This window comes from Polypterus senegalus, chromosome 2 (assembly GCF_016835505.1).
Source record: "Polypterus senegalus isolate Bchr_013 chromosome 2, ASM1683550v1, whole genome shotgun sequence".
Lineage (NCBI taxonomy): Eukaryota > Metazoa > Chordata > Cladistia > Polypteriformes > Polypteridae > Polypterus > Polypterus senegalus.
Window position 1 is genome coordinate 5,343,180 of NC_053155.1, and position 144,179 is coordinate 5,487,358.

At 39.7% G+C, this 144,179-nt stretch overlaps 1 protein-coding gene across 1 annotated transcript; it reads right to left on the minus strand.

Annotated features, from left to right (window-relative positions):
- Positions 1–6,950: 6,950 nt before the first annotated feature.
- LOC120524130 (NACHT, LRR and PYD domains-containing protein 3-like) lies at positions 6,951–76,044 on the minus strand. The gene is made up of 12 exons (XM_039746008.1): positions 75,850–76,044; positions 67,476–67,589; positions 66,016–66,364; positions 64,533–64,814; positions 59,810–59,914; positions 59,674–59,700; positions 38,704–38,742; positions 28,627–28,644; positions 21,104–21,270; positions 13,118–13,292; positions 8,731–8,796; positions 6,951–8,644 (listed from the first exon to the last, which is right to left on the minus strand). Exons 3-12 carry the CDS (start codon positions 66,272–66,274, stop codon positions 6,951–6,953), a joined length of 2,832 nt encoding a protein of 943 aa, XP_039601942.1. The 5' UTR covers positions 66,275–66,364; positions 67,476–67,589; positions 75,850–76,044.
- Between the last annotated feature and the right edge of the window lie 68,135 nt (positions 76,045–144,179).

Here is a 144,179-nt window from a genome sequence, read left to right on the forward strand (position 1 = left end):
ATCTAAGTCAGAACACTGACACGAAGACTCTGCCCAATAACTGAAAATCAAACTCAGGAGGAGCAGCGTGGAGCCTGTTTTGTCCATAACACTGGACCAACTCTTTCTTCTTACAGTTATTTGAGGGCTCATGGGAGTTTGCAACTTCAGCCCATATGTGCTTTATGGACATTAGTGACAGTGGTGACCATATGCCACATTGTGTGTGTGTTTTGTGAATGTCTGAACAGATCATGGTGGTGAAGGGCAGCTGCGTTCTCTGATGAAGATTATAATTTTCAGATCAACCCACCAGCAGATCTTTATCTGTGGACACAAGTGGTGAGTAGTGACTGAAAGAAGGAGAATGGGGTACAAGTGGCCAAAGTCAGGGTCTTACATTGGATTGGTGGGCTCCATCATATGGAAAATATAAGTACTTAAAAAATACGTAAAAAACTTAGAACAGGACCACCAGAGGAGGTAAATGAGGTTGTCTGGGTATGTGGTAAGGGTAACAAGTAATTAAAAGAATTAAAATCAGTAATGAACACATACCAGAGCAAAAATCAAACCTCCTGCATCCGGGCCATCAGTTCAGGCTCAGTACCTGGCACTCTGTCTGTCTGCTGATGGTGCAGTGATTAAGGCTTTGGACTTCAAACCTTGAGTCTGTGTGTGCAAATCCCACTACTGACACTGTATGACATGAACAAGTCACTTCTCCTGCCTGTGCTCCAATTGGGGAAACAAACGAAAGGAAACCAATTGCATTTCAAATGATGTACGTAAATCAATTTGGATAAAGGCGGCAGTAAAATAATAAGTAATAATAAAATAAAATAAAGAACTCAGAACTAGCTGTTTAATAGTCCTGAATGTCAGAATTCCTGTCAACACCGGGCACTGCCAGTTAAACGTTTCCCAGCCACCGAAATTTGTGACATTTAAGATAACTGACTGAATCTGCCGATCTACATGGTGGACATTAATATTCACTCATATGTTTAAATGTTTTCTTTCCTTCATTGATTCTCTGAGTTTCTCCGCAGTTTGAACGTCCTCTGCACTCCCATAATCACACTTTAGATTTAATTCTCAGCCCGTTGACATTTTAGGTCATGTTTGATTACCCTGCCTGGGGCCCTGTGCTTTCTGGATTGGGCTCCGGCTTTCCCGTGACCCTGATTAGGGTGTGGTGGGTTTGGAAAATGGATTGATTGATTTTAGCTCTGATGGTGTGGCTGTTTTAATTGAATCTGCACCTCCAAATAACAGCTTTGCTCATGTGGATCACCAAGGTAAGAAAGGTGGCGGTTTAACAAATATTTACTCGAGCCAATTAAAGTGTAAAGATGTCAGCTTTGGCACATTCAGGTCCTTTGAGTATCTTGCCATTGTTACTCATGGAGTTTCTCAGTTTCTAGTATTATCCATGTATAGACCTCCTAAATATAATGCGTCTTTCTTTGAGGAATTCTCAGACTTAGTGTCAATTATCATAACTAACTATGACACTTTCCTAATACAGTAATTAGCAACTTTAATTTTTATATCAATAACCCAAAAGTAAAAGAATTCATGAACCTCCTAGACTCTTTTCATTTGAGCCAGCACATTAGTCAGCCTACACACAAAGCAGGCCATACGCTAGACTTAGTAATTACTAAATGGAATAAAAGTTGATGTGAAGCAGATCATTGATACGGGTCTATCAGACCATTTTCTCTTACTATTTAATATAGAAATAATGATAGATAATGAGAAGCATATTGTTAAAAAATGCTTCTTTTATTCATCTGCAGCTTCAAAGATTACAAACATTTTAAGCCACCGGTCCGTTTATAGTGCTTACTACAATAATGAGAATAATTTAAATAGTAAGGTGGAAAATTATAATATTAAGGTGAGAGCTGCCACTGACATAGTCGCACCTGAAAAGACATTTAAAAAATCCTCCAGCACTGTTACACCATAGAAGACCCAAACAGTGTCTGATCTAAAGAGAACATGCCAGAGAGCTGAGCGTAAATGGAGAAAAACTAAACTGATTATCAACTATGAGATATTGAAGGTTAAAATAACAGAATACAACAACACAGTCCGTCTTGAGAGGCCGTGTTATTTCTCTAAGATTATAAATAACAATGATAGTAATCCCAGAGTCTTATTCTCTACTACTGATCGTTTACTAAACCCTGGTCACTCAATGGAATGCCTCCAAAATACTTCCAGTGAGGCTTTTTCTTTATTTTTTAATCACAAAATTAATGATATTAGAAATAATATAGAACACCCCCAATACTGATCCTCTTAAACCCCGGTACTCCTTAGACAAATTAAATTCTTTTACCAGGATAGATTTATCTGATTTACATAAAATAATTTCTCAGCTGAGATCCTCCACCTGCGTCCTTGACCCAATACCAACAAGTTTTTTCAAAGAAGTATCGGCGTGCTAATTGATAGTATTCTTGACATAGTAAACTCATCATTAGATACAGGGGTCTTCCCAGAATGTTTTAAGACTGCCGTAGTTAAACCCCTACTCAAGAAAAATAATCTTGACTCCTCTGCTTTTGAAAATTTTAGACCTATTTTTAACCTGCCTTTAAGTAAAATCCTAGAGAAGGCAGTCATTATGCAGCTAAATGACCACCTCAATAAACCTGTTATTCTTGGTAAGTTTCAGTCGGGTTTCAGAACGAATCACAGCACTGAAAGTGAACTCGTTAAAGTAGTAAATGACTTGCGGGTAAATGCAGACAGAAGCCATCTATCTGTTCTCATCCTTTTAGATTTGAGTGCTGCATTTGATACCATTGACCACAATATTCTTAAAAATCACCTTAGTCAATGTGTAGGCCTCTCTGGCAGTGTCTTAAATTGGTTTGAATCCTACCTGACAGGGAAAAAATTCTTTGTTAGTTGTGGTAATTACAACTCAAAGACATATGATATCCAATATGGTGTTCCACAAGGCTCTATCCTGGGTCCGCTGCTCTTCTCAATCTACATGCTTCCATTAGGTCAGATTATCTGAAGGCAGAACGTAAACTACCACAGATATGCTGACGACACACAACTGAATTTATCAATAGCACCCGATGACCCCGACTCTCTTGATCCACTGACCTCCAATGTCTTATTTGTGTTTCTGAATGAATGAGTAGTAATTTTCTCAAATTAAATAAGGAGAAAACAGAAATGTTAGTGATTGGCAAAAATAGATATAATGAGAGTATTAGAAATAAACTTGATAAACCAGCCACAGGGGATGCACAAGCCAGTGTGTTTCTTCATGCCGGTCCCAAGCCTGGATAAATGGGAAGGGTTACATCAGGAAGGGCATTCGGTGTAAAGTTTTGCCAAATCAATATGCGGACAACAATACAAATTTCCATACCGGATCAGTCGAGCCCTGGGTTAACAACGACTGCCACCAGTACTGTTAGCCAACGGGGTGCTGGTGGAAATTGGGCTACTGCTGGCTGAAGAAGGAGAAGAAGAAGGAGAAGAAGACGGGGAGACGTGTCCGGAGGCAGGAGGAGAGGAGGAAGGTAAAGAGAGTGGAACTGAGGGTAGGAACTTTGAATGTTGGCAGTATGACTGGTAAGGGGAGAGAGTTAGCAGATATGATGGAGAGAAGGAAGGCTGATATATTGTGAGTACAAGAGACTAAATGGAAGGGGAGTAAGGCCAGGTGGATCAGAGGGGAATTCAAATTATTCTATAATGGTGTGGATGGGAGGAGAAATGGGGTAGGGGTTATTCTGAAGGAACAGCATGTCAAGAGTGTTTTGGAGGTGAAAAGAGTATCACACCGAGTGAGGATTATGAGGCTGGAAATTGGAGGTGTGATGATGAATGTTGTTACTGCATATGCCCTGCAAGTTGAGTGTGCAATGGGTGAAAAAGAAGATTTCTGGAGTGAGTTGGATGAAGTGATGAACAGTGTACCCGAGGGACAGAAAGTGGTGATTGGAGCGGATTTCAATGGACATGTTGGTGAAGGGAACAGAGGAGACGAGGAGAGGATGGGTAGGTATGGTGTTAAGGAGAGGAATGAAGAAGGTCAGAAGATAGTGGATTTTGCCAAAAGGATAGACATGGCTGTGCTGAATATGCATTTTAAGAAGAGGGAGGAACATAGGGTGATGTACGAGAGTGGAGGAAGATGCACACAGGTAGATTACATCCTATGCAGAAGAGATTAAAGGCTGCACAGTGTTGGCAGGGGAAAGTGTAGTTAAGCAGCATAGGATGGTGGTCTGTAGGATGATGTTGGAAATCAAGAAGAGGAAGAGAGTGAGGGCAGAGCCAAGGATCAAATGGTGAAAGTTGAAAAAGGAAGACTGCAAAGTTGAATTTAGGGAGGAGGTGAGACAGGCACTGGGTGGCAGTGATGAGTTACCAGACAGTTGGGAAACAACAGCAGATGTAGTAAGGGTGACAGCAAGAAGGGTGCTTGGCGTGACATCTGGACAGATGGAGGAGGAAAAGGAAACCTGGTGGTGGAATGAGGAAATACAGGAGAGTATACAGAGGAAGAGGATGACAAAGAAGAAGTGAGATAGTCAGAGAGATGCAGAAAGTAGACAAGAGTACAAGGAGATAAGGCACAAGGTGAAGAGAGAGGTGGCAAAGGCTAAAGAAAATGTGTATGATGAGTTGTATGAGAGTTGGACAATAAAGAGGGAAATAAGGACCTGTGGGCTGCAGAGAGGGGCTGAGCTGGGAAAGATGTGCAGCAGGTTAGGGTGATAAAGGATAAAGATGGAAACGTACTCACAAGTGATGAGAGTGTGTTAAGCAGATGGAAAGAGTACTTTGAGAGGCTGATGAATGAAGAGAACGAGAGAGAGAAGTGGTTGGATGATGTGGAGATAGTGAACCAGGAAGTGCAACGGATTAGCAAGGAGGAAGTAAGGACAGCTATGAAGAGGATGAAGAATGGAAAGGCGGTTGGTCCAGATGACATACCTGTGGAAGCATGGAGGTGTTTAGGAGAGATGGCAGTGGAGTTTTTAACCAGATTGTTTAATGGAATCTTGGAAATTGAGAGGATACCTGAAGAGTGGAGAAGTGTACTGGTGCCGATATTTAAGAATAAGAGGGGTGTGCAGGACTGTAGTAACTACAGGGGGATAAAATTGATGAGCCACAGCATGAAGTTATTGGAAAGAGTAGTGGAAGCTCAGTTAAGAAGTGAGGTGATTATTGTGAGCTGCAGTGTGGTTTCATGACAAGAAAGAGCACCACAGATGTGATGTTTGCTCTGAGGATGTTGATGGAGAAGTTTAAAGAAGGCCAGAAGGAGTTGCATTGTGTCTTTGTGGACCTGGAGAAAGCACATGACAGGGTGACTGAGAGGAGTAGTGGTATTGTATGAGGAAGTGGCAGAGAAGAATGTAAGAGTTGTATAAGATATGTACAAGGGAAGTGTGACAGTGGTGAGGTCTGCCGTAGGAGTGACGGATGCATTCAAGTTGAAGGTGGGATTACATCAGGGATCGGCTCTTAGCCCCTTCTTGTTTGCAATGGTGATGGACAGGTTGACAGACAAGATTAGATAGGAGTCCCCGTGGACTATGATGTTTGCTGATAACATTGTGATCTGTAGCAATAGTAGGGAGCAGGTTGATGAGACTCTGGAGAGGTGGAGATATGCTCTAGACAGGAGAGGAATGAAGGTCAGTAGGCCCACCAAGACAGAATACATGTGTGTAAATGAGAGGGAGGTCAGTGGAATGGTGAGGATGCAGGGAGTAGAGTTGGTGAAGGTGGAGGAGTTTAAATACTTGGGATCAACATTACATAGTAATGGGGAGTGTGGAAGAGAGGTGAAAAAGAAAGTGCAGGCAGGGTGGAATGGGTGGAGAAGAGTGTCAGGAGTGATTTGTGACAGATGGGTATCAGCAGGCGTGAAAGTGAAGGTCTACAGGACAGTAGTGAGACCAGCTATGTTATATGAGTTGGAGACGGTGGCACTGACCAGAAAGCAGGAGACAGCGCTGGAGGTAGAAGAGTTAAAGATGTTAAGATTTGCATTTGGTGTGATGAGGCTGGATAGGATTAAAAATGAGGACATTAGAGGGTCAACTCGGCTGTGGCAACCCCTAACAGGAGTTACCAAAAGAAGAAGCTTGACTCACCTGTAGTCATGAGCTTGTAGTAGTGACTGAATGAAGTACAGTAGATTGGGAGAACAAGGGGCTGAGACGAGGACTGAACCTGTACTGGACTTCTGGGTGGGATCTTATGAATAAGGTGCAGATTTCAGGAATATGTAAGAAACTTGGAAACAAAATCACCAGATGGGGTAGATGAAGTGATCTGGGAATGTGGTGAGTGTAGCAAACAGTAAAATAAATTAATATCAGTAATCAATACATCACTGTGAAAAATCAAACCTCCAGCATCCCGCCTTCAATCGTCACTCAGTCTGTCTACTGATGCTGAAAATAAAGACCTCAGAACTGACAATGTTAGAATTCCTGTGAACACCCCACAGTGGCAAATAAACATCTCCAGGGTTTGTAACAATGAATATAAACTGACTGATCCTGCCAGTCTCCTTGGGCGACTTTAATATTTACTCATACGTTTAAACATGTTCTCTCTCTCATTGATCCTCTGGTCTTCTCTAAATTGTGAGCAGTCCAGTCCCACGCACTCTCGTGATGACACTTTAAATTTTATTCTCAGCCATGGTGTTAATTTTGCACCAAATCATGCGCCCTCCTCACATATAAAAATAAGATTAGGCAATGCTAATTAACAAAGAATAAAGTCAGGTCTGATGGTCAGGAGGACAGAAAAAAACAAACAAACAAAAAAAAATCTGCAGGGTTTAACTACCAATTAGTTCAGGCTCACTATTAGAAGAGCCTATGACAGTGGAGCTCAGTGCCCTCAGTGACTCAAATTTAAACAGACTGATAAAATTGAACTCGTCAAAGTCGCATCACTCACCAGACTTTACTGCAGCAGCTGAGCGCCGGCGCCAGCCTTCTGATGCACTCTGTGGTCAGAGGTGTACGTGCCAGGTCAAGTTCTTGAAGTTCTCCACAGCAGCAGATGACAGAGGCCAGCACAGCACAGTCGAGAGGAGATAAAGTCATGCCACTAAAGTTCATCTTTAGATTTTCTCCAATGGTGTTTCTGATTAACTCCTTATTCTGAGTCTCACAGAGCCAGTGACAAACTCGCACAGCTTCACTTTTATCTCTCCCTCGCAGCGCCTGTTTAGCCTTCTGCCTCACCCACTCCTGTATCCGCTGTGTGGTTGTCCCCTGAAACTCCCCCAGGATTCCCTCCACTGGTTTAAGCACAGGACACCAAGCCAGTCCTGCCAGGAATCGAGTGACAATCTCAAATCGGCCATCTTTACATGAGTCTGTCTTTTTCAGGAGCTCTTTGATGTTCTCTGATGGATCGAGGTAAAAGGAGCAGGCGGCCATAAACTCTTGTAGAGTGAGATGGTAGAAAGTGTATGTTGTGTGCTCCAGAGTGCTTTGTTTCTGCAAGAACCCCAAGAGGAACGAAGAGGACAGGACTGGCTGAAGACTAAAGGTGGACATCTCCTGCTTCTCATTAAACACCTGAATCCTGTTTTCCACCCCATAATAAGCCATCTTTCCCAGACTGATCAGAATCCCTTTTTGTTTACTGCTTTCTTGCCTGTGATTGGTCAGGATGTAGTGAAGAAACATCACAAAGGTCTCGGTGACAGTTCTTGGGGCAGCTCCTTGCTTTTCTTCAGTTTTTGTGAAGTGGCTCTTCAGTGCAGAGCAGATAATCCAGCAATATGAAGGGCTGAAGCACATGGAGTACAAGATGGTGTTCTTTTCGATGAACTGAAAAGACCTGGTGCCCACATCAGCGTCACCAAAGAACTTCTTAAAGTACATCAGTCTTTGTTCAGGGAAGAATCCTACAATTTCTACAAATCCATCAACTCTCTTCATGTCCAGAGACTCCAGGGCTTGTGGTCTGCTTGTAATCAGGACTGAGCAGCCCTTCAGTAATGTCTGACTTACCAGACTGGTGACCAGGATGTGGACAGGCACCTCCTCATCTGGCTTTGAGCAGAGCTGACTGTCTGTGAAGTCCAGTCTGTGTTTATATTCCTCCAGTCCATCAAGTATAAAGAGCAGAGATTCAGGTTTCTGCAGGATTTCTATTAGTTTGTCATGAGTGAGATGTTTATAGTGCCTTTCAATCAGTGTGGTCAGAGACATCTGTGGCTCATTGTCCAGGAGTTTGAGCTCCCTGAATTTAAACATGAAGACAAAAGCAAACCTCTGGTATAGAGTGCCTCTGGCCCATTCAGACATGATCTTCTGTACCATGGTGGTCTTCCCTATTCCTGCCACCCCACTGACCACTATGATGTTGGAGGGATTTACACTGTCAGAATTTCTCTTAAACAGATGCTCAGTCCAGATTCTCTCACAGTTCTTTGTCGCTCCCTCTTCCTCAAGTCTTTCCTGAGTCTTCCCAGCCTTCACCAGTTCATCTTTAATGTCCTGTTTGATGACCATCAGCTCTGTGTATTGAGTCTCAAGGCCCACCGCTCTAGTGAGTGGATCTCCAGATGCAGGGTGATTATCCAGAGGTCCCATGGATTCAGACACAGCGGCTCTGTGTGTCTCACTGAGGTCTGAAAGTCAAAATGAGAACAAGTAAGGTGAACCAATGAGTGCAGGAGTGGAGGGGCAACTGACCAGAAATACAAGGACCACCTACCTTTAATATGAGGCTCAAGGAAAGGCCTCTTGGCACTGGCCTGGATCTCCATCAAGAGGTCTTGTCCTGGGGAGAGAGGAATAAATGCAAAGGAGATTAACACAAGTATCAGCAGTTTCCAAAGGTGCTTCACATCTTTAAGAACAAAATCTTTTGGAGTCTGTCTGCACATTCCAAGCCATATCCACTGTCTTTGTGGAGTCTGTGTGTTCCTGGTGTTTTTGTTGGTTTTTCTCTGGATGCTCCAGGTTTTTTACCACATCCTAATGATGTGCAGATTACATTAACTACCGACACAAAACTGATTCCAAGTAGCTGGAGTTTGTAGTGGATTGCCGCTCTGCCCATATTGTGTTGGAGGATAGCTGAAAAGCTGGACCTCTTGGATAGTTTGTATAGTGTCACACATGTGTGCATGGAAGGCAGCTAAAGGACTTCAAAGAAGGTAATTCCATGCCAGGCCAGGGAGTGGCAGAGTACACTTATCCTTTCTCTTTTATCCCTGCAGACCAAAAATGGGAAATTCTGCCTGGAACTGAGGACACCACTTCCGACTCCGATGACATCACTTCTGGTTCTGAAACCCCATGATAGCACTTCTAACTCAGAAGATAACACTTCTGGTTCCGGGGCCGATGATGTCACTTCCGACTCAGATGACATCACTTCTGATTCTGGTCCAGATGGCGTTACTTCCCCTGACCAACCTTAAAACCCCCCATAATCTTCCTGTTTGTCAGCTCTGCATTGGACTCTTGTCTTTAAAGACCTTCAATTCCTACTTGGCTATTTTTTCAGCCAAATTTCAAGTATACAGGAAGGCTGCCCGAAATCCTTTTGTGGTCTCAAGGTGTTTCATTTTACAATAGTTAGAAAGGCAGACATCTGTCATTCTTTGGAGCTTAGCAGAACAGACAACACAGTTTGAGAAGGTCAGTACACTTAATGTTAGAACAATCAGTAAAGTACAACGAGGATCAAGAAATTCAAACTGAAAGATTTAAAACACAGTAAATCAAATTGAAATTCTAAGACAAATATATTTGTTTGCGTAAGCATCTCTTAAAAATTCCTTCATTTAATTTGGAAACTTCAGTTTTTGTGAAATGCATTCTCTTATGTAATGAAACCATCACAATGTCCAGCATTATAATGCATGTTCATCATGTAAATAACAATGCAAGGTGTCCATAAAAAGTTAGGAACGAGATGGCATCATTGAAATAACAATAAGACAAGAGGAATCATTCATAAAAATGAATAATATGTTAAGTCCATAAACAAACACTAGAAACAAATTGTTACTGCAGTTCTGACACTCCAGGGTCGGCTCCCACCCTGAGACTGAAGTTGTCAGTATAGTCTGTCTCCCTGCAATCCATCCATCCATTCATTCATTTTCCAACCCGTTGAATCCGAACACAGGGCCACGGGGGTCTGCTGGAGCCAATCCCAGCTAACACAGGGCGCAAGGCAGGAACCAATCACAGGCAGGGCGCCAACCCACCGCAGCCCTGCAATCCTCAACTGGAATAACTGGGAGAGTGAAATGAATAAATGAAATGAATGGTGTGAACTCAGGGAAGGCATTGGAGGATTTGGCTGTCTTTTTGGATATCATCGAGATGTGTCTTGTAGGCCTGACTGTTGTGATGCCCCTCTGCTGACCATTGTGGAAAGTACACATTGGTGGTGCCAGACACCTCACCCACTTTCAGATGAGGGACCACATTTTCCTGTGCTCAGAGTATAGGAATAATGTATGGCTCTATTGAAGTTAAATGTATTAATTGTCTCTGCTCCTGCTTAAACAATTACGGCTGGAAATGTAAGAGCCAATCTTAGAAAGTTAATATTTGATGTTAAATTCATGTGGTGTTTGCTTAATTTTTATAGAAGATTAGTTTCTTATAGTTACCTAGAATATAGTAGAGCCTTTAACCCCCTGTAAATTAACATGAAATAGAACGTTCTTTGCTGTATTTGTAGAGCAGAGTGTTAATTAAGTCAGTTAGGAAACAGTCTTACTGCTGCCATGGACTGTTAGATATGTTTTCATATAGAAGATGGCATACATGGTTTTCTGACCGTGTCTAACATGTTTAACTTTGTTAACGTGCTTCACGTATGACTGTATCACCAAACCTAGAGAAATTAAACAAGAAATAAGCCTTAAACTGAATTTTTCTTTTCTTCAATATTGTTTTTTTTTTCTATTTTTATCAGTGGAATTATTTGGAACACACGTCACACTGTAGCTAAAATCATCCTATGAAGTGAACTAAAGGCTGCAGAACTTGATAATTTTGAATAAACACAGCTACACCTGGTATCACCTGAAGTATGCCATGGTGCCATCTGTGTGGTGAAGCCAACGAGACCACCAGCCACATGTCTCAACAAGGTCGATATGTACCTGCACTGGGCACTATGGCCACAGCTGGGTGCTCTGATGCCAGGCATGTGATACAATCATACACATGAGGCAGGAGACTATGTTGTCATGTGGGGTAAGACCATTCCCATAAACCACACCATCACTGCCAACTGGCTGGACATCATGTTCCATAACAAGAAGGGCAAGTCATGCATCTTCGTCGATGTGATGATCCCAGATGATACCAAAATCCTGAGCAAGGATGCAGAGAAGATCCTCAAGTATAAAGACTCTGAGATCTAATTCTGACACATGTGGAACGCAAGAACAAGAATGGTACAGGTAGTCGTAGGCACACTGGGAACCACCAAGACTGGGATCCGAGACCAGCTGGACAAACTCCTGTATAAAGTAGGTGTGAAAGAGATCCAGAAGATTGCACTCCTCAGCATGGCCACATTCTTAGATGAGTCCTCAACTGAACAATGAGAGGAGTTCAAAGTCTGAGAGGTCTGATTGACCTTTGGTATACGGAGCACACCAGCATACCTTTGTGTTTCTGAGAGATGGGTGGTGATAATATTAATAATAATATATTGGAACAGAACTAAAAAGACAGAGGAACAGAACTAGACTGACAGACAAAACTGTCCACCATAACAGAGCAGACATAACAGTGGTAGACACATCAAATAAAATGACAGATTTTTGTGGCCCAGCTGTAGAAAACACACACAACTCACACGTGTACAGAAGTACACTGAGCTGACAGACAAAATACACCGCTGGTGGTCATTGTGCTCATTGCTGTCTCCACCACTGGTGTTATCACACATACACGACACAAAAGCCTACAGACATCACGTTTAAATCGATACACAGACAGAAAACAACAGAAAGACTACAGCCAATTTAAACACACATCACACAGTGAGGACATTCAGAAACACAAATACAATCCTCTAAAATATCGGCACGTATCACGGCACAGAAGACTGACCCATGTTTTGGCTCAGGCCCGATATAGGCAGTAGCAACAGGACTAACGCAAAAATATTCTGAATGATGATAATAATGAGAATGTGTGTTATTTTTACAATGCCTTTCACAAGGTGATTCATAAATATTCAAAAGGCTAAAACAGGAATGGAAGCACAGAATGAGCTCAATAACACTGAAAAGAAACCAAAATAAGAGCATTAAATGCCAAATAAGTGATAAATACATAAAATAAAAAGTTCTGTGTTAAAAAGAGAAGCAATAAACAGGAATACAATGCTATGGTCATGAACACAATGAACAAATAACACAGTCTGTGGTACTGCATGTATCTCAGGTTGGTGGAGCACATTAAACTCTAATCCCTTCTCCCCTCCTCTGTCACTTTCTTTGTCACTTGTCCCCTTCTCCTGTGTTGACCTTTTACACCTTTTTTTAACTCATCTGACAAACAAGTGACTCTTTACACACAAGTATAGGAAGAGCATGGCGGTCAATCAGCAGTGACTAAAAGCTGATCTCGCTGTCCTAAACACAGGGAAGACAAACTAGCAGCTTGACACAAATCAAGAAGACAAGAAAAAGGAAGTCAAATCACAAGAAAAGAAACTGTCCAGTAATCCACAGAGAAGTAAAGAAACACAAAATGGACACCACCGGACAAGTGTGAAGGATGTGAAGAGAGTTAGAGGAGAAAAATAAAATCTGCGACTGCCAGTCTGTTTACTAAGACACCCCCTTGAGTCACCTCAGCAGGCTTTGAGGAAGATGTGAAGTTCAGCAGGAAGCAGCCATACACCTCACAATTGTAGTGAAACCACCAATCTGTGTGCCTAAAAAGAAATGAGAGAACTGCTCTGGAAATCAGAGAGAGCAGGCCGTGATGTGGGGACAGGTGGACAGGACAGACCAGTGGTGTTCTACTCGTATTCAGCATTGTGTTTCTACATTTACATGTGTGGCCAGTGAAGAGTTCACTCTGGTTTTAATAACACAAAGTTAATGTCTCACCCTGCTCAGTCATCTTGTCCAGAATTCCTTTCAGGTTTGGTGACGGACATCTCACAAACTCTTCAGCCAGTGCCTCCCACAGGCCGACCAGCACTGCTCTGTCCTTCATCATCACCTCACCGATGAAGGACTCCACAGCTGCTGTCCCCTCGTGCTTCTCTTTTGCTTTGACTCTCTGAAAAACATGTGAGTGAGCAGACATTCAGTTTAAAGATGGCTGTTGGGGGACCAAAGTACATTATTTAAAATGAATCATCCCTCATGGTGTTCATATTTACAATATCATTATATATTTGTTGGATTACCTTTTTGATTTGTTTCTTCCCTTGACAATAAATGCTCAATTGTGATCAAGATCCATTAGACATTTAAAATATAATTGAATTTTAAACTTTATTGACATTATAAAAATCCACAGACCTGAACTTGGAATTTAATAAAGTGAATGAGCTGTCAGATAATTACAAGTTATACATGATGGTGGCCTCAAATAAAGCTGATTCTGTCATTAATGAAGGGAATGACAATGAGAAAATGTCACCCTGGTGTAACAAGAACCTATGGCATTGAAAAATAATGTAAATGGAGTTTAGCAGACTGCACAGAATGACGCTCACCACAATATGGCACTCTCATGGATATTTTAGGTCAATATATAAAAGCAGAGTGTGAGTAACTCCCAGGTTACACTGAGTACAGTAACTCACATGAAATCAAAAATAACAGAACAGATGTCATGATTAATGTTTTCTGAATATAAATATTAGCTATGGACCATTATTAATTTTTTTTTCTGGCCTGAATTAAATTTTTACAATTAATTTGTTAGATTTATGATGTCATTACAACACTGTCTTTCTTATTTTTCTTCCTTATTTCCTCACCACCATTTTGAGAACATTTTAGAAGGCCACAGTCATTCTGTTTACCTTAAAAACTTGGAAAAGCCATTTTTGGCCCATTAGGATTTTTTTTAGTTTATTTTAGTGTGTGCATTTTAATTTTATTTCTGCTCCTGACAAAGATTTCCATTGTTATCGAATTAATTTTTAAGTGTGTTACACCACCATTTTAGAATCTCTGTGGGCAGATAATGGGTTGCTGGGAGACTTTCCCTACTAAGGACCACCTCACTAATCACACTAAATTCACACCATTAAGATTCACTTGTAAATTCCAGTGTAGCTCCAGTAGCCCGTTGTCTGAGATCACAGATTTCCCCAGTGAACAAGTGCGGTTCTGTGATTTCGCGTCTCGAATTCCAGTGGACAACTCTTAGCTCTCTTGTCTTCACTCAGCTCTCTGTCTCCATGTTTTGCCTCTAACTAAATAACAGCCCTCGAGTGAACAACTCCTGACATTTCTCGTCTGATTCCAATAACAGTTTAGCCCCTTTGGTATTCGTAGCAAATCACAGTTTGAATTGTTTTTAATCTCCTTGTTAAAAGACACACTTATCTCCTGATTTGTTCCTAATTACGTCTTAGCAATTGCTCATCCTCTGTTTCTCTGAGCTGACTACTTCAAGGTGTTATGGTTTTCATTTTTCTTTACTTTTTTTGTCTTTTCCTGAGATGTTTCCTGTGTATATTTATTCATGTTTATTCTTTTTTTTTTACCCAAAGGTTTCTAAATTTGACCTCAGATTGCATCCTGAAAGTGTCATTTAAAAGTTGAATCATTTTAAAGTCTTTTCCACATTGCTATTTCACTTTACGCAGATGCTGCTGCATTGCTAGAGAAACAACCCCTCTTCATAGGTACAGAGGCCATGATGTGCATTTCTTTATCTGAGTGTGCAGCGCAGAACCAAAGAACTTGATGTGTGTTTGTTTCTGGAGCCTTCCTGGATAACAAGTTCTTGTGCTACAAATTTTTGACACTGATTTATGGCTTTACTTGGCTTTGATGAGCGTGTTGCTGCCTTCCTGGTTACAAATCTTGTCTGTCCTTTGGTTCACATCTTATCTCCTGGTCATTTTCTAAAACTATCGCTGACTTTCTCATTCTGGCAGTACAGAAGCTCAGATACTTATATATAAGTCACCCAGAGATGAGGACGCTTTATTGCAATGTGAATTGCAGGATGAAGTATGTCGACAAATTACTGAACTTTATGATTGGATGTTTGATATTATAGTTGTGTTTCTGTTGTGGGGATTTGGGGCATATTGTGTTAAGTTGTCCTCAAACAAACAACCCTGAGAAGGCTATCTACTCCATGTGAGAGATAGTTTAATAGTCAAAATCTTAATTCTCACTTTATTAATGTTAATGTTGAGAAATTATGTGTATTACCTGACTTAGGAGCAGCTGAGAATCTTATGAGTTCAGTATTAGTGAACCGATTGAAACTGCCTGCATTTTCATTGAAATATGAACTTAGAGTTCTTGTTACTGCTGGGAATGAAAAGGCTCAGGTCTTCTTGAATATGGCCGTCCTCCTGTAACAGTACAAGCAGGAATGCTACACAAAGAAGCTCTTCATTTTTATTATTCAATCTTCTGTTCTTCAGACCATTTCTAGTCTTCCCTGGCTTCAAAAACACAAACCCACTACTGACTGAAAATTAAAAGATATTAAATGGTGCCCCTTTTGTAAAGTGAATTGGTTGAAATAAGTGCTGGACAGTTTAGCTTATTATACCACACCTGTCCTACCCTCAGAATACACTGACATTCAAGACATTTTAGCAGAAGCAAATCTTTAAAATTCCCCCCAATACAGAAAATTTTCCAGTTCTCTAGAAGGTTTATGCATTATCCAAACCTAAGCCTACAGTAATATATACAAGAGTATTCACAAAATGGTTTCTTAAAGACTTCTAGCACAGCTATGGGAGCAGGGCTTTTCTTTGTTGAGAGAAAACTGTAAATGGAGAATTACATCCTTGTATTGATTACAGGGAATTAAATTAAAAAAAAGTAAAGCAAAAATATTATCTCCCCCTCATCTCAACTTCATTGAATCAAGTAACACAGACCATGGTGTTTACTAAACTATATCTGTGTAGTGCCTAAAATTTAATTTGTATCGGAGACGGAGATCAGTGGACAACTGCTGTAACACCGCTAATGGACATTCTGAATATGAGGTAATGTCTTTTGGATTGGCGAATGAACCAGCTGTTTTTTAATCATTTATTAATGACATCTTTAACACTAGAATCCCTAAAGCCTACAAAAAACGTATAATCCCGGAGCGCCATAAATCCTTTTGCACCTCTCCAACAGTGTCTTTTGTTTTGTAAATGTGTCGATCAGCACAAGCAGCAAGCAGCCTGCTATCCCATCACCCCTCCCGACAGAGCTGAGCAAAGTCTGTCGCAAACTTCTCATAGCTCAAGTCTCTTTATCTGGCAGTGAGGTGCCTGGAGTTGTATTGGGTAAATCATATACTGTTATTTGGAACACACACTTTATGTGTGTTTTGTGTCTACAACAATCTGGATAAGTGTAGGATGACAGAAACTTCAAAACACATCGCTAAAACAGAAACACTATCCATGCTATACTAATAATAATGTGAAGAGTATAATGTGTGAAGACTTTAGTCCAAATATCAAATAAACACATGTACTTTTATTGAAGAATATAACCAAAGTGAAAAAAAAAATTCAATTTACTTGTTGCTGTCAATTAGTTACAAACCCAAGCTTAAATGTCAATTGACGGGAAGTTGATGTGTACCCTGTATTCTTGAACGGTGCCGACATAAGAACTGCTGCCTTATAACCCCAAGGTTCCAGGTTCGAGGCTGGGTATGCCACATTTTGAGTAGTGAGCTGCTGGTATTGTTATTACTATAATATAATAAAAACATATATTTGATTCGAGTCTGTAACACCCAGTGAAAATTTTGACTACTTGTAAAAATTAGCACTTGTTTTTTTATTATTCAGTTTTATTCTGTCCGTGACATTCACGTGGTACAATGAACTTGCCTCTCCCTCTCTGAGTTGATGCCGTTTATCTTTATTCTTTCACAAGAGCAGCGCTGTGGCTGACACCTGCTCAGAACTATTTGTTGTACCGGAAATCAAAGGTACAATGTCCCGTACCTGCTATCAGACTATCATGCAGCATTTGTGCTTTGACATCAAAGACACCCATGCAGAACGTGTGAAAAATGACAGATTTGCTGCGATGTCAAACACTGGCAACGTTTTGTTGAGAACTGTGTTTTGAGTTACAACCCAAGGAAAAGACTTTCCGAGTCTGTGGTCATAAAGCTTACGGAGCTGTTTCTGGACAAAGGCAGGACCGTAACAGACAGCTTCTTTCACAGAGCTTTCGATGGCTAATAGACTGCTGTACTGCGACACAACTCTGTTTGGCACCATAAAGTAAAATGGGACTTCCACCTACAGCTAAGGTCACTTCAGTACGTGAGCAATTCGCCACGCTAGTGTTTAGATGTGGCAGTGCCTTGCTGACGGTATGTGCCCAAAAAGAGGAAGCCTTTGATTTCAGTCTGTATCAGCAGGTGTAAAGTTTTGCTACCTGTAAAAGATATCACTGCAGAGATATAAGCAGACACACAAACGCTGTTGAATCAGGTCTTCTTGGTATCTTGTTGTCACTGTTTGTTATTCAGTTTTATTCTTTAATAAAAGCACACTTGTTTCATTATACCTTTGTGAAAGTGTTTATTTTATATTTCAGTAACCACTTGACTGAGTCTGAATCTATCTCTGCCTCTCTCACACACGCACACACACATTCATTCATGAAAATGTCACTATTTGTAAACGATATGCCATTTGAACCTGAACTGTCATTTGAACATGTTTTTTTTTTCGATCTTGCCTGTACTGTATTTTCAGTATCCTGTACCAGGTACAAACAAGATCACACACAAAAATATCTGATTCAGGTCCTGTCTGGCCCTTCATAGGAAAGGCTACTTGATTGGCACTGAATATTCAGCTTTGTTTCTTTTGACCTCAATTCTTGATTCACTGTTTTGTGTTTAACATTTGGCTCCTTGACCTTTGCCTCTTGCCAGACAATTAAGTCTATTTGCTCCTCAGTTCTGTTTTTCAAATGAGTCCTTTAAAAAGAACAAGGATTAAATGGAAATATCTTTTCACTACATTACAGAAATTTGGGTTTGGCCCAAACATTTGTGCATGGATTAAATTACTGTATACTAACCCAGATGCTTCAGTTTGCATCAATAACATTTGCTCAGACTACTTTAAACTAGAACGTGGCACTAGACAAGGATGCCCCTTGTCACCGCTGCTATTTGCAATCGCCATTGAACCACTGGCAATACATTGTCGAAATACTGATCAGATAAAGGGGATTATCAGAGAAGGACTGGAACAGAAAATCTCATTATATGCAGATGATATGGTACTGTATATATCGGACCCAGAAAATTCTGTGCCTGCAGTCCTAACAGCACCTACAGAATTTCAAAAGATCTCTGGTCTCAGAATTAATTTGAATAAAAGTGTACTCTTTCCAGTGAATTCTCAAGCATATAATATTAGATTAGACACCCTACCTTTTATCATTGCAGAAAAGTTTAAATACCTCGGGGTAAACATCACAAGTAAACACAAAGCTCTTCATCAACAAAATTTTGCCGTCTGCATGAAAAAAAATTAATCAAGACTTGCATAGATGGTCAACCCTTCATCTCACTCTAGCTGGAAGAATTAACACTGTATATTAATGAATATTCTTCCTAAGCTCCTTTTTTATTTAAAAAAAATTCAATATACATCCATAAATCATTTTTTAAGCAATTAGATTCAACAATAACCTCATTTATTTGGAACTCAAAACATCCACGTATCCAAAGAGCGACCCTACAAAGACAAAAGGCAGAAGGTGGCATGGCTCTACCTAACTTCCAGTTTTATTACTGGGCAGCAAATATACAGGCGATAAGAACCTGGACACAAATAGAAGAACATACACAGGCTTGGTGCGCAATAGAAATAAAATCCTGCAGTACTTCTTTGTATTCCCTGCTCTGCGCTCCAATAAACACAAGTTATCGGCAATATACTAATAACCCAATTGTGTTTCTCTCACTCAGAATATGAACCAATGTAGAAAGCATTTTAAGATGGAGAAGCTTTTATCTGTGGCACCTCTGCAAGAGAACCACCTCTTTCAACCTTCACAAACATATGCAGTTTTTAATATCTGGAAAAAATTTGGGATTAACTTGCTTAGAGATCTTTATATAGACAACATCTTTGCATCCTATGAACAATTACATTCCAAATTTAACATTCCAACTACACATTTCTTTCACTATCTTCAAATTAGTAACTTTGTTAAACAGAACCTTCCAGATTTTCCTCATCTTGCACACTCATCCATGCTGGAAAAATTATTGCTCAATCTCAAAGACTTAGACACCATCTCTACAATATATAAAATTATTTTACAATCCCTCTCTTTCAAAGATCCAAGAGTACAATGGGAAAAAGATCTCTCAATTAATATATCAGAAAAGGAGTGGAAAATAGCAATGCAGAGAATTCACTTGAGCTCCATATGCGCAAAGCATACAATTATACAACTCAAAATTATATATCGAGCACATCTGTCTCGACTAAAACTCTCCAAAATGTTTCCAGGGCAGATCCAACCTGCGAACGCTGCAATCAAGTCCCAGCCTCACTAGGTCACATGTTCTGGGCCTGCACCAAATTAACATCATTCTGGACATTTTTAATTACCTGTCAGACAGCCTTGGACTCACAATCCCTCCTAACCCATTAACAGCTGTGTTTGATGTTCTTCCAGAGGGTCTTAAAGTGGAGAAAGACAAACAAATTATGATTGCATTCACTACACTGTTGGCACGCAGACTTATTCTGCTAAACTGGAAGAACCCAAACTCTCCTCTTCTAAGTCAGTAGGAAACTGATGTGTTATATTATTTGAAATTGGAAAAAATCAAATACTCAGTTAGAGGATCCGTACAGAATTTTTTCAAAACATGGCAGGATCAAATCAGTAATATTTTAGAATAAGCTCTTAAAGTACAGAGGAAGCAATTATTTCTGTATTTCTTTTTCTTCTCCATTCGTCTCTATCGCTTATCAAACTTATTAGTGTAGGTATGTTTACAAGCCTTGAGTTTTACTCCATTGGCCATGCTCTCTCTCTCAGGGGTGGGGGTCGACTTGTTCTCAATCTTACTTTTTGTAAAAATTGATTGATTTGTATGGAATGATTCAATAAAATTAATAATAAAAAAAAAGAACAAGGATGCACAGATCAAAGACGGTGAGAGGGTAATCTTTATACTCATGTAAGAAAATTCTTCATCATACAGAGGACCAGTGGTATTAGTTAGCGGTGTGGTAGATAAGTGAATAGGGATTGTTGAATTACGTTTTGTCGAATCACTTGATGTTGTCAAAACCTTTGTTGAGCTCTTATGCTTCTACTCAGTACAGAGCTATACAATAGAATGACAAACAGAGGGCAGGCCACCAGATTTCTGAGGTTTTCAGGACTGACCATGTCTGATGTTGTTCTAACTGACCATGGACCTCCACAGGTTTATTTTCTCCATTGATGCGGCTGGCTGAGTTTTTGTTATTCTCTCTTCCACTGTCAACTGGCTGTAGCTCAACAATAATGTTAACAGACAGATATCGTTAGGTTTTATTGAGGTTACTCAGTTTTGAACTGCTGTCCTTTATTGTGCATTTAAACAGCTCTGTATCTTATTGTGTAATTAGTCATTTGTAGAGTTTGTACTTGAGCCTGCACTCTGTAAAGGTGCTATACAAACATTAAATGAACCGAATCGATAAAACGACATCTCCTTGTCTGTCAGTTCCCTGAAGTGAATCCTCTCAGGTCTGACCTTCATATTTATTCTGTTGTTACCACATTTCGATGTTGTCACACATATAGCCAGCTCTCTCGATTCTGACCTGATCTCTAGTGGCATTGCGACAGGGATGCAGACCAGTTTAAACCAGTAACAAGAAGATGGCCCACCTGTGCCTCCTCATTTGTGAGGATCTGCTTGGTGACCAGGCTCTGCAGGACACTGCTGATATCCAAGTTCATCACATAGGCCAGCTGGGGCTTGTAGTGCTCAGTAATCTTGGTGAGATCTTCAGGAGGGAATTCTTTAATAATTTTAGAAAACTTCAGAATCAAACCTGTTTTGACACATGGAAAGAGAAAGAAAATAAGAAATCAATGCTGTGATAATGGCTGACAAATGTGAACAAGTCCCTGTAATTTAAACCTCTCCACTTCAGGCTAGTCAGCCTCTTTAGGAGGATGGAGCTCCACTGGTGCCACTCACCTCTCTTCTCATCTCCTTTGGTCTGCTGGATTCACTACACCTGACACGTCTCCTGTCTTTGTCCAGTCTGTCGACAGTGCTGGTCTGACTGGACAGTCACCAAATTAACAGGGTTTGGATTTGAACAGAAATCCACCATGGCGTTGGTCTGTAACTAACTTGGAAGGCTTTCATTTCAGTCCAAATCACCTGTTAGAGTTCTGACAGCCATTTATTGATAACAGAGCAGTATTGTTCATTGTCACCATTTCATTGGAAATATTACATATTGTTTTTATTATTTCTATGATCTATTTGATCACTGATTACTGTTTAGGTGTATATATCATCATCGCTCTGACATTTCATGTTTTGGTTGCTATGACATGGTGCGCTGCTGGGGTTGTGGCTTCTTCGTGTGTGTGCACATGTACTGTATGCTCTCATGGTGGCCATTTAATGCCAGCCTTCATGCTCTCTCATTGTCTTAATGCTGCTCCAAAGGAAAGAGGCTTTAGTTTAGCCTGAAAAAAATTAAATGATTTGTTTTAATGAGAAGCTGATCTTTTACTCTTACTCTGCTGCTGATTTCCAAAATGCTTAGTCCTGCTTTGCCTCTTTTATCCAACACCACATGTTCAGACAAAAAGTTCAAGCAAAAGAAAACATACTTGAGCTAAGGGTGGGACCCAGACTGAAACATAACACAGGTGTGTAAAGAAATTAAAGCTGTCATTTATATGCCACTATTAATCACAGTGTGGCAGTCACCTGAGACCGGAAAGCTGCAAGTGTGACTGGAGTACCGTAAGAAGGGACACAAAATGAATCTGCCAATTAGAGAGCCGGGGGTCTTACTTCTGTGCTGTCTGTCAAGGTTCTGGCTGCAGTTTCTCTTCCTTTTGTCCATGTGTCTTGTTGTCATTTGAGTATTATTTTGTAATTTACATTGCTGAATATCATTTGTGTGTATTGTATTATTTCCTAGTGAACACTGTTTTGTTTGCTAACCCTTGTATTCATGCATTGGTTTGCTAGTGACCTGTGATGTCATGTTTACAGCTCTCATAATGTCATATGAGACAGTGTAAGATGCACTTCCCAAGGTATAATCATTCGTTTCAACTGGACCAATCTACTACTAAATATTAGCAAAAATACTTTAAAATGATTTTATTTTGATCATGTATTTGCCTAAAATGAGTCAGGGCAATAGCAGCCCAAACACAGTAAAGTGTCAGTATTTTTACATGTGCATTTTAATTGCTGTATTGTAAACAATGCTTAAAAACAGGCTTTTTCATGATTTCTGTGTATCTATGTATGATCATGAGAAATTTCTACTGTGGCATCTTGTTACTTATCATGAAGGTAAGACAAGAAAAGAAACTGGAAACCTTGAAAGAGTCCTGCTGTTGATGGCAGAAGAAAAGTCACAGAGACTCAGAGGCAGGCAGTGGACAGTCAAACGATGAACAATAAAGAGACACCTGAAGCCATCAAATCCTGAATGTTCTGGGCAGAGCTTAGATGATGAGAAGAAGAATGAAGGTGATTGGGTGGCAAAAAGCTGAAGCGGCTGCACAAGCCACATCGCCCGAAACAGCTTCTTAAAGAAACAAAAGTAGACAAAAAACATAGAAGGTGCCACCTATGTACAGTGTCACTGCACAGCAGTGACAGGAGGAGAATGGTGGATTCCATCCCAGCAGTAGAACAGTAAATCAGCTCTACTCTTTGGCACAGTTGCTGGAGGGTGCATAAGAGTATGATGGCACAGTCTACAAGTGTTTTCTAGATTTGGAATAAGCATATACTGTATGACTGTGTCCCATGGTATGTGTTGTGGAAGGTGCTGTAGGAATATGGGGTAATAGTTCTCTTCTTGTGTGCCTTTCATTCTCTACATGAACACAGTGAGAGCTGAAGCCGAACACTTGGTGTTAAGTCTAAATCATTCACCATGGTTGTCAGACTTCATCATGGCTGTGTCTTGTCACCTCTGCAGTTTGTGGTTTTCATGGACAAAATTTGAAGATGCAATTGAGGGTGTGAGGGCTTTATGTAGATAATGTTGTCCCCTTTTTCCTCTCTGCCTGCACTGAAGTCATTTGCAGCTGAGTGTGAGACAGTTGGGATGAGGATCAGCACCTCCATGTCTGAGGTCACGGTTTTCTCTCGGAAAAGAGTGGATTTCTTTCTCTGGGTCAGGGAAGGAATATCTGAACTTAGTGCAGAAGTTCAAGTATCTCAGGATCTTATTTATGAGCGATGGTAAAAGCTAACATGAGATCGGCAAGTGGATTGGAGCAATGACAGCTGCTCTGCTGGTGAAGCACTGGTCCATGGTGGTGAAACAGGAGCTGAGTCTAAAGACAAGACTCTTGTTTACCATTCAATCTATATCCCTGTCCTCGGCCTCGGTTATGAGCTGTGACTAATGAAACTGCAAATACAAGTGGCAGAAATTAGGCTTCTTTGTAGGGTTGTAACAAATCTACATAATTAAGTCCATCCATCTATTATCCAACCCGCTATATCTTAACTACAGGGTCACAGGGGTCTGCTGGTGCCAATCCCAGCCAACACAGGGCGCAAGGCAGGAAACAAACCCCAGACAGGGTCCAGCCCACCGCAGACATAATTAAGTGTATGGTTTATTTTTTCTCTGTCCATTTGCTGTATTACAGGTGTAGAGTAGCACTGGCCTGATGGTCTCTATTACCTACTCTGTAAATGCTGAGCTGTGCCCTTCTTGGCATGTTAGGGCCAAGGCAGAGCAAACTGTGATTGGTTGGTGTGTTTTAAAGGAATGCAGTTACACAGAAAGAAAAAAGAAAGGATGAGAGAATTTTTTGAATTTCTGTAACCAGACAGTACTGTAGAATGTTAATGGCTGTTGGTGGAATATTCAAAACTAACTAAGTAAAGATCTAAGTTAGTACCGTACATCTTTTAAATTAACACACTAAGCTATTAATCAAAAAATCTTTTTAATGTAAGTGTATGAACTGACTGTGATTAAATACTTTATTGTGTAAAAAATATTTTTGTGTGAGAGAAAAAAAGTGTGTAAAAAAAGAAAAAAAGATGTGAAAAAATTGCAATGATTGGAAAAAATACTTACAACCAGGATCCTGGGAAAAGATATTGGGGTTAGGGTAGGGGATAATAACCCAAAGGCCATTATCCCCCAATTGCATGGGTACACTTATTCCATTTATAAACTTATTTATTTTGTAATACTGGCCCATCCTATCAATTGTAAATTAATAATTTCAATTAAGAAATCTATAGACGTGTCCTAAAACTATCCCTAAATTAGTTATGCCCTAAAGATCATTATCTCATCTACTTCCTGTATCTCATGTAATAAACCTTGTATTACCCTTTCATAATGGTCTACCCCTATTCCGTCCCTTATCCTTATCCCTTTTCACAGGACCCTAAGGTTAAGAACGTATTGTTTACCCAGGGTTTGAATGTGAATATGTATGTTTCTGTTTGTTTACATCTTACCCTAGCCCCACCCCTTATCCTAACCCCTTTGACTGGGTCCCTGAGGTTAAAAACAATATTGTTACCCAGGGCCCTTATGTTAAAGTAGTTGTTTTCAATGTATGATTGTCTTTCCCGTTTCCTTTCCTTACCTTAACCCCTTTAAAACAGGGCCCTGAGGCTAAAGAAAAAATGGCCCGGACCCTGATGTTAAAGATTTGTTTTCTGTCTGGTCATTGTCTTCCCGTTCCCTCCCCTTTCATAATTCCTGGAGAACAGGGCCTCGAGGCTAAGGATAATATGATCACTCAGGCCCTGGGGTCAAAATGTTTCTTGTCTATTGTGTTTTACTTAATATTTGTTGAGTTCGTTGTTGTTGTCTTTTGTTTTTTAGATTTATATTTTTGAGGGAACCTATTATGGTCTATGGGTTTTTTAAATTCAATTTATTTATCTAGTGATGGGGATCAAATTTAATGGAATTATAGTTTTAAGCATTTATTTAGATTGTTTTTAGTGTTCTTTTTATATCTCTTTTTAATAAAAAGTATTCTTTGAAAGTCCTAATTTATTACTGTTTTTAAAGGCTTGGTATATTTGGATTAATGGGGGGTATTTATAATTTTAAACCCTCATTTTTTAATACCAAAATAATTTTAAGAACTTAAAGGTAATTTATTGGACTATTTATTAACTAATTTAGGGATAGTTTTAGGACACGTCTATAGATTTCTTAATTGAAATTATTAATTTACAATTGATAGGATGGGCCAGTATTACAAAATAAATAAGTTTATAAATGGAATAAGTGTACCCATGCAATTGGGGGATAATGGCCTTTGGGTTATTATCCCCTACCCTAACCCCAAAACCTAACTAAGTAAAGTTGTTATCTTAGCAGATGTTTTTCAGGATTGTGTAACTGTGGGAAAGAGCTTGGAGTGCTATTAAACCAGGGATCGAATTTATCTGCCAGTGACGTTTTACTATACGTAGATGATTGATGTGCTCAACCTTATTTATAAACCTACAGTATATTTCTTCTACCAGATGCCATATCCTGGAGTTCATTGTCTGTTTATGTTCTCATTTTGATTCAGTTGGCTTTAGACTGCAAATCAATCTTTTAGATATTGTCGCTTTTGGTTTTGCCTCATTCAGTCTGATGTTCGTTTGAGAACTGGAATGAAGATCACAGCTTCATCAGTAATTCCAAGATCAGTGAATATTTCTTCACCAACTAATGCCCCACAGCCAATGGACCCCACAACCCTACCTAACACCCAGTTCTTACAAGCAAAAACACCCCGGATGAACCCCAAAATCAACAGGGAGAAACACAGAGGTTCTGCCTCCACTCTGCACAGCACTTAGTGCCAGGATGCAGTTGATGGTAGACTTCTTAGGCGTAAAACCAGACTACATGTGATATCTATGCAAAAGTATGAAGGTCCAAGTCTTTAGAGTGGTTGTGATTCCTGTTTTGCTATATGGTTGCTAGACATGGGCGTTATGAAGACTGGACTCCTTTGGTACTGTCTCTCTCCGGAAAATCCTTGGGTACCACTGGTTTAATTTAGTGTCAAGTGAGCAGTTACTCATAGAGTCCCAAATGAGGCACATTACCTGCATTGTGAGGAAGCATCAGTTAAGGCATTACAGTCAATTCCCAGAGGGTGATCTAACTTGCTGAGGACCTGAGAGGCTGGACCAGGCCAAGGGGTCACTTATGTAACACCTGGCTGTGGCAGATAGAGGGTTGTTTCTGGAGGATGGGACTGAACCACATATCTGCCTTTTGTCAAAGGGAGATCCCAAGATGTTTTGTCATGTAGTGGGAGTGGCAACGTGCCATACCAGTGCATGTTCCACAACCAGACCTGACCTGACTTGTTACATAGTGGTGGCTGTGATGTCACTCTGATAGAGTGAGAAAGTCAACGATTCAGGAGAGCCTAAGAGCAGAGTTGCTGTTTCTCCAGGCTGAGGGAGATAGTTGTGGTGGTTTGGGTATGTCATAAGAATATCACTCAGATGGCTCCCCAAATGGGCAGAGTCCCTGCAGGAGACCATACTGGTATTATTATGCTCCTCAGGAAGTGCTGAAATCTTTGGCTGAGGACAGGGAAGTCTGAGCTGACCTGCTTAGCCTGCTGTCACTGTGACCCTTACATGTCTTGAGCCTTCCCTTTGGCTATTTAAGTCAGCAGAGGGCGCTCAGGAGCTGAAGATCATTTGGCTTTAGTGCATTTTCAATAATTCTTAGGTGTTTTGATTCTTTTTTGCTCTGTTATTGGATTATTCTTCTGGACTGTGTATTGGGGCTTTATTGTTATTGTGGATTGCCATTTTAGGTATCTCCTTTTGTTGGTTTTTGCTCTTTTGAGGTTGTTTTTTTTTTGTAAATACATTTTCTATTTATAAAGATTCTTTCTTGTCTTTTCATGCACAGGCCAGGGGTTGACAGTTGTTCACCCTCTTGTGGGGCTTTTTGATAGATTTGTGGATATTTTGCTGTTTTGGCAGCTGCCCATATTTGGTGCCTGCTCCGACAGAAGCCAGCAGGTAGGATTTGGGTCATGGCTGTGGTTAGGTGAGCCTCTTCAGGGCAAGGAAGTTAAATTTCCTGGACTGCTTCTCAGCATATTTTTGGAGGTGTCACAGCCATTGTGCTGTTGTGAAGACTCCATATCATGAGAAGAAACCTTGGTCCTACACTGAGGCATTAGTTTTCAATTCCAGTTGTTCAGCTCTCAATCTCAGGTTTGCATTTGGATTTAGATTTTTGTGGGATATCTTTTATGATTCTTTGGATTTTGAATACTGGATTGTATTAAATGTTGGGCCTGCTGCTTGAAAGCAAAATCTTGTGATATCTTTCATTCTTGTTTATTTTTTTAATCTTTTGTCAATAAGCTCTTTATTGATTATATGGAGAAATCTTGTTTTGTTATTTAGGTTCCCTTCCCTTTTTGATTTTGCAAGCTTGGGCCTTGATTTTATGTGTGTAGGTCGCAGTCTTGCCTCTTGGGTTTCAGGGCCTTTCTTTTGAGCTTTGAGACCAACTTTTGAAAGTAACGTCAATTTTTCAGTTTTGTGGAGCCCAGCACTAGTAACATATACCATGCAAAATTATAGAAGCTATAATCAGGCAAAAGTTAGAAACCTATTAGAATTAAATACTAAATAACATCCAGCAAGGGTTCATGAGAACAGGATCCTTTCAATTTAAGTTTAAGTTATATGACTGAACATTTTTAAAATATATTATTTCATTAGAACTTTAAAATCAACACAAAGAAATACAGTTGATTGATTTAATAAAAACAAATTGTGAGATTTAGCTTCAGTGAGAAGGTAAAGAAACTGCAACGTTTCATATGTTTATGCTTGTTCTTATTTTATTTATTTTGAAATATTATTCCTACTGTTTTAAAATAAAAGCATTTCCTTTTTTGGTGGAGTGACTTATGACTCATAAAATTAGAGACAAAGCTGAAAATGTCATGTAGGTGAAATCTGTGAACTCTTTACTTCCATTTTCACTCCATTGAGCCGAGTGTAAAGTGTTCATTACAGATTCATATTCTTAAACTCTGTCATTACACTACGACTGACAAATTGGCGACTAAAGTCAAATATTTAACTCTCAGGTTGATGCTGCCAGTAACTTTAGTGTTCACTGTCACGGAATTAAAACAAATGAAAAGTCACCCAAGTGACGACATACCTGGATGCTGTGTCATCTCTGAAAGATAAAAAAGAGAGACAATTACTGTGAGGTTATTCATTAAATGTTTCTGCTTTGTTTGATTTATTAGATTCCTCGTTTCTAAAAGTCTGTTCACATAAATGGTGGCAGTGTGACAAACACAGTCTGCTCTTTTGGAGGTATCGGTCTCTTCTTGTCCACCTGTAACAAATCACATCCGTTTTCTTAAAACACATTTAAGTTCAGGAAAACAGAATTTGTCAGGACACACCAAGGCAGCAGTCCACGTTTATCTCATATGTAAGCTAACACATTAATGGAAGCTTTTTATAAACTCTGTCATATTTGTGATGTAACAACCGAGTGCTCAGTTAGTTAGGAGAAAGTCTTCATGTTAGTTACACAAAACTGTGTGCCGTAAAGATGTAGGAGCCAATAGACTAACTAAATGTTACTAAAATATGATCTTAAAACTGAAACATCATAAACAAGATGATTTTGTGTGAGTTATCACTTTTTATTTTTAGTTTGGTGTGACTGTTTTTGCTTTTACTTTCAAACAATTTTTAAACTGAACATATCTGAATGGTCAAAGTTTTGGTGCACGCATCACACTCAACACTTGAACCTTTCCAGTGGCTATGGAATTTATGGAATATTTTAAAACAAAAATAACATGAAAAATAAATGACACTCATAAAATGGAGTCTCTTATACAAAAACATTGCAAACAAAATCTCCCAGAGCACAGAACAGGAGAGCTGAAAAAATATTAAAACTAAGCAGATGAGATCATTTCAGATGTTGTATACTGAAGTCAGATGTCAACTAGCATTAGTTGGAAATGTCATTGAAGACCCCTGGACATTCAGAAGGCATCTGTCCACCCAAAAAGCAGGGGATTTGTTGTCAGTTCTGTTTGTGCTGAATTGGATCGGAGTCTGTCCTAAAGGTCAGTAACAGCTGATCTGTGTTCACAAATAAATCAAATTGATCTTAAAATGCTCGCCGTCACCTGAAAGCCACCTCAACTCCATCCTGTAAGAGCGTAAAGTCTGCCATTGTCATTAATTAGGAGAACTTGATGAGCTTTTAACAATGAATAGTGTGCACAGGTCACAATGACAAAACAGTGAATGAATGCATTAAAGGAAGTTAAATTAAGCAATAAAGTTTCACTTTAAATCATAACTATCAGGTGTGCTAATTACCATTCCATTAGGCTAGAAATAACACATTTAACTCCAGTGTAGTTTAAGGACTTGTGTAATTACAATTATTTGTGGTTGAGGTTGCTTTAACCTCAGCTCCCTTTTGCGTTTCAGCACCCAATCATTACGTGGAAACTGCACTTGAAAAATATCAAAAATGTTCTCCAATGTGGAGGAAAACAGTAAAAATGTCTTGTCCGGAACAAACAATATAAAGTTTCTTTATATTAAAGTGTGCTTCCCAAAACACAACAGAACAAAGGAACAGTAAGGCAGGTCAAAAGGAGGAAAAAAAAAAGGTTTGGCCTGAAAGGAAAAAATAAAAAACAAACAAATCCAATAAATTAGAAACCAGAAAATAGTAAACACTGCAGTGGCATCAAAAACTAGGAAAATATTAACCAGCTTAGCGTTAGACCCGAGCATCACTTGGGCTGTGAAAGCGAGCTAAAAGTGAGAGCCGAAGTTTACTGGGGCTGTAGAGTCCCAACAGCGTCAGTACCGAGTGTTACCTGAGGAACAGTGGAGAGCATCTTCTCCTGGCCTCGTAGCTGGATATGTGGATACACTTTCTCTAACCTCTCTCTCTCTCTCTCTCATTCTTCCTAGGGCACGAAGCAGAAGCAGACAATGGGCGACAGTGGGGTAACTCACGTTGAAATCGTAGTTGAAGAACTCCAGGCACTCGACGGACAGATTCAGAAACTCCTGTCTGAAGATCTGAAGGCCCAGCTGCTGGATAAACCATCCTCGCCATCTGTAACCGGCGAAACATCAACCCCGCGTTGTGCCGACCTCACCCCCGTGTCTCGTAGGAGCGACACCGCTGATGACCTCGGTGGATTTCAGCTATGCAGGCGGGGGTTCAAGGACAGAGCAACTCCATCGGCACAGGTGAGCATCCTATCTCAGAACCGGTTTGACCCTCTCCGCATCCCCAGTTCGCCTTCAGCCCCTGGTGATGTAATAGTGGTAGGTGATTCTATTGTTAGAAACCTTAATATCACATGCCCTAATGGAAAATCGTTTGTTTCTTGTTTTCTCGGTGCTTGTGTCCAAGATGTGATAAGACGTGTGCCAGCGATCTATGAGAAGCACAAGGAGAGGGCAGTTGGAGAAATCGTTTTGCATGCCGGGGTAAACGATATAAGGCACCGACAATCAGAATCCTCAAGGCTGACTTTGCAGCTTTGATTAAAGACACGAAGGAGAGGACCCCATCGGCAAAGATCTTCGTTTCGGGTCCACTACCTCTCGTCAGACGATCCAACGAGTACTACAGTCGTTTGCTAGGATTGAACAACTGGCTACAGGGTTTCTGCAAGAAGAAGGATGTCGGTTTCATCAACAATTGGAATCTCTTTTGGAAAGGCGCGTTCTTCAAGCGTGATGGCCTGCATCCGAACAGTTTCGGCGCCCGGGTCCTCTCCGAAAACATATCGAAGGTAATTCGTTTATCTTGACTATCTATCTCTACTCTTAACCCCTTCTGAAATGATACTGTTGTGCCAGGACATGATGAGTGTTTAATAGAATCTTCCGTTAAAGTGCACACCATTAATACTGTAATAAGCAATCTCAATGCACGTAGAAAACCTAGGAAATACGGCATAAACTCCAATAATCTAATTAAAATTACTATTTTAGAGGAACAATGTATTAAAACTATAAAACAGATCACAGATTAAACAAAAATACACACAGACGGCTAATAATAATAATTTAGTTCCTATTCCAAATATCAATAACGCACATAGTACTCATCTCTGCACCTCCAAACATTAAATATGGCACTATTAAATGTTAGAGCTTTAACTAACAAAACTTTTTTTATCAACGATCTTATTAGTGATAAAAAAATAGATTTTATTGCACTAAGTGAAACATGGCTTAACCAGACAGCGCTGTTTTAATGAATCTGCTCCGGATTACAGTTTTACTCGTGCAGACCGCCAGGGAAAAAGGGGGGGCGGATTGGCTAACATTTACTCGAGCCGATTAAAATGTAAAGATGTCAGTTTTGGTAAGTTCAAGTCCTTTGAGTATCTCGTTGTTATCATGGAGATTCTCAAGTTCTAGTATTATCCGTGTATAGACCTCCTAAATATAACGCTCCGCTTTTTGAGGAATTCTCTGACTTAATGTCAATTTTAATTACTAACTATGACACACTCCTAATAGTTGGCGACTTTAATTTTCATATAGATAATCAGTGTGATCTAAAAGTAAAAGAATTTATGAACCTCCTGGATTCTTTTGATTTGAGACAACTCATAAATCAGCCTACACATAAAGCAGGTCATACATTAGACTTAGTGATTACTAAAGGACTGAAAGTTGATATAAAACAGATCATTGATATTGGTCTATCAGACCATTTTCTTCTACTTTTAATATAGAAATAATGAAAAAAACACTCATGAGAAGCATATTGTTAAAAAACGCTTCTTTGACTCATCAGCAGCTTTAAAACTTACAAACATTTTAAGCAATCAGTCCGTTTATAGTGCCAAGCTATAATAGCGAGGACAATGTAAATAGTAAGGTGGAAAGATTTAATTCTAAAGTGAGAGCTGCTGTTGACATAGTTGCACCTGAAAAGACAGTTAAAAAATCTTCTAGCATTGTTATACCATGGAAGACCCAAAGAGTGTCTGATTTAAAGAGAACATGCCGTAGAGCTGAGCGTCAATGGAGGAAGACTAAACTTACTATCCACCATGAAATATTAAAAGTCAAAATAACAGAATACAATAACACTGTCCGTCTTGAGAGACGCTGCTATTTCTAAGATTATAAATAACAATGCTAGTAATCCCAGAGTCTTATTTTCTACAACTGATCGCCTACTAAACCCAGGTAACTCAAAGGAATGCCTCCTAAGTGCTTCCAGTGAAACCTGTGAGGCTATCGCTGTATTTTTCAATCAAAAAATTAATGATATTAGAAATAACATAGTATATCCCTCCAACACTAAGGATCCTCCTAAACCCCAGCATCCTGTTATAAACAAATTAAACTCTTTCACTAGGATAGATTTACCTGATTTACAAAAAATAATATCTCAATTAAAACCCTCCACCTGCATCCTTGACCCGATACCAACAAGGTTTTTCAAAGAAGTATCCATCCATCCATCCATCCATTGTCTAACCCGCTGAATCCGAATAGGGTCACGGAGGTCTGCTGGAGCCAATCCCAGCCAACACAGGGCACAAGGCAGGAACCAATCCTGGGCAGGGTGCCAACCCACCACAGGACACACACAAACACACCCACACATCAAGCACACACTAGGGGCCAATTTAGAATCGCCAATCCACCTAACATGCATGTCTTTGGATTGTGGGAGGAAACCGAGCTCGGAGGAAACCCACGCAGACACGGGAGAACATGCAAACTCCATCAGAGGGAGGACCCGGAAGCGAACCCGGTCTCCTAACTGCGAGGCAGCAGCGCTACCACTGCGCAAAGAAGTATCAGGTGTGCTAATTGATAATATTCTTGACATAGTAAATTCGTCACTAGATAGGGGGGTCTTCCCAGACTGTCTTAAGACTGCTGTAGTTAAACCCCTACTTAAGAAACATAATCTTGACCCCTCGGTTCTTGAAAATTTTAGACCCATCTCTAACCTGCCCTTCTTAAGTAAAATTCTGGAGAAGGCAGTCATTATGCAGTTAAATGACCACCTCAATAAACATGCTATTCTTGATAAATTTCAGTCGGGTTTTAGAACAAATCACAGCACAGAAACTGCACTCGTTAAAGTAGTAAATGACTTTGGGTAAATGCAGACAGAGGCCATTTATCTGTTCTCATCCTCTTAGATCTGAGTGCTGCATTTGACACCATTGATCACAACATTCTTAGAAATCGCCTTAGTCAATGGGTGGGCCTCTCTGGCAGTGTCTTAAATTGGTTTGAATCCTACCTGACAGGGAGAAAATTTTTGTTAGTTGTGGGAATTACAACTCAAGACACATGATATCCAATATGGTGTTCCACAAGGCTCTATCCTGGGTCCGCTGCTCTTCTCAATCTACATGCTTCCGTTAGGTCAGATTATCTCAGAGCACAACGTGAGCTACCACAGCTATGCTGATGACACACAGCTGTACTTATCAATAGCACCTGATGACCTCGATTCTATTGATTCACTAACAGAATGTCTGACTAGTATCTCAGAATGGATGAATAGTAATTTTCTCAAGTTAAATAAAGAGAAAACTGAAATCTTAGTGATTGGCAATAATGGATACAATGAGGCTATTAGAAATAAACTGGATACATTAGGATTAAAAGTCAAGACGGAGGTAAAAAGCTTAGGGGTGATTGTTGACTGTAATCTGAATTTTAAATCACATATTAATCAGATCATTAGGACAGCATTTTTTCACTTAAGAAACATAAGTAAAGTTAGACCTCTTATATCACTGAAAGATGCTGAGAAATTAGTTCACGCGTTTGTTTTCAGTCGACTAGATTACTGTAACGCACTCCTCTCTGGACTACCCAAAAAATACATAAATCACTTGCAACGAGTGCAGAAAGCAGCTGCTAGAATCCTAACTAGGAAAAGAAAATCCGAACACATTTCTCCAGTTTTGATGTCACTACACTGGTTACCTGTGTCATTCAGGATTGACTTTAAAATTCTGCTTATGGTTTATAAAGCCTTAAATAATCTGCTCCATCTTATATATCAGAATGTCTGACACCTTATATTCCAAATCGTAACCTCAGATCCTCAAATGAGTGTCTCCTTAGAATTCCAAGAACAAAACTTAAAAGAAGTGGTGAGGCGGCCTTCTGCTGCTATGCACCTAAAATCTGGAATAGCCTGCCAATAGGAATTTGCCAGGCTGATACAGTAGAGCACTTTAAAACACTGCTGAAAACACATTACTTTAACATGGCCTTCTCATAACTTCAATTTAACTTAATTTAACTTAATCCTGATACTCTGTATGTTTCAATTCATCATAATAACTATTCATGGTGGCTCTAAAATCGATACTGACCCCTACTCTCTTTCTGTTTCTTTTTCCGTTTCTTTGTGGTGGTGGCCTGCGCCACCTCCACCTACTCAAAGCTTCATGATGCTCCAACAATGATGGATGGATTAAAAGGCAGAAGTCTACGTGACCATCTTCATCATCAAGTCCTTCCATGAGAACCCTAAATCCAAAGAGGACTGTTTCATTTATGTTAGGTAGAATGCCCAGAGGGGACTGGGTGGTCTAATGGTCTGGAATCCCTACAGATTTTATTTTTTCTCCAGCCGTCTGGAGTTTTTTGTTTTTTCTGTCCCCCCTGGCCATTGAACCTTACTCTTATTCGATGTTAATTAATGTTGATTTATTTTGTTTTATTATTGTGTCTTTTATTTTTCTATTCTTATGTAAAGCACTTTGAGCTACTGTTTGTATGAAAATGTGCTATATAAATAAATGTTGTTGTTGTTGTATTACACTTTCTACACTTCTGACTTTGTACTCTTAGTGTTTTGCACGTTTTATAATTAAAAGATGAGATTAATAAAAAAAGTCATTTTTCAAGCTAAAAAATGCAGCACTTTTTATAGTTTTTCTCTGAGAAAAAAATGTAACACTAAGGAGGTTAAAAGAATTACAAGACAAAGCACAATGTTGAAGGGGCCATGTTAACTGCAGCTCCTCCATTTATACTGTTATAGGTGGTCCTCCAGCTGCATAAGCAGGTGGCCCCACCCCCTTTGGCTCTACATAAAGGGGCCATGCAGAAAACAAAGAAAACTACTACATATAGTACTATCTAACCAAAAATAATTATTAAAAAACACAATATTACATAAATACAACAAAACCAAAGCAGAATTAATAATGTAATAAGAAAATGGTTGTTATCATCGCCCACTAAAGAGCACAAAACATGGGAAACAAGTTTCAAAATAAATTATTTCAGTGGTCAGTCTCAAAAACAGGCCTCACCCAGGTAGCCAGAACCCACAAAGCAAGAGGCAGGATTTCAAGGCTAAAAATGGCCAATTGAACAAAGAAAGTTCCTTTATCAAAGAACAATTCATTAAAGAGAAAGGGAATAACAAAAGGCAAGGCAGATAAAAAGATCAAAAAGAGGTTCTGCCTTTTGTAAAACATAAAGCAAACAAATCCAAATAACACAAAAGCAGAAGAATGGAGTCAAAAGCCAAGAAATTCAGAAATCAAAATAATAAACCAAGTGACATGTTGGTACATTTAAGAGGTTTTAAGGTTGCTGAATCTTATTTTGATGACAGTTTTTGTACAAAATACCATTTTAAAGATGTGAAAATATTTTAACATTTTTCCACAACGCCATTTTCTTCTCCATTTTTGGGCATAATTTGTGTGCTGTTGCTATGCATGGCAACCAGAGGTCACAGCCTATGATGCCAGGAGTTAGAGGGTCCACTCAAAGACTTCCTGGTTATGTGACATCTGGATAAAAACCTTCATTATTTATCTTTATAAGCGTTTTTGATCTTAAACTTAGGGTTTTATTTTCTTTCAACTTTCATTTTTGGGATTTTGATTGTTCTTGACACCAGATCAGTTAAGACTTTTTGGTTTTGATTTGGCAGAAGGTTTAGGGCCCAATCCCATCTGAGCATTGTACAATTTCTGCATTTGTTTGATATTTTCAGGTGTTTTTCTGGATATTTAAAATGTTTTCAAAGAAGTATTTTTCAGAGAAAACAGATAGACATCATTTCCTGTCACCACTGTGTGGGTTGTGAAGTGATTGTTGAGTCTCCATAATTTCTCCTCTGATTTAGTGTTTTTATTCCTGGAAATCACAGGACTGAAGAGCTTGTCAGCATTGTGAGTGGACATGTTGGGTTCACCCTGTCCTGCAGTAAACGGAGTCTAGATAACAATTCTGGACACTCTATGGAAACTCCAGAAGCATCCTTAAAAATTCCAGGATCACATACAGGTGTGGATAAGCATGTAGGAGCAGTGATATGTGAGAGTGTCTGTAAGATATTTATGAAGCTTATTCTCAAAACAAAAAATCACATTATTTCACCAAAAGAATATTCGTGCTAGTGTCAGTGTAACATCATGAGGTGTGTGATCTACTCTTCTAGTGACAGCTATTGTGGAAGAGGTTAAAGAGGTGCCTAGCAGGCAATCAAGTGACAAGAACTGAGCGAACGTCATCGATATATACTGTACATTTAATCCTGCTTGTGCTGAGGGGTACCCAGATTAGGGTCACATGGAGACAGCGATCATGCCAGCAGTACTGAGTGTAAGGCAGAAGCAAACATGCTGAACAACATGCTGGTCCTTTGCAGGGCTCAATTACAGAGCCAATCAGAAAATTTAGTACCAGAAACCAATTCATAAAGTGTCAGCTTAATTTTATTCCGGTTATTTGCTATGAGTTATGCTGAAACAGTGACCTGGCAATGCAGCAGACAATGTTCATAGCACAAATCTTCAGGGGCTCAGGCAGGAAATGGAAAAACTGGTTAGATGTTATTTGATTCACAGCACAAAAGGGTTAGACATATTTTGTTCATTAAGAAATAACACTGACACATTTCCAGTATTCAAGCAGGTAATCACCTGCAGTTAAACACACTCACTGATACCAATCAACCCAGAAATTCAAGGTCAGAACATGCAAACCTCATGCAGACCCTGGCACTGTGAAGCTCTGTGCTATCTCACTGATTTTAGGTTAAAACATCTGGTCTAAACTTACTAAACTTTAACTTGACTAAAACTAAATGTATACATACAATATAACTTTTGTTCAGTTCTTGTCACTTGATTGCAAGCTACTTTTATACTTTATTCCTCCCTCAACAGCTCTCAGTCGACAACTAAAGCATGCGCATCGACAACTGCAGTGTCTTTTTTTTTTCTAGTTTTAATGAGCTACTTCACTCCTGCCTCATCGTGGAAGAGGCAGTGACTTCCTGTAAAACCACTTCAAAAACGTTATCATGTGCTTTGGTGGGACTAGCATTTTGTTGAAAACACTTGAAAAATGCTGCATGCAGGAGTTTACTAAACCTCTCAGTGCTAAAAGGTTTAGATGTGAATAGTGTAACTGAAAATAATAGCAAATAACTTTTAAGAGGTTTAGGGACATTCTGGTCTAGAGCTAAAGCGCAAGACAAACATTTAGGTGTAAATGGGCCCTAAACCTGTAGCTTTATTAATAAAAATCTGCCTTTATTCTTTCTGTGGCCGAGTACCAAAAACACACGCACACGCACACGCACACGCACACACACACGCACACGCACACAGGAATCCAACCAAGTCAGTGCAGAAGCTGCTGCTGTAAGAAGGGCGGCTCCTGCATTTATAGCGCCGAGTGCAGTCCCCTCCCCCAGCTGCATAATCAGACGGCCCCGCCTCCTTGGGCTTCACAATAAGTGGACAGAGCAGATAATAAATAAAACTTCAGATATTGTTAACATAATAGAAAATAGCAAAATAATAAATAAAAAACACAATATTACATACAGAACTGAAGGAACACCATCACAAATAGATTTAATAACAAAAAATAATAATATTTGAGAAGCAAGAAAGGTTAAAAACAAAAACCACACACACACTTGTGCCAGAGTTAAAAAGCCTATTTAAAGGTAACAAAAAAGATTACAAAACCAAGACTAAACTTGAGCCAGATAGGAGACCCGGACTGAATCACACTGATAAATGCTGACTGTTAAATGTCCCCTCTGTTTTTCATCCTTGTGTGACCTTCTTTCATCAACAAGTCATGTGTTACAGTCGCAGTGTAAATGAGATTATGCCTGTCAAGAACTGTCGGACTTCATTTTTATTGTAATGTTTTTTTCTTCTGTAACATTATATTTAAGCGTTTATCTTACCTGTTTCCTTGAGCAGGTTCCAGACACGAAAGAAATGAACTGGAAATTAAAGAAAATAATAAGGTAAGTTTTAAAAAGAAAAGGTCAATCATCCCAACAGAGCTCATCAAGCCTTGTTCACCCAAATTCTGCAAAACATCATTGGGCCTCCATTTGTGCCTACTCTACCTTTAGAAGTTTTTTTTGTTTTGTTTTGTTTTGTTTTGTTTACCGTCAAACAAAGGAACAAAAGCAACTGAGTGTTTGAAGGAGCATTTGGAAAGCTTATACTTGTTACTTGTACTTGTTTTTGTTATTTGTATTCAAACTTGTGTCAGCTAAGCAGGGTAGTAAGCAGCAGTACCTGACACCGGCATCTGTTTAAGTGAATAACTATTATTGCAGTGACAAATAATTAAAACTACCAGTAACAGCAGTTCCATAGTAGGAGAAAAAGTCAAGGCATATAAAATTTATTGGATAGAGTGCCATATAATAGTCTTACAGTCAAGCATTAACACTAGTAGAAAAGTGAGGCACGCATGTTCATATATAAATAAAAAAGCATTCATTTTAAATACAGATAGACATCTGACTTAACAGCAGTAAATAAAATGGAGCTCTGCAGTACGTAGTCAATTAGGCACAAGCAGCTGTAGGAGCAGACAAGACAGTAAGAAATGAACTAGCAGCAGATATTCTGTAAGCAAATTTTTTTTCTATATTGAACAGTTCTTAGTGGTAAAGAAAGTAGAGCAGTTAAGAGAGCGACATTGGTCGCATCGGCAAACCAAAATGGCCTCTGTGACAGTCGACTTTGGTGAGGTCATGGAGCATTATTCTACTTTGGCTTTAGAAAACTCTGGTTGAATTGAGATAGAAAGTAAGCAAACCAAAACAAAGTTTTCAGGGTGAAACAGAGTCTGAAACAAACAAAGTTGCAGCAATCCATTCCATAATTCAGGACAGCAGGCAGAACATTGGTTGTTTTAAACATGGTTGGAGAAATGAGCAGCAGAATGGGCTGAGTAGTGGAAAGAGCACTTTGAGGAACTCCTAAATCTCGTGGATATCTCCTCAGAGGAGGCAACACCAGAAGCATTGGATGGAGTTGGTCCATCGCTGTGGTGATTAAACAGTTGTACAGTAGCAAAGCCACGGGGTGGACAAGATTTGACTGGAAACACTAAAAGCATTGAAATAAATGCAGTGGGGTTCTGGCCAACATGCTTCTTCAGTGTTGCTGGAAAAATGGGATAGTGCTTTGGTCCACATTTCTTAAAAGGGGTGTCTGATATCCTGCAAGGGCAGATTTCAGTTACTCTCATGACAGTACAGTAGTCCCACTCACGGTGTGGTGGCTTTCTGTTGACAGAAGGGGGATAACCCAGGGTGTGCCAGGTGAAAGAAATGGGCTCTGGGGAACTTAACAGACGGGTTCTAAATTCCCTCTGGACTGGCAGTTCCAGGTGAGGGAAGTGGGCCTTACTGGCTAGGAGAGAACAACCGCTTGAGACAATAGACCATTTAAAAGCTACTGAAGGCACAAACAACACAGAGTAGACAATGGAAGTGAAAAACATCACAGAGGAGTGAAGGCTAATGAAGAAAAGAACTTTATCTGAAACTGGCACTGGTGGTCAGACCTCCCTGATGGGGAGAGAGAAAGAGCGAGAGAGAAAGAGGTTTTGTCATTCACTGAGGATAGCCTGAGAGGGCAGGTGGGCATTATTGTCTTAAGGACCTTCTCTTTTGGTATTGTTAATAAATGCCTTTAGGTGGACTGACATTCATCATTCTGAGTGACTGAGTGACACTTTAAATGCCCTGGGTCAAATTTTAGCTATCATGCCACTTGCACCTTGGGAGCAATACAGAAATATTAGCACGATTATCAAGAGAGAGATTTTACTGTGATGTCCAATACGCAACAGAGTGGCAGCCACTGACTGTTGTGTCACTGTGGATTCCCCAAAAAAATCAGAAAATGGTTTGACTTAACAAAAATTGAAGAAGTCGCTCCCTTCGATTTACGGCACATTTAAAAAGTTTTCTATTTACCAATACAATAGCAGTCCTACAATAAGTCACTAATCTACACACAGCAGCATATTTGATGTTCTGTCAAACATCATTTTGAAATTCCCAACCCCTATCAAGGTAAAAATATGTGTAAACTGTACAGAGTCAAACAGAAATGCAAATAAGTCAGAAAATGTCAGCATGGTATAACAATCAGGTGTTTAAGGGACTTTGTTATCTGATTTGAAAGTTGTTGCACTTTTAATATTTTTTGTTACTTAAGAGTCAGTCAGCTGTCACATTTGTGCATTTTATCAATTATTTTTGTAACAGGGAGTCATATTCAAAAATAAGACAAAATAAAATGTAATGGCACGTTTTAATAGACTCTACCAAATCCATGCTTTTTAACAGCACTTTACGATGCCATGGAGTCCAAATTGACTTGAGATGGCTTAGTAGGTTTATAGACTGTGGGGTCCAATTCAAGAAATGTAGAAATGACAATTCATGTGCTTTTGGGAGTTGAGGGGCTCTGTGGCTTTCTGTCATTCAGATTTCTCAAACATAACATTTGTGAAATACGCACCAACATAGAGTTAAAATCTGTGCTGAAGCCTCAATGTATAATTCTCAGCTACTTTGTGCCATGATGGAGAGCCACTCTGGAGCTTCACCAATAAACTGTAGTGTCAGAGAAATACTGAGTCATTATGTAAGGTTTTCCTATTTGAAAATATCTTCAAAACAGGTCATAAATAAAATAAAACCCAATAAAATAACACCAACAGGTTAGTGTAGACTGTAGAAAATGCAGTTCCCCGCTTCTCAGTCTTACTAACAATGCAAGACCACTCAGTTTACTCACTATGTGCAGACTTATATCAACAAAAGTAAAAAATCCAAAAGTAATAAAACTATAAATACAACATGAACAATACTAGCACACAATCAAGACAATATTACCCCAAGAAAGGCAAAAGCAGCTGCACTACATTCCCTGCCTAGCTATTAATATCAGTTAAAGCCCAATAATTCTATGAAATTATCTAAATAACTAAGAACTTATTTATTTTATAATGGGAGTCCCAAAGAGCACACTAATCTTAAATAATATTTGAATTTCAGTCTCAAAATACAAAGAGGTGGTGCTCTGGGCAGAGATAAAGTGCAAGCCAACCTAAGCTGTACGTTACTCTCCTAAATTCAGCACAACACCAGCCGTAGTTCAGCTCCATCCCTGCTATCTGTGGCACATTCAGCTTCTTTATGCATCACAGACACTGAACACCACAGTGGCGTCCTTCTTGCATGCCCAGCGTCTCTGACCTTCTGCCTACAAATTGACTGCAGTGCTCTTTCTTAACCCATCCCAAGTTTATATTAATTAGTTCTGCTTTCCTGTGTAATCAATTCATTCAAACACCTTTAAAGTAGTGAGCAGATAATGCAGCCATGACGTTGTTTTTGTGTGCCGTAAATCTTGAGGATAAAATTGGTCTCATTATTCTTCCAGTGTGACACTTACAGAATTTCTTGCATCCTAGTTTTTTATATTTTTTAACAGCTAATTGACCTCAGTCAGCAGCAGAAGTGTGCAGGGGTGCAAGTGGCCTGCCTCTCCAGGCATTTGACTGACTTGTAATGGGGATCAGCTTTGCCATCAGGAGCAGCAGTCAGAGCAGTAAGGAAAAAATGCAAAATCTACAAGTTGAAACAACCTTAAAATAAATTTGAAATAGTAAACTAATCCATAACTGAAGTCTCTCAGGCTGTTTCTGTTTTAAGACAGATGAGATCACAAATGCTTTTCAGTGGGAGGTTTGGAAATTTATTTGTGTGACAAATTTATTTTTTGAGCCAATGAAATTTTTTCATGCAGACAGATTGGACAGACAGACAGACCTGGGGCCTCATGAATAAACGGTGCGTACAGACAAAAACGATGCATACCCCCATTTCCACATTTCACATCATGATGTATAAAACCTAAACTTGGCATAAAGCTATACACATTTTCATGCTAGTTAAATGCTTTGCTTATGCAAGTTCTCTGCTCGGTTTTACAAACTGGCGGTACCCAGCGTCAAAGCAGTGCTTTTGTTCCAGTGTGGTTTCCCTTTCTTTTTTAGATCCACATCCCTGACATGGTTTTATCAAATACACTGAAATTAACCACATAGTGTTTATTAGTTTAAGGCATCTGATTGTAATTAACCTGTAACAATATAAATGTCCATGGAATGCCCAACTATTCCAAATACCATAGCGTTGTTACTCTCGCTGCACCACTCAGACTATTTATCCCACTGTATCGGAGTGTGGAATAACAGCTCTACAACAGCTGATCATAAAGAGAATTATCGGTATACAGCATCAAGCACACACTGCCTCAGCCATGCTGTCTATTTGAACTGCTCTCATACGACAAACACTTCAGAACCTTTCCTGTACGAACCTTGTGGTTCAGAAACAGCTTCATCCCAAGAACTATAAATGCACTTAATCAGTCCATCAAGTGCTCCTTGTAGAACTGTTTGTACTTATAAGTATAATTAACTCACTGTAATCTTGCAATACAGTTATAATATTGCACAACCTGAGCCACTTCAGCATGTATTTTTCAGATGAAATGCAGCAAAATAGGTTTATTATATTATACAGATAAAATGTTAATAACATTTAAATAATCTGTATTGTTAATAATTAAACATGTGAGGACACGGTGGACAGCACCAGCGATGAGCTGGCACCCTATTCACGGATTTTTCCTGACTCGCACTGTATTCTTGCTGAGGCTGGTGTGACACTGGAAGGATAGATGTATAGAATAATTGAACATGTACAACAAAGATATTTCAATGTTCCTTAAAAGTTTTGAAGAATCTGCGTTCTAAGCTTACAGATGGCTTTACGTCTATTACTGAGCTGATTATTTGATGATTGGTTACTTGGAGAAAGAAAAGGAAGGACAGGAATTGGGGGTTAGTATGTTTGAGAGACACAGCACTGCTGCAATAAATTATTTAATCGAAGGTCTCGCACGTCGCAGCAAGCATCTTGTGTGAGGCAGAAACAATCTCTGGATGGGGTGCCAGCTCGTCAGTATCACTGCGCTACCATGTTCCCATGTTTAATAACGTGCTTTAACTCCTATCATCATGAAAATGATATCAAGTATACATCTCAGTTTTTAAATTATTCAGAGAGCTGTAATATTACAAATGTAATGGATTCTGTGTCCTGTTGGAATAAGAGAAAGCCAGTTTAAGAAGCACGTAGTGATTCACACACATAGAGCACATAGAACAACAAATACAAAACAAAGCATTTAACCTGCTACTTTAATTACGATGGGATTGAGAGACTAGTAAATTAAACAATTTTAAGATGAAGTTTATAATGTTCTACTTTAATGACAAAATAAACTATGTGATTAAAGTGGAAATTTCGAGACTGAAGTTGACATTTCGATCTTTTTTCTCACTGTGTGCCTATTTTTTTTTTTTTTTTCTCTGTACCCTAATAAGCTTTCATATGACAATCAGACGGTGGGCTACGACTCGCCTTTTCACAGCGACTTTGATATCCGACAACTTCTTTTTTATTTTGGGCACTGTGCGACTTTGTGAACTTGAACTTTCGAGTTTCAATCTATGTCACTTGATCAACTTCCTTTTGTTGTTTATACCACTGTTTAAACCATCAAATAGTATGTTTTTCCTTTGCCTCCACTTGGTATTCGCTGAAATTCTTCTATTTTCTCCCAAGCTCAATAATCAGTGTGACTTGAAAGCAAAAGAATTCATGAACCTCCTGCACTCTTTTGATCTGAGGCATCATATTAGTCAGCCAACACACAAAGGAGAACACATCTTGGATATACTGATTACTAAAGGACTAAAAGTTGATGTGAATATCGGTTTATCTGACCATTTTCTATTACTATTTATTATAGAAATACTGGCAACTACAGTTAATGAGAAGCATATTGTTAAAAAACACTTCTTTAATTCATCTGCAGCCTCAAAGTTTACAAACATTTTAAGTAATCAGTCCGTTTGTAGTGCTTACTACAATAGTGAAAATAATATAAATAGTAATGTGGAAAATTTTAATACTAAAGTGAGAGCTGCTGCTGACATAGTCGCTCCTGAAAAGACAGAATTCATCTTCAGTGTGGGATGACTTAGTCAAAAGTTTTTTGAAAGGCAAGTAAATTCTGTTGTATGCTTTGTTTTTGTCAATTATTCTAGTTACTTACTTCTTCAAAAAGTCTAAAAGATTGGTTTGGCCGGACCATCCTCTCAATAACCTTGACAGCCTACTGAACATGCCATGTGAATATTCACCCTAACCCTAACATAGTGTAATCCTGACTTTTGCCTTAAAAACACTTCTTTTTTTATTTTTAGACAGAAGGGCATCCCCCATCTCTAATTGAAAAGGACACTTTTACTCCATTTGAAAATGTGGGAGAAAATACAGCAGTGGGAAGGAGCAATGGCTCCCAAATTGTCAACTAAGATTGGTTAGTAAAGCCAAAAGAAATTTACTACACAAAAACTACTGTACAGTATATCAGGGGTACTTTAACCTTCTCAGCTGACAGGCCTTAGTCTGTGTTTGGTCAACTGTAGTGCCAGTTATTCTGGGCGAGCTGAAATAAGAGCTGGATTTAGAGCATTTTACATAGTGAGAAAGGGTAGCTTTTGATGACCATAAAAAAAAGAACCTTGAGTTTGTGTGACAATGATTCTGTAATATTTAATGTACATACTTTCAGTATATTTAGAAGAATGTGACTTGGTGCTCTGCTAACAGAGATGGAAACAAGTGAGATGCAGAAATGACTGCTTCTTCTATGAAATTTAACACTTTGAGAGAGATGGGATCTTGTAAATAGGATTTTAGAGTAAAAAAAATATGTATAAAAGGGAAATCCTTAGAGAAGGTGGGTATACCGTTGATAATGGTAATTGAGACCATGGCAGAATGTGAACTACACAAATACCTTTGGTCTGAACTGGACAACTTATACAACATAAAAAAACTTTAAATATACTGTACTCTTCACATAAATATACACATTACATCTTTCACAAATACTACAAACACATGTACATACACACTGCACAATTAGAACCATCCAACATACCAGCACTCACGTATTCCTTTGGAGTTGTACATTTGTCCCAAACAAACCTACAACAACTCCACATAGCACAAACAACAGCACCCCAAAGCAGCCATAGAATAAAAGACATCTTGAGGGAGGAAGGGGGTTCACAGATACCATTAATTTACACAAAACACAGATTCAAAATTTAAGAACAGCAAACATCATCACTCCTCAAAACAATCCTGCAGCCACAAACTCCACACCACTTAGCCTATAAAGTACAGGCAACATCACAGAAGACATAGTGACTCAACTTCAAACACAAGCATGGACTCAGAAAGCACTGCATGGCAGACATCATCATGAACTTGATCAGCCTTGTGTGGATACTATGGTGTCAAATAGGTGACTAAGCAATGGTGAGGTGTTTGGAGTGACAGAAATATTTATGCTGGCCTTATAAGTTCAAGTGATAAACATGAGAAATTACAGAAAATCTATTGAGTAAGACACTAATATGACAGACAGCAGATGCAGATATGGCAACAAGGAACAAGAAGCAATCCAACACATGAATCAGGCTGTGAACTACTGACACAGACAGACGCCACAACAGATAAAAGCAGATAGCAGAGATCAAGAACCGTCACTACAACCCAAACTAGTAGACACATAGGGCCAATGTCAGTGTGCTCTGAGCTGGGGATGATCTCGTGCTGGTCTGAGCTTAGTCAGTGTTTACGTTAACAAGGCTAACTTTGGGGATTACTGCTGTGGATGAGTGCCATAGAGCTGTGGACTAGCAGCGGATCAAGACCAGGACAGAATGAAGTTGCAATGGGCATCTTGGATTTGGAGAAGGAGATCGAAGTTGTGTGCTAAGTTACACCATCTCATGAATAAGTTTAATGGACTACGCACATTAGATAAGGTTACAAAATAAATTATGCATGCGTCAGCCAGACTATTATGGAATTGAAAAAACACAAATATGCCATTAAAAATATCAACACCATATTTTATATTTATATTTGAACCCAGCCACAGGGGATGCACAAACCAGTGTGTTTCTTTGTGCCGGTTCCAAGCTCAGATAAATGGGGAGGATTACGTAGGAAGGGCATCTGGTGTAAAATTTTGCCAGATCAATATGCAGACAATGATACAAATTTCCAAACCGGATCAGTTGAGCCCCGGGTTAACAACGGCCGCCACCAGTACTGTTAGCCAACAGGGTGCTGGTGGAAATTGTGCTACTGTTGGCTGAAGAAGAAGAAAGAGAAGAAGAGTGGGTAGATGTATCCAGAGGAAAGAGGAGGAGGAAGGTAAAGAGAATGAAACTGAGGGTAGGAACTTTGAATGTTGGCACTATGACGGGTAAGGGGAGAGAGTTAGCCGATATGATGGAGAGAAGGAAGGTTTATATGTTGTGCGTGCAAAAGACTAAATGGAAGGGGAGTAAGGCCAGGTGGATTGGAGGGGGATTGAAATTGTTCTATCATAGTGTGGATGGGAGGAGAAATGGGGTAGGAGTTATTCTGAAGGAACAGCATGTCAAGAGTGTTCTGGAGGTGAAAAGAGTGTCAGAGAGAGTGATGATTATGTAACTGGAAATAGGAGGTGTGATGATGACTGTTGTTAGTGCATATGCACCACAAGTTGGGCGTGCAATTGGTGAGAAAGAAGATTTTTGGAATGAGTTGGATGGAGTGATGGACAGTGTACCCAAGGGACAGAAAGTGGTGATTGGAGCGGATATCAATGGACATGTTGGTGAAGGAACAGAGGAGACGAGGAGGTGATGGGTAGGTATGGTGTCAAGGAGAGGAATGAAGAAGGTCAGATGATAGTGGATTTTGCCAAAAGGATGGACATGGCTGTGGTGAACACGTATTTTAAGAAGAGGGAGGAACATAGGGTGATGTACAAGAGTGGAGGAAGATGAACACAGGTAGATTACATCCTATGTAGAAGAGTCAATCTGAAGGAGATTGAAGACTGCAAAGTGGTGGCAGGGGAAAGTGTAGTTAAGCAGTTGGGATGGTGGTCTGTATGATGACATTGGAGATCAAGAAGAGGAAGAGAGTGAGGGCTGAGCAAAGGATCAAACGGTTGAAGTTGAAAAAGGAATACTGCAAGGTTGAGTTTAGGGAGGAGGAGAGACAGGCACTGGGTGGCAGTGAAGAGTTACCAGACAGCTGAGAAACTACAGAGGATGTAGTAAGGGTGACAGCAAGAAGGATGCTTGGTGTGACATCTGGAAGGAGGAAAAGGAATCCTGGTGGTGGAATGGGGAAGTACAGGAAAGCATACAGAGGAAGAGGATGGCAAAGAAGAAGTGGATAGTCAGAGAGATGCAGAAAGTAGACAAGAGTACAAGGAGATAAGGCACAAGGTGAAGAGAGAGGTGGTGAAGGCTAAAGAAAAGGCGTATGATGAGTTGATGAGAGTTGGACACTAAGGAGGGAGAAAAGGACCAGTGGGCTAGACAGAGGGACAGAGCTGGGAAAGATGTGCAGCAGGTTAGGGTGATAAAGGATAAAGATGGAAACGTACTCACAAGTGAGGAGAGTGTGTTGAGCAGATGGAAAGAGTACTTTGAGAGGCTGATGAATGAAGAGAATGAGAGAGAGAAGAGGTTGGATGATGTGGAGATAGAGAATCAGGAAGTGCAATGGATTAGCAAGGAGGAAGTAAGGACAGAATGAAGAGGATGAGGAATGGAAAGGCCGTTGGTCCAGATGACATACTTTTGGAAGCATGGAGGTGTTTAGGAGAGATGGCAGTGGAGTTTTTAACCAGATTGTTTAATAGAATCCTGGAAAGTGAGAGAAGAAGTGTACTGGTGCCGATATTTAAGAATAAGGGGGATGTGCAGGACTGCAGTAACTACAGGGGGATAAAATTGATGAGCCACAGCATGAAGTTATGGGAAAGAGTAGTGGAAGTTTAGTTAAGATGTGAGGTGATGATTAGTGAGCAGCAGGATGGTTTCATGCCACGAAAGAGCACCACAGATGTGATGTTTGCTCCAAGGATGTTGATGGAGAAGTTTAGAGAAGGCAAGAAGGAGTTGCATTGCGTCTTTGTGGACCTGGAGAAAACATATGACAGTGTGACTGAGAGGAGCTGTGGTATTGTATGAGGAAGTCGGGAGTGGCAGAGAAGTACTTAAGAGTGATACAGGATATGTACGAGGGAAGTGTGACCGTGGTGAGGTCTGCGGTAGGAGTGAAGGAGGTGGGATTACATCAGGGATCAGCTATGAGCCCTTTCTTATTTGCAATGGTGATGGACAGGTTGACAGACGAGATTAGACAGGAGTCCCCGTGGACTATGATGTTTGCTGATGACATTGTGATCTGTAGCGATAGTAGGGAGCAGGTTGAGGAGACCCTAGAGAGGTGGAGATATGAGAGGAGAGGAATGAAGGTCACCACGACAGAATATGTGTGTGTGACTGACCTTCCACTCATTGGAATGTTGGGGATGAAGGGAGTAGAGTTGGTGAAGGTGGATTAGATAGATAGATAGATAGATAGATAGTTTAAATACTTGGGATCAACAGTACAGAGTAACAGGGATTGTGGAAGAGAGGTGAAAAAGAGAGTGCAGGCAGGGTGGAATGGGTGGAGAAGAGTGTCAGGAGTGATTTGTGACAGACAGGTACCAGCAAGAGTGAAAGGGAAGGTCTACAGGACGGTAGTGAGACCAGCTATGTTATATGGGTTGGAGACGGTGACACTGACCAGAAGGCAGGAGACAGAGCTGGAGATGGCAGAGTTAAAGATGCTAAGATTTGCATTGTGTGTGACAGGGATGGATAGGATTAGAAATGATGACATCAGCTAAAGTTGGATGGTTGGGAGACAAAGTCAGAGAGGCAAGATTGCGTTGGTTTGGACATGTTCAGAGGAGAGATGATGAGTATATTGGGAGAAGGATACGAAGGATAGAGCTGCCAAGCAAGAGGAAAAGAGGAAGGCCTAAGAGAAGGTTTATGGATGTGGTGAGAGAAGACATGAAGGTGATGGGTGTAGCAGAGCAAGATGACGAGGACAGGCAGATATGGAAGAAGATGATCCGCTGTGGCAAACTCTAATGGGAGCAGCTGAAATAAGAAGATGAATTTTATATTTATACTTGCATTGAAGTAAAACATTGTATAAAATTAAATAAGCTTAACTTAATGCCACAGAAAAATACAAGCGATGCATGGAAAGATTTATATTGTGTAATGTAAAAATAGAAAAATACAGATCAATATACATTTAACCATTAATCTTTAGTAAAAAAAACAGTTGGTGGCTTTACTTAAGAAACCGCTTGGCCGCCAGTTTGGACAATGTGTATTAGAAGATGCTGCTAGTTTGCTCCATACTGTATTCTTCGATAGTGCTCTCTGAATCTATTATGAAATCTCTTGCAATATGCATTATATACTGTAGTGCCCGTGTGCTGTTGTGAAGTTTAGGCTGCAATGACACTTTCTTTATTAATGCAGTACACCTCTGTGTTTTATATGCTTTGGTGACTGTTGGATTAATTCTGTTATTAGTAGAAGCTGAGTACAGAATGCATGACAAACATTAACTTCTGTATTATCTACGTAATTGAGAAAATGAGTTATAGCAGTACCAAATTAAGACCCTCATAGGCTCCAGAGAGTCACACACATGTATTTACACTTTATGAACATCACACATAAAAATAAAATGAGCTGGTGAGTAGACTCCCTTGGAGATTTAAGACAGCGGTCGTTCACACATTAAATTGAGGAGCGGGGATACGGTATATTAGTCATCATGTACGAGTATTGAATCAAAAAGCATGACCTTCCAGTCTGCCATGAGTTATTTGATCGGGGTGATATCAACATCGTAAAATCCTGTTGTAGCTGCAGTCTAATATTATTGCCTAGCAGTCAAGGCAGAAACATGTACAATATAAATAAATGTGAACTTATGATCGCTATAGGTTCTCCTAATATTATAGCAGAATTAATTAACAGTACTTACATAATTACTTTAAGACTGATAAAATAATATATCTTGGATTGGGTAGTTGGGCTCATCCATTACAGGAGATGGATGTCAGAAGTGGAGCTCCGTTAGCAGCGGCTTTATTTTCTCTGTTATTTCTTATTATCCCGAGGTATCCTGTATTTACCCAACCCAAGGAGTTTCTACTATAGTATATAAACATGAGTAATACGAAAGGGGGTCAGAAAGAAACGTGATGCAGGTCACGATAGCTCGCCAATTCCAGAAGATCACATGAAAATAGAAATGGCCTTGCAGTCCGTGCTTTCCTCTACTCCTTGCAAGCCGAAAGTATTGTCCATAACCGGGGTTGGCACTTCACCCGCAGATCATAATAGCCAAAACGATTTATCCGAACTGAAGGAAATGATCGCAACATTGGCCACAGCGATAAGTGAGCTTAAGAAAGACATTCAGAAAAATATGCAGAAAGAAATAAATGGCTTGCTCAAGACAAATGAGAAGCTGCGGCAGGATAATAAAGATTTGGAAAAACGTATATACTGTATAATCGTTTTGATGCAACCTTTAAAGGTATGCTGGGAAAAATTGAGGAACACATTCAGGAAAATGCATCTAAACTGAGAGAACTTGCTGATCAGCTGGAAGACGTTAAGCAGACATTCACGACTCGAAATGAAACAGCGGAACATTCAGCATCTACCTCTGATGGAAAAGCTACAGCTGCGAATTCCAAATGCAAAAAACTTGGAGACACACTTGCGGCCCTGGAAGGTGGATGCAGAAGGGATAATATTAGAATCGAAGATCTACCTGAGAATCGTGAAAGTCCAAACCCAGTGAAATTTTTAGCTGAACAATTCTCAAAAATAATTGAAAAGGACTTTAATTCAGATCCCGAGATAATGGCAGCTTATCGCATACGTGGATCAAATACCTGTAACCCTAGGACTCTAATTGACCGCTTCGAGAGATTACAATTTAAGCTTACTGTAATGGCACTTCTCAGACAGAAACAAGAGATTATATTTGAAAATAACCACATTCATGTTTTCCCTAAATTCTCACCATCAAAGCTGCTAAACATGCAGCTTTTTACAACATTAAACAGCAGTTACGGAAAGCTGATATCAGATACAGCCTCTTGTATCATGCCAAGCTGAAAGTGAATATTCAAGCGAAATATCACATCTTCTCCAGCAAGGAGGAAGCAGAAAAGGAATTAAGAAAGATAACCCGACACTTTTTTGAAATACGATAATGAGCCGTATCCTGTCATGGCATGGCAAGAAGATATTACCTGCTCTCTGATTCGCTTGCAACGATACGGGTACCATAATTATACATCCTTCTCTCTTCTCAGACATTTTTTGTTTATGTTTTAATTACAATTATAGGAGTATGTGTTGAAGAAATTAAAGTATTTTTTTTTATTCTTCTAAAGGGGACTGTTTAACACCATATCCATGGTTTATTGTTATCGTTATTATTACATTAGGGTTTACTATGCTTATCCAAGGTTTACTGTCTTAATATTTCAAGACTGTTGAAAATTATATTTTATGCTTATAGTATTTAGACTTTTTCGGCAATAGATATCTCTACTTTTTAGTCCTCAAATGCCGCCGCTAGGGGGCTTGTTTTGTTTTGGACATGCTCCATCTCTAAATATGTCAGAGGACTGGGACTTTGTGAAGTGGGGTCCAGCTTCACATGGGGAGGCATTATGGGGGGTTTGGGGAACTAGGGGGAGGAGAGAAAGAGAGCAGGCTTTATCTAATCTATCCTTTTAATCCTTATAATTATAACTACCAATGTAACAATAGGCTGCATGGCAATAACCCGTGGGAAAATTGAAAATTAAGGTTAAAGCTGTCTCACTTTCAGATAAGACTACAAAATGACATCAAAAATTCAGAATCAATGTCTCCATGATGGGACAGTTAACTTTGTGAGCTGGAATGTTAAAGGCCTGAATTACAAATTAAAGAGAAAGTATTCTCTCACCTAACAGGTTTAAACGCTAAAATAGTATTTTTACAGGAGACCCACTTACTAAGCAAGGATCAGTTCCGGCTGCAAAAGGACTGGACTGGCCAAATATTCCATTCTAGCTTTACAAAGAAAACTAGAGGTGTGGGAATTCTCATACATAGAACAGTCTCATTTGTAGCATCAGATGTAGTATTGGATCCTGAAGGGTGATTGTCATGGGCAACTAATCTAACTGTAAAATGATTTTGATAAATGTTTATGCACCCAATATCAATGATAGGGAATTCATGCAAAATGCATCCATTCTTAATGTGAACACTCATAAAATTATAATGACTGGGGACTTTGTGTTTTAAATCCACTCTTAGAATAGGTCTCCTGTCACAGGGGATGACATCTAACACTGCAAAGACAATTACACAGTTTGTATGACCACAACTTATCAGACCCCTGGAGGTTTTTAAACCCAAACTCAAGAACATATTCGTTCTATTCACCAGTGCATCATTGCTACTAAAGAATTGATTATTTCTTTGTAGATAATAATTTCTTGCCTACGATTAAATCTTACGACACTATTGTTATTTCTGACCATGCCCCTCTGATTTTGGACCTAAAATCATTATGCCCACACAGTCATCTCGGAGATAGTGTCTTAACCCACTTTTATTAGCAGATGAGAACTGTACAGAATTTATATCCAAACAAATCTGTTTCTTCTTAGAGACAAATACATCCTCAGAGGTCTCTGCAGGAATACTCTGGGAAACTCTAAAGGCCTTCTTAAGAGGAAAGATTATTTCATTTCTTTACCACAGAAATAAAATAGAAACCAAGAAGGTATCAGAGCTAACCAGCAAAATTACTCGAATAGATGAAGAACATACCAGGTGTCCAAGTGAGGCTCTTCATAGGAAAAGGCAGGCTCTGCATCTGCTCAACATCTTAACAACCAAAGAAACTGAACAACACATTTTTAAATCACAACATCATTACTATGAACATGGATAAAAAGCTAATAAGCTCTTAGCTCAACAAATCCACAAGCAAGAAGTTCACAATGCAATCTCAGCAATCACCAACAAGAACAAAGAAAATATTTATTGACCATAAAAATATAATGCACACATGTACAGACTACAATAAATCCTTATATTCTACTGTTTAAAGAAGACAACACACAATCCAATGCATACATGGATACATTACAGATGCCACAAATAGATACTTTTAGTGCAGAGGAACTGGATAAATCTCAGGCGCTATCAGAATTACTAGATGCTGTAAAGTCACTTCAGAGTGGAAAAGCAGCAGGCCCTGATGGCTACCCTGTAGAATTTTATAAGAAATTGTCCACTCAGCTAGCTCCCCTCTTATTATTCTAGAGATTCTGGTCGAGGAGGAGGCCTTGGAATAATTCATTGTAACAAAATGCAAATCACGTATAAAAATTTAGGCGACTTTATATCCTTTGAGGCATTCATTTTAAATATTAAAACTGATTCCAACACAATTACAGTGCTAGTCTACAGACCACCAGGGCCATATTCATTGTTCATGACTGAATTTACCAACGTTTTATCTGATTTGGCTAAGCATTATGATCACGTGGTACTGATGGGGGATTTTAATGTACACATTAATGTGGAAACTGACACTTTTAGCAAATGTTTTACTTATTTGTTAAATTCAGTAGGATTTTGTCAGATTCTCAAAGGTCCAACTCATAATCATAACCATACATTAGATTTAATTATAACTTACAAAGTTGAAATTCAAAATTTAAATAATACTCCATTAAATGAAGTTATTTCCGATCACTACTTAATTACAAGTGATTTAGTCCTGCTCTTGCCAGATTTTAATCCTATAACTGAGCAGGAAGTCTTAACTTCTTGTTCCCTAGATCCAGTGCCAACAAAACTAGCGTTATCAATAGTTCATTATTGCATGGCACAATACCTGATGCACTAAAAGTGTCAGTCATTAAACCTTTACTTAAAAAGTCAGACCTAGACCCACACATACTAAATAACTATAGGCCTATTTCAAATTTACTATTTCTCTCTAAAATACTAGAGAAAGTAGTCGCCAGTCAGCTTCAGTCACACCTTACACATCACAATTTATTTGAGAAATTCCAGTCTGGTTTCCGCACTGGTCATAGTACAGAAATGGCACTAACGCGGGTTGTAAATGACATTCTGATATCCTCTGATGAAGGAAACTCCACTGTAATTATGTTGTTAGACTTAAGTGCAGCATTTGACACCATTGACCATTCTATTTTACTGCACAGGCTAGAAAATGATGTTGGGCTTACAGGCCCCGTGCTCACTTGGTTTAGTTCTTATTTATCAAATCGATTCCAATATGTACAGAAATGTGCAGACAGTACTCCATCATTATACACAGAAGTTCAATATGGTGTCCCGCAGGGCTCAGTACTGGGACCTTTACTGTTTTCATGCTTCCACTGGGATCTCTCATTAGGAAACATAATGTTAATTTTCACTCGTATGCAGATGACACCCAGTTATACCTTTCATTTAAATCAAATGAAGTTTCTCAGATGTTGTCTTTAATTAGTTGTGTTAGTGAATTAAAGGAATGGATGGATGAGAACTACTTGTCTTTAAATACAGATAAAACAGAGATGTTAATTGTTGGAGGGAATGACGCTGATCACAACAATATTTTGTCATCATTTAACTCAGTTGGAATCCCCATTAATTTTACTGAATCAGCCCGAAATCTCTGAGTTATCTTTGACTCTAGCATGTCATTTAAAGCGCATATTACAAAGTTGCCCAAATCATTTTTCTTCCATCTTAAAAATCTTGGGAAATGAAGGCATTTTCTAAATAAACAGGATTCTGAGAAATTAATTCATGCATTTATTTCTAGTAGGATTGACTACTGCAATGCGGTGTTCACTGGCTGTTCAAACTGTTCTTTATACAGCCTCCAGTTAATCCAAATTGCTGCAGCGAGGATTATTACAAGAACAAGAAAATACAAACACATAACTCCAGTTCTTAAATCCTTACACTGGCTCCCAGTTAAGTTTAGGGCAGATTTCAAAATCCTCCTTTTAACATATAAAGCATTAAATGGCCAAGGTCCGCTTACTTGTCTGAACTTATCATGACTTACAAACCAGAGCGCACATTAAGATCTCAAGATGCCGGTCTGCTTATGATTCCAAGGATTAATAAAATAACAGTGGGAGGTCGAGCTTTTAGTTACAGGGCCCCTAAACTGTGGAATGGTCTGCCTGCTACCATAAGAGATGCCTCTTCGGTCCCAGCCTTTAAATCTCGGCTGAAGACTCACTACTTCAGTTCAGCACACCCTGACTAGAGCTGCTGATTAACTGTACAGACTGCATCTCTGTTGTTAGTCATTAGCACTAAAACATAAGTAACCTGATAGTTAGAATTTGTTACTAACCTTCACCTATTCTGTGTCTCTTCTTGGTGTTCAAATGTGGTACTTGGTGCCACGGCCCACCTGCCAAGTAGTTTTGCCTGCCTAAAGGTAAAGTCATCCCTGATGGAGGATCGCAGGAATTGTGGAGTAGAGGGGTCCTTCCGTCAGATTGGCTGACCAAGCAATGTTTCAGCTATGGAATGGCCAAATGGGGGAGGCAGCTTGATGGATGAGGTCTCCAGGACTCTAAAGAAATCCAAATCATATTATGTGATATCGTCTATCACATAAAGTCTGGTCCATACTTGTAAAGTTTTTATTTGTATACTGTATTGAGGATTTGTTCTGTTTTGTGTATTGTATTGTATTGGCCCCCTTTTTTTGACACCCACTGCACGCCCAACCTACCTGGAAAGGGGTCTCTCTTTGAACTGCCTTTCCCGAGGTTTCTTCCATTTTTCCCTACAAGGTTTTTATTGGGAGTTTTTCCTTGTCTTCTTAGAGAGTCAAGGCTGGGGGGCTGTCAAGAGGCAGGGCCTTTAAAGCCCATTGTGGCACTTCTTGTGTGATTTTGGGCAATACAAAAATAAATTGTATTTTATTCCATTAGCAACATTTACAGAAGCTAGTGACAATCAAATTCTACCTCAAACTTTTTGCCAAGCATTACTTTAATATACAGTAGATAGATGTGAAAGGCATTATATAATAGAGAGACAGAACTTTATTTGTCCACAGGAGACAGGCAAAGATAGATAGATAGATAGATAGATAGATAGATAGATAGATAGATAGATAGATAGATAAACACACACACACTTTGAACACATGCCAGACTGACTTAGAAGGAAGAAAATATGAAAAGAAAGAAAACATTTGGCTTAGCAGTCCCAGTCCCAGTGAGGCGCTATACAGACGTATTATTGTAGTCACGTTTCTTCTAGTGTTTTGTTCTCACATATGTCCTGACACACACCCAGGACATCCTGATTGTAGATTCACCCATGGGTTACAGAGAAACAGTTATTCTTCAGACACAATTCTACTAACATTCACATTTCATTGTCATTATTTTCTATTACTTTCCATAGATTTCATGACCTTTTCAGATGCTCAACATGAATAACATTAACAATAATGACACTTATTTCGACCTAATGTAACTTAACGATTACTTGTGTTTATTAAGTTCACATGAACTTAGATAGGAATATAAGTGACAAGCTGGTTAAGTTTTTAAATGATACCAAGACAGGTGGATTAGCAGATAACTTGGAATCATTATATATATATCATCACAGAAGGACTTGGATAGCATACAGACTTGGGCAGATTTGTGGCAGATGAAATTTAATGTCAGTAAATGTAAAGTATTACACATAGGAAGTAAAAATATTAGGTTTGAATACACAATGGGCGGTCGGAAAATCGAGAGTACACCTTATGAGAAGGATTTAGGAGTCATAGTGGACTCTAAGCTATCAACTTCCCGACAGTGTTCAGAAGCCATTAAGAAGGCTAACAGAATGTCAGGTTATATAGCGCCTTGATGTGTGGAGTACAAGTCCAAGGAGGTTCTGCTCAACCTTTAAAATGCACTGGTGAGGCCTCATCTTGAGTACTGTGTGCAGTTTTGGTCTCCAGGCTACAAAAAGGACATAGCAGCACTAGAAAAGGTTCAGAGAAGAGCGACTAGGCTGATTCAGGGCTACAGGGGATAAATTATGAGGAAAGATTAAAAGAGCTGAGCCTTTACAGTTTAAGCAAAAGAAGATTAAGAGGTGACCTGAGTGAAGTGTTTAAAATTATGAAGGGAATTAGTCCAGTGTATCGAGACTTGTATTTTAAAATGAGTTCATCAAGAACACGGGGACACAGTTGGAAACTTGTTAAGGGTAAATTTCGCTCAAACATTAGGAAGTTTTTCTTTACACAAAGAACGATAGACACTTGGAATAAGCGACCAAGTAGTGTGGCAGACAGTAAGACGTTCAGGGACTTTCAAAACTCGACTTGATGTTTTCTTGGAAGAAATAAGTGGATAGGACTGGCGAGCCTCCATATTATCTAAATTGTTCTAATGTACTTTTCCCCTGTGCCCTGTCCCTTTAATTTTAGAGGACTGTTTACCTGCACATCGTTATTTGAGAGAGGTCAAGATGTTAATTCCCTGACACACTGCCATTAACAGACAATCAGCTGAGAAACACTAAACAACAACAAGACAAGCTGCTTATTTGTTAAACTTGGTATTGATGTTGTTCAGATGTTCACTGCAGCAGCACTTAGACCTCAGAATCGTCTCCTGTTAGTACCGTACTTCATAGTCTGGTCTTGATCTGCAGCTACTACAGTACTGTCTCATACAGTATTGCAACCAACCCATACAGAGCAGATTAGTAGTTCAGAAAATGGCACACATAAACTAGACTAGGGCAGAAGTACACTGCCAGACAAAACTATCTACCATAATGGTGTAGACATAACACTGGGAGACAAAAACAATAAAACAACATAAATCATTGATATCACTGTACAAACACATACAACTTACAAAGTGCACACACAAATAAAATACAGAAGTACACAGAGCTGACAGAAGAAATGTGCCATTTGTGGAAAATGGACAATGTGCTCATTATTGGGTCCACCACTGACGTCATCTCACATGCATGACACAAGTGCCTACAGATGTTACCCAGTACACAGACAGAAATCTACAGAAAAAATCCATTTTAAATACATCTCACAAAGTGAGAAAATTCAGAAACACAATCCCCCAGACATCAACACGTAATCACACCATTGAAAACTGACCAGTGTCTTGTCCAAAGCTTAAAATAGGCAGTAGCAGCAGGATTGATTCAGAGCAATAGTGATGATAATAATAAATTGCTATTGTTAGATAAATATAAATGGCTATTATTATGTTGATGAATAATAAAGTGTATCAAAATCAAAACATTCAAAAAAAGGAAGGATATGTAAGAAAGGAACAATACATGTAATGGACGGCTAGTGAATGCAAAGGGAAACCCCCGGCAGTAATGAAGCTGCCATTAACAATCAAGCGATTCACTGACTTGAACTCAAATGCAAACAATCCCAATGTGTTGAGTACATCTGGACATAAAACGTTTTACTAACTTGCATCTTTTGTATTTTTTTTTCCATGTTATGAAAGGAGAAAATATTAGAGGTGCATCATACTCTCAGCGGTAGGATATAGAAGGGGACGGAACAGGGAATGGCAGGGACCTCTGGGGGAAATTGGGATAATTTGAAGAGGACAAAAAGGTGGAAGAATTGTATTAAATACTGTAAGTCATATGAAATAAATAAAGCTAAATGCTAACAAACAAACAAACATGTCCTCCAAGCTGAAGAGGAAAAGGATTATTTCTGAAGTGCCCTTACCTTTGGTGTTATATCTTGCAGATTTATCTAGAATAAAGAAACACAAAAATATCATAAGAATCGAATTAAAAAATAACTGATGTAATCTTTATTTAAATTATACCATACACGTGTCTGTTACAAATTTTGAACGTACCTCTCATTTTTCTCCATTTCAATATCAGCAGTGTGGTTCCTGCCACACAAAGAGCCAACGACACCCAGAAAACCACAGACCAGCCAGAGACATTTGGGGAGAAAACTGGAAAAACAGAGGAAAGATGTGAGGATATGGGAATTAGAAACGAGCTTCGACATATACACCTCACATGATAAGGTCAGTCACTTTTACTAGCTGAGTGAGGCCAAATGGCCAGCACAGAGAAGACGTCCAGAACAAAAGAGCCGAATTGCAGATGTCCAGTCTTGTGACCAAAGAAAAAGAAATCAATCAGAATACAAACTTCTGATCATTCTGAGGGGTTTTATTTTTAAATAATTTTATTTTGTATTTATTTTATGATTTTTTTAAATGTTTTTAGTGTTATCTTTATTATTGTTTTTCAATTATTTAACTCAAAATCGTCATGGCCATAATGACATTGGCTACTTTCTATTGATGATGAATACACACCATCAGTAGCATCCATGTTTCTTGATGGATAAACACAACTTTCTGGCGTATTTAGTTATTGCTAGATATTTTTAACATCTCAATCTCCTGTGGTATGTTCACAATGACTTTTGGTTAATGTTTTGAGATTTTATTTATTTTTGTTTATATTGTGCTGTTCTCTTTCACCTCCTGGTCCATTCTTATTAATTCTTCCTGTAGCCGTAGGAGTGTAAGGCGAGATCAAGCACAGGAAAAACGCGTGTCAAAAAAATATCTCAGTCTAAAAGTTCATTTTAAAATATTTAGTGAAAATTCAGAGCAAGCAATCCACACAAGAATAATTATCTTCTCTAAACTTAGCTTTTCTTGTAGTTTTTTTCTATACTTAAAGATTCTTAACTCCTTCTGTACGCTTTAAACGTTTTAAAAATTTTACAATTAAATGCTTTGCCTTCCATGTTACAAAACACGCACACAAGGAACACAAGGCACAAAATTCACGGCTTAAAACCATATGCCCTCTACGCCTTACAACTGGAAAGGCTGATCACTAACTGAGAATAATGTTTAGATAGAGAAGTTAGAGAAGTTAGAAATAGCAAGAATATACCAATACAATTTAAGTTATGGGGGTTATAGGAACCTCCCATAGATTATGCACTATCATTTACTAAAATATTTATGAATCTTATGTAACTAGGAAATGGCTCTTACACTTTCCTTGTGGTTTTCCATTTGTTCATCGCTGGCAGTATACTAATGGGCTGTCAGCTGGGTATGGTACAGGGTCTTATTACGGTAGCTTAAAAAATGCCAGTATTAGTAAAGTGAGGGTGTTAAAGAGCAGCCCTGGTTTACTCCAGAGAGGGAAGTTGGGAATCGCCCCTTGTTGTCTGTAGTATGCGCCCCTTGGGTTACCAAAACAGCGCAGACTTGCTGGAGTGGGCACCACTTGAGTTATATAAACGGCGTGCCCTTTAACTTTCATGAACAGTGCACTAGGTAGTCACTGATGTTACCTAATAGATTGACCAGCTCTACTAACCCCCAAGCTGTTCCTATAGAGCTCTAACTTAACTGCCTGGCTGAACTTAGGAAGAGGAAAGCTTAAATAACATTTGAAAGGAGAGATGGAGACAACTTATTTAAAAAAATGGAGAGGTGTCAGAGGATAAAAAAAAAAAAAAAAAAAGGAGCAGAGAACTGAATTTTCACCATCCTGATCCTCCCTTTAGCAGATCAAAGAACACAATGACCCTCCTTACTCACTCAGGGGGATATAAACCGTATCTAAAGAATAGATTGATGGAGTTCCTTTATCTCTATTCTTAAATAAACCATTACATCAAATTGCTAAACAATATGAATAACCTAAAAAGACCATCTAGTAAAAATAATCAAAAGTGTATTATAAGAGAGAAAAAACACCACTCTAGACAACCTACAATATGAGGTCTCTTCTAGTTAATGTGAGGTCTCTGCTGGTCTAATGCTTAAATGAACTTTAAATGGCAGACTCCTCTGCTCCTCACTGTTTTTAATTTTAGTAGAAAAGAAATCCTTCTGATGTAGGCCTGGATCGGCTTAGAAGAATACAGTGCCTTGTTACCTTTCATTAGTGACAAATTTCTGAAAAGTGTGTCACCTCCATTTTCTTTTTTATTTCACACTTCATAAACATTTCAAAAGACGGCTCAACAGTACTCAAAGACCCCAACATGCACAGCCCCACCAGCTCCACTCGTAAAGCCATAAACCCCACTGACCTTCAGACTTCAGTGCTGCACAATTACAAGTCCACGTTACTAGAAAGACAGAGCATGTGCGGTCCATACGTAAATGACATTTATGTAGCAATCAGTCAAACAAGGGGGAGCAAGCAACAGCAAAAAGACCAGAAAAATTCAAACACAAACAAAAGTTTTCTCTTTAAAATCACAATGTCATTCTGAAGCACTCATCCCAATGCCAAGAATATACAGGGGGGGGTGGGGCCCCGCCATCTAAAGTCCCACCCACAAAACACAAGGCATATAACCAAAAACAATAAAACTATAAAGACACATTCATAATCACTGAATAGGCATTAGAATAATCAATATTCAAAACATAAAATACAAAAAGATCAAAACCGGCCACTTTTGCCTGTTATTGGTGTAGACTCTCAAGTCCTTGTACAAGTGGACCACCTCTACATCCACTCCCCGAATCTAATGTTTTCTGATTAATTTTATACCCAATGTCCCATATATTTGTCTTTCTTTTTTTTTCTCCGTGCTGCATCGATATGGTGCACCAGAAGGCGTGAGCTTATTCAGTGCAGCAGGAACACTCAATAAAACTGAATAAAAAAAATAAAATGACGGTGAGATACGCAGAAGGCAGATTCACCAGCGTTTGTGTGTCAGCTTTTATCCCTAGAGATCAGTGAATGTCCAGTTCCATTGCCTCAAAACACCACGCACATCTACAGTTATTCCCAGTTTCAAATAAAAACTAACAGCGTCAGATCCCTAGGGGTATGTATGGTGATTGTGACGGAGAGAATAAAAGTGAAAAATAAAAGGTAACTTTTACAAGTTGAGTACTATAAATGTACACGGTCTGTTACAGACGCAAACCAAGTGTATGTGTGTACTGTATAATATTTACAATAAAAGCAGGTCACTACTGAAAACGGCAAATATAGGAGGCAGTGGGGAATTGAACTGGTGGTCCCTTGGTTACAAGTCTGCAATTCTTACCGCTATGCCACAGAAGCTGTTGCATTGTCCTTGAACCTTTTGTGAAAGTGTTTATTTGTTTATTTGTTTATTGAGTGTCTCCTTAGAATTCCAAGAGCTAAACTTAAAAGAAGTGGTGAGGCGGCCTTCTGCTGTTATGCACCTAAATTCTGGAATAGCCTGCCAATAGGAATTCACCAGGCTGATACAGTAGAGGACTTTAAAAAACTGCTGAAAACACATTACTTTAACATAGCTTTCTCCTAAGTTCAATTTAATTTAATCCTGATACTCTGTATGTTTAATTCATCACAATAACTATTCATAATGGCTCTAAAATCCGTACTGACCCCTACTCTCTCTTCTGTTTCTTTTTCCGGTTTCTTTGTGGTGGCGGCCTGCCACCACCACCTACTCAAAGCATTATGATGCACCAACATTGATGGACTGAAAGCCAGAAGTCTACGTGACCATCATCATCAGGTCCTTCCATGAAAACCCTAAATACAAAGAGGACTGTTTCATTTATGTTAGGTAGATTGCCCAGAGGGGACTGGGTGGTCTCATGGTCTGGAATCCCTACAGATTTTATTTTTTTCTCCAGCTGTCTGGAGTTTTTTTTTTGTTTTTCTGTCCTCCCTGGCAATTGGACCTTACTCTTATTCTATGTTAATTAATGTTGACATATTTTTCTTACTGCGTCTTTTATTTTTCAATTCTTCATTATGTAAAGCACTTTGAGCTACTGTTTGTATGAAATGTTGTTGCTGTTGGTGTTATTTGATGTTTAGAGTTCAGACTTCACACATTTTATAGTTTATGCCTAAATTTTGTAACATTACTAAAATATGAAAAAGTTTCTGTTTTAACAATGTGTTTACACAGATTACTGTAGAAATGGAACACACATGAAATGCATGTGTCCCAAATAACGATCTATTATTTCCACTCTAAAACTCCAGCAGTTCACTCACTCCCAAATAATCAAACAAGGCACAAGCTGGGAGAATTTTGCAAACTTTCTGCAACGGTGGGGGGATGGAATAGCCAGCGGCTAGCTGCTTATCTTAATAGGCACATTTAGAGGACAAAAGACACTGATGGAGAGGTGCGAACGGATTTAAGGTGGGCCGGATTTATAAGTTTTCTCGTAGGCTCTGGTAATTCTAGTGTTAATAAGCACTTCTTCACATAAAAGTGCAGTTATTAACAAATAACACAATATTAAGTACATAAAACAGCAAAAGAACAAAGCCAAAATATAATTAATATTACAGGATACAAAATAATATTGAGAATAAATCAAAAAGGTTAAAAAAAGGAAAACCTGCTTGATCCAAGGATGAGACACTGTTTGATAAATAACACTAAACAGATGTGTTTACACCAGCTCAGGCCTCATTTACTTTCTATTTTATACGTCAAAGTAAAATTCTCCAAATATGAAGAGCATTCATGATGGTGTTACAATAAAAGCAAATGAGAGAGCCATCTGCTCTAAAATCAGTGAGATGATGAGTCTGAGACCTCTGAGTACTCACCATAGACCCCCATTTTGGACTGATAGGTCGGTCTGGTTGTGTTACTTCTCATCAGACAGGAGAACACGTTGAACTCCCACTTGATGGGGATGACGCTGCCCACCCTGAGGAGACCCTCATCATCCTGTTGTAATGTTAAAGTGGATACTGACGTCACATCTACGCCATTCATGTCTCTCCAGGTCACTTTAGGTTGAGAGCTCCACTTCTCAGAGCTGCACTCCAGTCTGGTCTGCTGGTCCTTTGTAGAGCTGATAGAAATAGAAGGTTGAGTGCCCACAACTGTGAAGAGAAAAGAAAGACAATAAAGAAAGTAAGGAAGACAGAAAAAAACATTGTGTTGTAACAAATGGGAACTAAAGAGTTATCTGTGATTTCATAAGTGGGCTCATAGATCTCTGAGTTTTATTTGATGAATTCTCACTTCCTGTTTTTTTATTAAATATTTTACAATTAAAGTGTATAAAAGTTGCAATTTTCCAATGAGTGATATGTGAGGGGGGAAAAGGGCATCCAGGGTTGAAGGTCACATTTTCAGTTGGTGATGATGATGGGTAAATGTAGCCACACCCACGAGAAGAATCTGACCAATCAAATTTACACAGACATGTGTGGGCTACACAGGAGCCAAAGTGAAGTCTGTTTGGATTATCGGCCTTCTCTTCTAAAAGTGCTAACCCATAATACACAGAGTTTCTGACTGTACATGCACAGTTTTAACTGTCCCGGTTTCCTAGTGTCACTTCATTAGATTTTTAACAATAATAATGACAACATTTATTTCTATGGCACATTTTCATGCAAGCAATGTCGCTCAACAAATTAAAATTAGATAAAAAATAATCCATAAATAGTACACAAAAAATAATACACACTTTCACAAGAAAGATGCATAACTAACATAAAAAAAGTTCAGGTTTTAAAGCTCATTTCTATTAAATTCACTCAAAATGACAACATGAGCTCCTCTTGAACCTTCAGTGCTGCTCGTTTTCTGGGTGTTTGTTACGTTGCATTACTGCACTGTTTGTATATTTGGTACTAAATCATATATTATTATTTTTGGTCTGTAGAACACCTTGTGATGATAAAAGCAGCTCATGGTTGGTCTACAAATCATATTCACTTCCTATTACAAAGGAGGCAGAGTGTGTCACTATAGAGTGAGCTTACATTTAAAAGTTGACTCGGCTTCCTCTGTTAGAAATCACATCTTTAGTATGACATTCATGAATATACATTAAAGGCACCACTTTCTGTTTTAGGTGAGAAATAGAAATACAGCAGTTTTGGTTTGACAAGACAATAAGCATGACATCCAAATATTTGAGCCATTATGTGTCCATCTGTGAGTCACATGATCAGCATGTCTGGAAACACTCAGTCACTTCTGCTGTCTGGGCCCACCTTACTAAAGTGGACAAAGGCCATTAGAGGGATTGCGGGAAATTCATGAAAAAATAAAAAGCACACTGAAAATCACCTTCTACATTCAGAGTGAAGTGAGTCTCTTCTTCCCACTGTCCAGAATACACAGCACATGTGTAGAGGCCACCATCAGAAACACGGACATCCTGCAGTCGTAGAGACACGTTTCCATTCACGAGCTCTTCTGGGAAAAGTGCAGTCCTTCCCTTATAGGCTTCAATTTGATTATGAGTTATAATTTCAGAATTCCGGTATAACAACACCGGTGTGAAGAAATCACCTCGAGTCCACCTCACGGTCAAAGCCCTGAGCATCGAGAGCTGGTGACAGTGAGGCTGGCAGAGTCACATCTTCACCAAGAAGAGCAGAAACAGCATTAGGGGCTCCAATAACTTGAAACTTTTCTGAAAAAGCAAAGCACAAATAACTGCAGTGAAAGTCAAGACAAGTTTAGTCAACCACAAGAAGGCAAATTCCATTAAGGCCTCCATGAGATGAAGACTAAATGCTATATTGTCATCTCCTGTACCTCCTCTCTCAGATTGACCTGAAGTTGATTTCTAGCAGTTGATTTCATGCTCAGCTGTCAGGTTCTGCATTAAAATATCTGACACTCATCTAAAGTGGTTCAATACGTATCTAGGACAAAGGCCACAGTGTGCATAATGTCAGTGAGTTCCCACTAGGTCAGATGTTCTGGGATTGTCTGACACTCTGGCCGTTTAATGGAAAAAATGTACGTGTGTGTGTGTGTTTGTGTGTGTGTGTGTGTGTGTGTGTGTGTCAGACAGGTTTGAGCCTAAAATCAGTGCCTGTGCTCTGCAGTGTAGTGTAATGGCAGATGGACTGACAATGTTGTGTGTTACATGCAGTTCATTGTACTCAACTGGAGGAGTCCTAATCCACCCTCCATTACACAATAGGAAAATGAAAAAAACAGAAAAAGAAAATCTGTATGAGAAATGGAATAAAGCATATTCAGAGTTTGGCAAGAATTCGCTCTTATAAAATAAACGTGCTGAGCCTCAGCTGCTTGTTTCTTCAGTTGTCACTTCAGATTGGACTCCCTTTTACGTCGCTGTCAGAATCAGGTAAGGGGTCTCAGGGGGTCCAGGGTTCAGTTTGATCTCATTTAGTCTGAAATGAAGTGTTTACTGTGCTGCATGGCGTGTATTTCTGGCTGAGCTGAGTTTTCCTGACTGCTATGTAAGCTCAATAAAGCTAGTAGATGAACAACAGCAACATTCATTTATGTGGCACATTTTCTGGTGTAAGAATATCTCAGAGTGCTTTACATCAATAATGGCTGTACAGAGTTACAAAGAAAGTAAAAAACGTAAGCAAGAGTATGATACTCAGATCTCTGCTCAATAGAAAGTTTGGCTTAGCGTTAAAATAGAAACACTAAATATGAATTAATTATTTAGCTACAACAGACGTCTGCTATGGTTAAAACAGAAATAAATTACATTTACTGGAAACAAATTAAGAAAACCAAATCATACAAACACATACGTGTCCAGGCGACGTGTGCCACATGGAGCAACACAAACACAAAGCAGCTCCATCCTTTCTGGGTCTTCATGATGGCAAATTAAGGAAGAGGCTGGAGTTGTTCATGGGAAATGACTGCAAAATACAAGGAGTGACAAAATGTTGTAAGCTGTAGACTTTTCTATGGTGCTGATTTCCCTAACTTGACAGAGACGAGCTGCTGTGAACTACAACATGTGAATCACACTCTTATGTGCTGAAAACTGAAAAATGAAAAATTGATTTACTATTGCCAGAGAAAAATGCATCTTCAGAGATGAACTGATAGAGGATAACCTTCTCATATTATGTACAGGACCAGGTATAGACCTCGTAACATCCACTCTAAGAGGAACCCCAATAATGAAACCAGCATCTCCCTATTTCAAGATCTTTCTCTTCTATAGGACATCAAACAAAATTTCCCAAATTTGCAGACTAATGTGTGTTCTTTCACAAACAATTTTCAAAGAACAAAACTAAAGCTCAGCTCAATCTCATGTTTCTCAAGGTCTTAATAACTGCCTAACTTTTTAATCTCTCCATTTATCTCCTCTAGTGGAAACTTTTTCTCACCTCCTCTCACCTCTTCTCCTTTCCTCTGCATTGACTTTGTTCCCCTCCTTTATTTTTTACCTGCTTTTTCCTTTTCATTTGCACCCCTGATGAAAGCTTCACTGCTCAAACATTAGGTCTTTTACCTTCTTTCCTTTTCAGAATGGAAATAACTCATAGCTTTTGTTAGATGCTTGCTGACTTGGCCCTACACTAATTCCACATAATCCACATGTCAGTTATACACTCGAATCCTCACAATGTGCAAATACATTCATTGTTGCTAAAATATCATTAAACAAATACTTGCTGTTGTGCACATTTCACATTATAATGGATTTGAGCTTTTCAGTTGATGGTCTGCCTCTCACCCTCATTCATACGTCGAGAGTCCTGTCTTCAACTGTTCTTGGACAATAGCATTGCACTAAATACTGATTGCCCCAATCTGTCACAGTAAATGTGAATTTCCCCTTGGGATTAATAAAGTATCTATCTGTCAGAGGGGGGACATTTTTGTACACTGTGTCATTCCATTTCTCTCTTAGGAAAAGAAACATGCAAATATTACATTTTAAAGCCCAGCAGATGAACAGGCAATAGGCACCCATTGTTGGCAGTGGGGTGAGAAGTTAAAAGGCTGTCTGCAGATTGTAGGTATTTGCTGGATTGCATAGGAGTCACCATTTTGAAGTTTATGGCTGGTTGAGATTTACAAACAATACCACGTGTGATAACAGAACTGCTGCTTCCTTGGAGGATCCTGGATAATCCAGTTACTGATTGTGTCAGGATTGTTTGTGTAAGTATCAGCTGTCTTGCAAAGGAGTCGCCGCTTTGAAGTCTTGCCTTGGAGGATTTCTGGATTTACCTGACTTGGCAATTAACATTTTGACAATATTGATTTGTAAACAGCAGATCTGTACTCATTCATGGTTGGTAACAATACATTTTGTTAACTCGTGTTTTCATTATTTGTGAAACCCAGGAAATTTAGCTGTGCCACTTGTTTAATCTGGTTGTCCAGGACTGATAATTGCAGGGATTGAAGGAGATTTAAGCCCTGGCCAGGAGAAGGCAAAACAGGAGGGGACGGTCCACTGAGAACGCTGCCAAGACACCCGGACAGAGCAAAGGGGCTCGCAGGCTGACAAGAGTACGTGGCTGGCACGACGTGAGGCACAAGGACGGCAATACTTCCAGGGAGGAAGAGACAGCTCCACAAGGAGACGCCGATTGTGGGCCCAGCGAGAGAGGGAAGCTGCATGGAAGGACCGAGCCAAGCTGGCAGACAAGAAATAAGGCATGCCTAGGTCACAGCAATACAAGAAGCCCAGAGTGGAAACAAAGGAACAACGAAGAGACGCCGACAGGGATTCCACGATTCTCTTGGAAACGAGTGTCCGGTGATCAGAGTGCATCCGTGGACAGTTGAACAATTAAGTGTTGGGGTAACACTGAGAACAAACAGGACTTTGCACCACTACAGGTTGTATCATTCAATTCATGTTTTTAATGGACTTTTAGAGTGTGGACTGTGGGCTTTCCTTTCTAAGATTCATGATACTGTTAGATTTGGTTTATGTTCATTTATCTTTTTCATGTACTTATTATTGTCTAGTGTAATAGAAGTTACTGTTACTTCCTGAAATTGCTGTGGTGTCTTTCATTGTGTGTTTACTCACCGCCCAATTTAAAGAAACCTGTGTGCTATCACTGGTAAATTTCAGGAGTTCCCAGTATCTTAATAAAACTGGGTGGCGTAGTCGGATATTTGGATGGTGTCTAGTTAGATTACCTGAAAGTGTGACCAGACACCTGTTACATATCTATCTATCTATCTATCTATCTATCTATCTATCTATCTATCTATCTATCTATCTATCTATCTATCTATCTATCTATCTATCTATCTATCTATCCATCTATCTAAAGAGATAAACAGTAACATTTGTGGTAAGATGCTTCTCAAAGATAAATGAAACTCTGGCAGGCCTTTAATATTAACCACACAAAAAATGTCACCATCTAGGGAGCAAGTTGTAAATTAGAAGTGAAGCCTGAAGGCATCAGTATGTGAGATAGAAGATACCCTACAGCTTAGTTATGGGCCAGCTGACTTCAGATTTCTTGTACAAGTAAACATGACCAAGCATTGAGGTGTGTGTGTGTGTGTTTGTGTGTGTGTGAGTGTGTGTGTGTGTGTGTGTGTGTGTGTGTGTGTGTGTGTGTGTGTGTGTGTGTGTGTGTGTGTGTGTTGGGTGCCCACATTGTTGACTACTCAAATGAAATGTCACTGCAACCACAATTTAAGTCAATCAGTTTGGACTGGGAAAAATTTAAGACGCCTTTCGTAATCTGGGGTTGAAACTTAGATCACTGTGACCCCAAGTTACATGAGCAGTTGAAATTCAAATATGTCAGAGCTGGTAAGATCACATGCATGGTTTTTTTATGATACTGAGAGTGTCATCCAAATTAATTAAATATCTACAGAAGCCTGCATAACTTGTCAATGCTATTCTGTTTTAGCGTACTCTTCAAAACTTTGGATTCAAAGATTCATCTACCTTATTGTCCAAACCAGGGGCCTCATGTATAACGGCATGCATAGAATTCACACTAAAATATGGCATTTGGACAAAAGTGGAAATGTGCATATACACTGTTGCCGCTGGAGTGTAATGCGAGTTCAAGCACAGGTAAAACTAGTGTCGAAAGAAATCTCTCAGTCCAAAAGTTTGTTAAAAAATATTTAGTAAATATTCAAAGCAAATAGTCCACACAAGAATAAAGAAAAAAGTTGTTTCACACATAGAATAAAAGGCAAAAAAAGAAAAAATATATCTTCTCTAAACTTAGCTTTTCTTGTAAAACTTTAGTTGTTTCTGTACTTAAAGATTCTTAACTTCTTCTGTACGCTTTAAACATACGGTGCAGCACATTTATTTAAGTGCTTTATCTTACATGTTATTTGGCACACAAAACACGCACGCAAGGTACGCAAGGCACGAATGGTATGGTTTAAAAACCATATGCCCTCTACACCTTACACATGGCAAGGCTGATCAGTAACTGAGAATAATGTTTAGTCAGAGAAGTTAGAAATAGTTAGAATATACCAATTCAATTTAACTTATGGGGGTTATAGGAACCTCCCATACATTATGCCCTAATATTTAATAAATTATTTATGATCCTTATGTAACTAGGAAATGGCTCTTACACACACAAAATAATTCAGATGCACAAAACCATACGTAAGCAAGTTTCCACGCACATCCACTTCATAAATCTTGGCCAGCGTGAAAAGTAATGCAAGTGCACCCACCTGCCGCCCCACCTCGACTCTTTTCAGAATTATGCCATTTTAAATATGAAAATCAATACATATAGCCCATAAAGTTCAGCATTTTGTGAAAAGACAATGGCAAAAGCACAGGGAAAAAAAAAAACTTCAGCAAATGTGAAGCGGAGGTCCTATTCAGAGAAGTGGAGGCAAGGAAAAACGTTTTTTGGTGACTTAACCAGTGGTAGGAGCAACAAAAGGAAATTGATGGAGTGGCTCTCAAAAGTTCAGAAATTTGCACAGTGCCCGAAATAAAAACAGATATCAAATTCGAGGTGAAAAGGCAAGTCGTAGCCCACCGTCAGTGTCATACTGAAGTGTATTAAGGCACAGAAAAAAGAAAAAAGTTAGGGAAAAAAAAGGCTGAAATGTTAACTTTAATCTTTAAATTTCCACTTTAATCACGTAGTTTATTTTGTCATTAAAGTAGAATGTCATAAAGTTCATCTTAAAATCAATGTTTAATTTACTAGAGTTTCTCAAATCCCATCGTAACTAAACTAGCACACTAAATGCTTCGTGTTCTATGTGTGTGAATCACTATGAACTTCTTACAAAGGCTTTCTCTTTCGTAGACAGTAGCGTTCATGCAGTGATCGCCACACACAATGCATTACATTCATGATATTCCAGCTCTCTGAACACTTTAGAATAGTAAGATGTATACTTGATATTTTTTTCATGATGAAATGTATTAAAGCATGCATTAAATATGTGTTGGCACGTTGGCATAGCGGTAGCGATGAGCTGGCACCCCGTCCAGTTATTGTTCCTGCCTCACAGAAGATGCTTACTGGGGCACGTGTGACCCTGAATGTAATAATCTAATGACGCAGTAGTGTCTCTGTCAAACAAACCAACCCCAAATTCCTGTCCTTCCTTTTCTTTCTCCACGTAAACCAGTCACCACCCAATATGCTCTGTAATAAATGTAAAACCAGTAATAAGCTTAGAATGGCGATTCCTCGAAACTATTATGGAACACTGAAAAATCTTTTTAATACATTTTTTTTAATACAATTCCATCCATCTAACCATCCAGGGTTGCGCCAGTCCCAGCAAGCATACAGCGCGAGGCAGGAACAATCCCTGATTGCTACCTGATTGCAAGCTCATTGCTACCTCTGCACCACTGCATTCCCATATGTTTAATTATTAACAGTATACATTATTTAAAAGAAATTGGCGATTCATCTGTAAAATGTAATATGCATACTTTAATGCATTTCATCATAAAAACGATATCATGTATACATCCTAATACCGTATTTACTCGTGTACCACGTGCACATTTTTTCCCGAAAATGAGCATTAGAAAATCAGGTGCGCGTCATACACGAGTAAATGGTGCGCGTCATACACGAGGAATACGGTATTTTTTGGCGTCGTCATTCAGCATGGATAGTAGCAAGCGTTTACGCTCCTTCATGGCGGGAGAGAAACTAAAAGTGATTTTGGAAGCAAAATTGGGCAGCAGGTCGCATGTACGGTGTTCCAGAGTCATGTGTTCGAGATTGGCGACAGAAGAAAGAAAAACTTTCGTCGTGCAACATAAACAGACGGGCATTTCGCGGAAAACGTGCCCAGTTCCCACAAGTTGAAGTTGCACTCGCTGATTACATTCAAGGCAGGCGTCAGCTTGGATATGCAGTGTTCATGGAAATGATTCAGGTGAAAGCTCGTGATATAGCGAAAGAACGTGGAATACCAATCACTCAGTTCAAAGCAAGCCGCGGATGGGTTACACGCTTCATGAGAACGAATGGCTTATCAATAAGACGCTGCACAAGCATTTTGCAGCGTCTACCGGATGCATATGAAGAAAAGCTACTAGCTTTCCAAAAATACGTTATTCAGTTGAGGCAGCAGAAAATGTATTTAATGGGGCAAATCGGTAATGCTGATCAAACACCAGTTTATTTTGAGAACCCCTCAAACACTAGTGTCAATGCAGTCGGAGACAAGAGTGTCCCAGTACGCACGGGAGGCAGAGAGAAGCAGCGGTGTACCGTGATGTTGACGATTCTTGCGGATGGAAAGAAACTACCGCCGTACATAATATTTAAAAGGAAGACCTTGTCGAAAAATGAGAAGTTTCCTCGTGGGATCATTGTCAGAGCTCAACAAAAGGGTTGGATGGACAATGATCTCGTAATCGATTGGCTGAAATGTGTGTGGCAACGTCGGCCGGGCAGTCTCCTGAAAATGCCAAACATGTTGGTCATGGACAGCTTTCGTGGCCATTTAACTGAAGGTGTTAAAGAAAAACTGAAAGATAGGAAAACAGATCAAGTGGTAATTCCTGGAGGCATGACTTCGCTCCTCCAACCTCTAGATGTCTGCATTAATTGACTGTTTAAGGCTCAAGTATCAAGAATGTACACCGATTGGGCTGCAACAGCGGTACACGAAACAACGCCAACTGGCAAAATGAAAGCCCCAATATTGGCGCAGATGTGTGCCTGGATCATCGCTGCTTGGAAGCTTATTCCAGCGGATTTGGTTGTGAAAAGCTTCAAAAAGTGCAGCATATCCAACAGCATCGATGGAAGCGAAGACGACACCTTATGGGGAAGCGAAAACGACACCGTATGGGACGTCAGTAGTGGTGGCGAATCCAGCAGCGAATCGGAAGATGATGATTAAACTGGAATATTCTGGTGAGCACAATAATTTTCCACTTGCCGTTACAGTCCTTTACCGATTGTCTCTATACGGTTCTTTCTTTTCTCATTTCATAGGGTTATTTGTCATTCCCACCTTTCGCAGCATTGTGTCACAAACACTGAACGTTCTGCAGTAGGGGTACTGCTTACAGTTAGTACAATATATTGTATCATGTGCAGAAAGAATTAAACGAGACATAATTATTCTCCATTACAGTTATTCACGTCTGTGTCTTACTCCAACCTCACTCGCTTCCTATACAATCACAATGCGTGTCGTACATGGGGCAAAAGATTTTTTCCCCGATTTTCTTTGTAAAAATTAGGGTGCACTTCTTACACGAGGGCGCATGGTACAGGAGTAAATACGGTATTCTAATAGTGCACAGCTCCAAGAGGATAATGCTTGGAAATGTAATGCAAGTTTACAGTGAAGTTATTGTAATTCTAAGTACAAACAGTTCTACCAGGAGAACTTGATAGACTAACTTGGTGCGTTTATAGCTCTTGGGATGAAACTGTTTCTGAACTGCGTGGTTCGTACAGGAAAGGCTCTGAAGTGTTTGCCAGATTGGAGAAGTTCAAACAAACTGTGGCATGGCTGAGTGGAATCCATGCAGATGCTGATGGCACTCCTGAGGCCGCATGTGCTATAAATGTCTTCCAGAGCTAGAAGCTGTATCCCGATACTCCTCTGCTATCTCGACACAACCTGCCATAGAGCTTTCTAATCATCTGCTGTACACCTGTGATTCCACACTCAGATACAGTGGGTTAAAATACTCTGAGTGGTGCACTGAGAGTAACAACGCTAAAGCAGCTGTGGTATTTGGAATAGTCTGTTAATTCCGTTGGCCATTATATTGTTACAGAATGATTACAATCAAGTGAATTAAATTTGTAAATGATATGCAATTTAATTTTAGTGTATTTGATAAATTTTGCGGCATTGTTGTGAATCAAAAAAAGAAAGGGAAACCACATAGGAACAGTAGCACTGCTTTGATGCTGGGTGCTACCAATTTGCAAAACTGAGCAGAAAAGTGCATACGTAAATGGGTGCTGGCGTGAGAATGTGTGTGGCTTTATGCCAAGTTTAGTTTTTATACTGTATATCGCAATGTGAGCGTGGAAATGGGCCTCGTGATTTTCCAAGCAAAATGTAATGTTTAAGGTTCCATTAAGTCCTCATCACTGCTCAAGGTAATCACAGGCACAATCGAGAGGTCAGTCTCACTGTCCAAGGCCAATTGCATGATCAGGAGAGCCTCATCCTCTGCCACACCTGTTGAGTTGCTCAAAATTTCACTAGCTATCTGTCATTACTATGCTACATGTGAACTCACTAATGCTTGTGACCTCTTCAATGTTACAATCTGAGGAACAATGAAGTATAAAATCTAATAAACTGATCCTTAGTTAATCTTTAGTGCTGCTTTTGTCCTAAATTTTAAAACAGAACTAGAATGACACGGAATGTGACCCTCTGCGACTTCAGATTCACCCACAGCTGTGTCTCGGTAGGCCCACCTCAGTGGGCTCTAAGGAAGTGACCGCTGACCCCTCACATGCCCACGGCTCCCATAGCACTAATTAGGAGAAGCACAGAAGTGTGATGGCGCCTGCCTGAGGCTGAAAGGCACAACAGCTGTGTGTCACTGGATTGTCTTGCGTTGTGCTCTAAATGGGCTGTCTGGTGTTCGACGTGTGGCCTTGTGCTTTCATTATGATCAGCAGTCAGGTCAGTTCAGTTAAGATTACAAAGTTAAATGTGTTTCTTACATACCTGTTCTCACTTTCTTCACTCAGATATCACATATCAGCAGATTCCTACATCTTTGTGGCATATCAGGGTTCTTCAAATGCGTCCTTCTGTGCCCACTCCGTTAGAGCCGAGGCCCTGAGATTGTGAGGCCTGGCTCTCTTCATTTGCTCTTTCACTTCTTTCGCTTTCACTTTAGCATGGCATCCAGCCAAGAGGAACACACCTGAGCCTTAAAGAGACTGAAGAAGATAAATAAAGAAAAACAGGCAGATGAAAAGTAAGACATGAGAGGGTCTCTGAGAGTCCCATATGTGACAAACCAGCTTCTTCAGTTTCTTGGAATCAAATGGGAAGTTCAGCGCTGGTTTGGCCCGTTGCCTGTCTCTTTAATAAAACACAAATCTTTGATGTGGAGCATGCTGTATATGAAATAAATGGAAACTTAAATGAAGAAGAGCTGAGCAGTGAAGCACATGGCTCCTTGCCTCACTTTTAAAAGCTCACTTAACACAATGTCTGCAAAAGCAGCTGCAACTTCTGACAGCATAACCTGCGATAGCCATCTTCACAAGGGGCTGCTGGGAAGTTTAAGAGTCATGAATAGAAACAAAGAGGCACAGAGACAGACATTTCTGGACCTCCAAAGTCTGTTAAGAGATGCTCCCTCATATTTTGCTTGTGGTCAAGAGGACTCATCTTGCCTGGCTTCTCTCTTTCAAGGCCTCACAGGCTGTGATGGAAATTAGCCGCTGGAGGTAAGTCAGTCTGATTCCTGGATGGAATATTTCAAGTCTACTGAATGCTAACAGTAGACAGTAATGCTGTATTAATGTTTACAGCTGCAGCTTAAGGGCTTTTTGTCACATCAGTTCCTGGATGCTAATGGCAAACATGCAAGTAGTTGTGAGTTACTGTAATTGCTCTAACCAATAAATGAGAGGCCTGGCCTCCAACGTCTAGCCTCAGGTTTCACTGAGGCTTAAAAACCAAAATAGGCCTTTCTCTCAAAACTACAAGAAAGGTGTAGCTGGTTGAGTTGTAAGCATTGTGAGATGGGTTTTCTACTAGGAAGCCTTTCTTTATTGATATGTTTGCACTCTCTCTCTCATAAAGACCCAACTGTCCCCAGGGGGTCCCAATACATAAGGAGCCACTAGTTTGGCACAGATGTGGGCAGGCAGGGCATATTGCCAGGGCATGTAGAAATCCAACATTACAATAAAGAGTGGCCATGCAGCACCAGCTGGAATATTCAACTTTAAACAAGTAGCTCCGAGAGGCGAGTGGAAGGCAGCCAATGTCTGTTTAGCCCTGTTGTTAACTCTGACCCTAAAGCTCTCAGGACAGAAAGCAGAGAAACGGAGCAGCATGTTAACCTGGTGGGGCCTGTAAATGAGGATGTAGTAGATGTGGATGGAGTGAAATGCGGGGCTCTAATTGACTCTGATTCATAAATAACTTCAATAATAGCCCCTTTCAACAAGTTAAGACCCACAAATGTCGATGTTGTTCTGTAACAGTTTACAGTTTAAATTATTGTGTGTTTCATGCTTGGTTGTTATTTTTGGTAGTGAATTGTCATTTTTCTTATTTCTATGTTGTCTGTTGATTTTGCTTATTATAGGTTAATAATCGTGCCCTGCCCTTTCAATTTGCATACAGCATGTCCCGTATTCTTTGTGGGCGGCTCCTCAAGACACAGAGACACTGTGACATCAGCACTCCTGAGCCCTCCCTTTGGCTGTTTACGTCAGAGAAACAGCAGCTCAGGCAATGTCTTCATTGAAGTCTTTTAGAGTATTTTTTGTGTGAGTTTTTCAATTTCTTTGCTTCTGTCTTTTGAATCAATCACAGCACCAACTGTGGTCATTGCTGCTCCCATGAAAAGAAGGGAGATAAACGCCATCAACTCAGAGAGGGAGAGGCAAGTTCATTGTACCACTTGAACGTAACTGACAGAATAAAACTGAATAATAAAAACACAGGTGCTAACTTTTACAAGTAGCCAAAATTTAAATCAGTGCTACAGACTCAAATCAAATGTATGTTTTTATTATTCTATAGTAATAATAATAGCAGCTCACTACTCAAAACGCAGAGCACTCGGGGTTGAACCTGTAACCTTTCGGTTATAAGGCAGCAGTTCTTACTTTTGAATAAAAGCGCGCGTGTTTATTTGATATTTGGACTAAAGTCTTCACACATTATACATTTAACGTCATTATTAGTATAACATGGAATAAGTTTTCTGTTTTAGATATGTGTTCAGCATTTCTTGCCTCGCATTTCCTGTCATCCTACATTTACACAGATCATCGTAGACACGGAACACACATAAGATGTATGTATTCCAAATAACGATATATTATTTACCAAACACAACTCCAGGCACATCACTCTCAGATAAAAAGACTTTAGCCCCGAGAATTATCTCTGCAACTTGAGCTGCGGCGATGGGGGTGATGGGATAGCAGGCTGCTTGCTGCTTGTGCTGAGTGACACATTTACAAAACAAAAGACTCTGATGGTAGAGTTGCGAAGGAATTTAAGGTGGCCCAGGAGTTTTTTGTAGGCTTCAGGGATTCTAGTGTTAAAGAGAACCACACAAAACCGTACCACCCACAAGGCAATGGGACTACTGAGAAATTCATTTGGACTCTCACGAAAATGTTAGGAACATTATAGCCAGAACAAAAGCCAAACTGAAAGGTATATGTGGAGCCTTTAGTCCATGCATAGCTAGATAGACATGAAAGGCAATATATAACAGATAGATAGATAGATAGATAGATAGATAGATAGATAGATAGATAGATAGATAGATAGATAGATAGATAGATAGATAGATAGATAGATAGATAGATAGATAGATAGATCATTATTTGCCCCAGGAGGAAATCTGGCTTTTTACAAAAGCTGTTTAAATAAATACATAATAAATAAATAAATATACACATACACTTTTGTCTGAGCACACGCCAGAATAACTATAAAGGAAGAAAATTAAAAAGAAAGGAAATGTTCTGACTTGGCAGTCCCAGTCCTAGTGAGGCACTATACAGACATATTGCTGTTGGTATAAAAGAGGTCCACTAGTGTTTCTTGACACACATCTGCTGCATATTTCTTTGGCTTGAAGTGTTCAGTGTTGGTGTGTCACAGAGAGGATATGCAGCATTGTTCACGATGGAACTTTAGTTTTAACTCTTTCTTTTGCTATGACTTCCAGGGGGACTAGACTGCTTCCCGTAACTCAGCCTGTCCTTTTAATTTGCTTATTTATTCGGTGGGCCTTTCTTGTCCTGATATTACCAGCCCAGCATACCACATTGGCCATCACAAAGTTATAGAAGATGTGAAGGGTGTCACTTCCTATATTAAAGTAACCCAGTCTCCTAAAGAAGAAGAATCTACTCATCCCTTTCTTCTCTAGTTCCTCTGTGTTAAAAGACGAGTGCAACCTGTCATTGATGTAGACCCCAGGTACTTGTAGGAGTGGACCAGACCTCTACATCAACTCCTTGAATAGTGACCGGATATAGAGACTCTTTGGTGTGGTGAAAGTCAATAAGCAGTTTCTTGTTTTGCTGATGTTCAGTTACAGACAATTCTTAATTTTCTCCCCCTGAATCCTCTTCTTTGTCTCATCCCCTTTTTCAGTACACCCCATAAGTGAAGAATCATGTGAGAATTTCTGTAAGTGACCTGACCTGCTGTTCTGTTTCTAGTCTGAGGTGGACAGTGAAGAGTAAATCAGACAGGCCTGTTCTTTGTGTGCTCCAGTGCCACCCACACAGTCCTTGAGTCTCACAAATGGTGGTCTGCTCCACAGACAGTCCATCATCCAGGACACCACAGACTCAACCACCTGCATATCTCTGAGTTTACCACTTAACAGGGATGGCTGGATGGTACTGAATCCTCAGTGCTGCCAGCTTTGTCTAGGTGAGAATAAACCTTCTGGAGCAGACAGATAATTGCATCTTCCACTCCAATCTTTTCCGACAGGCAAACTGCCATGAGTGCAGGTGATTTACCATTAGAGGACTTATATAGTGCAGTACCTGCTTCTGAAAGGCCTTCATGATGTGAGATATACCTGTAAGTGCCACTGGTCTGTAGTCAATAGGTGAAGCGGTACCTGCCATATTCAGAGGGTTTTTCTTCATTCTTTCTCATATTCAAATGACAACCTTACATCATTTTAGATGTGGCTTTTAGTATCCCTCTCTGAAAAAAAGCAAAGTCAGACTGAAGAGTATGTAACAGACTGGAGATGGCCTGTAAGGATGCCAAATGTAAGTCTGATAAAGCCAGACTTCACCAGAAGGAGCAGTATAATTGAAAAGCAAAGAACTTATTTCATAGGCCAAGGGATAGGGTATTAGTTGTATTGCATTATCTGGAAAACCACTGGGAAAAAGACCCTACATAATAATGCTCCAACAGACAGCTCTTCCAATTTATGTAATTAGTTCTGAAGGTGGAGGGGGCACACAATTTGTTCACCAAAATCTCTTGAACCCATGCATGTTCCTCTGACTAGATAAGTCAATGTTTACTAATAGTTAACATTATCCTGAACAAATATGTAGTGAGAAAGACTTAATCATTTCAGAGAATTTAATTTTAGGAGGGGATGATAACAGTTGCAGCCAGGATGCAATGTCAGGTTGGGATACAGAGCAGGACCCAGACCGCCTTAAGTTAGATCCCAAGTTGCTGAGGCAAGATGACTCCATCTGTGCATGCCTGATGTCAACCTCTTTGCAATTCAGTCAATGGGTCTATTGTCAGATGCCATCTTACCTGTGAACACCATGGATGTTATCACTACATCAGCTCCAAGGGGATGTGCCCATCACAGACTTTGAACCTTGCTGTGAGACCATAGCAAAGCAGCAGGCAAAGCAGGAACAGAAAATCACACAGTTGTGGAGGTGATGCTCAGCACTTGGACCTCCGATTAAGCTTTAGAGACTTATGCTTCCAGCATTGATCTCAATTGTGAACACTACCGTAAAGTGAATAGAGGAAGACAGATTTAGAACAGTTTCAAAAGAAAGAGAGCAAAATAAACTATGTGCAGGTATTACTGCAACAATGTGTACTAGAAATATTAATGTAGAGGAAAGGCCACCTTTCTTAAATTAGAAAAAGAGTGTAGCTGGTTAATTTAATGTTCAGGCATTGGGAGATGAAGTTCTAAAAGTTTTATGTTATGAAGCCAGAGGCAGTAGCACCATAGATGTAAAGGAGATGCAAAATGTTTTGTAATGCGCTGCTGATTCTGGATGTCTGGATTCATTTGGAAAGCATTAGGGAAAAATGTCTTATGTTAGGAGTGTGTTATAGACCACCCAATTCAGACAGTAATTTCAACACACATCTTTTTACTAATATTAAAAAGACAAGATTACAGGGAGATATTATAGTCATGGAGGACTTTAATTATCCAAATATTAACTGGGATAACCTTGCAGATGGAGGAGCACAAGAGCAGGAGTTTTTAGATGTAATCAGCGACTGTTTTTTAACACAGCATGTTAAAACACCAACACGGGGTGAAGCCTGTCTGGATTTAGTATTCTGTAATAATCAGGATAGAATTGAGGGTGTAGAGGTGATTGGACCACTAGGGTCACGTGACCAGAATGTCATACAATTCTCAGTATTTTGTAAGAGTGCAGATACAAAGACTAAAATTGTTAAGATGAACTTTGGTAGGGCTAATTTTGAGCAGATGCGACAAAGTCTAAGTAGGATAGACTGAGATAAGCTTTTAAATGTGGAGACAGTCGAGGAGCAGTGAAACAGGTTTAGAAAAAAAGTTTTACTTGTAATGCAGGACAGATACAGACCTAAACTTGGAATTAATAGAAAACTAAAAAAAAACTCCACGATGGATTAATAAAGATTTAAAAAAGAAGTTGCAAAGGAAAAAACTGCTTTATAAGGCATATAAGACTAATGACTGCAAAGTTCATCATACAGCGCACAGTATGAGAACATGAGGGCAACCATTAAGAAGGATATCAGGGAGGCTAAAAGACAGTTGGAGAGGAATATAGCAGATAAGGCGAAAGACAACCCCAAGAGATTCTTTCAGTATTTTAATAGTAAAAGAACAGACAAGGAGGAGGTGAAATGCATCAGGAATAGTAAAGGGGAATTAAAAGACACAGACAGTGAAACAGTGGATGCCCTAAACATACATTTTTCTGAGGTGTTCACAAGTGAGCAAGTGGATAACCTCAGAGTGGTAACAGGGACTACTAAGGAGGTACTGAAGGACTTGGAAATTGTATAGCAGGGGTTTCCCAGGAGGTACAACACAGAAGAAGGCTGCGTTGCAATTTGCTGAAACTGAGTGAGGTGTGTTGTCTGACTTAATTGTGGTGTAATCAGTGTCATGCAGTGTATTGTTCTTTGTAGGTCATTTATTATTTTTTGCTCTTGTTCAATGATATGACAGGAATCCAGCACTGCACACCCAAATGTCAGCTGTGAATGAGTCACAGAAATGTACATTCTTGTGGGCTCCTCGCTGTGGGCTGAGTGTTCGTAAAGATGATTAACTCATTTAAAGAGAATGGAATTTGGACATTGTAATAATCTGCAGAGAAGGGTGATGTCTAGTGTCCTGATTGTGAAATGTCACTGATTTTGAGGTTTGAGTGATATTTAATTTGGGGATGGGGGCAAGTGGGACTAAATTGACTGCAACACCAGTTGCTTACACTCAGCCCATCTCACCTGCTGGTGGTCCTGGCTGTAGCACAGCGATTTTAACTGTGCAGCGCATCTGTTTTTGAACTGCAGTGCAGGTGTTATTGAGGGAGAAAATTCATCGACTGTGTTTCATTTCTTAGCAGCACTGGCACTCATTGCTTCCTGGGGGTCTTCAATACCCCAAACTGTTAATTGTGTGCCATTTTCTCACGGCCCTTGATGCTTCACAGGGTACCCTAACCACCAAATCATCAATCGAGTGTCTAAGTTTAATGGGGAACACATTTACAAGATTATTGAGATTTATAAAGTTCAATTATTATTTAAAAGTTAAAAGCTTATTTTTTTGTTCAAATTGTTCATCCGCTGTACTGTATGTGGTTTATTGTGTGGTTCAAAAATGAAAGGATTGACTTCTTTATCTTCAATTGCAATACTACATGTGTAGGGAGCGCAAAGAGAAATCAAACAATTTCAAGGGGTGCTGGAAATAGAAAATGGCGATGTGTTTAAAATGATGAAGGGAATTATTGCAGTAGATCGAGACTGTTATTTTAAAATGAGTTCATCAAGAACACGGGGACAGCATTGGAAACTTGTTAAGGGGAAATATAACACAAACTTTAGGAGGTTTTCTTTACACTGAGAATCATAGATGCAAGGAATAAGAGACCAAGCAGAGTGGTAGACAGGAGCACTTTAGGGACTTTTAAAACTTGACTTGATTTTATTTTTGAGGAATTAAGAGGACTGGACTGGTGAGCTTGTTGGGCTGAATGGCCTGTTCTCGTCCTGATTATTCTAATGTTCTAAAAGCATTTTGAGCTCCAGGGTCTGATTAATATCACCGATTAGCTGTCATTAAAATAGTAGAAACACAGATTTAGAAAAGTTAAAAGACAGAGGAGAGAAAAACATGATCATAAGCTACAGGGGAGTGTCTCTATTGGCAGTGCCCACCCAATGAACATTCAGAAAAAAGTAAGAAAGCTTTCATTTATTCGAACATTTCAGACAACCCGTGCTACTTGTCCAGATGCCCACCCCAACCTAGTAACCCCACTGGTCACAAGTCAGTGGCACTCATGACACTGGAGAAGAAAAAAAGTAAAGTGCTGAGAAGAGAAGATTTCAGAGAACTGAAAAATAAGAGAAGGAGACGGCAAGAGTGAAAGAGAAAGCAATTCCTAAAAAAATGGATCAGTGAGTTCTACCTGTCAGCTCTGCTTATTATCACATCATCACAATGAAGACAGGAGACATGACTGACAAGTCAACAACATAGATTAGAGTTTAAAAAAGATTAACCTGAAAGACCCTCATCTGTAGTAAAAGGAGGGGTTTAAACAAAGCGACATTCTGCAATATGTTTTAAACTGTTAAATGCACCCCTCTTACTTCTAATATCACTGTGACAGTTCACCAGTTCTATCAGTGGTGGTCTGCTGTAGATGTCTGTGAGCAGGGACACCACAGACACATAGAGGACCACCTCAGTGCTGCAGTCTGAGCCATGATGAAGGGCTAAATGTGAACTTTAATTTCAAGAACATTCAAATCTGACAGCAAACAGAATAAGGGGCTTAAGTGACCCCAGAAGAACCCCTAGTGTGTGTTTGTGAACAACATGCTGTGTATTCATCAAAGTGACATCTCAGTAGTGTCCTTTATCCTCCTATTCACTCAGCTCTCTTACTGGTGCCCCCACTGCAGAGCAGCGTCCCCCATGCTGGTTTGTGTTAAGCACCCTGAGGAGACTATTTGGAGTGTTTGTGATTCTAGTGTCTCACTGTCTGTTGTCAGTCGTCTGGTTTTGTATTTCAGTGACATGTCACATCCTTCTGTTTATCTGCTTTGTTCATTGCGACCTTCTATACAGTAAACTGAAATTTCAGCTCCTTCCTTATTTATCTGATATGATTTTCAATGTCATCAAGTCAGCCATTTCTTGTTCTCAGGTTTATAAAAGACAAGAGCAGCAACATGAAGGTAAAGCCATCAAACAGCAGGCCCTGAGATGTTTTTATTTTTGTCTTTCACTTTAATGTGGTAGTCGGCCAGGAGGAGCACATTTGAGTCTTAAAAAGACAGAAAAGTCAAAGTCAAAGTGAACTTTGTCATCTCAACCATATACAAGTATACAGATAGACGAAATTGCAAAGCCCAGGGTCCACAGAGTAACAACATGACGTGCAAATAAATTAAAAATTTAAATTTAAAATTAAAACACAAACAAGACAAGACGTTGCACAAAGACAAGACAAAGAAGAATGCCAAAATAAAAGAAAATGTAAAAGGTCTGTGATGGGCACATCTGAACAGTGAGGCCTTCACACAAGCCAATCATGCTCATTGTGGACAGCCTTAGAATTAATTTAGTGAAAGTCAAATGGAGTTTATGTCACCAACGGGGAGGACGACGAGCAGCTGAAAAGTCACCATGGACTTCACATAAGTACTGAGCCATCTGAGGCATTAAAATTAAACACAACCTCTGTAACTGGCACCCCCTGTCTGCTGATCAATAAAACACAAAGAAGGGAAGCGTGGCAGGCAGGTTGGAGAAGACAGTACCATTGAGGAAAGGGTGCAAAATCTCAAGTGATAGGAAATAAAAGACACAATAAAAGAAGTGTGTTTAATATGATCTTTACACTCTACATATATAAGTAGAATATTATATGACCCACAGTATGAGCTGGCATTCCAGATGCCAGTCTGCAACATTAGAGCCCACTTTAGGGAAGCCAAGAGTAACAGCAGGGCAGTGTGACAACAGAAAGCAGCACCTTAAAAGATAACGTCCACCTCAAAGTGTGACGTGAAGAGCAAAGGATTAATTTTGCTGACATCATAAAATCACAAAGCCTCTTCATTCCAGTCAGGATTCACAGGGGCTGTGCCTACTACTGGTTACTACTACTACAAACTCAGCAGCACAGGGAACAAGGCAGAAAACATCAGTATAAAGTAGCACCAAAATCCATCAAAAACATTTGGCAGGTGTCCTAGCAAATCAGAGTTGAATATTTGGAGGAAGTAATCCTCCCCAAGTGTTACCCGAGTTAGCAGGAGTTCCTCCCTCTACTCAGTACCTGATTGTGTGGGGGTTTGACAGGCAGTGGCCATCTTGGCTATTGTCCAAATGGAAGGGCAGCCATCTTGTCCTTAGTTTCAAAGCAGCAGCCATCTTAGCCGTAGTCTGAGATGGAGAGGCCATGTTGACTATAATCCAGAGGGGGTGTGTTCAGCCTAAGAAACCGAGCCTCTAAGAAAACCAGGTGGTGACCTATGGGTGGAGCAGGTGTCCTAGTCCCAGGTGACCACAGTGCATGCACAGACAGTACAGAAAGCATGAGTGACAGACCCAGAGAGATGATGTGCAAGAAAACTTTAGAGAAAATCTGCTACACTACCAGGGAGCCTGGGGGGTTTGGCTGTATTAACAGCTGAGGAGAAAAAAGTGAAGTGAAATGAAAAAATGTGTTGGAATGGATGAGAGGACAATATATCTACAGTGGGCAGAAACCAGTATGGCTGACGTTCAAGAGAAACAGAACAATTGTTTCAACTGTTAATGACCAGTGGCAAGTGGATTTGGTTGAGACGTTTTATTAATCAAATTTCAATGATGGATATAAATGTATCCTCATGTGTATCAATATACTCTCAAAATATGCTTGGTCTGTGCCATTAAAGGCAAAGGCTAGGCAAGAAGTTTACCAGGGTTTCAGTGTGATTGTTAGACAGGGTAGAGTTCCTAAGTAACTTCAGACTGACCAAGGCAGAGAATTTCATTGCTTTCATGCAAAAAATACTAAAACAGCACAATATTGTACATTTGGTAATGAATGATGTAGGTGTAAGCCGTCTAACAAGTCACCTCACTCGGCTGATATCACAGGTGGTCTTTCCTCCATGTTCGTTTATACAGATATTATTGAACCATGGCTTGTTGGAGATGCGCCTGTGTGTTACTGAGATGTGTGAGCACAAAAGGTGAAGACGGTTCAAACGTCACCATATTTTTTGAAAAGCCACACTACATACCCCTCATGCTGCTAAGATTCAATACTATAAGAATTGAAATAAAGACAGACCAGAATAAACCAGTTCCATTCCAGTATGGGAAAGTAATAGCCAAGTTTAATTTTCATCCAGCAAGAACTATTCATTTTTAAACATGCTTGTAACAAAAAACAATGGAGGCCCACACACCTGTGCACATTATTACAAGACACAAGCTGGCAGTTGTCTACTGGTGTTTCATGGTCTCCAGTACGGTGGTGGTATTGGTAGTATTTTTAAAGCTCTCTTCAGAAAAGTAGCACCTTTGTTTAGGCGAGGGCTAGAAATCACTAAACCTCATGTGAAGTCTGCAGTGAAAAGCATTACCAATGATGTCAAGAGTCATGGCTGGTGCTGTAATGAATAAAGTTACAAAACCCCAACAAGAAGGTCCGGGTATGATTGTTATAAAGAGAGGTGTTAAAAGAAAAAGACGCACCACATCTACCACTGCTGGGACCACCTGCACCACCCAGGAAAGAGCAAAGAGGAGAAAAGGCCAACAAAAATGAATGTCAGCAAAGAGAAGAACCCCAGCCAAGGGAAATTGAGATGATACATTCTAAAAATGGCTTTGGTACACTGTGGGTCATATGGATGTATTTCAGCTTGAACCAACACAAACCAGCATTTATAAAAGTTACAACTGTGTTGAAGTGCTGCTTCTCACAGCTTTTTCAGAAAGAGCAACACTTAGGTTTTCTATTGTCAGAAATGGTCAATACCTGGACATCAACAACACTCTCCTCTACCTGAGCTGTACAATAATTAGAAATGATGGAGCAAATATTACTGCAGATGCACGTGTAGCCCTTGTAAATTACCAGATTGCTTCTCTGTTCAGTCAGGTGGACATCACCGTCGGGGACAGACTGATCAGTCAGAGCAGTAACTGTTGTCCATATCAAGTGTTTATTGAAGGTGTTCTAAATTATGGGGATGAGACCCCGAAGACACCATTTTCAGCAGGGCTGTTCTTTCTATAAAGGCACACCCGGTCATCATGAAGTCAATACTCTGGATGGACTAAACTTGTGGTTAGGAAAGAGGGCTACTCACTCTGCCTCTAGCCGCAGAGTTGATTTATTGGGCCATATCCATGCAGATCTCTTCTTTCGAGAGAAACTATGAATTAATGAGGCTGATGTAAAAATAAAGCTGGTACAAAATAAGGATGCCTTTTGTCTGATGAGCAATGGTAATGAATGAGTTCAAGTGAACCCTGGAGTCAGACTGGGCCATGCTGGGGCACTCAATCGACTGGGTTCAAATGAAGGTGATCAGCATACCTACTGGGAGTCGTGTCTGCAACCAGGAAATCCTGTCTTGGGGACAGCTGACAGAAGTGGGTGTTTTGGGATTTGTTGACAATGCAGCCTTCAGTGGCAACTTTGCACACAACCCCTTTAACTTTCAACCCATGACCAGATATGGAATCAACAGGACACAATTCACTCATTAAAACAGGTAACCTCAGGGCTGAAATAAGATTTGGTGAACCGCTGCAAGATAAAGTGAATATGATTGTGTATGCGGTGTGTTTGAGAACATCATTGTCACAGTATCATTGACAGAATCAGTTGCTGAGTTCTGGCTTCCATTTGTTGTCTTTGGAAATATAAACAACTGAATCCATGTCATAGTATAATATTCTTTTATTCAATTTATTTAAAAGATCATATAACTCTAATCTCACAGAGTTCATAGTAAAGCTTGTAAAATACGTACATTGGATGGTGTGCTGCATCGATTTTTATCGTTAAGTCCAAGTCATACACACACACACACACACATCCATCATCAATAAAATCATAAGTAGATACCTCATAATCCGAGGCAGATAATTCAAACAGTTCTGGATCTCTAACTAAAGTTATGTTGGACAGATTTGGTCTTTTTTTAAATCCTCTCTGGGGAAAATTTGCACAAAGTTTTGCCATTTACCTTCTCGCCAGATTTTGATCAGGGATTCGCTTGATCTCCCCCCGTCCTTTTCATACAACATGGATACACACTGTTTATGCAGCATTTGTAAACTACTCTGGGTAACCCAATGCCTCTTGTTTTGTCTTTAAATGGATGTTAATGTACTCTGAAAAATGTTTGCTAGACTTTGTTCAAAATGCCATTGTTCATTTAGGTTTTCAATTTTTTAACTTGCTGAATAACTGCAAACAATTTGGGGGTCTTCCAGCATCCTGTCAGAGCTCTTTCCTCATGAGAGTGTGTGCAGGGGGTCTGCTGTTGGGTTACAGAACAGGTGTAGAAAAGTGTAAAGTACAATTTTGTGTTTATTTTGCAAAGTAAAACAGGGAACAGAAGATTCCTGGGTGGATACACCGTCACCCAGGATAATTTGAAATACGTCTCCAATGATTCAAAACCCTTACAAATAATTTTGGATGACATAAGAATATAAATTTGTGAAATAGTAATTAATTTTTCTGCAGCGGTCATCTTATAATATAAAGACGCTGCATTTGTTCTACCAACAAAGAGAGATTCAATGTGGGTTCAAAGACTGAGGAAACTGCACACGGAAGTTTTCTTGAATCAGGTCGGTGACATTCATGCTCTCACATTTTTCCATAGTTCTTTAATAAAGTGAGTCGAATGTTGTATTTGTAATATTATTACATGCTTTTTCACTGTAACAGATATCACAACCATTATAAAAGCACCCATTAAATTCAAAAGCTATCGTTTTGTCATTTATTTTGAAATATACGCCTAGATAATATTTTCCAACATGCATTTCCCCACCGGGTGTTTTCTTCGGACTCCAAATACATGAACCATTGAATGAACGAGGTCGAGTATCTCTTTTGTTGCCTGTGATAGCCATCTTGTAATGGCAATGCTATGGTTTGCTCAGGCAGAAATGTAAATCTGAACATGGCCATGCAAACGCTCAATAAAATAACACTTCGAAAAGTATCAATAGACAATGTTTTGTATTTGACTTGTAACTGCTCGTCTACATATACGCGTGTCGTTTTGGTTATTTCTGTAACTTTTTCCCTAAACAAGATACGTGCTGATCTTAGAATCTCTACACCGACAGGACATTATCAGTTCCTTCTGAAAGTCAAATATGCCACTCTTGTGTTTCAAATACCATAAAAGAAATTCAGTCTTCTCCTCAGGCATCATACTTTCCACACCATAAAATTCTACAGCCGGTCTAGGCCCACATAATGTTGACTTTCAGCAGTGTTAAAAAATGAGGAAAGTACCCTTTCACCCCTTTAGATCCCAAAGCCTCTGGTAATTTACACAGTTTTGATGCTATGCAGTTCAAAGAGTCGATGAATATGATTCTTAAACCTTTCACAGTTAGCAACATAATTTTTTCCACCTAGCATTAACAATTTGATTTAAATTTTTTTCTATTAATTAACTGATTACAAAAAAACAGCCTTATGATTTTGCATTATGTGCAATAAATGTGTAAGTTTTAAACTTTCTGTCGATAAGCGTCGATATAAATCTCTGTAACACAATCGTTTCCGGCTAACTCCAAGCTCCTGTCACCATTCATGTGTAACGCGTAAATGTAATTCGATTTGTATATGCCTGAATCCTGTCGACATTCAAAGTTATAAAATATGTATCTTGTTGACACAACACTCTTTAATAGCAGTTGCACGAAACATAAGTGATTGTTGGAGACTGTTATCAAATCTGTGCATTGTGAACATATCTTTGGCTTGTAACTCTGACTAGGCCATGTGTAATACTTGTAGTAAGCACCACCAGTATTCTTTTATCTCGCAGGCTTTTTTTTGTGTTTCTCAAATCATTCATTTAACTGAAAGATGATTTTGCATGTGGGACATCTGACTAGCTCCCTATTGACTTCAAAGCACGAGGCATCAAGACAAGCCCTGCACATTTTCACACACATGTGCCTCTGTTGCAGAGTGTAAGGTGTATGACAGATTTCACAATGACACCAAACACTGACAAACTTCTTCACATCTAAAATGCCAAAATAATGCTTACTGTGTAATAGAAGAAAAATCTCTTTAGAGTTTGGCGGGGTAGGACCTGTCATGAAGTATTTCCACACACTTGTACAGCACCTTTATAGAAACACCTAACAGTTGCTCAAACTTTTTCACATCTGAGAAGGACATTTTCTTCTCTTCTCTTTTGAAAAACCCAGTGGTTTATGCAGTCCTCAAGCTCTGTGCAGAATTTTGCCATCACTCAAATCTCCTTGAGAGTATATGAGTATTGATAATTTTACTGAAGAGCTCTGTGCAGGTTTTTGTTTGTCTTGAAGACCTCCGAGAATCCTGATGTCTTTCTACAGTAAAGACTGACCACTGAGTAGCACCATCCTTATTGTGGACCAAGATAACTGCATGCTGGCTGTTGGAGGTGAGCCCAAGACAAGTGTCTCTCAAGAAATGTTACAGGAAGGGTATCCTGTACCTTATGGCAGACTATTATACACAACATCTAACATGTCCTAAGTGCACTGCCGCTGTCCTCTCTGCAATTCAAACTGAAATATTGCTGGACATAATTTGATGGGAAAATACAAATATGTTAAAAGAAAAATTGTTTGAGCCAAATGTAGAACAGGAAATGCATGTCTATGATGTACTGTATATAATTACCATAATATTTGAAAATCAATTGGATAAATTGTAAATAATTTGATATTTTGTGGATTTTAACATGTTAAGTTGTATTTTCTTTGTCCTGTTTTTTGGCAAAGTTACCGCTGTTACAATTTAGTTTATGTAATTAAGTTTATGTTATGCATTTCTGACTGTGACGAGATGAGACAGTCCTGAAGTACAAAGTACAATAATGATAAGGATATGACGTTTGTGTTATTTACAAGGTAACCTTCCTGTGTCAACTCATTTTCATGTCTTTATGTGTTTCTCTGTTTCTGTATTGTAGTGCTGTTTGATACGATGGAATACTGAAATAAAGAGCAGTGCTGATGATTATGTCTTTATTGTAAGTTAGTTTATGTATTCAGGAAGCCAACATATATCAGGAAATTATATCTTAATTATGTGTCTTGAATATACGAATGAATTCCTAATTCAGACCTCTGCTAAAATATTAGCTTTCAATTTAAAATGAAGACCATCCTGACATGAGAGCTCTGGGCTACTTTTACCTTCTTCTTTTGTAGGTGGACTGAAATTTGTTGTTTATAACATGGAAATATAACTTAGTGTGTGTTGAAATGAAGTCATTTCAGGATTTTTTAAAAATCCAAGTCAATATATCTCACCCCATTGGCATATAATTTTGCTTATTTCAAGCGTTTATTTCTTAATAATCGTATTTTTTTTTTCTTATTCTGTGAGTTTTGTAAAATCATGTTCGTTCCTGATTTAAGATATACGCTCTGAGATTAAATATTGGATAACCTATTTCAAGATGAGCTAACTTGTTTCAAGTAACAAGACTTTCATTCTCCACTGGTATTAAGAATTTTCCACTTATATTAGTGATTTATTCTCTTCTTCCTTGGCCTTCATTTTTCAGTGTGCTAAAACTAAGAATGCAAAACAACTGAATTAAAAATGATTTTCTAATATTCAGTGTATTTCCACTGTAGAAAGTCTAATCTCAAGTAACTTGTTCTAAAAAACAGCATTTTCTACTTATTTCAAACCTTTGAACACTCATCAGAGCTTTCTAATTTCTAGACATGAACTAACTTATTTTAAGATTTCTTGGCAAGTAAAATTATCTTGCTGCATGGACAGAAAATTTCACTAATATGAAGTCATTTTCTCCTGAAATTTAGTGTTTATATCTTATTTCTAGGCAAAGTTTTTTTGAAGTGTATATGCTGCATGTTACATTATTTTTGCTGTGATCTCCAGGGGCTCACAGTTCCTCAAACACAAGTCACTACTGCAGCACCACACACAGTTTATTTACACAGGTGGGAAGCACTTTCTCTTCATTCCCCACCACAAGCACAGTACAATAAGTACATTATACATCACGCAGTGCCTTTTCTCTTCTCTTCGCTCCTGTCTTTTGTGGAAGACGAATGTTCTCTTCGTTCCCTTGTACTAATTCATGTCTGAGAAGTAAGCTTTACAAAACCATGTAATAGCATGCTTTGTTTTAGCAAACAGAAAAATGTTTGTGCAAAGGACTCAAGGTCTGAGCATTCCACACATGAGTCTGCCTTATCACGTTTTCCCTTAGCTTACATCTGAACGCCATAACAAAGGAGCCAAGAAATCAAGTTTTACAAGGGACGTTAAAGGGGCTCAAGGTTTGTGTATAATAAAGTGTTGACTGTTACATTTTATAATGATATTAAATCACGCATTCTAGGGGTATAAAACTGGACCCCACCCAACAGACGGGGTTCAGAAGAGCCCTGACGCTGTCATGTATATTTGATTGTCTGCTTTTCTGAAACTTTTCTCACTGTGACACTGCAAAATAAAGCTGCTTTATAATTCCACCTGTTGTCTGGTCTGAAGTCTTCATCCACACCTTCCGCCTCCACTCCTCCACTGGCAGGCTTCGGCCCTCTTTCTCCCGACTGGCTCTAGGAGTAGTGGTTGCTGGCTCCTTTTATAGGACACCCAGAAGTACTCCAGGTGTCCAGTGATCTCCTTCTAGCAGCACTTCTGGGTGTGGCGGCAGTCCGGCTAAGGAGGTTCAGTCATTCTCTTTGTGTCCTCCAGCGGTGGCCATGAGCCCTGACGGTGTTGAGTTGCCACACACCAAACCCGTGGCACAAAGCAAGCCAGGGGAGGTGTTACTCCATGCAAGCTCCTTCCCCTGATCCTTCCTTTAAGAAGGTATTCTGGCTAGGTAAGCGTCCTGGCTCTCCATCTCATTGCTTACATTGAATATATGTTGTGTATATTACATTGTTACGTTGTTGTATTATAACATGTTACGAGTGTGGACGGCTGCTACCTTGGCCAGATCTCTATTTAAAAATGATTTTAATCTCAAAGAGACTTCCGGGTAAAAGAAAGGTGAAAAGAAAAAAAAAAAAGGTGGTCATTGTCTGGACTTAATTTTGAAACAGCAATCTGTACAGAAGCATGTAAATGATCATCAGAAAGTCTGGATCTGAATCTTGACTTTTCTTATCCATGAAAATGTCTGTTCACATGTACATGTGCTGCCATACGTGGTAATGAAACCAAAAGCCATAGTTTTCAAAACTGGAAATCTGTCACTTGACAATTGTTTGTTTTTAGAATCCAACAAGGTCGCCTTCCTTGTGCTTATCCAGATGGGCACTTGTTGCTCTGGAGGTCAATGAGTTCCAGCTGAAGGGAAGTCTTCTTCTTTTGGGAAGTGTTTTTCATTGCAAGTCCCAATCAAACTGGAAAACTGTCAAACGTGCCATATGATAATTGCATACCGGTGAATAATAACCTCATTTGAAAACCCTTCACACAATTATACAAATCACCAACGAGTGTCCCTTTGCCTTGTTCTCTGTTATTCATTTATGGTCTGTGTGAGATCAGGAAGTAAAGCCCCTTCCACATCCATGCACTGTACCATCAGACAGTTCTTTCAGAGGTCTCTGCCTTTACCTTTCATGAACGTGTCAATCTCACTATGCAAGTCACAAACATGTTTAAGCCCCCTCCCTCGACTGAGCCACCTGACCTCAGTGTGGTAAATGACATCAGCATGACTTGATTGCATGAAGTTTACAGCTGACCCTACACATTCATTACCTCTTCAAAGCCAAGCCCCTCTCGACAGAGTGTCTGCTGATGAAGGATGCAATGTAAACCGACTGGCTTTTCTTTGCACAGTGAGTCAACATGCCTGTTGATTTGGCCCACTAGTCCTGACGTCTTTCCAGTCATGTTTTTTTTTCTTCATCCGTCATAACGCACTTGAGATTTTCCCAATTTAAACTGAGCTGTTCAAGAGTTTTGCTCAAACACAGAAATAGTTTTCCTCCTGTTGTTGTGCCCTTCAAACTACATATTTGTGTGAGCGTTACTGTGATTATGAAGGATTTGTTCATACCGTGAATAAACACAGTAACTGTGTCATATCAGAAATACCAGAGCCACTGAATAGTAATAAAAATTTTGGACAATGCATTATAATTGCTAGAAAAGATTCTCGCCCAGATCCTCCACTCATCTTGTTACGGTGTGGTCTGATAAACTAACACTCTGAAAGACTTTGTGTTTCTCTGGGCATATCTCATCCACCAACTCTTGCAAGCGCTGTTTTACAATTCCACCCTATGTGAACGGTTTCCTTGATGCTGCAGTAAGTTGTGATATTCAGTAACTTGCTCTCATGGCTCATAGGCTTTATTTGAATTTCCATTATAAAAGATTTTGTTGTCCCGTCAGTGACTTCTTTAACTGCTGTATCTTGACTTTCCTTTGATCGCCCACATATTCTGAAAATTCGTCCTGATGTTTGCTCTGGTAATATGGCCTGACATTATATTCTTTTAACCACTGTGATCATCACTTTGACATACAAAATAAATAACTTTGACTTTCTGTAACGAACGGAAGTAATCCTCTGACCATTTATCATTAAACTTTTGACACTCTGCATCAATTTTCCATTTTCTCAGCAAGAACCAGCAGTCATGTCTATCTGTTGTACTACCAATTACAAAAAGGTCCTATTTAAAATCTGTAATGGACTTCGTCCCCGATTGGTTAACATAGAAATGTGTGTTTATGTAACCGACTTTGTTTGACAGTGATTGGAATTCAACGGAATGAAGAGTTATGGACATCCAGGATCACGAATAGTAACCCATTTATTTACACAAAGTAGAATGCGGCAGTATTAATGCACATTGAGTACACTGGCTGCTCTCCATTCATGCTGTTTTTGACCCTCTTCTCTTGAACTTTGAGGACTGAGCTCTCCTATCAACTGGTTTGACAAAAGCGACTTATAACACTTAAATAAAGCCCCTGATGAAATCCGTGGGAAACCCTGACACTTGAGTATGCGTCCTTGACACCTGTCAAAGCAATTTTCTTAAATACTGTGAACTATTTTCATTCATAAAATACAACATGATATGTAAGATCTACTATATAAAAAGTATACAAAACATTTACAAAACAGTTCAAACATTAAAATTCAGTAAGTGCTACAATTAAATTTCATGTAGAACTGTAAAGCTTCCTAAGAATAACAAAACCTTCAAAATGCTTTAACTTTAATCAAAACAATCTTAAATAACTCTTAATGAAAATTCCAACTAATTGTACTTTTACACACAAGTAGAACGGGCCAGTATTAATGCACAATGCATACGCTGGCTGCTCTCCGTTCATATGAGTGGTGTAACATTGGTGACAGGAATGAAGGTTAGTCTCACCCTTAAAACTTTTAAAACAACAATATATTGACCTAGTATCTGAACAAATATTACAGCGATACAATGGCTTTCCTCTTTTTATAAAACAATGTAACAAATATATACATGTTGCACAGTTTATAAAATATTAACAAACGTCAGAGAGCACAAGAAACGTCTTACCATCTCAGGCATCCACTGTGCTTTGAGAGAGCTCAGAAGAGCTCAGGAGGTGTGTGAGATGCGTCACATTAATAACAGCCCCACTAGAAACTGATTATTAGGAACTTTGCACACCACACTTCTGTTCACTTAATTACAATTTTCAATTTACAAAGTTTTGGTGAAGTTCACACTCTACAACAAAGCAAAATATAGAAGACTAATTAATTATGACATGTCTACACTTATTTCAACCAGAGATACACGTACTTAAGTGTCATTAAAGTATCAAATGCCACAGCAAGGTTTCCTGTGTATGGTGTTACTCGATCAAATATCCGTCCAGGTGATTTAATCAAAAGAGGATGGAATATGGCAGTAAAAACTAAAAGGCTGCATTTCAAGGTGCCGTCAAATTTCTTTTCTCAGTGTCACTGACACAACTAGAAGTCCCCATTCCTCGTGCTAACGGGTTATCTTAATGATTCAGGGCTATCAGTTAATGTGTCACTCCTGAATGGGCTCAGCCCTGTCCCGACTTCTAAGTTATCAAACCTGCGTTGCACTCAAACAACACTAACATCTGCATTTCATGAGCCATTTCTGTCAGTTCAGACTGCACTCAGCACAGTGGGCGTCTTGTGACATTGGACTCAAACCTGTCAGCCTCTCCTACACACCAGTGACACAGAAATGAATGTGTCAGTTTGGAAACAAACAGCTTCAGTTTCTGGAAACGATCATCAACTAGCGGCTTCAGAAAAGACTGAAGTACCACCCAACAGATTCTGAAGCTTAAATTAATTGAAGTAAAGTAAAGCAAATCAAAATACCTCCACCACTGTTTCATTGACTTTAAGAAGGTGTCTGGAGTGTGTCATGGGGGTCTATGGAGCTCACTGACAAGTGTTAGAGTTTTGAAAAAAAATGAGGAGAGGAGTAAAGAGTTTGTATAAAATGTCAGAGCTGGCTGTCAAGACCAAGAAAGGACTGAGTGAATGGGTAAGAACGACAATAGGCATCAGACAATGTCCCCACTATTCTTCATAACCAGGCAGTCTCCTAATACAAATGCTGAAATTGTAAGGGAATCTGAAATACAAATGAGAATATTTTGAGCAAAAGAGCATAATTATGAATTCAGATTTATCAATTTAGATAGAATTATGTCATACGCACATGCAATAAACATGGTTCATGAAGGCATACGAGGTATTTTAAATGCATTGTCACCTGATATCACTCCAAGTGATTTTGTTCAATTGTACTTTATTTCCCTGAGTTTGCAAAATTATCTCCCCCAAAAAAAAACAGTTTTGACTTTGTTAGCGTTTTAAACTACATGTCTCAGATGCTACAAAGTAATACAGAAATAATGAGATTTGTCTTTCCAATTTGTATTAACCACTGTAAAAAAACATGCAAGGCGAGGAAAGGATTTAAATTAACAACTGGGTTTTTCAGAAGAGAAGAGAAGAAAATATCATGAGAAAAATTTTGAGAGTCTGTTAGGTGTTTCTTTTTTTTTTTTTTTTTTTTTTTATTAATTTTATTACAATCAATACATAGCAATCAAGTTTTTAAAAAAAAAAAGAATTATGCTAAGAACAGATCGATCCCCACCCTTGAGAGAGAGAGCAAGCCAAACGGTGTAAAATTTAAGGCTTTTAAAAATACCTAAATCAACAAATTCTCTGTGCTTTATAAAATCATTTCAAAATATTACTGATTAGATCCTGCCATGTTTTGAAAAAAGTCTGCACAGATCCTCTAACTGAGTATTTGATTTTTCCAATTTTAAATAATATAACACATCAGTTTCCCACTGACTTAAAAGAGGAGAGTTTGGGTTCTTCCAGTTTATCAGAATAAGTCTGCGTGCCAACAGTGTAGTGAATGCAATCACAGTTTGTTTGTCTTTCTCCACTTTAAGACCCTCTGGAAGAACCCCAAACACAGCTGTTAATGGGTTAGGAGGGATTGTGAGTCCAAGACTGTCTGAGAGGTAATTAAAAATTTTTGTCCAGAATAATGTTAATTTGGAGCAGGCCCAGAACATGTGACCTAGTGAGGCTGGGGCTTTTGCAGCGTTCACAGGTTGGATCATGCCCTGGAAACATTTTGAGAGTTTTAGTCGAGACAGATGTGCTCGATATACAATTTTGAGTTGTATAATTGTATGCTTTGCGCATATGGAGCTTGAGTGAATTCTCTGCATTGCTACTTTCCACTCCTTTTCTGATATATTAATTGAGAGGTCATTTTCCCAGTGTCCTCTTGGATCTTTGAAAGGAAGGGATTGTAAAAGGATTTTATATATTGTAGAGATGGAGTCTAACTCCTTGAAATTGAGCAATAATTTTTCCAGCGTGGATGAGGGTGCAAGATGAGGAAAATCTGGAAGGTTCTGTTTAACAAAGTTCCTGATTTGAAGATAGTGAAAGAAATTTGTAGCTGGAATGTTAAATTTGGAATGTAATTGTTCATAGGATGCAAAGACGTTGTCTATATAAAGATCTCTAAGCAAGTTAATTCCAAATTTTTCCAGATATTAAAACTGCATATGTTTGTGAGGGTTGAAAGAGGTGGTTCTTTTGCAGGGTGCCACAGAAAGAAGCTTCTCCGTCTTAAAATGCTTTCTACATTGGTTCCAGATTCTAAGTGAGTGGAGCACAATTGGGTTATTAGTGTATTGCCGATAACGTGTGTTTATTGGAGCACAAAGCAAGGAATACAAAGAAGTACTGCAGGATTTTACTTCTATTGCGGTCCATGCCTGTGTATGTTCTTCTATTTGTGTCCAGGTTCTTATCGACTGTATATTTGCGCCCAGTAATAAAACTGGAAGTTAGGTAGAGCCATGCCGCCTTCTGCCTTTTGTCTTTGTAGGGTCGCTCTTTTGATGCGTGGATGTTTAGAATTCCAAATAAATGAGGTTATTGTTGAATCTAATTGCTTAAAGAACGATTTATTAATGTATATTGGTATGTTTTGAAATAAAAAGGAGCTTAGGAAGAATATTCATCTTAACAGTGTTAATTCTTCCAGCTAGTGTGAGATGAAGGGTTGACCATCTATGCAAGTCTTGTTTAATTTTTTCCATACAGGCACGAAATTTTGTTGATAAAGAGCTTTATGTTTACTTGTGATGTTTACCCGAGGTATTTAAACTGTTCTGCAATGATAAAAGGAAGGGTGTCTAATCTAATATTATATGCTTGCGAATTCACGGAAAGAGTACACTTTTATTCAGATTAATTCTGAGACCAGAGAGCTTTTGAAATTCTGTGAGTGCTGCTAAGACTGCAGGCACAGAATCTGGGTCCGATATATACAGTACCATGTCATCTGCATATAATGAGATTTTCTGTTCCAGTCCTTCTCTGCTAATCCCCTTTATCTGATCAGTATTTCGACAATGTATTGCCAGTGGTTCAATGGCAATTGCAAACAGCAGTGGTGACAAAGGGCATCCTTGTCTTGTGCCACGTTCTAGTTTAAAGTAGTCTGAGCAAATGTTATTGATGCAAACTGAAGCTTCTGGGTTAGTATACAGTAATTTAATCCATGCACAAATGTTGGGCCAAACCCAAACTTCTCCAAAATAGTAAAAGGTATTTCCATTCAATCATGTCGAATGCTTTTCTGCATCCAATGATAATAATATTTCTGGGGTGTTTGATTTAGTTGGTGAGTATATTACATTAAACAGGCGTCGAAGATTTGAAGATAAGTGTCGGCCCCTAATAAATCCAGTTTGGTCTTGTGATATTACTGAGGGGAGCACTTTCTCCATCCTTCTAGCTATGATTTTAGAGAGTATTTTAACGTCGTTATTCAGAAGTGAAATTGGTCTGTATGATGCACATTGTAATAAGTCCTTATTTTGTTTTGGAAAGACAGTGATTAGTGCTTGGCGAAAGGTTTGTGGAAGAGATTGGTTATCTCTGGCTTCTGTAAATGTTGCTAATAGGAGGGAGCTAGCTGAGCGGAGAATTTCTTGTAAAACTCTGCAGGGTAGCCATCAGGGCCTGCTGCTTTTCCACCTTGGAGTGACTTTATAGCATCCAGTAATTCTGATAATGACAGAGGTTTATCGAGCTCCTCCACACTAATAGCGTCAATTTGTGGTATCTGTAATTTATCCAGAAATGCATTAGATTGTATATTGTCTTCTTTAAACTCAGTAGTATATAGGGATTTATAGTAGTCTCTAAAAGTGTACATTATATTTTTGTGTTCGATGATTTTATCTCCATTCGTGTTAGTAATTACGAGATTGCGTTGCATACATCTTGCTTGTGAATTTGTTGCGCTAAAAGCTTATTAGCTTTCTCTCCATGTTCATAATAATGATGTCTGGATTTGTAAATTAGTTGTTCGGTTTCTTTAGTTGTCAAGAGGTTTAATTCTGAATGTAGAGCCTGCCTCCTCTTATGTAGAGTCTCGCTTGGTAGTCTGGCATGTTCTTCATCTATTTTAGTAATTTCGCTTTTTATCTCTGCTACTTTCTTCGGATTTATTTCTGTGGGAAAGATATGAGATAATCTGTCCTCTTAAGAAGGCCTTAAGAGTTTCCCAGAGTATTCCTCCAGAGATCTCAGGGGATGTATTTGTCTCTAGAAAGAATTCAATTTGTTTGGATATAAATTCAGTACAATTCTCGTCAGCTAATAGAAGCGGATTGAGGCGCCATCTGGGGTGAGTGTATGGGGCTTAGTAATTTCAGCTCCAAGATCATCGGAGCATGGTCTGAAATAACAATAGCATCGTATTTACAAGATTTAATCTTAGGCAAGAAGTTATTATCTATAAAGAAGTAATCAATCCTTGAGTAGCAATGATGTACTGGTGAGTAGAAAGAATATGTTCTTGAATTTGGGTTTAAAACCTCCAGGGATCTGATAAGTTGTGATCAGTTATAAACTTTGTAATTATCTTTGCGGTGTTAGTTGCGTTCCCCTGTGGAGGAAGTCTTATCTAAAAGTGGATTTAGAACACAATTAAAGTCCCCAGCCATTATAAGTTTATGAGTGTTCAGATTGGGAATGGATGCAAATAAATTTTGTATAAATTCCTTATCATCAACATTAGGTGCATAAACATTTATCAAAATCATTTTACAGTTAGATAAGTCTCCCATGACCATCACATATCTCCCTTCAGGATCCAATACTACATCTGATGCTACAAATGGTACTGTTCTATGTATGAGAATTCCCACCCCTCTAGTTTTCTTTGTAAAACTAGAATGGAACATTTGGCCAGTCCAGTCTTTTGCAGCGGAACTGATCCTTACTTAGTAAGTGGGTTTCCTGTAAAAATACTATTTTAGCATTTAGACCTGTTAGGTGAGAAAGTACTTTCTTTCTCTTTAATTCGTGATTCAGGCCTTTAACATTCCAGCTTACGAAGTTAACTGTCCCATCATGGAGACACTGATTCTGAGTTTTTGGTGTCATATTATAGTCTTAACTGGAAGTGAAATAGTTTAGGTCTTAATTTCCTATTCCCCCAAGAGTTGTTGCCATGCAGCTTATTATTACGTTGATAGTTATAATTATAAAGATTGAGATGATAGATTAGATATAGATCAAGCCTGCTCTCTTTCTCTTCCCCTTAACCCCCACCCTCCCTTTTTGCCTCCCCAGGTGAGGCTAAAACCCACTTCATGCAGTCCCAGTCCTCTGACATACCCAGAGACAGAGCACGTCCAAAGCACATCAAGCCCCCATGCAGTGGCGCTTTAAGGTTAAAAGATAGAGATATCTGTTACCAATATAGTCTTTAAAAGAGGAAAAAGAAAAAAAGAAAAGAATTTTGCACTTAATATATATATATATATATATATATACATACATATATACATATATATATATATATATATACATACATATACATACATATACATATAATCTTCATCAATTTTAGTGCATTAAGATGATATCCCCAGATAATAAACCCAGGTGATGGTGTTAAAGATGTGTCCAAAACAAGCATAACAAGTCTTAATGCAGTAATAGCAATAACAGCAAACCAAGGGTATGATATTGAACAGTCTCATTTAGGGTACACATGAAATAATTAGAAAAGAAAAAAGAGGAGGAAAACGTAATTAAGCACAATAAAACATAAACATTTAGCCCTAGTAATACTAAGTAATGATAAGTAATAAGTAAGTAATAATAATATAAGAATATGAGAATATATGCTGATAAAAACCCGTATTTTAAAACAAATAGATCAGACAGTAGATTATTAATCCTAGCTTTATCATTTACCGCCATGACTCACAATTATGTATCAGAATAGTCCGGATCAGCTTTCTTAACTCATTTTCTGCCTCCTCCTTGCTAGCGAAAACATAGAAATGACCCTGCCATTCCACTTTCAGTTTTGCCGGATACAGGAGGCCGGATTTGACATTGGCTTGCCGTGCAGCTGTTTAATATTATAGAAGGCGGCGTTTGATAGCTGTTGCTGGAGAGAAGTCAGGGAAGACGCGAATGTGGCAATCTTCATATATAATATCTTCCTTTTTTCCTGAGGAGTTCCATCACCTCTAACTTAAATGATAATCGTTCAAAACGGACTATAAAAGATCTTGGTCGGGTCTGACGGTGTTTGATCAGCGTGCGTGTAAGCCGCTGCTATCTCAGATTCTGCTTTAAAGTCGCCCCGATTATTTTAGAAAAAGTTCAGTTGCGAATTTCACCGGGTTTAAACTTTCTCGATTCTCCGGCAAGCCTTCAATTCTGACATTATACCTTCTATTCCCATCTTCTAAAGCAGCCAGTCTGTCTCCAAGTTTTTCTCCGAGTTTTTACATTCGAACTGACATTTACTGCTCTTTCCTCGGCACTGGCAGCTAGATGTTCGGCTATTTCGATCCGATTCGTGAATGTCTCACTAAGATGCTCCAATCGATCAGCAAGCGTGCTCAGTTTACGAGTTTTTCTCAATGCGCTCTTCAATTTTACCCAGCACCTGTCGAAGTTCAAGTTGTACCTCTTGGCAGCCTTTCATTTGCCTGTTGGATTTCCTGTCGCAGCCATTCATTTGCCTGTTTCATTCCTGTTTATTCCTGTTTCAGTCTCTCATGTGCCTTTGCCGTTGCTTTCTCATTAGCCTTCTCGCTTTTCTTTATATCTTGCCTGAGCTCAGCGAGCAACACTTTCAGTTCAGATAGCTCAAATGTGCCTTCTTGTACCGTAGATGAAGCAGCAGACTCTGCTGAAGCGGTGTCCCGCTGCTCCAGTCCCGCGTGATTGCGTAACTGAAGCCGCGGACCTCCCGGCCTTTTCCAGTTTCAGGTAATCCTCTCCAATCAGCGAGCTATCCACATCTGCACTCACGATCGCACCTTCGCTCCCCTTTTCGCTCTCAGCCGGCGACGATGTAGCGGACCGTGGTCCCGAGGAGTCTGTACTTTCGCCCATCTGATCAAGGTCTGTCTCTGAGAGGCCGTATCTCGAACTAGGGCTTGCTGATCGCAGCTTGGATGTAGCTTTAGTCTTCGATTCTTTCGGACCCCCCTTCTTGTTGGCCATGTTTATATGTGTTTACATATACTGTAGCGGTCCCTCTCGGGTTGAGTAAATACAGGATATCTCAGAATAATAAGCAAATAATATGAAAAATAGCACCACTGCTAGCGGAGCTCCACTTCAGACGTCCATCTCTCGCATCGGACGAGACCAAATCTGAGCGTCTGTTAGGTATTTCTATAAAGGTGCTGTACAAGTGTGTGGAAATACTTCACGACTAGTCCTACCCTGCCAGACTCTAAAGTGATTTTTCTTCTATTACACAGTGAACGTTATTTTGGTATTTTAGATGTGAAGAAGTTTGTCAGTGTTTGTTGTCATTGTGAAATCTGTCATCCACTCTGCAACAGAGGCACATGTGTGTGAAAATAAGCAGGGCTTGTCTTGATGCCTCGTGCTTTGAAGTCAATGGGGAGCTAATCAGATGTCCCACATGCAAAATCATCTGTCAATCAAATAAATGATTTGAGAAACACAGAAAACAAACAACTCTGTGAGATTAAAGAATACTGTGCTTACTACCAGTATTACACATGGCCTAGTCAAAGTTGCAAGCCAAAGATATGTTTGCAATGCAAAGATGTTAATACAGTCTCCAACAATCACTTATGTTATGTGCAACCATTATTAAAGAGTGTTGTGTCAACAAAATACATATTTTATAACTTTGAATGTCAGCAGGATTCAGGCATACACAAACTGAATTGCATTTACACGTTACACATGGATGGTGACAGGAGCTGGGAGTTAGCTAGAAACGATTGTGTTATAGAGATATATATCAACGTTTATTGACCAAAAGTTTAATACTTACACATTTATTGCACATAATGCAAAATCACAAGGCTATTATTTTGTAATAAGTTAATTAATAGAAAAAATGAAAAACAAATTTTTAATGCTAGGTGGAAAAAATTATTTTGCTGACTGTGAAAGGTTTAAAAATCAGATTCATCGACTCTTTGAACTTCATTGCATCAAAACTGTGTAAATTACCAGAGGCTTTGGGATCTAAAGGGGTGAAAGGGTACTTTCCTCATTTTTTAACACTGCTGAAAGTCAACATTATGTGGGCCTAGACCAGCTGTAGACTTTTATGGTGTGGAAAGTATGATGCCAGAGGAGAAGACTGAATTCCTTTTATGGTTTTCTAAACACAAGAGTGCCATATTTGACTTTCAGAAGGAACTGACAATGTCCTGTTGGTGTAGAGATTCTAAGATCAGCACGTATCTTGTTTAGGGAAAAAGTTACAGAAATAACCAAAACGACACGCGTATATGTAGACGAGCAGTTGCAAGTCAAATACAAAACATTGTCTATTGATACTTTTCAATGTTTTATTTTAGTGAGTGTTTGCATGGCCATCTTCAGATTTACATTTCTGCATCAGCAAACCATAGCATTGCCATTACAAGATGGCTATCGCAGGCAACAAAAGAGATACTTGACCTCGTTCATTCAATGGTTCATGTATTTGGAGTCCGAAGAAAAAACCCGGTTGGGAAATGCATGTTGGAAAATATTATCTAAATGGAAATTTCAAAATAAATGGCAAAAAGACAGCTTTTGAATTTAATGGGTGCTTTTTATCATGGCTGTGATATTTGTTACAGTGAAAAAGCATGTAATAATATTACAAATACAACATTCGACTCACTTTATTAAAGAACTATGGAAAAATGTGAGTGCGTGAATGGCACTGATCTGATTTAAGAAAACTTCCGTGTGCAGTTTCCTCAGTCTTTGAACCCCAGGGAGTCTCTCTTTGGTGGTAGAACAAATGCAGCGTCTTTATATTATAAGATGACTGCTGGAGAAAAACAATCATTACTACAATTTTACGAGTTTATATCCTTATGTGCATAAAACCAAAATATACCCAATCGGTTATCCAAACGTATTTTTAAGCATTTTGAACCATTAGAGACGTATTTCGGATAAGCCTGGGTGACGGTGTATCCACCCAGGAATCTTCTGTTCCCTGTTTTGCTATGCAAAATAAACAAAAAATTGTGCTTTCCACTTTGCTACACTTGTGCTGCAACACAAAAGCAGACCCCCTGCACACACTCTCACAAGGAAAGAGCTCTGACTGGATGATGGACGACCCCCAAATTGTTTGCGGTTATTCAGCAGGTTTACAAAATTTGAAAACCTATATGAACAATGGCATTTTGAACAAAGCTCTAGCAAACATTTTTCAGAGTACATTAACATCCATTTCAAAGCAAAACAAGAGGCATCGGGGTACCCAGAGTAGTTTAGAAATGCCGCATAAACAGTGTATGTCCATATTTTGTGAAAAGGAAGGAGGAGATTAAGAGAACACCTAATCAAAATCTGGCTAGAAGGTAAATGGCAAAACTTTTTTTTTTTAAATCCTCTCTGGGGAAAATTTTGCACAAAGACCAAACCTGCCTAACACAACTTTAGTTAGAGATCCAGAAAAACTGTTTGAATGATCTGCCCCAAACTATGAGGTAACTACTTGTGATTTTATTGGTGATGGATGTGTGTGTGACTTGGACATACAATACAAATTGACACAGCACACCGTCCAATATAAATATATTACAAGTTTTACTATGAACTCTGTGAGATTAGAGTTATATGATCTTTTAAATAAATTGAATAAAAGAATATTATACTATGACATGGATTCAGCTGTTTGTATTTCCAGAGACAACGAATGGGAGCCAGAACTCAGCAATTGATTCTGTCAGTGATACTGTGACAATGACAATGATGTTGTCAAACACCGCATACACAATCATATTCATTTTATCTTGCAGAGGTTCAGCTCATCTTATTTCAGCCCTGCGTTTACATGTTTTAATGAGCAAATCGTGTCCTGTTCATTCCATATCAGTGCTAAGGGTGAATGCAAAATGTGAATCCCCTCCAGCAAACTCTTCACAATCGACTAGCAGTGCCTCGTCTTTCATCATCTTGTCTGCAGTGTCCACCAGTTGAAAATTTCCGCTAATGCAGTGACCATTAATAAAATCAGGCTGCAGAGACTTAGTGGGTATCTGCTGTCCAACCAGGTAAAGAGCCATGAATTGATGTTATGTTTAAAGTTGAAGGATTTGTGTGTAAACTTGCCACTGAAGGCCGCACTGTCAACAAATCCCAAAACACCCACTTCTGTCAGCTGTCCCCAAGACAGGATTTCCTGGTTTCAGACACGACTACCAGTAGGTGTGCTGAACACCTTCATTTGAACCTGGTCGATTGGGGATTTTGTATTGCTAGTCATCAATGCCTCAGCATGACCCAGTCTGACTCCAGGGTTCACTTGAACTCTTTTCACAAACAATGATGCTGATAATATCCATCCATCCATTTTCCAACCCGCTGAATCCAAACACAGGGGTCTACTGGAGCCAATACTAGCCAACACAGGGCACAAGGCAGGAACCAATCCCAGGCAGGGTGCCAACCCACCACAGGACACACACAAACACACCCAGCACACACTAGGGCCAATTTAGAATCGCCAATTAACCTAACCTGCATGTCTTTGGACTGTGGGAGGATACCTATGCAGACACGCAGGGAGAACCCGGGAAGCAAACACAGGTATCCTAACTGCGAGGCAGCAGCGCTACCACTGCGCCACCGTGCAGCCCTGCTGATAATATGCTGACCTTAAATTCATCACCATTGTTCATCAGACAAAAAGCATCCTTATTTCATATCAGCTTTATTTTTACATCAACCCCATTAATTCATAGTTTCTCTTGAAAGAACAGATCTGCAAGGATATGACCCAATAAAACAAACCTGCGGCTTCTGGATGAGTAAGCAGCCCTCTTTCTTAACCCCAAGTTTAGTCCATCCAGAGTAGTAACTTTGTGATGGCCAGGAGTGTCTTTATAGAACAGCCCTGCTGAAAATTGTGTCTTCTGGGTCTCATCCCCATAATTTATCACACTTTCAATAAACGCTATATGGATAACAGTTATTACTCTGACTGATCAATCTGTCCCCAATGGTGATGTCCACCTGACTGAACAGAGCAGCAATCGGGTAGTTTACAAGGGCAACACGTGCATCTGCAGTAATATTTGCTCCATCATTTCTGATTATTCTACAGCTCAAATACACAAGAGTGTTGTTGAGGTCCAGGTATTGACCATTTCCGGCAATAGAAAACTCAAGTGTTGCACTTTCTGATAAAGCTTTGAGAGGCGGCACTTCAACACAGTTGTAACTTTTTTCAATGCTGGTTTGTGTTGGTGACAGCTGAAATATGTCCAGTTCTGATTTTGGACATTCATCTGACCCACAGTGTACTAAAGCCATGTTTAGATTGTATCATCTCAATTTCCCTTGGCTGGGGCTCTTCTCTTTGCTGACTTTCTTTTTTTGTCTGCCTTTTCTCCTCTTTGATATTCTTGGGTGGTGCAGGTGGTCCCAGCAGTGCTAGAGGTGGTGTGCATCTTTTTCTTTTAACACCTCTCTTTATAACAATCATACCTGGACCTTCTTGTTGGGGTGTGGTAACGTAATTCATTACAGTACCAGCCACGTGGTTAATGACATAATTGGCAATGCTATTTACTGCAGACTTCATATGAGGTTTAGCAATTTCTAGCCCTCACTTTAACAGAGTGTCACACACGTGTGAGTAGGAGGCAGCTGAAGGGTCTGAGTAATGTAATAAAACATCCGACTGGGGGCGGCGGAGTGCACTGACTGTCTTTCTCAGCTCCCAACAGACCTTTCCCAGGAAATCCTGCAAGATTCTGGCGCCTCAGAAGACATCACTTCCGGAGCCGGCCCCTTTGCTGACGTCACTTCCTCTATGGGCCTTTAAAGCCTCCATCTTGGGCTATTGTAATCAGTTCTGGAACAGGACTCTGTTCTATGCACATCGTGCTTAAAAAACTTAAACTTTTGCAGCCGGGAAAAACAATATACGGGTGGCTGCCCCAAATCTTGCCCAGAGGGGACTGGGCGGTCTCTTGGTCTGGAACCCCTACAGATTTTATTTTTTTCTCCAGCCTTTGGAGTTTTTTGTTTTTCTGTCCACCCTGGCCATCGGACCTTACTCTTATTCTATGTTAATTAATGTTGACTTATGTTTATCTTTTATTGTGTCTTCTATTTCTCTATTCATTTTGTAAAGCACTTTGAGCTACATTTTTTTGTATGAATATGTGCTATATAAATAAATGTTGATTGATTGATTGATTGAAATCTTGATGATGTCTTTATTGTATTATTGTCACAAGAGGTACTGCTTTTCTGAAGAGAGCTTTAAAAATACCACCAATACCACCACCGTACTGGACAGGGAGACCATGAAACCCTGGTAGACCATTGCCAGCTTGTGTCTTGTAATAATGTGCACATGTGTGTGGGTCTCTATTGTTTTTTGTTGCAATCACGTTTAAAAATTGATAGATCTTGCTGGACTAAAATGAAACTTGGCTATTACCTTACCGTACTGAAATGGAACTGGTTTATCTTTGCACCATGAGGGGAATGTAGTGTAGCTTTTCAAAAATATGGTGACATTTGAACCGTCTTCACCTGTTGTGTTCACATATCTCAATAACAGTGCATGCACATCTCCAACAAGCTGTGCTTTGATGATATCTGTTGTGATGGATGGCCTGGGCCCATGCCTGGCTGGGACGCCACTTCAGTTCATCTGCCAGGGGACAAGGGGGGGAAGCCCAGTATCTCCCCCTGGATGCCAGATGGTAGCCTCCTTGGGTTACAGTGGTGCCTAGGACTCCCCCAGGGCTTCATGGGGGTTGGAGTTCTGTGCAGCTCTGTGGGGTTCCGCAGGCACCACCAGGGGGTGCTGCAACACGAGTAGCTGGCCCCTTTTGGGCATTGGTTTCCCCTTACCTGGAAGTGCAGCCGGATGTCGGCAGTCAACCACCTGGAACACTTCCGGGTGCCTGATAAAAGGGAGCCAGCGACCACACTCAGGAGATGGAGTTGGGAGGTGGAGGACAAAGCTAGACAGGAGGAGTGGTGGTTTGAGAAAGTGTTTTTGTGTTACTGTGAGTGCTTTTGGGACTGTGTTGTGACCAGATGAAGTAAATAAAGTCTTCTTGTGTTTTTACATGTCTGTGCCGGGTCGGGCGCTATATAGCGCTTTTATCACACTGTATACATGGAAGAACCACCCACGATAATAGGAGAGTGAAGTGACTTGTTATAAGGTTTACACTTAAATCATTCATGACCAAATGTAAAATATTTTGCTGTTTTAGTATTTTTTGCATCAAAGTGTTATGAATTTCTTTGCCTTGGTCTGTCGGTAGTTTCTTAGGAATTCTCCCCCGTATAAAAATCAAACTAAAACCTGATAAGCTTCTCGCCCTGTCTGGGCCTTTAATGGCACAGCCCAAGCATATTTTGAAAGCACATCGATACATGTAAGGATAAATTTATATCCATCCTTCAATGTTGAGTAATAAGACATCTCAACCAAATCCACTTGGACTGACCGTTATTCTGAACCTCAGCCATGCTGGTTTCTGCCCCCTGTAGGTATGTCATCCACTCATCCATTCCAACACATTTTTTTCACTTTTTTTCTCTACGGCTGTTAATACCACCAAACCCCCCAGGCTCCCTGGGAGTGTAGTAGATTATCTCTAAAGTTTACTTGCACATATCTGTGCATGCACTGTGGTCACCTAGGAATAGGATACCTGCTCCACCCAGAGAGGACTACCTGACTTTCTTAGAGGCTCGGCTTCTAAAATTCTGGACTATAGTCAACATGGCCTCACTGTCTCAGACCACGGCTAATATGGCTGCTCCTTTGACTCTATAGACAAAATGGCTGCCCTTCCAATAGCCAAGATGGCCACTGCCTGTCGAACCCCCACACAATCAGGTACAGAGTAGAGGGAGGAATTTCCCCTTGGGATTAATAAAGTATCTATCTATCTATCTATCTATCTATCTATCTATCTATCTATCTATCTATCTATCTATCTATCTATCTATCTATCTATCTAACTCCTACTAACTCGAGTAACACTTGGGGAGGATTACTTCCTCCAAATACTCAACGCTGATTTGCTAGGACACCTGTCAAATGTTTTTGATGGATTTTGGTGCTACTTTATACTGATGTTTCCTGCCTTGTGCCCTGTGCTGCTGAGTTTGTAGTAGTATTAACCAGTAGTAGGGCACAGCCCCTGTGAATCCTGACTGGAATGAAGAGGCTTTGTGATTTTATGATGTCAGCCAAATTAATCCTTTGCTCTTCACGTCACATTTTGAGGTGCTCGCTATCTTTTAATGGGCTGCTTTCTGTTGTCACACAGACCTGCTGTTACTCTTGGCTTCCCTGAAGTGGGCTCTGATGTTGCAGACTGGCATAATGGAATGCCACTTCATACTGTGGGTCTTATGATATTCTACTTATATATGTAGAGTGTAAAGATCATATTAAACACACTTCTTTAATCGTGTCTTTTGTTTCGTATCATTTGAGATTTTGCACCCTTTCTTCAATGCCACGGTCTCCTCCTCCAACCTGCCTGCCACTCTTCCCTTCTTTGTGTTTTATTGCTCAGCAGACAGGGGGTGCCAGTTACAGAGGTTGTGTTTTATTTTAATGCCTCAGATGGCTCAGTACTTATGTGAAGTCCATGGTGACTCTTCAGCTGCTCGTCGTCCTCCCGGTTGTTGGTGACACAAACTCAATCTGACTTTCACTAAATGAATGTCCACAACAAGCTCGATTGGCTTGTGTGAAGGCCTCACTGTTCAGATGTGCCCACAGACCTTCCTTTAATTGAATTTTTACATTTCCTTTTATTTTGGTGTCTTCTGTCTCTTTAAAACTCAGGTGTGCTCCTCCTGGCTGGCTGTCACATTAAAGTGAAAGAGAAAAATAAAAATATTTCAGGGCTTGCTGTTTGATGGCTTTACCTTCGTGCTGCTTCTTGCCTTTTAAAAGCCTGAGAGCACAAATGGATTTCCAGAGCTCTGAGAAACAAGAAATGGCTGACTTGACGACATTGAAAATCATATCAGATAATGAAGGCAGAAACTGAAATTTCAATTTATTGTGCAGAAGGTCACACTGAAAAGAGGAGATAAACTGAAAGACGTGACGTGTCACTGAAATACAAAACCAGATGACGGACAACAGGCAGTGAGACACGAGAATCACAAACACTCCAAATAGTCACCTCAGTGGGCTTAACACAAACCAGCTTTGGGGGATGCTGCTCTGCAGAGGGGGCACCAGTAAGAGAGCTGAGTGAACAGGAGGACGAAGGACACTACTAAGGCGTCACTTTGATGAATACACAGCATGTTGTCCAACACACACACACACTAAGGGTCCTTCTGGGGTCAGCAGGGTCACTAAAGTGCCTCGTTCTGTCTGTTTTCAGATTTAAACGTGGAAATTCAAAATAAGAAATTCACATTTAGCCCTTCATCATGGCTCAGACTGCAGCACTGAGGTGGTCCTCTATGTGTCTTTGGTGTCCCTGCTCACAGACATCTACAGCAGACCACCACTGATAGAACTGGTGAAGTGTCACAGTGATATTAGAAGTAAGAGAGGTCCATTTAACAATTTACAACGTATTACAGAATGTCGCTTTGTTTAAACCCCACCGTTTACTACAGAAGAGGGTCTTTCAGGTTAATCTTCTTTAAACTCTAATCTCAGTTGTTGACTTGTCAGTCATGTCTCCTGTCTTCTGTGATGATGTGATAATAAGCCGGGCTGACAGGTAGAACTCGCTGATCCAGTTTTTTAGGAATTTCTTTCTCTTTCACTTTTGTCTTATTTTTCAGTTCACTGATTTGTACTTTGTATATTTTCAGCTTTTTACTTTTTCTCTTCACCAGTGTCATGAGTGCCACTGACTTATGACCAGAGGTGTTACTAAGGTGGGGTGGGGGGGACATCTGGACAAGTAGCACAGGTCACCTGAAATGTTCTAATAAGTGAAAGCTTTCTTACTTTTTTCTGAATGTTCATTGGGTGGGCTGATGACCTGTTTGGGTGGGCACTGTTAATAGAGTCACTCCCCTGTAGCTTATAACCATGTGTTTCTCTCCTCTGTCTTTTAACTTTTCTAACTTTATGTTTCTACTATTTAAATGACAGCTAATCGGTGATATTAATCAGACCCTGGAGCTCACAATGCTTTTAGAACATTAGAATAATCAGGATGAAAACAGGCCATTCATCCCAACAAGCTCACCCGTCCAGTCCTCTTAATTCCCCCAAAATAACATCAAGTCGAGTTTTGAAAGCTCCTAAAGTCTTACTCTCTATTGCACTGCTTGGTCTCTTATTCCTTGTGTCTATGGTTCTCTGTGTAAAGAAAAACTTCCTAAAGTTTGTGTTAAATTTCCCCTTAGCAAGTTTCCAACTGTGTCCCAGTGTTCTTGATGAATTCATTTTAAAATAACAGTCTTGGTCTACTGCACTAATTCCATTTATAATTTTAAACACATCGCCATTTTCTATGCCCAGCACCCCTTGAAATTGTTTGATTTCTCTTTGCCCTCCCTACATATGTAGTATTGCAATTGAAGATGAAGAAATCAGATTGCTTATTTTTGAACCACTCAATAAACAACATACAGTACTGCGGATGAACAATTTGAAAACAAAAATAAGCTTTTAACTTTTAACACTAGAATTACCAGAGCCTACGAAAAACCTCGTAGATCCGTCCCACCTTAAATCGCTTCTTAAAACCATTCTCACCTCTCCGCCAGCGTCTTTTGTCATCTAAATGTGCTGATAAAAGAAAAAGCTGCAAGTAGCCGGCTATTCCATCCCCCCACCGACTTAGAACGTGCACAAACTTCTCTCAGCTCATGCCTTGATTGATTATCTGGGAGTGAAGTGGAGTTTTAGAGTGGAAATAATAGATCATTATTTGGAACACACGCATTTCACGTGTGTTCCGTTTCTACAGTAATCTGTGTCAACACATTGTTAAAACAGAAACGTTTTTTATATTCTACTAGTAGATGACAAAATGTAGGCATAAACTATATAATGTATGAAGCCTGAAGTCCAAATATCACACACTTCCACAAAAGGTACAAATATAACAGAACAAGTATGCTTTTATTCAAAAAATAACTGCAGAAAAGCCACCTTAGCATGCCATATTGACACATACTTACTACAGCTGCCACAATAGTGTAATGCTATCAGCCGCTGACTAGTATTCAAAAGGTCATGAGTTCGATCCCACACAGTTCAGTTTTGAGAAGTAAACTGCTCTTATTCTTACTATTTTAGAATAAAAACATGCATTTGATTTCAGTGTGTAACAGCCAATAATTTATGATACTTGTAAAGGTTAGTTTTTTTTTTTTATTCACTTTTCATTTTCTCAGTCGTGTTCAGGATCCTTCCCTACCCCAAAATCCCCCTACCCCCCCCCAAGTGACACTGCTGTTTTCACATAAAGAGGTGTTGTAGCTCTGCAGCGTACTTGTGACTGCATTCTCGTACCAATACTTGCGAACTGAAGTGCCTGTGTTCACTTTTTGTGGCATTACACGTCTATTTTTTTGAGCATGCCTGTGTCGCTCAAACACAGGAACATATGTTGGTGTACAAGAATACAAAACAAGTGCACTTTTATTCTAGACTATAAGTGAAGAAAAAATAAAGCAAGTTACAGTAGGCGGTTGATACGACAGCTTGCGTGGTGCAATGTTGAGAACTGCTGATTTCCGATCCGTGCTATATAAAATCATTACATTCAAATATTAACAATTTCCACACACCCTTCCTACATTCACGACATGTGTACTTGTTGCAGTGTACACACTTCTCTGTGCTATGGTTCCTATTACACTGAATGAGCACCTGACATTGTACTTTCTTCCCTATATAAATCACATTCGAGTATAGAGCGTCTCCAAATAAATCACATTTGAGTTATAGCGCGTCTTTATGTGAAAACAGCATTGTCAGATTGGGGGGGATCGTGAACGCGACTGAGAGAATGGAACTTAATTTAAAAAAAAAAAGCTAACCTTTACAGTTATCGTGCATTTACACTGGCTCTTACAGACTGACTGAATTCAAATGTAAGTTTTTATTCTAAAATAGTTCAGTACATGCAATATTATTTGAAAATGAACAGCTTCAGATCTGAGAATTCCCTGTAATTTGCAGCTCTATTCATTATCTCAAAACACCACACACATTCACAGTAATTCCCAGTTATGTCCACCACTCACACCTGCGCCCACAACCATACAGAACTGATCCCGCATCAGAGAATTTCCAGTTCCTGCATAAATTCACACGCGATCTGACGCTGTTCGTTTTCAAATAATATTGCATTAGTGCGATTATATTTTCACATGTATTGTCTCTTTCTTTCAGGTGTGTAATAGAAACCACAGCACAGAGAGAAGTGTGTACATTGTTTCTTACAGGAAAAGGCGATGGAAAAAGTGCACTTTTGTTATACTTTTACACCAACATATGTTCCTGTGTTTGAATGACACGGGCAGATGGGGAGTGTCTGATGATTGCCGAAGTTACTGCTCTTTACCATTCTTTCCTCTGCATGTCCTGGAGTACAAAAGAAACAGCATACAGCAACATGCGGGGACTGGCAGGAACACTCAATAAAACTGAATAAAAAGAAAAACAAGTGACGGTGAGATACGAAGAAGGCAGCTTCGCCAGCGTTTGTGTGTCAGAACCCTTTGGGGTGGGGGCGTTAGTATGCATCGTGGTACACTGTAGAGCTATAGCGCGTCTTTAGTGAAAACAGCCGTGTCAGATGGGGTTGTATGGATTGATTCTGAACGCGACTGAGAGAATGAAAAGTGAATAAAAAAAAAAAAAGCTAACCTTTACAAGGATCATAAATTGCACCGGCTGTTACAGACTGAAATCAAATGTAGACTTTTATTCTAAAACAGTAAGACTAAGAGCAGTTTACTTCTCAAAACGGAGTACTGCAGAATCGAACTCGCGACCTTTTGATTCCCAGTCAGTAGCCGAATGTATTGCGCCACAGAGCCGATCATAAGTAGTGGATGTCAATGTCACATGTTAAGGCGGCTTTTTGTTTCTGCAGTTATATTTTTGAATAAAAGCACAATTGTTGTCTTATATTTGTACCTTCTGTGAAAATATTTCTTTGCTATTTGGACTTCAGGCTTCATACATTATATATTTTATGCCTACATTTTGTCATCTACTATTAGAATATAAAAAACGTTTCTGTTTTAACAATGTGTTTACACAGATTACTGTAGAAACGGAACAGACATGAAATGCGTGTGTTCCAAACAACGATCTATTATTTCCACTCTAAAACTCCACTTCACTCCCAGATACTCAATCAAGGTCTGAGCTGAGAGAAGTTCGTGCACGTTCTAAATTGGTGGGGGGATGGAATAGCCGGCTGCTCCTAGCTTCTCTTTATCAGCACATTTAGAAGACAAAGGGTGCTGGTGGAGAGGTGTGAAGGGATTTAAGAAGCAGTTTAAGGTGGGACGGAATTACGAGTTTTTTCGTAGGCTCTGGTAATTCTAGTGTTAAATAATAATTGAGCTTTATAAATCTTAATAATCTTGTAAATGAGTCCCCATTAAGCTTAGACACTTGATTGATAATTTGGTGGTTAGGGTACCCTGTGAAGCATTGAGGACCTCTAGAAAATGGTACACAATCAACGGTTTGGGGTATTGAAGACGCCCAGCAAGCAATGAACGCCAGTGCTGCTAAGCAATGATTTACAGTCAATGAGTTTTGCCCCCCTATAACACCTGCACTGCAGTTCAAAAACAGATGCAACACACAGTTTAAATTGCTGTGCTACGGCCAGGACTACCAGCAGGTGAGATGGGCTGAGTGTAAGCAACTGGTGTTGCATTCAATTCAGTCCCACTTGCCCCCTTTCCTCAGACTAAATATCACTCAAATCTCAAAATCAGTGATATTTCACAATCAGAAATCAATACTAGGCATGACCCTTCTCTGCAGATTATTGCAATGTTTAAATTCCATTTTCTTTAAGTGAGTTAATCATCTTTACGAACACTCAGCCCACAGTAAGGAACCCGCAAGAATGCACATTTCTGTCGCTCATTCACAGGTGACAATGCTTCATTCCTGTCATATCATCGAACAGGAGCAAAAAATAATAAATGACCTACAAATAACAATACACTACATGACACTGATTGCACCACAATAAAGTCAGACAACACACCTCAATCAGTTTCAGCAAAATGCAATGCAGCTTTCTTCTGTGTCGCACCCCCTGGGCAACCCCTGCTATACAATTTCCAAATCCCTCAGTACATCCTTAGTAGTCCCTGTTACCGCTCTGAGTTTATCCTCATCCTCACGTGTGAACACCTCAGAAAAATGTAAGTTCAGAGTGTCCGCTATTTCACTGTCTGTATCTTTTAATTCCCCTTTACTATTCCTGATGAACTTGACCTCCTCCTTGACTGTTCTTTTACTACTAAAATACTGAAAGAATCTCTTGGGGTCTTCTTTCGCCTTATCTGCTCTATTCCTCTCTGACTGTCTTTTAGCCTCTCTGATATCCTTCTTAATGTTTGCCCTCATGTTCTCATACGCTCTACGACTCACTTTGCAGTCATTAGTCTTATATGTCTTATTTGTCTATTTTTTAAATGCAGCTTCTTTTTTAAATCTTAACCCAGTGTTGAGTTTTTTTTTAAATTTCCTATTAATTCCAGATTTAGGTATGTATCTGTCCTGCATTACATGTTGTGGAAGATTCATCTTTATAAATAAAAAGAAGCATCACCAAAAAGAAGTTTTGGGACCATCCCTGAATATTGTCCACTGGACAAAGAAAAAACACAAAAGAAATGTTGTGTGATCAAAAGCAAAATTAGTTTAAAGCAGTTGATGGTTTACAGTGGTCAAAATGGTGTTTTTATACAGTACATAACAAATAAACAGGAAATGGTTGGCAGGATGTGATGTCGAAACGGGGAAACGGAAGCAACGTCATCTAACAGAAAACTGGAAGTGATGTCATCAGGAGTTGCCAGAAGTAACATCATTTCTGGCACCGTCTTGGCGGCCATTTTGGAACCCGGAAGTAGGTTTTTTATTTCTCCTCGGTTTTCCTACTAAGAAGAATGAGAGATTTAGGTAAGTACCATGTGATAACCCCTTGTCTCGCAATGTTTCACTCACTTTTAGGCTTTTTGACTGCCTACTAAATGCACATGTGTGACATGACCCCCTCCCCCCCCTCAGCCCAGACCCGTCGGGTCAGGCAAAATGTACTGAGAGGTGGTGAACACAGGAGAGAGCATCCACATTGGCCTGCAAGGAACCTCTACGATAAACGACACCAAAAAAAAAGGTTGAAGGTCTTAAAACCACCTAGTGACACGGGGATTAGACTCTTGGTGAACAGACATCCACTGTAGGGCAGCATGATTCGTCACCAGAGTAAATTCCCACCCCAATAGGTAGTACCTTAAATGCGTGAGCATGCTTGGTCTCCCGTTCCAGCAGTTTCTAGCTGAGGTACATAACGGGGTGTTCAGCACCATCGATGCACTGGCCCAACATGGCACCTAATCCTGTGTCTGAAATCAGGAGATTTCAAAATAGATGGTGATGTAAGGGCCAACTTCAAGTCACTGAATGCAGTATCAGCATGATCTTCCCATACCACTTTTAAGGGTGCTCCTTTCTTTGTTACATTTGATAAGGGCAAAGCAATCTCTGAGAAGCAAGGTACAAAAAGGCGATAGTAGCCCGCTAAACCCAGAAATGCTTGTACTTGCCTTTTAGTCACCGGACAGGGCCAATTTATGATGACATCAATTTTGGAGCATTGTGGTTTAACAGTGCCCTCGTACCCCTAATAGCCAAAATATTTGGCTTCCTTTAATCCAAAGAAAAAATTCTTGGGATTAATACAAAGTAAGGTTCGTGCTAGTGTGGAGAACGCCATTTTAACCTGCAGCACATTTTCCTCCCATGTGCCGGAATAGATGACAACGTCCTCTAGATAGGCGGCACTAAATGAATTGTGGGGTCGTAGCAGTGTATCTACCAGATGTTGAAAGGTTGCTGGAAACCCATGCAAGCCATAAGGGAGAACAGTCTACTGTCAATGTCCACTTGGAGTACTAAAAGCGGTCTTTTCTTTAGCGGAGGCCGTGAAAGGAATTTGCCAATACCCTTTTGTCATATCGAGAGTAGTTAGGAATTGAGCGTTACCTGGCATCGGATACGAGTCAAATTTAGAGACCTGATTAAGTCGTCGGAAGTCATTGCAAAACCTCCATAACTCATCAGGCTTAGGAACTAAGACATTTGAACTAGATCAGGGGCTATAACTTTCTTCAATAACCCCTAATTTCAGCATTCGTCTAATTTCCAACTCCACTTCCATCTTCTTTGCCTGCGGGAGCCTATAGGGTCTTTCTCTAACAATTACCCCAGGGTCAGTGATGATGACATTTTCAATCACAGCAGTCTGTCCTGGTAACTCGTTCACTACTTCCGGTACTGACAGGATAGCCATCTCTAAGTCCTGTTTTAAGGGGAAGAGGGACGAGAGGAGCACGGTCCCTCCTAGGAATCTGATGAAGATGGCATTCTGAACATGAAGCACAAATTGTCGGACCTCCTCATTCCCTCCAGTGCTTTTCCGGAGCCCAGATGGGTTCCCAGAAGGTGGGCATGCGCTAGTTCACATACTTGTAACTGACAAGTATGTGGTACTAGGAGCAATGTCTTCACTTCACCCTTGTGTTCTGACACTCGATACAAGAGTTAATTTTTTATTACAAAGAAAGGCATTTGTGTCAGGGGATCTATGGACGTATGTCCTTCAGCTGACACTTTTGCATTCCTTGCAAATTTTAAAGAATCATTGTTCTGTTGTTCTTTTAAAGGAGGACTGGGTAATTAAGAATTAGGAAGATAAATTCTGAATAGGGTCTTGTGTGACCTCAATGGGAGGAGTCTCAGCCACCACGTCCTCTACATTAACCATACTAGCTCCCACAGAGGACGATAGAACATCAACTCCATCGCACTGAATACCCATATGGGTCCTAGTGGCCATTTTACATGGCATGGAGGCAGTATGAGTAGATGAACTTTCCATTATTAAGCCCAGATTATTCTCAGGAGCAGTTGTGTTTGTACCGCTATTAATTTTCTCCCAGTCTCTCCCAATTATGACTGGGGAATCCGGTAATACTGCCATGGTTGAATTTCTCTTAATATGGTCTACAGTTACCATACAGTTGGCAGTCTTATAATACTGGATGTCCCCATGAATGCACCTGAGGCTAGTTTTTATTTTAAGCCATTGTCGCGGTACAACAAATCGGGAAGCAACAACAGAAATGTTACTCCCGGAATCGAACATCACCCTTACCTTAACACCATTTATAAGAACTGCACCTGTGTAAGAAAGAGACAGAGGGTTAATCACAATGACACAGTACCTTTCCCCCTTAATTAGTGAACAGTCCATAGGCACATTGGTGCATGTAGGTGGCAGATGTCCAACCTCCCCACACTTGAAACAGTGGGGAAGACCAAAATGTTTGTCTCTTTGATGGACGGTAGGCTCGGGAGCAGAAGGCTTAGGGGCTGCCCCATGTGCCTACTGGGTTCGGCGAGAGGACTGTAATGATTGCTCTGATTTACAAGCCGCCCAGTGAAGTTCAGCGATTTTTATCAGGGTGTCCATATTCTCAAAATTCTGCTTCCCGATTTGCTGGGTGATATTGTCAAAGAGGGCATGCACAAAGGTCTCAAAAGCTAAAAGCTAGGCCATCTTGTGCGAGTTTTTTATATTGGGCTGTAACCAACGACGCACTTTACTCCAAGCCTCAAACGCCTGAGTGTGGAGAAGTTATTTGGGATCAAACTGCCACTCCCTCCATTTTCTCACCTGCTGTTCCGGAGAAATGCTGTAGCTTTTGAACACCACCTGTTTTTCGAACATCATAATCAGCAGCCTGCTCCCCATTTAAATCATAATAGGCACTCTGCGCTATCCCCTTCAGGTAAGGGGCCAGTAGGTACGCCCATTCCGACCTCGGCCACGCATTCTACTTAGCGTATCACTGAAAAAACAAAAAATATGATTCTATATCGTCCCCCTCAGTTAAATAAGTAAGCTGAGTGGGGAGGGAACGAGCAGCCTCTATCCGTACTACGGCAGCAGCACGAGCCTCAAATTCGGTGAGCTAGGTTCGAGTCTTGCCCATTTGTACCTTTTAAGGTACGCAATTCGGCCATGATGGTTGATAGGACTTTATTCAGTTCTTGTTCCTCAGTCATCTTGATCAAAAATCCTGCCGGCTACACCAATTGAGGAAGATTCTTCTTTATAAATAAAAAGAAGTGCCACCAAAAAGAAGTTTTGGGGACCGTCCCCGTATATTATCTACCAGACAAAGAAAAAACACGAAAGAAACGTTGTGTGATCAAAAGCAAAAATAGTTTAAAGCAGTTGATTATTTACAGTGGTCAAAATGGTGTTTTTATACAGTACATAACAAGAAAACATGAAATGGTTGGCAGGATGTGATGTAGAAACAGGGAGATGGAAGTGACGTCATCTAACAGAAAACCAGAAGTGATGTCATCAGTAGTTGCAGGAGGTAATGTCATGTATGGCGCCAGAAGTGACGTCTTGGTGGCCATTTTGGAACCCTGAAATAGGTTTTTTATTTCTCCTCGGTTTTCCCGCTGAGAAGAATGACAGACTTAGGTAAGTACCATGTGACCACCCCTTGTCTCGCGATGTTTCACTCACCTTTAGGCTTTTTGTCTGCCTCCTAAACGCACGTGTGTGACAATGTAAAACATTTTTAAACCTCTTCCACTGCTCCTCGACTGTCTCCACACTGAAAAGCTTATCCCAGTCTATCTTCCTTAGACTTTGCCGCATCTGCTCAAAATCTTCCCTACTAAAGTTCAACTTAACAATTTTAGTCTTTGCATCTGCACTCTTACAAAACACTGAGAATTGTATTATATTATGGTCACGTGACCCTAGTGGTTCAATCACCTCTACACCCTCAATTCTATCCTGATTATTACAGAATACTAAATCCAAACAGGCTTTACCCCGTGTTGGTGCTTTAACATGCTGTGTTAGAAAACATTCACTGCTTACTTCTAAAAACTGGATAATTAAAGTCCCCCATGACTATTATATCTCTCTGTAAATTTGCTTTTTTAATATTACTAAAATGACACGTGTTGAAATTACTGTTTGAATTGGGTGGTCTATAACACACTCCTAAAATAAGACCTCTTTCCCTAATGTTTTCCAGGCAAAGCCACATGTCCTCACTAAGATGGGGCTCATCATCCAACTGAAGAGGGCTTGCATTTAAATTCTGTTTGACTCAATTCTGTTTGTGTTTCTCCTGATCAGCCCTTCTTAATTTTTGACTTTATCCTCTAAGCTCCATCTTTAAAACTTCAAGAAGTGAAGCTTCTGCTGATCATTCATTAGGATGATGGAGAGTGTTGAGGAGATGGAAAGAGTACTTTGTGAGGCTGATGAATGAAGAGAATGAGAGAGAGAGAAGATTGGAGGATGTGGAGATAGTGAATCAAGAAGTGCAATGGATTAGCAAGGAGGAAATAAGGACAGCGATGAAGAGGATGAAAAATGGAAAGGCCATTGGTCCAGATGACTTACCTGTGGAAGCATGGAGGTGTTTAGGAGAGATGGCAGTGGAGTTTTTAACCAGATTGTTTAATGGAATCTTGGAAAGTGAGAGGATGCCTGAGGAGTGGAGAAGAAGTGTACTGGTGCTGATATTTAAGAATAAGGGGGATGTGCAGGACTGCAGTAACTACAGGGGGATAAAATTGATGAGCCACAGCATGAAGTTATGGGAAAAAATAGTGGAAGCTCAGTTAAGAAGTGAGGTGATGATTAGTGAACAGCAGTGTGGTTTCATGCCAGGAAAGAGCACCACAGATGTAATGTTTGCTCTGAGGATGTTGATGGAGAAGTATAGAGAAGGCCAGAAGGAGTTGGACTGCGTCTTTGTGGACCTGGAGAAAACATATGACAGGGTGACTGAGAGGAGCTGTGGTATTGTATGAGGAAGTCGGGAGTGGCAGATGAAGTATGTAAGAGTTGTACAGGATATGTATGAGGGAAGTGTGACTGTGGTGTGGTGGGAGTGACGGATACATTCAAGGTGGAGGTAGGATTACATCAATTTCTATCCGCTCCTCACGTGTTAACCTCTGCGACATGTCAATGGCTGTAAACAAAGAGAAACTTGTAAATAACTCATGAAAGAATAAAGTTATGTTAAAACCAAGTACACCATTGTTTTTCTTGTGAAATTCCCAATAAGTTTGATGTGTCACATGACCCTCTTCCTATTGAAAAAACAAACGTTGGATCCAAAATGGCCAACTTCAAAATGGCCACCATGGTCACCACCCATCTTGAAAAGTTTTCCCCCTCACATATACTAATGTGCCACAAACAGGTTAATATCACCAACCATTCCCATTTTATTAAGGTGTATCCATATAAATGGCCCACCCTGTACAATAAAATGTGTAAAGCATATCAAAGATAATATTTCATAAGCAGGTTATGTATTTGAGCTGAAAGCTTATTAAATACACTGAGCACAGTTACACCACACCGAATGCCTGGTGACCCACTGAGGGGATTCATATGATTGCTGACCACCTGAGTAACCGCTGCTTGATGCATGTTGGTCTGACATGCATGTGAGAGTTTCACAGGAATCAGAAGACAGCTTTAAAAAAATCAGGAAATCTGAAAAATGGAAGAGTTTTTAGATTTACTACAAAATATAGGAAGCTCTAAAGAATGCTGTGCTATTGCATGATGGGAATATGGCAGGCCCACCTCAGCCCAACTCTATTGTGTCTCTGCTGCTTTTACTGTCTGTCAAGTGGACAGGTCACTTTGTGTGACTCTGACATTTGTCTTAGGATGAATCCTCACATGAGCATAATCTTCACAGAAGGACATCAAATACGCTCTGCTCATCTTCAGTCGGTGAGCGCTACATGGATGAATGTCTGCAGACCACCGTGAGCCATGGTGGACATTCCCTGCAGGGTTTGGGCTGCATTTCCTCTAAAAAAAGGTTGGCGATTTGATCACAACTGATTGTTCCTTACTGCTGAGAATTACAGGCAGACTCTTATCCATCACATAATACCACCATGGAGTCATCCGATCAGCCCCAACGTCATTCTACAGCATTACAATGATAGCAAACTCACAGCCAAAATCATCAAAAGGTGAGCAGGGAATCCTGCAATACAGAGCCCTGGTCTCCAAATCATAAAGTATTCTGGGATTACAAGTAAAACAGACAAATTCTGCAATGAAACTGAGGCAAGAAAGAAACAACCACATGAGGAACATTTTATAGTGGGCCTGAAGAAAACTGGAAAAGGGTGGGTGTTTTCTTCATAGAATCGCACTGACGAACCATCCCAGGTTGCACATTCTGCACTGCAGTAAATGCTGGTGGTCAGCTGAGAACCTGTGCTGTGTGAATTACAAACGTTAACAGGTTCATCCACTTTAAGATCATCAGCAAGCTCAGGGTCTTGTGTCTGAACACTTCACTGAGCAGCTGGGTTTATGACTTCTTAACAGGCAGACCCCAGGGAGTTTGGGCGGGTGGCCACACTTCATCATTCCTCACCCTTAACACAGACTCTCCACAGGTCTGTGTGCTGAGCCCCCCTAAACATCTGACTGCATGGGTGCACATGACTCCACCATCACTGTCATGTTTGCTGATGACACAGGTGTGGTGGGCCTGATAGCTAACAACAATGAGCTGGTTTACCTGGATGAAGTGGAGAATCTGTCACACTGGTGTCAAGACAGCCATCTGTTCCTGAATGTCAGCAAGACAGTTACAGATGACTCAGTTTCCAAAACACAGGGGACCTGACCTGGTCCAAACACGTGAACACCTACATGAGGAAGATGTGACAATGTCTTTACCACTTCAGATGCCTCAGGGATTTTATGCTGCCCTCAGGCTACTAAAGAACTTCTTCATATCCACCACTGAAATATTCAGACAGGAAGTATCACCGCCTGGATTGGGGACAGCACACTGTAGGACAACAAGGCTTGATTTGGGTTTATCTGGAGCAGTTCCTCAGAGCGTGAGCCGATAGGACAGCTCCCAGGCCTGCTCACGCAGGGACTGCCAGTAAGTGTCACAGTGGAGAACCTCCTAGTGACCTCAGCTGGGCTCTTATTCACTCAGCCCCCCTGTTATGGTGTATAAAATCTATACATTTTGGTTTCCATTATATTTTGTTCAAGACAAGACAACAGATGAACTAAGACAAATTAAAGCAGGTTTTCTTCCCTTACACCTTACTTTTTGTTCATAGCTTAGTGTTAATTTGGGTTATAGCCTGGGAAAGAATGTTGAGCTGGTACCTCAGGCTATTGATTACTTTATGGATGGACATCTGGAACAACAAAGTTTAGTTGTTTAGTTGTCAACAGTAGACCAACCCGATAACGAACTTGACGAGAACACGTACCCTTGAGGAAACAGGTAGAGGGCAAGTAGAGGGAAATACCACGATAATACATTTTGGCGCTGCGAGCTGGGTTTAACGGAGTAATCATGTGTTGCATTTTTGTGTGTTTGGTTTCATTTTTCAAAGATAGGGATGGATCGTCCACAGGCGGCAAATATGCTGTAATCGCATGCTGGCATACAGCCGGCACATGTCAGCATGCATCAACAGCATTTCTAAAGTTTTTAAGGTATACGGTAGAATCAGCTGTTACAGCTGTGTTTTCTCCTCTAAAAACAGAGGCAGCAACCACAACTTTAACGGCAACAGGTGTAGAGAGTGAAGAATCCAAGGCCGTTGCGCTAGTCAAAGACGCAGAGAAGCCGTCTCTGCATAAAGTGGAGGCAAAGGCGGCTAAAATTGAAAACATACACTTGTCTGCTGGTCAGACAGGTTGTGTATTGTTAATTATTATAAAGCAGTTAGATGAGGAGGCAAGAGAGATAAATAGATGGCCAAAAAGTCGCGAGCAGCTAGCAGTACACGTAGCGATGTATAAAGAAAATGTCATACAGATTAAGCAACGACCACTCAGTGTTAAAGTTTGTGCTTTGATTTCGGGGTCTTTTGACCCCGAGAAACAGGAGAGAAATGTAGGAGAGCTTAGTTTGCCGCAGATTGCTGCACTTTCATATCTGCTTGCTGATAAGATTGCTGCTTTTGTTGAAAGGCAAGGACGCGTAGCTCTTACGCTGCACAGCGGAGCGCAGTTAATAGCAGAGCAGATTGCTGATGGGACAGGAGGCAGTCACTCAAGTATGCTGATTGTTGTGCAGGAGAAACAGGCCGAGGTGTTTTATGATAGCGAGGCGAGCGGCTTGCAGCAGCAGACAGCAGCGGGGAGGAGCAGTTGTCAGGTCTCAGCGAGGGGTGGAAAGAAAACCCCTGAGGCCAGCGTTTTAAAGGTGGCCTGCTGCAAATGAGATAAGCGGAGTGAGAGTGTAGACCTGCACAAACTGACCGTTGTTTTAAGAAAAAAGCACGTTTTTAATTTTGATTTACATTTAACACTGAAGTAGCATTGATCCTGATAACTTTAAAGGTAAACAGCTGTTACAGGCTATAGGGCAGTGAAACATAGAAGAAATAGAAGCTGGTTATTAGTAACACTCCTTTCAAAGCCCATGTTGATTAGTGCTGCTGAGAAAACAAAATTTACTGTATACTGGAGAGTGTACAAGGAAAGCTGCGATAATGTGAGGGTTACTTGTATGTGGTAATGAAGGAAAGCGTAAGTGACAATATGGTGTGCATTTGTTTAGTGATGGTCAAATGCAACAATTGGTATAAAATGGCATGTGCCAGTATAAAAACAGCCAATGCCAAACTGTAAGTGAAAGAAAGGAAAAAGTGTGTTTTCTTCCATTATTCTCTACTGAACTGCATTCTCTGTGTCCAGTATTTAAAAATATGTTATGCCAATAGTTAATCCATAACTTTTGGTAAAAGTAACCAGTGCTAAGAGAATTTGATTTAGACATTGAATGTGGAGCAACTGGTGGATTTGTATAGCCATTGTAGACTGCAGGGCATGAGTTAAATAATGTGACTGAAAACTAAGTGAATTAAAGAAAGAAATACAGGAGATGAAAGCAAAGCAAGTGTGTGTATATGAAAGCTTTTGAATGTATTTGAATTAAAAGTGAATGGATTGGAATGGACATTTTAGCAGTTAGTTGGATTGAAATTCTTATTGGTGTTACAAGCAGCACATTCATATTGGGGAATAAGAAAATGGAAGGCAGTGACTTACCATCCAGTTTCTGGCACTCAGCATGTAGGGAAAATGTAGCTAGTGAGCTGAGTTGAAAGCTGTTGCTTTGATAGTAAGGAGGACATACTGAAAGGCCTGTTGTGATTCACACTAACAGCTGGGTAGTTTTTAGGGTCTTTGTTACATGAGCATCAAAGCAGGAAGAGAGACAGGTGTCACATATTTGTTAAGTCTGTCTGGTAGGTAAAGAGCTCTAGGAGTTATTGTGGAGCAGGGACAGAAGGCAGACATTTTAATAAAATATGTGAGCACTCTCTCTCTCAATTAGAAATGAATATTATTTCATTCACTCTGGTTGTGGACAAAGTATGGCAAATTGCAGCACTATTAATAATTACACCTGATAACAAGGTCTGGATTAATAGTCTAGGAAGAACAACATCCAGAAAATGAGAAACAGTGGCTGCTAGAAAAAATGACATAAGACTTGATTTGACTGAAAGCCAGAAAATACTTTCTTGCATCCATTTCTACAGACTTTATTCAAACCGGAATGAACTGTTTATTTTGGACTGAATTTGTGTGCGACAAAGTTTTTATACTAGGACCTGAAGCAAGCATCAGAATCCTGCTGAAAGAGGCCGTGGGACTGCATCATCATCACCACCATTGTCAAGCACTGGAGTGAGGACAAGACACCTGGACACTGAGAGATAAAAGCTAAGTGTTCTCTTCCATAAGCACATAACATGGGATGTACTGCATGCAGAGGGAAGCTGGTTTCTAAGGGCAAGACAGGATAGTTTAGGACACATTCGTAGGGATTTTGTAGGACCCAAAGGGAGAACAATGATCAAGACAATCAAGAAGACTATGAGGGAATCACTTTGTCCAAAAGGCCTAGACAGATAGGTTATGCCTTATTTAGCATTTGTTTTAATTTTTGTAGCCTGTATATTGATGTGTATAGCCCACTAGGCTAAACTAGGTGATTTAAAGTGATGTCCATTCTGGGGTGGGTTAAATGTCAATATAGTGTCTTGTGTTTTAATGGTAACTTTGAAACAGGCTATTTTCCTTCACCTTTTTGAGGCCCATTAGTTGGGGCCATATATATATTCTGTGCTTTGTGGGTGTTGGACGGTGTAAAGGGGCATGAGTGGAAGACCAGTGGTGGAAAAGCAGTAAAGACGCTTGTAATGTGCTAAGTGAGTACAAAGAGAGGGATAAATGGAGTGCTGGATGCCCTAAAGACTATAATCTTAGTCACTTAGAGGCAAGAAGCTGCACTGCAGGGAGCTGCACAACAGTATCTGTGACTGTGGAAGTGATGCTCCAACATCTGGTGGTCCTCCAAAGATTTGTGCTCAGGGTGCACTTTAACATTTGCTACATTTGAAGGGGTGGCAATGGCATTGAGTTCTGTGATTCCACCAGGCTGGTCCCACTCTAGCTACAGCTGAGCTAACTGCCACGCCACAAACCACCTCACACCTGGTGTGCCTTTTATGGCTACCATAGTTAGGAACTGGGGGAAGTGCATGTCTCAGAGGGAACCATAAAACCAGGAATATAACATAAGGAACTGGACATTAAAGAATTGGATACATTTCAGCTTTGAATTCTAAACTAGAATGTTAGATTTGCAGTTTTGTTAATGTAATTATTTAGTGAGTAAATTGGTCCAATAATGTGTGCTACAAAAAAAACAATAAAGTAAAGAAACCTTGAACAAAATTTAGAACAAAATAGAGCAACTAAATTTAGAGAAGTTTTTGGGCCTTTTGACAAACTGGTATCCTACATTGTATAAGATATTAAAGTTCAGAACTGTAAAGTTTATCATAGAGAATTCATATGACACTATGGAAATGTAATATAATGTACAATGCAGGAGGTCATAGTTCATTTTTAGTTTTGAATGGAAAGTGATCACATTAGAGAAGGACACTAAGAGTTGAAGGAGGCATTTCATATGAACACCAAGTAGTGGAATAAGCCAAAAATATTTTTAGTGCTCAAGGAGGGAACAGGAGAAGGTGTCCACCTGTTGGGGGCAGCTTCCAGTGGTGATCTGTTGGATGGAAAGACACTTGATGCCCCATACAGGATGTCCCAATTTATTCTGGCCAGAATTGGTGGCAGTCGGATCTCTCTACTGATTGAATAAATTGAGCAGGGGAAATTACTTTGGTTTATTTGATAGTTGAGATGAAGGCCTCATCTGAGGAAATGTGTTCCTTCCTAAGACCAGGTATTTAGTTATCAGATGCAAAGACATTATAAAACCATTTCTGTTGTTTGTATAGAATTGTAGCTTAGATAGATGGACTCAGTTTTAGGGGTCCAGGGGTGGAGTAAATAGTTACCATTGTTTAGGTGAAACACAGTAATGTGGCAGACAGTAATTTAGAATTGACACACCACTTGAACTTGGAATAGGTGTTTAAGATTTAGGCAATCCAGCTTCCATCTTGCATACAGCATCTTTGGCATTTGAAGAAATAAAGACAAGAGCTGCAGAAGTAACAGAACACAGGAATTACTAGAGTCAACTAGCCAAAGATTCAGAATGCTTATGGAATCATTATGAAATGACAATGGCAAATTTTGGGGTATATCTGATGGGATCCTAGCATAAGAACTGCATCTGTTGATGAATTTTTTTCTTTTTCTGCTAATTGTAGGAGCTGTGAAGTATTTCAAATGTCCTTGGTGAGCCAAATCTGCTTGAGGGACTGAGTACTTGGGCAGTAGGAGGCGACTGGAAGGGCGTGGGAACACACTACCAACCCGGACGGCCAAGGGTTTGAAGGACTCACAGTTCATCTTTAGTTTGTCTGACCAAAATAGGGGTGGAGTGTTATGGTGTATAAAATCTGTACATTTTGGTTTCCATTATATTTTGTTCAAGACAAGACAACAGATGAAATTAACAAATTAAAGCAGGTTTTCTTCCCTTACACCTTACTTTTATAACACTTGTTCATAGCTTCGTGCTAATTTGGTTTTATAGCCTGGGAAAGGATGCTGAGCTGATACCTCAGGCTATTGATTACTTTATGGATGGACATCTGGAACAACAATTTGCTTTATAGCCTGGGACAGGAAGAACTACTGATACCTCAGAGTACATCAAAGGTTTTGTTGTGTGGGAAAACGGACAGTGAATTAATTCATCAATCATTTGGACAGCCAGCCAATCAGGTGCATGTGTTGTGAAACCAAGGCTTGACATTTCATAATAAATATGCCTTGGTTTGGAAAGCAAGATAGAGAGAAGCAAAGAGAGAAGAAGAGAGAAGCAAAGAAGAAGAGGAACGGACGAAGACGGCCCTGGTCGTCAGAAAGGCATCATGAACATCGATTGCTAAATCAAACGCCTCCCTGGGACATTCATCCTTGTCATCTGTAACTTTTCGTAAGCTTTTTCTAAAGACTATATATTCAGACTTTCCTATCAGTACCTATTTTCTAGTATTCTTTGTTCTTGTGGTATTATTATTATTCTTGTAATAAATACCATGCTGCTTTTAACTTTCAATGCTTTGTCTTAATGTCTAGAGTGATTGAAGTAATAAGTTAGATTTCTTTGAGCACCTGGTGACAGCCGGATTTTTGCCATTATTTCTGTGCTGCGAGGTTTATATGGCTGAGAGTGAGCGCTATACTCAACAGAAGGGACAGATACGAGAAAGAAGGTATTCTTGGCTGATGAATGGCCTATAGTCAAGAGTGCTGAGTCTTTGTATGTTTAAATGTATTCTTGTAGACCAAAAGTAATATTTAGGTCTGAGATATCACTAAAACATCGTATTGTTGTTCATGCCGATAATAAGTAAGTCTCTTGAAGTGCGAATGACAGGCTGTTATTCCTATAGCACTTGTGTGGTTTAAAGTGCTAAGGGTTAATCAGCGTGTGTGTGTCATTCATGGGGCACAGTTGTGGTGAGGGTCTGTGTGTGTGTGTTCATCTTAAAGTGCAACAGTAGACCAACCCAATAACGAACTTGACGAGAACACTTACCCTTGAGGAAACAGGTAAAAGGGCAAGTGGAGGGAAATACCACAATAATACAATGACAATTATTTGAAATAATATCTGAAAAGTACTTTATCCTGCAGATTTCACCACTTTCTGACGATTAGATTAACTTTCCTTTAGAATATCAAAGGACACCTAAACTTGCCTTTTTCCACTTGCGCTCTGCTCGCCTACATGCCTACCTCAGGGTGTGACTGGCATCATTTAACTATGACTCAGGTTTACGTTTTAAGCGTTTTACTTTAAACAGAACAACAGAGTCTAAAATGTTAGGACAAGTGTCATTAAACAGAGTGACAAGACCACCGGTGCTCAGCTGATATGGGGGGAATCACACGGCATCAATAAAAGCCGCAGAGAATTTACTAGTAATGGTGGAGTTCATTATGTGAGAGCAGCGAGTCTCAACACTAATGCTGATTGTTTGGCAAGTAAAGAAGCCTCGGTTATAACAGTCATGTGAACAGAAAAGCAAACACCACCGATATCACTGTTACAGATGAGTAAACTATACGATAAAACAACGACTAATGTGTGTCCATGATCATGTGCTGGACCTCTCACAGACTGAACAAGATTAACAGAGTCAGTGAGGTTTAAAAAGTCTTTAACTATGGGTTTACTCAGGCAGCACACATTAAAATCCCCAAGAAATAAAAGTCTGTCATAATTTGGTGTAATTCCTGACAGAAACTCAGAGAACTCACATATAAAATCCTTGTTAAGTTTTGCAGGCCGATACACCTCTGCACATAACACAGAACAGAGCGGTCCATTTCAAACAACTGTAATTCAAAGCTGGAGTAACTGTCTGTTTTCAGATGGCGACAGTAATAACGGCTTTTAAATATTCTCGCTAATCCTGACCAGCAGACTGAGGGGAACTAAAAACACTGACATTCGGGGGTACTAATTCAGTGAAAATGGTTTACTCACAGACAGTTGTGAGGTGAAGAAATCTTTTAAAATAAACGTTTTGATAGCTAGGTATCTAGCACTTTCTAGAACTATCTTGAATGAATTCGTCGGACTATTTGGGTGCAGAACCAGGATGATGAAGGTTCAGAGAATCCACTCCACTCCTGTGGAGATTTGGCGATCGCCAACAGAGGAGCTGAATATGATGGCTTGAAACAACAGGCCAGATCCATTACACAAATGTTTCAGGGAGCGCCATGAGATGAAAACACAAGCTGAACCTTAGCGAGGATCAATCACCGGGGGAAATGGCAGGTAAGATTTAAGCCTCACGAGCAGGTCCCCGCACTTTCCTCGTCTTCTGTGATGTTTCCTCCGGGACAATAGGCGGTGTTTACAGTAGGGCACGATCATAATGAAAGGTTTTGTCAATTGTCAATCTTAAAGTTTAAAAGAAATTGATAATTACAGACCATCATAAGAAAAGACATGTAAACAGGGCAATCAAAAACAAAACAGACCAAAACGAGTGCAAACTCAAACAGCGCCATCTTAGGTTTAGCCAAGACATCTATCTATCCATCCATTATCCAACCTGCTATATCCTAAATACAGGGTCATGGAGGTCTGCTGAAGCCAATCCCAGCCAACACAGGGCGTAAGGCAGGAAACAAACCCCGGGCAGGGCGCCAGCCTACCGCAGAGCACGCACACACACAAACACCCACACACCAAGCACACACTAGGGACAATTTAGAATCGCCAATGCAGCTAACCTGCATGTCTTTGGACTGTGGACGGAGGAAACCCACTCAGAAATGGGGAGATCATGCAAACTCCCGCAGGGAGGACCCAGGAAGCGAACTTGGGTCTCCTAACTGTGAGACAGCAGCACTACCCACTGCGCCACCGTGGTCAAGACGTCTCTACAATGTATATTTTTGATCAATCGTCTCAAATCCTATAGTAATTGGGACATTACATGGTGGTTCCCCAACCCTTCTTCATGTCTTGTTTTGATTTATTTGTATCCAGTTAATCTTGTTAGAAGGAAAGAAAACTCATTTTATGAAATGTTTGATGTCTGTCATAGCATTACTGAACACTAATATAATATAATTTGCACAGAAAGAAATGATATGTGGAGAGACTTTGACAGAAATAGAAAAATCTCATTATATTGATGTCCAGCTACAGACAAAGTCTCAATGGAGAGTGCTAACCAGGGTGGGGAGAGTGGATATCTTTGACAAGATCCTCTCAGTATAACACATGAATATGATGTATGACCACTGAGGAAGAAGGACTAACTTATGTTAATAAAATTCCTCCCCAGAAAAACTCATTTTAGTCATCAAAAAATTGCTCAGTAACCAAAGACAAAAGTATGGCAGGAGATCTGAAGTGAGGTGCTGCCTTTATGGTGTGGAGCACTTGCTCTAATTATCTGAGAACATACAACATTTCATTTAATTACCTCAGTCCAGATGGGACAATTTATTAATAGAAAAGTACAATATTTACCACTAATGTAACATGATTATTTTGGCACAATGTAAGACCCCTGCCATGATTCAGCAGTAAAGTAGTCTCATGTCCAAGACAGATGGTACTGAGGGCTACCAATGAAACTTCTGATGTTCACGGCTGGACAGCTGATCTCAAAAAACTCTTAAACGTTTAGTCAGAATTCCCTCAAGTTCAGGCGTTTGCTGTTATTCATGGCAGTTAGTACTACATTTGACTATTTTAGAGGAATTTTGTAAAGAATTCAAGTAAAGAATTTGCTTGCTTGTGTTTTGTACTACAGGTCAAAATCAGTTACAAAGGAAATTATGTTTATAAAGGATGATAACCATTGTGATAAAATAATAGCAGAACAAGGAACAAAATTATGCAATGATTTCTGTAATGGAATTTATTTGTAAACATGGCTATAAAAAACAGTCGCACTCAAAAAGTACAAAGAGATGAAAAAATGAAAGGACAAATGGAAAGAATAGCAAAGTGACAGGTTTGGGTCATAAATGAGTAATCAATCACAATGCAACAGCGCCAAGCAAAATTCAAAGTCCAGAAAAGAAAGTAGAAAGGTCCTAACAGTAAATTCTTCATGTACCACTAAACAAAAATGAAAGATTTTAAATAAACTTGACTGAAAACTCAGACAGTGAACTGAGCAGAAGTCAGTGTGTTTTATATACACAGCGCAACAACAAAGAAAACGCCAGCCATGTTTGTTAAGAAGACGACACAAAACAGCAGCACCCATTGCTATCTCAGAATAAATAAAATAAAATAAATAAAAAGCAACACAGAAAAAGAGAGACAAACCATTAGGAAGTTATAACAATTGTATTATCATTATGTCAAATAAAGAAGATTGTAATATACAGATCCAACTTACTGTCAAGCACGTGCGAGTAGGGGGCCGGACGGACCTAAACGGTATCATAAACTCGTATGCCAAAAGGGAATGGCGGGGTAGTAACCTTTCTCTCTTTATTTCCTACAGAAAGAAAGACCACCACCGCCACCATGAACCTGCCTGACTCACTAACCACGCATCGCCACTTCCGCCCTTCCTCTGTCAACTCCTGATGACGTCAGCAATCCCACCATCCATCTCGGCTCCTTCCCAGCATACCTCTCTCTCTACTTCGGGTCTCTCTTCATAAATATTCCCAATCCGCCATCTTTCTTGTCATCTGTATGGTGCAAATTGTGTACTGACTTTGACGAATGAATTTTCAATTTTGCAATTATTTTCTACAGTATACGGGGCCGGAAACCCCAAACCTTTATGCTCATTTGTCTTTCTTTTACAGTGGCGTAGTCGACAGGATTGAGAAATGTCCGAAATGTCAGAAGGACTGGACCTCAATACCGTACTATCAGGGAAGGCGGCTCAGATCCAGTCCCTACAGCTTTCTTTTACATTACATAAACACAGAGCAGGGTAATGTCTGGGACATGCAGATATTTCTTATATGAAGGATTAAACATGTTTCTGCAGGAAGGAATTGAACTGAGATCTAACAAATAGATAGATAGATAGATAGATAGATAGATAGATAGATAGAGATACTTTATTAATCCCAAAGGGAAATAAAAGGGGAAATAAGCACATAATCCAGCAGCAGCTCTAACCGCTGCACCACAGAAACTATTGTATTGTAGTTGCCCTATTTATGGAAGTATTTATTTGATATTTGGCCATCAGCCTTTACATATTATATAGTTCATGTGTACATTTTGTCATTTATTACTAAAACATGAAAAACGTTTCTGTTTTAATGATTTGTTTACATAGATTGTTTAGACACAAAATGCACATCAAGTTATTACAATTCTGAGTAGCTCACTCCCAGATAATAAATCAAGGCAGGAACTGGGAGAACTTCTTAGCTGTTCTGAGGCGATGGGGGGTTATTGGTATAAGGCTGCTAGCTGCTTGGGCTTATCGACACATTTAGAAGACAAAAGAGGCTGAAGGAGAGGTGCGAAGGGATTTAAAGTGGGACAGAATTACGTTAAGTTTTTTCGTTGTCTCTGGTAATTCTAGTGTTAAGAAGACTCCTCAATGAGTGTCAGTGCCTACCGTACAGCTAAGAGTAGCAGAGTGTGGAATATATGTAACATTTATTGTGCTGCATCTGATCAAATTATATCAGGAATATGTTTTTTCCTGGCTAATTTGTCAAGACTGGAATAAACTTAAACTCGTAGGTCTTTATGACTTCACTTCTTTTTTTTTTTTATTTATTAATTTTATTACAATCAATACATAGCAATCAAGTTTTTACAAAAAAAAGAATTATGCTAAGAACAGATCGATCCCCACCCTTGAGAGAGAGAGAGCAAGCCAAACGGTGTAAAATTTAAGGCTTGTAAAAATACCTAAATTAATAAATTCTCTATGCTTCATAAACTTATTTTAAAATATTACTGATTAGATCCTGCCATGTTTTGAAAAAGTCTGCACAGATCCTCTAACTGAGTATTTGATTTTTCCAATTTTAAATAATATAACACATCAGTTTCCCACTGACTTAAAAGAGGAGAGTTTGGGTTCTTCCAGTTTATCAGAATAAGTCTGCGTGCCAACAGTGTAGTGAATGCAATCACAATTTGTTTGTCCTTCTCCACTTTAAGACCCTCTGGAAGAACCCCAAACACAGCTGTTAATGGGTTAGGAGGGATTGTGAGTCCAAGACTGTCTGAGAGGTAATTAAAAATTTTTGTCCAGAATAATGTTAATTTGGAGCAGGCCCAGAACATGTGACCTGTTGAGGCTGGGACTTGATTGCAACGTTCGCAGGTGGGATCATGTCCTGGAAACATTTTGGAGAGTTTTAGTCGAGACAGATGTGCTCGATATATAATTTTGAGTTGTATAATTGTATGCTTTAGCATATGGAGCTCAGTGAATTCTCTGCATTGCTACTTTCCACTCCTTTTCTGATATATTAATTGAGAGGTCATTTTCCCAGTGTCCTCTTGGATCTTTGAAAGGAAGGGATTGTAAAAGGATTTTATATATTGTAGAGATGGAGTCTAACTCCTTGAAATTGAGCAATAATTTTTCCAGCGTGGATGAGGGTGCAAGATGAGGAAAATCTGGAAGGTTCTGTTTAACAAAGTTCCTGATTTGAAGATAGTGAAAGAAATTTGTAGCTGGAATGTTAAATTTGGAATGTAATTGTTCATAGGATGCAAAGACGTTGTCTATATAAAGATCTCTAAGCAAGTTAATTCCAAATTTTTTCCAGATATTAAAACTGCATATGTTTGTGAGGGTTGAAAGAGGAGGTTCTTTTGCAGGGTGCCACAGAAAGAAGCTTCTCCGTCTTAAAATGCTTTCTACATTGGTTCCAGATTCTAAGTGAGTGGAGCACAATTGGGTTATTAGTGTATTGCCGATAACGTGTGTTTATTGGAGCACAAAGCAAGGAATACAAAGAAGTACTGCAGGATTTTACTTCTATTGCGGTCCATGCCTGTGTATGTTCTTCTATTTGTGTCCAGGTTCTTATCGACTGTATATTTGCCGCCCAGTAATAAAACTGGAAGTTAGGTAGAGCCATGCCACCTTCTGCCTTTTGTCTTTGTAGGGTCGCTCTTTTGATGCGTGGATGTTTAGAATTCCAAATAAATGAGGTTATTGTTGAATCTAATTGCTTAAAGAACGATTTATTAATGTATATTGGTATGTTTTGAAATAAAAAAAGGAGCTTAGGAAGAATATTCATCTTAACAGTGTTAATTCTTCCAGCTAGTGTGAGATGAAGGGTTGACCATCTATGCAAGTCTTGTTTAATTTTTTTCATGCAGACGACGAAATTTTGTTGATAAAGAGCTTTATGTTTACTTGTGATGTTTACCCCGAGATATTTAAACTGTTCTGCAATGATAAAAGGAAGGGTGTCTAATCTAATATTATATGCTTGAGAATTCACCGGAAAGAGTACACTTTTATTCAGATTAATTCTGAGACCAGAGAGCTTTTGAAATTCTGTGAGTGCTGCTAAGACTGCAGGCACAGAATTTTCTGGATCCGATATATACAGTACCATGTCAGCTGCATATAATGAGATTTTCTGTTCCAGTCCTTCTCTGCTAATCCCCTTTATCTGATCAGTATTTCGACAATGTATTGCCAGTGGTTCAATGGCAATTGCAAACAGCAGTGGTGACAAAGGGCATCCTTGTCTTGTGCCACGTTCTAGTTTAAAGTAGTCTGAGCAAATGTTATTGATGCAAACTGGGTTAGTATACAGTATACAGTATATAGTATACAGTAATTTAATCCATGCACAAATGTTCGGGCCAAACCCAAACTTCTCCAAAATAGTAAAAAGGTATTTCCATTCAATCATGTCGAATGCTTTTTCTGCATCCAATGATAATAATATTTCTGGGGTGTTTGATTTAGTTGGTGAGTATATTACATTAAACAGGCGTCGAAGATTTGAAGATAAGTGTCGGCCCCTAATAAATCCAGTTTGGTCTTGTGATATTATGACTTCACTTCTGAGTTTAACTATTTTGTAATATGGTGAGTGGCCACTAGATGGAGCAGTTTCACTTCAGAAAAATCACCCCGAGTCCCTCCTGTTAATGTTGCTCTGTATTTGACTGTTTGCTTGGTTTACCTGTCACTGCTCTCTTTAACAACACAAATTCATTCATGTTTGGATGTTGAAAGTTGTTATGCAAGTTGCGAGTGTCCAATGTGACTCGACTGGACTGTCGTGTACTTCCAATGACCTGCTTGTTTAGTTCCAGTTGCTCTTTCTCAGTTTTCGTCTGTTAACGAAGCTGCACATATTTGGGAGCTGAGATGAAAACTAGTATACCAGCAGAAAACCAACATGAACACCAATAAGACATGTAAACTCCATATACAGTCGAAGTGCAGGCTGGGATTTGACCAAAGGAGGAAGGAGCTGTGAGGACTAACTGCTAAGCAAATGGCTCCAATGTACTGTACTGACCAGAATCAGTAAGTCATACATGGGACTGATTAATCAATTTTCTATTTTCCAATCTAATTTTAGTCACACGTTGACTGACTTTTGGATGTTTACGTGTTCTGGATGTTAACTCGTAAGTCATTGAGCCTGTTAACGCGTGACATGCAAGAGAACTCACATCTCAGTATACATCCATTAACAGACACAGCCATCTTGCTGGTTAGCGTTGCTGATGCATTTCAGTTACCTACTATAGTGCTGCCATCTAGTGGATAGCCATTGAATGTTTTTGATGGCAACAACTTGCAGAAAATAGTGCTAGAAATAGACAGTACATAGTTATGTCATCACAACAAAAGTCAAAATCTGGTGGCGTTTTGAAACAATTAAACTTATTGCAAGATGAATATTGTTATATCTGAATGCAAAATATTATACCCATAAAAGAAGAAAAATGGAGACAGGTTTAAAGTAATAAACTTTTAACAAGTTCTCTTGACTGAGGTCTTTGCTGAGTACACATTACACATTGTATTAAATCTACTTCATATTAACTCCCCAATACCCATAATTTTTTATTACCACACGACCACCAATAGTTCCACAGGCTTACAATATTCTACAAATATTTTGATGATCGTTACAGGCTAGTGCAGATCAGGCAAGCGCGAGGAACACAAAATAAAATGAGAAGAGCTGAGGAGCCAAAGTCTGCATCTGCCATTGCTGTTCACTGACGTCCAACTGAGGATCACCTTTGAGCCACAAACTCCATCTTTAGTCATTTATGTGAGATGACACAACAATAGACTTGTTTTAGTTGAACTTTCTTGTTCTGTTATTTTGTAGTGTGCTATTATTTAATATTTCTTTTGTATTTGAAGATATAAATCCCGCAACTTAAACAAAAGGGAAATAAATTAAATACCTGAGAACTTTATGGTGACCACCTGTAAACCCATATGTTAGTTATTTAGGTTATTTTAAACTGATAGAAGCATTTTCTTAGTTATGTTGAAATGTTTGCTTCTATATTAATGCACAGTCTACGGGAGACTTGGGGGTGGTGGGGGGACTTGGGGGTTGGCGGCAGGACTGGCACTCCAGCCATCGTAAAAAAAAACTCCCATTGCTGCAGTGTAGGGATGAAGTTTCACTGCACTCGGGTGCCAATGCAGGTGGTTTGTCTTGTGGTGGGTGCATAAATATATATATTTGCAGCTGGAGATCCACAAAGGGAGGAAATGAATCACGTATCATAAAGTAGTTTTTATTCCTGAGCTTTCAACCTCTGCCAGGGGTCTTCATCAGAGGATAATGCTTAGACTTACAAGAATCAAAGGCAATATATAGGAATGAATTACGTGGAGGGGGTGGGAGGGTATCATTTTACTTGTACAGTGTCCCAGTTAAATGTATGTGCTGTTGATTTAGTATGCGTATAGATCAGTGATCGTGAGTCCTTTCTTCTGACGGCGTTGCGGTGTTCCTGTATATGTGTTGCAATTCTTTTTGAAGTTTGTCAAATGTATACCGCTGAGCATGAACTGCATGGAATGCTGTACACTGTGTTTCATGTTTCTGCTGTTGATTTCTTGTTTTTGGCATTAAAGAGGACCGTGCAGATTGTTCACGATCACTGATCTATACGCACACTAAATCAACAGGACATACATTTAACTGGGACAATGTACAAGTAAAATTTAAAGCCAGTGCTAAAAGTGCCAGAGAGCTGGCTGAATCCTGGTTATCAAATGAGAACGCCATCAACAGACACTTGGACATAAACCAGCATATACAAACTTAAGAAGAACATATTCATAATAAACAGGACTTTACACCCAATAACCACCCAGACCACACTGACTTAGTAATCCAACCCCCTCCACGTAATTCATTCCTATATATTGCCTTTGATTCTTGTAAGTCTAAGCATTATCCTCTGATGAAGACCCCTGGCAGGGGTTGAAAGCTCAGGAATAAAAACTACTCATAATACGTGATTCATTTTCTCCCTTTGTGGATCTCCAGCTGCAAATATGCAAACCGTATCACAGACCTTCTCCTCCATATATATATGTATATATAAAACTTTGAGCCTGATTTTCATTCTGCTTTTCCAGGTGTTCTGATTGATTCATTTATTATCTACTAATTAGTGAGTCTGACACTAAAGTAACTGCAGCCTTTGATCATTCAGTGTTGTTTAGCTGGCTCTCAGTTCTGTTTGTTTTAATTTTCATTATTAGGATACAATGAAAGGAGCAAAGTGCACATAAAAATAAAACAATAGGACAACAACAAAAGAGGGGTAAGCGTTAAAAGCAAAAGTAGAAATATTTCTAAATGTGTTATACATGTCATACGGCTTTGCTTTTCTAAAAGCAGAATAAGAGAAGGGAAAAAAAGACTGTTTAAATAAATGAGATCAATTATTATCACTATTTGTGAATTTGACTGGAATAACAACCTGCAGCCACAGTGAGTCCTCCGGACAGACTTAGGGAACCACAGCCCTGCAAGAATGGAGACCCTGAAAGCTGCACTCGCCCTGCACTCTCATCCCTAAATTCAGTCATAGAGGCGCTGCCCACCCACCCATCCTCTGAAATTCGTTTTGACCCCAAACTACAAGTGGAGGGTACTGGTCAGTGGTCACATGGAGTCAGATGCAGATTTTTACACTGGTGTTCCAACCAAGTCCAAACCCTGGATAGAGAGGCTCAGTGAAGGAGGTGTTGAACCTGTGCAGGAGGGTCATTGTGTGTGAGACGCTATAAAATGACAGAGAGCCAGCAGGCCAGTCCAGATACACACCTATTCTGGGGCTGTAGGGGACGCTGATTACAGTCTGCTGGCTAATATGATAAACAGAGTACTGGGAGTCAGACCATAACAAACTCCAGGACTTGTTGTTGAATCCAAAACGATACACGCCATCTCCTTTCCTGCTCATTCCTTTATATGAGACTCCTATCTCCATATTTTCTCCACTCCATTGAATCTCCCAGTAGCACCGAGTCCCAGTCAGAGCCTCTCTGCACAAAGCTTGGGCCCACCAGTCAAATCTGTCAGGATATTTAAAATATCTGGTCTCTGTCCACTCACATGTCACCTTCTTATTCCCTTCATACAGGCGGAGGTCTCTGTTTGCCATATTGATGTCCAGGGTGAGTAGACAGAAGTCTGAAATGAGAGAAAAGAAAATGAGTGAGGATATCTGTAATGGGACTGGGGGCGGAGCACAACACAGCCAGTTAACAAGAACCAATCAGGAGCTGCGTGACAAGACCCAAATATGTGCTGTCGATATTAAAGATCTCATCTGATTGGACAGAATCTCTGGGAATTTAAAATGAAATTACAAAACAAAGTGAAAGGCAGGCAAGTAGGACATTTGGAAGGAGTTTCAGTCGTCTGGAATTACGATAAACACCATGAGGTCACCATCAAGGTCAAAGTTCTAATGTGCTGACCATACTGACCTCTGACTTTATTAAAAGGACAAATCGTTATTATGAATGTGTAACTGATTACTTAAAATCACCCCATAGTCACACTTCATCATCAAATCTATCATTTCAAGAAGTTTCAAATCAGCATTTCAAGTTTTAACACAGATGATCTATCTATCTATCTATCTATCTATCTATCTATCTATCTATCTATCTATCTATCTATCTATCTATCTATCTATTATATAGTGCTTTTCATCTATCTATCTATCTATCTATCTATCTATCTATCTATCTATCTATCTATCTATCTATCTATCTATCATCCATCCATTATCCAACCCACTATATCCTAACTACAGGATCATGGGGTCTGCTGGAGCCAATCCCAGCCAACACAGGGCGCAAGGCAGGAAACAAACCCCGGGCAGGGCGCCAGCCCACTGCAGTATCTATCTATCACACAGTGCCTATCTATCAATCTATCATATAGGAGTCGGCATGGTGGTGCAGTGGTAGCGCTGCTGCATTGCAGTAAGGGGACCTGGGCTCGCTTCCCGGGTCCTCCCTGCGTGGAGTTTGCATGTTCTCCCTGTGTCTACATGAGTTTCCTCCAGGTGCTCCGGTGTCCTCCCACAGTCTAAAGACATGCAGCTCAGGTGCATTGGTGATCCTAAATTGTCCCTAGTGTGTGTGTGTGCCCTGCGGTGGGCTGGCACCCTGCCCAGGGCTTGTTTCCTGCCTTGTGCCCTGGGATTGGCTCTGGCAGACCTCCGTGACCCTGTAGTTAGAATATAGTGGAATGGATAGATGGATATCTATCTATCTATCTATCTATCTAAGTATATTTCACAACTGTCTATATTATGGGGCCTTTGTCATTTTTTCTCTGTTGAATAGATAGATAGATAGATAGATAGATAGATAGATAGATAGATAGATAGATAGATAGATAGATAGATGTGAAAGGCACTATATAATTGATAGATAGATAGATAGATGGGCAGCACGGTGGCGCAGTGGTAGCGCTGCTGCCTAGCAGTTAGGAGACCGGGTTCGCTTCCGGGTCCTCCCTGCGTGGAGTTTGCATGTTCTCCCGTGTCTGCGTGGGTTTCCTCCGGGCGCTCGGTTTCCTCCCACAATCCAAAGACATGCAGGTTAGGTGGATTGGCGATTCTAAATTGGCCTTGGTGTGTGGGTGTGTTTGTGTGTGTCCTGCGGTGGGTTGGCACCCTGCCCAGGATTGGTTCCTGCCTTGTGCCCTGTGTTGGCTGGGATTGGCTCCAGCAGACCCCCGTGACCCTGTATTCGGATTCAGCGGGTTAGAAAATGGATGGATGGATGGATAAATAGATAGATAGATAGATGTATGTTAAACTGCCTGTGTCATCTAAGTACTATATATTGTACTGCCTGTTATATTTATCTATCATATACTTTCTTTTATCTATTACATAGTGACTTTAATATCTATATATTATATATTTCCTTTCACATCTATCTACTTTGGGTATTACAGATACGGCTGTAATTATCGATAATCTTTCACTATTAAAACAGAAATCACAATTTGTTGTGAAATAAGTTGAAACTGACAAAAGTACTCAGTATCCACCATTCTTTACTCCATGGAGCAGACACTTTGCTTGACAATTTTAATAATAAAACCAAATACAAATGGTCTATATGAAAGTATCAAAGTCCTCATTCACTTATTATGGGGTCCCTTGAGCTAATCTTTTGTAATCCTTCCAGTCCTCTGCATGTTTCATGTTGTTTCTTTGCACACGTTGGTTTGTTGTCTGAGAACACAGTGCTGTTGTGACTCACCATTAAGCTCTCATTTACCTCAAATTAGGTGCAGATGATGAGAACATCACGAGAGAGGATCTCTTCTGTCTGTGTCTTATTTGAGGTACAGATATTTACTTTCAGTTTGTTCCTTGTTTTTGAAGTGTGTGTTATCACAATACCAAGATTAAGAGAGCTCTTTGAGGGCTAGAGATGCCTGTGAGTCAAGGAATGGAATCCTAAAATACTCCAAATAATTGGAAATCAACCATTCCACTGTTTAGAAGATCTTTAACAGAAGCTTTCTCACTCTCTTTTTCTACAGCGTAAAGTCACAAGTAGACTGCAGAGCTTCCCGTGTACATATACAAAGAACAGCAACGGCAAAAGTGCATTCTTGCTCCGATGTATAACCGTCGTCATCATCTGAGCTCACCTCTGTTATAGCGCATCTTAATGTGAAAACAGCAGTGTCAGGTGGGGAGAGGGTGGTGGGATCATGAACGCGACT

Bases quoted from the DNA above. Each gene is read 5' to 3' on its own strand.
- LOC120524130 (XM_039746008.1), bottom strand. From the start codon at position 66,274: ATGCTCAGGGCTTTGACCGTGAGGTGGACTCGAGGTGATTTCTTCACA. The intron at 64,815-66,015 runs GTGATTTTCAGT...TTCTCTTCACAG, and splicing joins CTTCACTCTGAATGTAGAAG to TTGTGGGCACTCAACCTTCT. The intron at 59,701-59,809 runs GTACGTTCAAAA...TCTTTATTCTAG, and splicing joins GAAATGGAGAAAAATGAGAG to ATAAATCTGCAAGATATAAC.